The sequence below is a fragment of the Cherax quadricarinatus genome, chromosome 86 (genome assembly GCF_038502225.1).
Source record: "Cherax quadricarinatus isolate ZL_2023a chromosome 86, ASM3850222v1, whole genome shotgun sequence".
Classification (NCBI taxonomy): Eukaryota; Metazoa; Arthropoda; class Malacostraca; order Decapoda; family Parastacidae; genus Cherax; species Cherax quadricarinatus.
The window spans coordinates 17,096,615-17,240,793 of NC_091377.1; the positions used below are offsets into that span (position 1 = coordinate 17,096,615).

The window sequence follows — 144,179 nt, forward strand, 5'->3', positions numbered from 1 at the left end:
AGGTTTGCTAGGCGCCCATATGCTGCAGCAGTTATTTGGTTGATGTGCGCTTCAGGAGATGTGCCTGGTGTTATACTCACCCCAAGATCTTTTTCCTTGAGTGAGGTTTGTAGTCTCTGACCCCCTAGACTGTACTCCGTCTGCGGCCTTCTTTGCCCTTCCCCAATCTTCATGACTTTGCACTTGGTGGGATTGAACTCCAGGAGCCAATTGCTGGACCAGGTCTGCAGCCTGTCCAGATCCCTTTGTAGTTCTGCCTGGTCTTCGATCGAGTGAATTCTTCTCATCAACTTCACGTCATCTGCAAACAGGGACACCTCAGAGTCTATTCCTTCCGTCATGTCGCTCACAAATACCAGAAACAGCACTGGTCCTAGGACTGACCCCTGCGGGACCCCGCTGGTCACAGGTGCCCACTCTGACACCTCGCCACGTACCATGACTCGCTGCTGTCTTCCTGACAAGTATTCCCTGATCCATTGTAGTGCCTTCCCTGTTATCCCTGCTTGGTCCTCCAGTTTTTGCACCAATCTCTTGTGTGGAACTGTGTCAAACACCTTCTTGCAGTCCAAGAAAATGCAATCCACCCACCCCTCTCTCTCTTGTCTTACTGCTGTCACCATGTCATAGAACTCCAGTAGGTTTGTGACACAGGATTTCCCGTCCCTGAAACCATGTTGGCTGCTGTTGATGAGATCATTCCTTTCTAGGTGTTCCACCACTCTTCTCCTGATAATCTTCTCCATGATTTTGCATACTATACATGTCAGTGACACTACTGACAGACTACTGTGAGAGTTTTGATAGTTAATGTGAAAAACACTGGTGTGAATACTGTTGAAGGTTACTATGAGAGAGACTACTGTAATTGTGTTAAAAATTTCTGTGACAGTCTACGGTGAATGGAGTGTTGGTAATTATGAGATATAGTACTGATAGTGTTGTTGAAGGTTACTGTGTATAATGTTTTTCATAGTTACTATGAAACACTCCTGTGTTGATGAAGGTTACTGTGAGACTACTATGAGTATTGTTGAAGGTTACTGAGAGACTGCAGTGAGTGCTGAAGGTTACTGAGAGACTGCAGTGAGTGCTGAAGGTTACTGTGACAATCTACTGTGAGTGTAGTATTGAAGGTTAATGTGAGACACTACTGTAAGTGTAGTGCTGTTGATTACTGAGACACACTACAGTGAGTAGTATTGAAGGTTAGTTACTGTGAGTGTAGTGTTCCTGAACTTTACTGGGTATTGTTGAAGGTTACTGTGAGACTACTGTGAGAGTAGAGTTCTTGAACTTTACTGTGAGACTACTGTGAGTGTATTGTTGAATGATACTGTGGGAAAGACTACTGTGAGTAGTGTTGTTGAAGGTTACTGTGGAAGACATTGCTCTGAGAGTAGTGTTGTTGAAGGTTACTTTGAGAGACAGACTACTGTGAGATTAGTGTTGTGTATGGTTACTGTGAGTGCTGTTAATAGTTACTGTGATTGTAGTGTTGTTAAAGGTCTCTGTGAAACTACTGTGGGTACTGTTGAAGGATACTGTGAGTGCTGAAGACTAACGTGAGGAGTTGAAGGTTACTTTGAAACTACTGTGAGTAGTGTTCAAGGTTACTGTGAGATACTACTGTGAGTAGTGTTCAAGGTTACTGTGAGTAGTATTCAAGATTGCTGTGAGTAGTATTCAATATTACTGTGAGACACTACTATGAGTAGTGTTCAAGGTTACTGGGAGACACTACTGTGAGTGCTGTTCAAGGTTACTGGGAGACACTACTGTGAGTACTGTTCAAGGTTACTGTGAGCTGAACATTAGTGACTGATGTTGAAGGTTACTTTGAGATAATGTTGTGAGTGTAGTGTTGAAGCTTACTGTTAGACACTATTGTGAGTGTAGCGTTGGTGAAAGTTATTGTGAGAGAGACTACTGTGAGTAGTGGTGGAACTGTAAGACTATTCTGTGAGTAGTCATGTTGAAGGTTTCTGTGAGACACACTACTGTGAGCATAGTGTTAGTTGCTTTGAGACACTACTTTGAGGGTAGTGGTGTTGAAGGTTACTGTGATAGACTACTGTGAGTATTGATGAAGTATACTGTGTAGAGTTCTTGAAGGTTACTGTAGGACACTATGAGAATAGTGTTGGATACTGTGAGACACCACTGTTCAATGCTACTGTGTATATAGTATCGGTTACTGTAAGACACTACTGTGAGTGTAGTGTTGAAGGTAACCGAGAGAGACTTCTGTGAGAGTAGTGCTGAAGGTCACTATGAGACACTACTGTGAGTATAGTGCTGAAGGTCACTATGAGACACTACTGTGAGAATAGTGAGGGTTACGGTGAGACACTAATGTTAGTGTTGTCCAAGGTTAGACAACACAGCTTTGAGTGTAGTGTTCTTGAAGGTTACTCTTGAGAAACACAGTACTGTTAAATGTTACTGTGAGACGCTAATGTGAAAAAGGTTTTGTTGAATGTTACTGTGAGACAGTATAGTTGAATGTTACTGTTAGACAGTACTGTGAGAGTTGTGGTGAGGGTTACTGAGACTTTTTGAGTGTACTGTTGAGGATTACTATGAGTAGTGCTTAAGGTTACTGTGAGATTACTGTGAGTAATTTCGTCAAAGGTTACTGTGAGGCAGACTACTGAGATACTGTTACACAGTACTCTGAGAAGTGTTTTTGAAGGTTACTCTTTAGAGCACACTACTGTGAGAGTACTGTTGGTTACTGTGACAGACTACTGTGAGAGAAGTTTAGAAAGTTAATGTGAATGACACTACTGTGAGAGTAGTGTTGAATGTAGTATACATTGGGAGATTACTGATAGAGTAGCATTGTTGAAAGAGACCGTGAGACTACTGTGAGTAGCATTGCTGAAGGTTACTGAAACAGTACTGTGAGTATTGTTAAAGGTTTCTGTGAGACACTGAGTTTATTTTTGAAGGTTATTATAATGCTACTGTGAGTGTAGTGTTGTTGAAGGATACTGTGAGTGTAGAGTTATAGAACTTTACTGTGAAAGACAGGTTACTGTAAGTGTATTGAAGGTTACTGTGAGACATTACTGTGACAGTGTAATTGACGGTTACTGTGAGGACTACTATGAGTAGTGTTGTTGAAGGATACTGTTTATGACATTGCTGTGAGAGTAGTGTTGTAGGTTACTGAGAGAAACTACTGTGAGTAGTGGTGAAGGTTAATGTGAAACACTAATGTGAGTAGTTATGAAAGTTACTGTGAAACTACTGTGAGTAGTGATGAAGGTTACCGTGAGACTGTCATTAGTGTTATTGAAGATTACTGTGAGACACTGCTGTTAGTGATGATTACTGTGAGACTACTATGAGTAGTGTTGAATTTTACTGTGAGTTGAACATTATTGTGAGTAATGTTGAAGGTTAGTTTGAGATACTGTGAGTAGTGTTGATGGTTACTGAGTGTGTATTGTTCAAGGTTACTCTGAGATTTTACTGAGTAGCGTTTGTTACTGTGGGACACTACTGTGAGGATAGTGCTGAAAATTACTGCGAGACACTACTGTGAGAATAGTGCTGAAAATTACTGCGAGACACTACTGTGAGAATAGTGCTGAAAATTACTGCGAGACACTACTGTGAAATTAGTGTTTTTAAAGTTACTGTGAGTGTAGTGATGGTTATTGTCAGACACTACTGTGAGTAGTGTTGAAGGTTAATTTGAGACAGTGCTGTGAGAGTAGTGTTGTTGAAGCTTACTGTGAGACTATGAGTAATGTTGGTTACTGTGACAATATTGTGACTAGTGAAGGTTACTGTGAGGCACTACTGTCAAAATAGTGTTGATGAAAGTTACAGTGATACACTGCTTTGTAGCGTTGTTGTTTACTGTGAGTAGTGTTAATGGTTACTGTGACACTACTGTGAGATACTATTGTGAGTGTACTTTTGAAGGATATTTTGACAGACACTACTGTGAGACACAATAATGTGAGAGTATAGTTGGTGGCAGCTGTGAGGCACACTACTCTAAACATAGTGTAAGTTACTTTGAGACAATACTGTGAAAGCAGTGCTGTTGAAGATTACTGTGAGAAACACTACTGTGAGTGTAGTGTTGTTGGTTACTGTGAGAGTACCTTAGCCATATTGTGTTGGACTGCCCACTCTATCAACGACCACGCAGAATTTACCTCCAACGTCGTTACTGCTCTCCTGCCCTTACTTTACCTTCCCTTCTTGCTGATGGACCCTCCTCTACTGCCCTTACTTTACCTTCCCTTCTTGCTGATGGACCCTCCTCTACTGCCCTTACTTTACCTTCCCTTCTTGCTGATGGACCATCCTCTACTGCCCTTACTTTACCTTCCCTTCTTGCTGATGGACCATCCTCTACTGCCCTTACTTTACCTTCCCTTCTTGCTGATGGACCATCCTCTACTGCCCTTACTTTACCATCCCTTCTTGCTGATGGACCATCCTCTACTGCCCTTACTTTGCCTTCCCTTCTTGCTGATGGACCATCCTCTACTGCCCTTACTTTGCCTTCCCTTCTTGCTGATGGACCATCCTCTACTGCCCTTACTTTACCATCCCTTCTTGCTGATGGACCATCCTCTACTGCCCTTACTTTGCCTTCCCTTCTTGCTGATGGACCATCCTCTACTGCCCTTACTTTACCTTCCCTTCTTGCTGATGGACCATCCTCTACTGCCCTTACTTTACCTTCCCTTCTTGCTGATGGACCATCCTCTACTGCCCTTACTTTACCTTCCCTTCTTGCTGATGGACCATCCTCTACTGCCCTTACTTTACCTTCCCTTCTTGCTGATGGAACGATACACAAATAACCCACACATAGAAGAGAGGAGCTTACGACGACGTTTCGCCCCGACTTGGACCATTTACAAAGTCACACTAACGAAAAGGAGAGAAGGCGGGGTATATATAGGCAGGAGGTGGTAGTGGTAGTAGTAGTAGTAGTAGTAGTAGTAATAGTGGAGGTAGAAGGTAGTAGTAGTGGGGAGGTAGTAAGGAGGATGAGCCAGTCAAATACTAAGAAAGAGGTGCACTACTAGAGAGCTAGGTGCCCAAAGAGGGTAAGAGCAAGAACACACTTGACTGTTGCTGAACAAGTTCTGCCACCTTCCTTCTCCCATTTTCTGAAACCCAACCCACTGGGCACTCCCTTTCCTGATCATACCCGTCTCCTACTTCAACAGCTCATTTTTTCCACAAAGTCTCAGGTTGAAGATGCCTTCTTTACTTTCCGTCAGCCTCAACGTGCTCTCCTTGCGTCTCTCCCATAAGATTTCTGTAACCTTCTCTCTACCATTGCCTTTGACACTGCTCGCCTGAATACACAAATTCATTCTTCTAAACTACAGAATAAGCTTCAATGTCTCATCTCAGCTAGCCCTTGGTCTAAATTCTCCCTCACTGACTGTGTTACTAACTTGTCTTCTGTCTCACTCTCTCAATATGAGCTTGAACTTCCTGGTTTTGGTCTTTCGTTTGCCACTTCACCTGCCCCTCGCGCTGGTATTGCCCTGATTACCTCTTTTGATTCTTTTCGTCAGTCTCGCTTTCGTAATCTTCTTGACTTGTCCACTTTGTTTGGCGCTCTCCTTCCTGCTCTTGATAGTCTGTTTTCTAAGAACCACCACCTTCTGCGCCGTTTCCAACTTTCTTCTCTTAAATCTAATACTAACATTTTCATACTACCTTAAGGTAATTCGGTAGTTATCCTTGATCGCGAGGATTACCTCCGTAAAGCTGATGTCTTGCTCTCTGGCTCACGTACCTACACTCCTGTCGTTTCCAACCCTCTTGATCGCATCAAGAGAACTTTCAACAAGAAACTAAGGACTCTCTCCGACCTCTGTCCTTCTGACTTTGACCTTGTTCAACGTTTTCGTGTCATCTGTCCCTCTCTGCCCTATTTCTACGGCCATCCCAAAACTCATGAACCTGATATTCCTCTACGTCCTGTCATATCCTCTAGAGGTTCCGTCTCTTATTCTCTTGCTTCTTGGCTAGCTAAGACCCTCACTCCCTTTCTAGGTGCTTTTTCTCCTGCCCACCTCCGTCACTCTCAAGACTTCATTGAACAGATTCGCTCTTTCCCGACCTGTAAGATGCTTAGTCTTGATGTTTAGTCCCTCTTCACCAATGTTCCTCTTGATGATGTCCTTGATTTTCTTAGAAGGCCAATGAAGGGTTTCTTCATCTCCCTATACCTACTGATGTCTTTCTTGATCTTATCTGCCTGTGTGTGGACTCTAATTCCTTTTCCTCCCAAGGGAAATATTATTCTCAAACCTTCGGTGTGGCTATGGGCTCTCCTCTTTCTCCTGTCCTTGCTAATCTTTACATGGAATACTTCGAGACTGTTCTTCTTCCTACTATCGATGTGCGACCTTCACTCTGGCTCAGCTATGTTGATGACATCTTTGCTCTGTGGCCTCATGACTCTTGTCTTTTCCAACCATTTCTTGATGCTCTTAATAATCTTGCCCCTTCCATTAAGTTTAAAGCTGAATGGGAATCTAATTCCTTGCTTCCTTTCCTTGACGTCCATGTCCACCGCTCAGATACAGGTTTTGCCTTTTCCGTTTATCGCAAACCTATGCACAGTGGCATGTACATTCACTACTTTTCTTACCATGCTTCTTCTATCAAGAAAAGTGTTATCTCCCTCTTTCTGGGATCTCTCCGCGTATGTGATCCTCAGTTCCTTCAATTAGAAATTTCCACTCTTCATAATTCATTTTCCCGTCTTGGCTACCCTTTCCATTTCATAGACGTTGCGTTCTCACGTGCTAAACGTAATTTCTTCTCTCCCAAAAAACTATCTACTCCTGGGAACTCTTCTGTCCTATGTCTTTACCTTCCCTTCTTGCTGATGGACCCTCCTCTACTGCCCTTACTTTACCTTCCCTTCTTGCTGATGGACCCTCCTCTACTGCCCTTACTTTACCTTCCCTTCTTGCTGATGGACCCTCCTCTACTGCCCTTACTTTACCTTCCCTTCTTGCTGATGGACCATCCTCTACTGCCCTTACTTTACCTTCCCTTCTTGCTGATGGACCATCCTCTACTGCCCTTACTTTACCTTCCCTTCTTGCTGATGGACCATCCTTTACTGCCCTTACTTTACCTTCCCTTCTTGCTGATGGACCCTCCTCTACTGCCCTTACTTTACCTTCCCTTCTTGCTGATGGACCCTCCTCTACTGCCCTTACTTTACCTTCCCTTCTTGCTGATGGACCATCCTCTACTGCCCTTACTTTACCTTCCCTTCTTGCTGATGGACCATCCTCTACTGCCCTTACTTTACCTTCCCTTCTTGCTGATGGACCATCCTCTACTGCCCTTACTTTACCTTCCCTTCTTGCTGATGGACCATCCTCTACTGCCCTTACTTTACCTTCCCTTCTTGCTGATGGACCATCCTCTACTGCCCTTACTCTACCTTCCCTTCTTGCTGATGGACCATCCCTAACACAGACTCTCTCATTAGCTTTTTGACAGCAAATAATTTACTGTACAAACTCTGATGATGATGCTTCTAGTGCTCCTCACAGTTCTTTCTGCCTCAATCTCTTGCTACCTTCTACCCCTGCACTATCCCCTGCCCCGCTGTACTCCTTCTTGCTACCTTCTACCCCTGCACTATCCCCTGCCCTGCTGTACTCCCTCTTGCTACCTTCTACCCCTGCACTATCCCCTGCCCCGCTGTACTCCCTCTTGCTACCTTCTACCCCTGCACTATCCCCTGCCCCGCTGTACTCCCTCTTGCTAACTTCTACCCCTGCACTATCCCCTGCCCTGCTGTACTCCCTCTTGCTAACTTCTACCCCTGCACTATCCCCTGCCCCGCTGTACTCCCTCTTGCTACCTTCTACCCCTGCACTATCCCCTGCCCCGCTGTACTCCTCCTTGCTACATTCTACCCCTGCACTATCCCCTGCCCCGCTGTACTACCTCTTGCTACCTTCTACCCCTGCCCCGCTGTACTCCTTCTTGCTACCTTCTACCCCTGCACTATCCCCTGCCCCGCTGTACTCCCTCTTGCTAACTTCTACCCCTGCACTATCCCCTGCCCTGCTGTATTCCCTCTTGCTAACTTCTACCCCTGCACTATCCCCTGCCCCGCTGTACTCCCTCTTGCTACCTTCTACCCCTGCACTATCCCCTGCCCCGCTGTACTCCTTCTTGCTACCTTCTACCCCTGCACTATCCCCTGCCCCACTGTACTACCTCTTGCTACCTTCTACCCCTGCACTATCCCCTGCCCCGCTGTACTCCTTCTTGCTACCTTCTACCCCTGCACTATCCCCTGCCCCACTGTACTCCTTCTTGCTACCTTCTACCCCTGCACTATCCCCTGCCCCGCTGTACTCCCTCTTGCTACCTTCTACCCCTGCCCCGCTGTACTCCTTCTTGCTACCTTCTACCCCTGCACTATCCCCTGCCCCGCTGTACTCCCTCTTGCTACCTTCTAGCCCTGCACTATCCCCTGCCCCGCTGTACTACCTCTTGCTACCTTCTACCCCTGCACTATCCCCTGCCCCGCTGTACTCCCTCTTGCTACCTTCTACCCCTGCACTATCCCCTGCCCCGCTGTACTCCCTCTTGCTAACTTCTACCCCTGCCCCGCTGTACTCCCTCTTGCTAACTTCTACCCCTGCACTATCCCCTGCCCCGCTGTACTCCTTCTTGCTACCTTCTACCCCTGCACTATCCCCTGCCCCGCTGTACTCCCTCTTGCTACCTTCTACCCCTGCACTATCCCCTGCCCCGCTGTACTCCCTCTTGCTACCTTCTACCCCTGCACTATCCCCTGCCCCGCTGTACTCCCTCTTGCTAACTTCTACCCCTGCACTATCCCCTGCCCCACTGTACTCCCTCTTGCTAACTTCTACCCCTGCACTATCCCCTGCCCCACTGTACTCCCTCTTGCTACCTTCTACCCCTGCACTATCCCCTGCCCCACTGTACTCCCTCTTGCTACCTTCTACCCGTGCACTATCCCCTGCCCCGTTGTACTCCCTCTTGCTACCCAGTACCCTGTACCCTTCCCTGTCCTGCTGTGCTCCATGACTCTTGTAGATTTAGCGCTTCTTTATAATAATAATAATAATAATAATAATAATAATAATAATAATGTGAGAGTACTGTGAGTAGAACTGATGAAGGTTACTGTGACAGTACTGTGAGAGTAGTGTTCTTGTACGTTTCTGTGAGTAGTGTTGGTTACTGTGAGACACTACTGTGGGAAAATTATTGTTGAATGTTACTGTGAAACATTACTGCGAGTGCTGATGGTTACTGTGAGGTACTACTCTGAGAGTAGTGTTGAATTATACTGAGACACACGACTGTGAGAGTAGTGTTGCTGAAGGTTAGAATGAGACATTACTGTGTGTAGTGTTGAAGGTTACTGAGAGACACTACTGTGAGTAGCGTTGAAGGTCACTGTGAGACTCTACTATGAGTAGTGTTGTTGAAGGTCAGTTTGACGCACAGTGAGAATAATGGTGTTGAGGGTTAAGGTGAGACACTACTGTAGTAGTGTTGAAGGCTACTGTGAGACTCTACTATGAGTAGTGTTGCTGAAGGTGAGTTTGACACACGGTGAGAATAATGGTGTTGAGTGTTACTGTGAGACACTACTGTGAGTAATTCTGTTGAAGGTTACAGTTAGATACACACAACTGTGAGTGTAGTGTTGAAAGTTGCTGTGATACATACTACTGTGAGTAGTGTTATTGAAAGTTAATGTGAGACTACTGTGAGTACTTTAATGTTATTGTGAGATGAACTACTATGAATAGCGTTGTTGAACGTTATTATGCAATATTACTGTGAGAGTAATGTTGAAGGTTTCTGTGAGACACTACTGTGAGTAGTGTTGCTGAAGGTTAATGTGAGACACTACTGTGAGTGTAGTGTTGTTTAAGGTTGCTGTGAGAATACTGTGAGAAATCTTGAAGATTACCGTGAGAGAATACTTTAAGTGTAGTGTTGTCTAAGGTTACGGTGAAAGACATTACTTTGAGTAGTGTTGCTGAAGGTTACTGTGAGACACTACTGTAATTATATTGTTGAAGGTTACTGTGAGACACTACTGTGATTATAGTGTTGAAGGTTACTGGAAGACATTACTGTGAGAAGTTGTTGAATGTTACTAGCAGACACAGTACTGTTGTATGTTACTGTGAGACTGTTGCAACCCCTGAATGGTTGCAATGATTATTATGTATATATATATAATGTATATTACCTTTTCATTTAATTTTATATTGCTTATATTTGCGATAATAGCTAAATCGTAAATGTATTGCTTTATATTCTTATTTGACTTATGTTGTTAGGATGTACATAACATGTGCTCAGTTCAAGTCTTGATTGTCGAACTACTGTAATTATCGCTTGTTGCTCGTTATACTGCCGGCTTCTGAACTGTGCTGTCCACGGGGCTATCACGTGATCGAGGGGGGGGGGTGTCCTCACCTCTCATGAAGTATTCAGTCTGCTCTAGACTCGCTTGGTGGTTGGACAGATTGTCTGTCTCATTATTCTTGTTAGTTCTGTAGAACTCTGTTCACAGAACATTGTATAGACTTAGTGATTTTCGACGTTGTACTGAGGTTGTGTGTCGCTTAGACACTCTGAACATCTCAGGTCCTTAGCTATAGCTTCTGACCTAATTTTGTACTGGTTTCTGTGTATTGTCACAGTCAGGGTTTTTCCTATACTGAACTTAGATTCAGTAATATGGGAGTTTTGTAACTTTTGTGGAGGATCTGCTGATGGTCCCTACTTAGTGTCGTTATATTATCTCCTTGATCCTGATTGTGTCGCAGTCGCTTGTTATATGGCTATTGGGCTTAGCATTCTTTTCATTGTTCAAGCAGACTGTTCTGGTTGCCAGTCGGTCAAGAAGTTAGTTTATGTGAGGACTTTGTCAGCCACTTGTTTAAGTCTAGTCGAGTCGTGAGACATAGTGAACTACTTAGAGCACTTACATACATACACAAACTTACTTGTACATATTTGTAATATCTTATTAAATGTTAATGTACCAGACGGTACTTAAGAATTATAAATGTGATATGTGCTTTCAGCACAATAATATTGAACTCGAGAGATTGATTTTATTTTGATTGTTGTGATTAATTTAATTTGATAATATACCTCTAGACTTAATAAATTTATTAAATTTTAATTTCTCTAGTTAGTAGCCTACCAGTTGTAATCCTGAAGCACTATTGAATAATACTGAATTCTAATGGATAATTGGACAAGGATACCGACTACTTGTTACGAAAACCCAGTAACAGGCTGGATGCTAGAAAGGCAGTCCTTTCTAGTATTCACTGGAGATCTCTAAGCTTTTAGAATCGCGTTTTTTGTAACAGAGACACTGTCATGTTGAATGCTACTGTGAGGCACTGAGTAATGTTGAAGGTTACTGTGAGACACTGAGTAGTGTTGAAAGCTACTGAGAGACACTGAGTAGCGTTGAAGGTTACTGTGAGACACTGAGTAGTGTTGAAGGTTACTGTGAGACACTGAGTAGCGTTGAAGGTTACTGTGAGACACTGAGTAGTGTTGAAGGTTACTGTGAGACAATGAGTAGTGTTGAAGGTTACTGTGAGACACTGAGTAGTGTTGATGGTTACTGTGAGACACTAAGTAGTGTTGTTAAAAGTTACTGTGAAAATACTGTTGAAGACACATTACTAGGAGACTAGTGTTGTAGGTTACTATGAGGCACACTACTGTGAGTGTAGTGCCGATGGATACTGTGAGATAAACTACTGTGAGAAGTGTTGTTGAATGTTGTCACACAATGTGAAAATGGTATTCTCGAAGTTTACTGTGACTAGTGTTGATTACTGTGGGAATACTGAGTGTAATGTTTAAAGGTTACTGTGAGAATACTGAGAGTAATGTTTAAGGTTACTGTGAGAGTAGTGTTCCTGAACTTTACTGTGAAAGGCAGATTACGGTTAGTAGTGTTGTTGAAGGTTGTGAGACACTAATGTGAATGTTAGACTAGTTTCAGTGTTGTGTTGTTGAAGGTTACTTAGACACTACTGTGAGTAGTGTTGAAGGTTACTGTGAGACACTACTGTGAGTAGTGTTGAAGGTTACTGAGAGACACTACTGTGAGTAGTGTTGAAGGTTACTGTGAGACACTACTGTGAGTAGTGTTGAAGGTTACTGAGAGACACTACTGTGAGTAGTGTTGAAGGTTACTGTGAGACACTACTGTGAGTAGTGTTGAAGATTACTGTGAGACACTACTGTGAGTAGTGTTGAAGGTTACTGTGAGACACTACTGTGAGTAGTGTTGAAGGTTACTGTGAGACACTACTGTGAGTAGTGTTGAAGGTTACTGTGAGTAGTGTTGAAGGTTACTGAGAGACACTACTGTGAGTAGTGTTGAAGGTTACTGTGAGACACTACTGTGAGTAGTGTTGAAGGTTACTGAGAGACACTACTGTGAGTAGTGTTGAAGGTTACTGTGAGACACTACTGTGAGTAGTGTTGAAGATTACTGTGAGACACTACTGTGAGTAGTGTTGAAGGTTACTGTGAGACACTACTGTGAGTAGTGTTGAAGGTTACTGTGAGGCACTACTGTGAGTAGTGTTGAAGGTTACTGTGAGACACTACTGTGAGTAGTTTTGAAGGTTACTGAGAGACACAACTGTGAATAGTGCTGAAGGTTGCTGTGAGGCACCACTGTGATCAGTGTTGAAGGTTACTTTGAGACACTACTGTGAGTAATGTTGAATGATACTGTGAGGGTAGTGTTAAAGGCTACATAATTGTGTGAGTATAGTTGGTGGCTGCTGTGAGACACTATTGAAATCATAGTTCAAGTTACTTTGGGACACTACTGTGAGAACAGTGTTGTTGGTTACTGTGAGATGCACTAATGTGAATGTAGTCTTGGTAACTGTGAGAGTAATGGTATGAAGGTTACTGTGAAACACTAGTGTGCGAGTAATATTGTTGGCTTCTGTGAGACTACTGTGAGTAGTGCTGAGGATTACTGCAAGACACTACTGTGAGTACAGTAGTGTACTGGTGTATGAATGTTAACAATGATGATAACAGTAGTGTACTGGTGTATGAATGTTAACAATGATGTTAACAGTAGTGTACTGGTGTGTGAATTTTTACAGTGATTATGATGGTAATGGTGTACTGGAGTGTGAGATGACTGACTCAGAATCTCAAGTGTAAGACGGCTGACTCAGAATCTCAAGTGTGAGATGACTGACTCAGAATCTCAAGTGTAAGACGGCTGACTCAGAACCTCAGGTGTGAGATGACTGACTCAGAATCTCAAGTGTAAAACGGCTGACTCAGAATCTCAGGTGTGAGATGACTGACTCAGAATCTCAAGTGTAAGACGGCTGTCTCAGAACCTCAGGTGTGAGATGACTGACTCAGAATCTCGGGTGTGAAATGACTGACTCAGAATCTCAGGTGTGAGATGACTGACTCAGAATCTCAGGTGTGAGATGACTGACTCAGAATCTCAGGTGTGAGATGACTGACTCAGAATCTCAGGTGTGAGATGACTGACTCAGAATCTCAAGTGTAAGACGGCTGACTCAGAATCTCAGGTGTGAGATGACTGACTCAGAATCTCAGGTGTGAGATGACTGACTCAGAATCTCAAGTGTAAAACGGCTGACTCAGAATCTCAGGTGTGAGATGACTGACTCAGAATCTCAAGTGTGAGATGACTGACTCAGAATCTCAAGTGTAAGACGGCTGACTCAGAATCTCAAGTGTGAGATGACTGACTCAGAATCTCAAGTGTAAGAGGGCTGACTCAGAATCTCAGGTGTGAGATGACTGACTCAGAATCTCAGGTGTGAGATGACTGACTCAGAATCTCAAGTGTAAGACGGCTGACTCAGAACCTCAGGTGTGAGATGACTGACTCAGAATCTCAGGTGTGAGATGACTGACTCAGAATCTCAGGTGTGAGATGGCTGACTCAGAATCTCAAGTGTGAGATGACTGACTCAGAATCTCAAGTGTGAGATGACTGACTCAGAATCTCAGGTGTGAGATGACTGACTCAGAATCTCAGGTGTGAGATGACTGACTCAGAATCTCAGGTGTGAGATGACTGACTCAGAATCTCAGGTGTGAGATGACTGACTCAGAATCTCAGGTGTGAGATGACTGACTCAGAATCTCAGGTGTGAGATGACTGGCTCAGAATCTCAGGTGTGAGATGACTGACTCAGAATCTCAAGTGTGAGATGACTGACTCAGAATCTCAGGTGTGAGATGACTGACTCAGAATCTCAGGTGTGAGATGACTGACTCAGAATCTCAGGTGTGAGATGACTGACTCAGAATCTCAGGTGTGAGATGACTGACTCAGAATCTCAGGTGTGAGATGACTGACTCAGAATCTCAGGTGTGAGATGACTAACTCAGAATCTCAAGTGTAAAACGGCTGACTCAGAATCTCAGGTGAGAGATGACTGACTCAGAATCTCAAGTGTAAGACGGCTGACTCAGAATCTCAGGTGTGAGATGACTGACTCAGAATCTCAGGTGTGAGATGACTGACTCAGAATCTCAGGTGTGAGATGACTGACTCAGAATCTCAGGTGTGAGATGACTGACTCAGAATCTCAGGTGTGAGATGACTGACTCAGAATCTCAGGTGTGAGATGACTGACTCAGAATCTCAGGTGTGAGATGACTAACTCAGAATCTCAAGTGTAAAACGGCTGACTCAGAATCTCAGGTGAGAGATGACTGACTCAGAATCTCAAGTGTAAGACGGCTGACTCAGAATCTCAGGTGTGAGATGACTGACTCAGAATCTCAGGTGTGAGATGACTGACTCAGAATCTCAGGTGTGAGATGACTGACTCAGAATCTCAGGTGTGAGATGACTGACTCAGAATCTCAAGTGTAAGACGGCTGACATTTCTAAGTTTATTCAGGTATACACAAATACAGTTACATAGATTATCATACATAACATGTGTGTAGAGAATCTAGGATAACCCAAAAAAGTCAGAGTGACTTATTTCCATTGCCTTCACTCAGAGCATCATTTCTTCTCAAAATGATGTTACATGAGAATGGGAGTGTTCTTCTTTATTTATTCTACCATATCAATGTAGAGACAACCTGTACACAATGTAACTTGTACACAAACCAGACGTGTACACTTCGTTTACAAAACTTACCTTCGCCTGGTTTGTTTACATAACTCTGCGCCTGTCCTCTCTCATGCACTCATTCTTTCTCTCTCTCATTTATTCGTTTTATCTCATTTACTTACTCCTGACCCTACATTAAGACTACAAATATTTTAAGGTAAGTAATGAGTGAACTGTATATACATTTTATCGCTCTGGGATGCTTAAATGTAATAGAATATTATGTGTAGGTGGGTTGGCCTGGTATGGTAGCCCGGCTGACTACCATACATACCACACTTGATTTCTTACAATAAATACTACTCATCTCACCCTATATTTTAAGGTAAGTAATGAGTGAACTGTATATACATTTTATCGCTCTGGGATGCTTAAATATCATAGAATTGTATGTGTGGGTGGGGTGGCCTGGTATGGTAGCCTGGCTGACTACCATACATACCACACTTGATTTCTTACAATAAATACTACTTGTCTCACCCTAGATTAAGATTATAAATATTTTAAGGTAAGTAATGAGTGCACTATGTGTGTATTGTACTTTTTTATTGTTTTTTGATGCCTGGTTCTATTGCTAACTTAATATATGTTGGTGTAAACTTGTTATCTAGTGTTTGTATGCATTTGTAAGTGGAAAAAAAGGGTGTTCCACTTTACGGCGGTAGCCTGGAACCTAACCAGCCGTATAATTGAGGCCCTCCTGTAGTAGTATGTCACTGATGTCTGCTAGGCCTGTATACCTTGTACATGTAGAAATAAAGATATTATTATTATTATTATTATTATTATTATTATAAGACAATCTAGAAAGACATGAAGGCATGTGAAATAGCAGCTATTTATTATCAACTACAGCACTATGTAATTTATTTTATCCATTGTCAAAAATTTCCTCAGTCATGTTAGTAAAGTTCTTTTAACCATGAGTATTTGACTTCAGTATTTTGCTGTCTTAATCCTGTGTTGGATTTAAATGGTATATTGCCAACAATACTGAAGAAAACACACATTGCAGAACCAATTTCTATTGGGACAACATTTTACTTTGTTAAAGATTTATCCTATCAACTAGTTAAAACTTAAACAAAGTGAAAGATTGTACCAGTAAGTGCTTGCTCTGAAACATGTCTTTTCTTTAAGTCTCTGTTATACATACAAACTACTGACTTGTTAACATCCTTTACTACAACAAATGAAAATAATAATAACTAGTCTTAAATACTGAAAAAATTATTATATTTAACGTAAGTACTGCATAGTGAAAAAGTAGGAGCCAGTGCTAAACTAACCCTTTCAGGGTCCGTCCCGTAGATCTACGGTTTTACGTTCAGGGTCCAAACCGTAGATCTACGCCATGAGCTCAGCTCACTCTGATAAACTGTGAGTGGTACATTTGGGCCTAGATATGAGAGAATACATCTATGTGGTATGTGTGCACCCCATAAAACAGATCCTGCAGCACACTGTGTATAATGAGAGAAAAAAACTTAAATCATGATTTTTCGATTAAAACAGCAACTTTGCAGTGTTTTTTCGTATGTTTTTTATAGTTGTATTTGCGATTTCTTGGTCTCATTTGATAGAATGGAAGACATATTACAGAAACAGAGATGATTTTGATTGGTTTTAGCACTGGAAATGGCTTGAAACTGAGCTCAAAGTAGCGGTAATGTTAAATTTTTGCCGATATTCAAGAGTAAACAAACGACCTCACACGTCTAATACACGCCAGCTGGTGGGTCTAATATACATTCACAAATATGGTGATGATATTTATACAATTATTACAGTATTGCATAACAGTATTATTATTATTATAATCAAAAAGAAGCGCTAAGCCACAAGGACTATACAGCGCTGCAGGGCAGGAAGGAAGCGAGGGCATCAGGTGGCAAAAGGGAGATGGATGAGCAACAGGTTACGGATAACAGCGGGGCAGTGGATGGTGAAAGGGTAAAGGGCAGCAAGAGACTGAACCAGAAAGGGCTGAGGGGAGTGCGAAAAGTATCATCAGAGTTTGTGGAGTAAATCAGTCGTTGTCAAGAAGTCAATGAGAGAGTCAGGATTAAAGGAGGGTCCATCAGCAAGAAGGGAAGGTAAAGAGAGAGTAGGAGAACGAAGACGACGTTGGAGGTAAATTCTGCGTGCTCGTTGATAGAGAGGGCAGTCTAACAGAATGTGGCTAATCGATACTGGAACTTGACACTGCTCACAGAGAGGAACAGGGTGCCTCTCCATGAGATACCCATGAGTAAGACGAGTGTGGCCAATGCGAAGGCGGGAGAGAGTGGTCTCCCAACCTCGGCACTGATGACAAGAAGACGGCCAGTAACCTATGCTCGGTTTAATAGAATGAAGTTTGTTACCGAGCAGAGTTGACCAACGTTGTTGCCAACGGGTGCGAAGGTGGGTAGCTATTGCAGCAAAATAGTCCAGAAATGGAACACCTCGATAGGAAATTGGTAGGTCATATACTGCTGACCGCGCAGCAGTGTCTGCCTGTTCATTGCCCTGTACGTCGACATGACCAGGGACCCAACAAAAAACAATATCTTTATGTTTGGTAGAGATACGGCGTAGCCAAAGTTGGATACGGAGAACTAGGGGATGAGATGTATCAAATTTTCGTATAGCCTGTAGAGCACTAAGGGAGTCTGAGACTACTACAAATGATGACACAGGCATAGATGCGATACGAATAAGTGCTGCAAGAATGGCATACAGTTCAGCAGTAAAAATGCTAGCTGAAGATAGTAAATGCCCTCGTACGACGCTGTCCGGAAACACTGCTGCGAATCCGACGCCGTCTGAAGACTTAGAGCCATCTGTGTACACAGCGGTGGCATGAGAATGAGAGTGGAAGTGATCAAGAAAAAGAGAGCGGGAAGCCACCGTAGGCAGTTGAGCTTTCGAGCAAGGGAGTGAGAAAGAACAGACCCGAACAGCTGGAACTTCCCAGGGGGGTAGGGAAAAGTGAGATGCTACATGAACATATAAAGGTGGTAACTGAAGGGAAGACAAGAGTGAAAGTAGGCGAAGAGAAAAGGGACGGAGCAAACAGGGGCGGCGAACGAATAAAGAATGTCTACTAATATCGGTGACCATTCTATAAATGGAAGGATTGTGTAGATCGTGAGAGCGTACATAGTAACGAAGGCAATGGGCATCACGGCGATCAGACAAGGATGGAACATTTGCTTCTGTATAGAGGCTCTCAACAGGGGAAGAGCGAAAAGCACCAAGGCACAAACGTAAGCCTTGGTAATGGATAGAGTTAAGGCTAGAGAGAGTAGCAGGAGAGGCCGCGGAATAAATCTGGTCACCATAATCGAGTTTCGATAAAACGAGGGCTGAATGTAGGCGAAGCAGAGTTCGACGATCAGCTCCCCAGGAAAGATGAGCAAGGGTTTTAAGAAGGTTTAGCCGGCTGTGACAAGTTGCCTTCAGAGAGGTAATGTGAGGTTTCCAGGTTAACCGACGGTCAAAGAGAAGGCCTAGAAACCTGACTGTATCACGTTCGGGGATTCGGGAGCCATAGAGATACAAAGGATGATCGGAGATAACAGAGCGTCTAGTGAAAGTAATTTGGTGAGTTTTGGTACTTGAAAATTTAAACCCATGTGTGGTGGCCCAAGTGGAAACACGGTCGACCGCATGCTGGAGAGAAACTGCAATAAGGTGACAGTCAGCGCCTGCACAAGCAATAGCGAAGTCATCAACATAGAGTGATGACCAAATATTGGGTGGAAGAACAGAGGCCAAATCATTTATAGCAAGGAGAAAAAGTGTTGTGCTTAGAACACATCCCTGAGGGACACCTTCAGCTTGGACGAAGTCCGGGGAAAGAACATTATTGACTCGAACACGGAAATGTCTGTCAGTTAAAAAGTTCTTAAGGAAGGATGGTAGATTGCCTCGGAGGCCTAAGGAATGGGCCTGGGCCAAAATATTATACCTCCAAGTTGTGTCATATGCCTTCTCAAGGTCAAAAAATATGGCAATAACTGAGTGATTATTCGCAAAGGCATTACGAACATACGTATCCAAGCGTAGTAAGGGGTCTATGGTAGAACGACCCTTACGAAAGCCATATTGACTAGCGGAGAGACTGTTGTGAGTCTCTAAATACCACATTAAACGTCGATTTACGAGGCGTTCCATCACTTTGCAAACTGCACTTGTAAGAGCGATGGGGCGATAGTGGGAGGCATCATGTCCTGTAGTACCCGGTTTGCGGAAAGGGAGAACAATGGCAGATTTCCACAGCTGGGGAAGAACTCCTTGTGCCCAAATAAGATTGAAGAGGTGTAAGAGGACTACAAGGGCTGACCGATGTAAATGTTGTAACATACGAATATGAATGTCATCAGGCCCAGCTGCCGATGATCGGCAAGCTGAGAGCGTTGCCTCCAGTTCTTGAAGTGTAAGAGGCACATTATACTGTTCTTCTCCGAGAGAAGAAAAGTCCAAGGGTACTAACTCTCTGGCAGACTTTGAGGAAAGAAACGAGGGGCATAGATGGAGCCCTCGGGAAATACGGACCAGATGTGTGCCAAGTTCAATGGCAACGTCGAGAGGGTTTGCTATATCAACACCAGTGACCCGTAGAACAGGAGCCGGGTCAGGAGAGTATTTACCACTCAATTTCCTCACTTTTTTCCAGACTGCACTCATAGAAGAAGCAGAGGTGATGGTGGAAACATAGTCTCGCCAACAAGTGCGTTTAGCTTCACGGATGACACGGCGAGCGATCGCACGCTTCTGCTTAAAATCAACAAGTCTCTCAGCGGTTCTATTGTACCGGTACCTGCCCCATGCAGCACGTTTCAAACGTACTGCACGAGCACAAGCAGGAGACCACCAAGGCACGCACTTCTGAGAATGCCTGCCTGAGGTTTGGGGTATAGAATGAGAAGCCGCGGTATAAACTGATGTCGAGAAGATGTGTAGGAGCTCATCAATGGAGGATGAAGAAGGAACCTCACTAAAAGCAGTGAGGTGTGAGTAAAGATCCCAATTTGCCCGATCAAATTGCCAGCGAGGGCTACGGGAAGGTGGTGAATAGGAAGGAGAAGTAAGAATGATCGGAAAATGATCGCTGTCATGTAAGTCTGGTAGAACAGACCAGGTGAAGTCTAGTGCAGTGGAGGAAGAGCAGACTGATAGATCGATGCAAGAGAGAGTATGAGTACGAGGATCAAAATGGGTGGGAGTACCCGTATTTAAAACATGGAGGGGGTGAGAGGCAAGAAAAGCCTCCAACTGAATGCCACGTGAGTCACAATGAGACCCCCCCCAGAGGAAATGGTGGGCATTAAAATCACCAAGTAACAGAAGTGGTGGTGGTAAGGATGAAACAAGAAAGGCAAAGTCTGGGATAGAAAATGCTCGAGAAGGAGAGAGATATAAAGAACATATTGTAAACCACTTATTCAAGTGGATACGGGCTGCAGTGTAATGCAGCGAGGTATGGACAAATAGTTGACAGTACGGAATATCATTGCGTAGAAGAAGGGCACTTTCATTAAAGGTCCCATCTGAGAAAGGATCCGAAGAATACAATAAATTATAGCCTGAGATAGGTTGGAAAACAGCCGAGTGTAATTTTGGTTCTTGTAAGCAAGCACCAACAGGGGAAAACCTGGAAAGCAACATCTGAAGCTCACCCCGATTACCCCTGAGGCCGCGGATATTCCACTGTAAATAGGCCATGATTGGCGATGAAGAAAATATCAGGAATCTGTAGGTAAAGGCACCTACGGACTAGAGGGGTTAGAAAAGTCAACGTGTGGTGGCATTGGAAGATGTTCAAGTAGCGAAGGAACGGAGCGTTGCGAAGAATGGGGTTGTGAAGATGGAGGAGAGGGAAGAGAAGGAACAGGAAGTGAATCAGTGTCCATTGAAGGTTTAGTCTCTGCAATATATTCTGAAATGGCTTCAAGTGTTTCTGAATTCAAAGATGTATGGGAAACCATATTGGAGATAGGAGGAGGAGGGTGAGTAAAAATTGGGACAGTAATGGACTGTACCAAAGTAGAGGGGGAGGGAAAAGTGTAAGGGACTGGAGATGAAGTGTGGGGGGGGACAGAAGAGGTAGAAACCTGGGAGGTGACAGAAGAGGGAGAAACTTGGGAGGGGACGGGGGTGGAAGGCATAGTACGAGGAGGAGGGTGAATCTCCACACTTGTAATAGAGCCAGAGAGAGGGGAAGAACTAGGTACAGAGACTGGAAAGGTAACGTGTGGAGGTGGAAGAAGGGAAGGAAGGGGCAAAGAAGATTTGAGCAATGTGGATTTTTTGGACTTCTGAGTAGAGGGGCGATTGGTATTAGGTGTCGTACGAGGTCTTGTCGATACTGGGGCTTGTGAGGAAGGACGCGAAGATGTGAGAACAGACTGAGTTGTAGTCGGGACGTCAGAGCCAAGGACAGCAAAAGGATTAGATGCCGTAATGGCTATGGGAGGGGTAACAACAGAGGAGGCTGCAGAAGATGGGACCCCAGAAGTGGGGGGATGTTTGGAAACACGAGAATAAGAAACACGGGGTAGTCTCCCTTGGAGGCGGAGATGAGTAACTGCCATAGCATAAGGGAGACCTTCTGCCTCTTTGAGGCAACGGATTTCACGTTCATTTAAGTAGACCTGGCAACGGCGGGAGTACGAAGGGTGAGCTTCATTACAATTAAGGCAAGATGGAGGTTGACTGCAAGATGTATTAGAATGGTTGTCGGCACCACAGACTGGGCATTCGGCCATAGATCTGCAATATTTCGCTGGGTGACCAAAACGCCAGCAATTTCTACATTGTTGCGGTGTAGGTATCACCTTTCGAACTTGTAACCGATGTCCCGCGACATATACAGAGGACGGGAGTTCTCGGCTGTCAAAAGTTAAACGAGCCACATTGCAAGGGTAACGTCTCCGCCCCCGGGCAGGAAGGACATAAGTGTCTACTTTGAGGATTGGGAGATCCTGGAGTTCCAGCTGTTCAAAAATGTCATTGCCACATGACTGGAAATTCTGTTGGACTATGGTATGGGGCAGAATGACAGTACCACTACAAGAATTGAGAGAAAGATGTTTTTCAATAGTGATAGGAGTAGTATCGATATTCGAAAGGAGAGAAAGATCATGAGCTTGGGTAGCATTCTGGACAGTGACGATGCGCGTACCGCTCCTGAGAGCGTGAAATGAAATATCTCTGCCAACATGACGCAGGAGCGCTTTGGCAATACTATGGTCAGAAAGGTAGGCAGAAGAAGAAGTTGGTCTTAAAGTAAAGAATTTAGTCCATTGTGTGGTCCGAAACTGAGCGTGGAGAGGGAGTGCTTGACGTGTCGGTCGTTTCCGAGTAGAATGGGAAGGTAACGACGGAGCATCATCAGGAGATTGACGTTGGCGTTTAGGAGTAGGACCGGAGTTGGTCCGGCATGAAATGGGTGGGCGATTCGAAAATTGCCGTACCGTAGAGGGAGAAGCCGGAAGCATAGTCAAAGGAGAGTGGAGTTCAGACAAATCGAAGGAGTCAGTCGAAGCCCCGGTACCTGAAGCGGGTGAGGAAACAGCACCAGCAAGAGGTACAGGGGCATCAGGAGTGTCCGAAGAGTGGTCTAAACACAAGGCAGGGTCAGAATGGGGTGCGGTATCAAGAAGGGGCCCGGGGGTAGTGGTTTCATGGACTAGGGCTGCCATGGTTAGGTTACTCCTTTGCTTTTTGTTTTTAAGAAAAAAAAAGAAAGAAGAAAAGAAAATAAAAACAAAAAAAAGAATAAAAAAAGGGGGGAGCGGGGAGGAATAGTTCCCAGGAGGAATGAAAGGGCCGGAAATCTCCCTCCGCGCCCAAGAGGACTCGACACCGCTAGTAGTGCAGATGCAGCATGGAACCCGTGCCATACCCTACCCTTCATGCCAGTAAACCAGCAATCCGGGATAGCAACCTCACATCTGCCGAGCTACCTCGGTGGACAAAAGAGAGGGCGGCCGGATATCCGCCACAAAGCATACCTCCTTCAGCCACCACCCCCGGAATCCGAAAGGTGGCTTCCAGAGATACACCCGTCGCCCAAAAGACACCCAAAGCTACTCCAGGATACCGGAGAGGGATCGGGACATCCCTAGGCAATCCAGATTCCACGGCAAACTACGCCACCGCCAAGAAACCTCAACGGAATGGGATCGACCCCGGTGTCCTTTCCCCTACCTAGGAACTAGCGCGCCTGTGGGAGAAATCACGAAGGCTAAAAAGAGGAAGGGCAAAAGGGAGGGGTGAGGAGGAGGAGGAGGAATGGAAAAAGGGGAGGATGGGGAGGATGGGATAGGGGAGGGGAGAATGGGGGGTAATTAGGTTCGGTCTGAGGAAGAAGACCGACAGGGCTAATTCCTCAGACCAAGAGCCTCTTCACCACGCCAAGGAGCCCCCCTTGAAGAGGTGCATAACAGTATCTTCTATTTTTTGGTGTGAATAAAAATTCATTATGTGAATAAAAAATCAAAATGGAATTTATTTGTAAAGCCTCAAAACATAACTATTGAACAGAGGAAACGTTAGTTTAGTGCCAGGAATGCCTACATTGTTTATTCTGGACCCTATTTTGAAATTGGAATATTTTGAACTTTGTGTTAAATTGGCCAAATTAACAATTTCCGATCACTTTATTTTGTAGTTGAAACAGTTGACTTGGCGATTTCTTGTGCTCAATCGATAGAATAGAAGTAATACTAGTGAAATAGCTAAGAATTTGGTTGATTGGAATAATGTAATTGGCCTAAAATGGGAGTCAAAGTCGGCAAAATCGCCGATTCGTAAATGTCGCTGACACATCAAAATTCACGAGAGCATAATTTCGTCAATTTTCCACCAAATTTCGTACTTTTTGTTTTATTACCTTCACAAAAAGATTCTCTACGATTTCATAAGAAAAAATTAATTTTTTTTTTTTAAATTCTTGGACACTGGTGCGTGACTCCAGATTTGGGCCTTGGACCCTGAAAGGGCTAATAAGAAGTCTTGGTACTGAGCAATGTAATATAATGTACCAATCATATAATTTATTTAGCATAAACATAATAAATATATAACAATATGAAAAGTTAAATCCCACATGGACAGAAATTAAAATGCCGACTGGAAAGGATCTGTATATTTTTATTTCAATCAAATCTGCTGAACTAAACACATCCTTTCTAGTCTATTTTATTTTCTGTCCATGTAGGATTTGCTTTTTCCTTTATCAGGGTTTATAACACTTAAAACAAATAAAAATAATATGTTCTTCCCCAAGTTGGAATGCAGGAGTTTTCTAAATGGTTAACACAGTATTTTTGTGAAAATTATTATAAATCTTATGAGTAAAAAGAGGAAGAAACACTAAACATGTCTAAGAAATGGATTGGGCTGTAAAGTATTAATAACAGAATCAGTGGGATGTGCAAAATGTGTTGACGCCACAATTACTTCACAAGGAGGATTCACAGCTGTTACAACTTGCTGAATTTCAAATACTTCTCCTGGAGTCACCCCTCAAACAACAACGACCAGCATAGTAGGTGTGGCAGTGGCTTGCTTACACTCACAAAAAGGCTGAAAAGCAATACATATACGTATTATTAAGCTAAAGTGAAAGCATTTTTATTTCTCACACACAGATATTGGCAGTTTGGAGGGATATGTTGTGTATCTTTATACGTATATGCTTCTAAACTGTTGTATTCTGAGCACCTCTGCAAAAACAGTGATAATGTGTGAGTGTGGTGAAAGTGTGTTGAATGATAATGAAAGTATTTTCTTTTTGGGGATTTTCTTTCTTTTTTGGGTCACCCTGCCTCGGTGGGAGACGGCTGACTTGTTGAAAAAAAAAAAAAAAGAGAACTATGTACATAAAAGCTTTCTGTCAGTCTGAATCAGGGTGAGTATTTAAATTCCCTTAAGTGAGAGTGAGAGCTAGAGTGCACACACATGCGATGGAATAAAGATATGCTGACACTGTGCAATGGTGCATACATGTACAATGCTGTGTGATGTATATACTATACAATATTTGATAAAGCATAAATGTGCTGACACTGTGTGTGATGGACATGGAAGTTGAAAGGCATTCTAAAATAATCAAGCAGTTCAGAAAATAATGAAGTTACATGTAAACCTGATATTTGCACCACATCAGGAGATGTGGTGCAAATATCAGGTAATGTAAAACAAAAGACCTAGAAATAAGCAAGGATGGAGTTAGGGTAAACCTTCCATTCAACAGACTTCACAAATATGGAACAATCTGCTGGATCAACAAATTTGGAGCCAATGCACAAAGTCCTGTGGTTGCAGACCTGTTAATTATTGTTACAATCATGGCAAAAAAAAATTTTTTATCCACAACAATTATCATTACTGGCCACCTGCTCCCCTCAGTTATAGTCAAATATATAGAAGGTTTACTGTATTAAGAATGGCTCAGTTACAAACACAGTATCCCCAACATATGGATAAGTTGTGTTCCAGTCATTTCAACTTCTTACCAGCCATTCCAACTTAACATATCGGTAAATGGTCCCCCCATTACAAAACACACTGAGGGTAAATTTCTAAGTCTTCACCTTGACTATAATCTTAAATTTCATTCCCACATCCAGCTTATATCCAAGAAAATTTCCAAATTAGTAGGCATCCTTTCCAAGATATAGCACTGTGTCCCCCATATGACATTCCTTATCATTTACCACTCTCTAATATATCCCTACTTCACCTATGGTATTTGTGCCTGGGATCAACCACAGCCAACCACCTTAAACCTTTAATAACCCAACAAAAAGCTGCTGTGCAGATGATCAACTCCCGTGCCAGACAGCACACCCCACCACTTTTCAAAATCTTGAACCTACTAAATATATGAGACATACACTCATACTATTTGTGCCTACTATATATACAGAACATTAACCTCCAATATAAACCCTCCGCTTAAATTTCTCCTTGACAGCTACAACAGAATGCACAGTCACAACATAAGGCATAAGGCACTCTTCAACATCCCTCATATCAATCTCACACTATGCAAAAAATGCAATGAACATAAAGAGCCTAAAGATCTCGAATTCACTACCTGAACCAGTAAAAGATCCCCTGACTGCATACAAATATAGGGCTATGCTTAAAAATTGTCTCATCTCTCAATATTAACCAAACCAACCAAAACAACATCTAATCGATTTGAAGCAACTCTCCCAAATATTATACGACCTCTAGGCTATTAAACATTTGCTAATCAACAAAATAGTACTGTTTGAATCATTATTTGTAATACAGTGGAACCCCAAGTTTCGGCCACCCTGAGTATTGGCCGCTTCGAGTTTTGATAGCTTTTTTCGGCCAAATTTTGTCCTGAGTTTCAGCTGTTGCCCAGAGTTTCGGCCAGCATACCAGACTTGTCCGCCTGCCCACGCTTGCGTGCCTCCCCGCAAAGGTGTCGTGAGCCAGTCTAGTGTTGTTTATCCTTGAGTGAACATTACCCTGCGTGCTCCTCCTGCCAGCCAGGCAGCCATCCATCCAGCCAGCCATCCAGGCAACCAGGCAGCCATCTAGCCAGGCAGCCATCCAGCCAGCAAGCCAGCCAGCCAGCCAGCCAGCCAGCCAGCCAGCCAGCCAGCCAGCCAGCCAGCCAGCCAGCCAGCCAGCCAGCCAGCCAGCCAGGCAGGCAGGCAGGCAGGCAGGCAGGCAGGCAGGCAGGCAGGCAGGCAGGCAGCCAGGCAGCCAGGCAGCCAGGCAGCCAGCCAGGCAGGCAGGCAGGCAGGCAGGCAGGCAGGCAGGCAGGCAGGCAGGCAGGCAGGCAGGCAGGCAGGCAGGCAGGCAGGCAGGCAGGCAGGCAGGCAGGCAGGCAGGCAGGCAGGCAGGCAGGCAGGCAGGCAGGCAGGCAGGCAGGCAGGCAGGCAGCCAGGCAGCCAGCCAGCCAGCCAGCCAGCCAGCCAGGCAACCAGCCAGCCAGTCAGCCAGGCAACCAGCCAGCTGAAAAATTTGTGCATGAATTTAAGGGGTACGTAGAGACTGAAAAATTCAAAGCCCAATAAGTGTTCATTTGTGACAAAACAGCTGTTTTGGAAGAAAATGCCTAAGAGGACCTACATTACTCAGGAGGAAAAGGCTCTGGCAGGACACAAGCCTATGAAAGACAGGCTAACTTTTTTGTTCTGTGCTGGCATCTTCCAGATGCCAGCAAGTCTCTTCAATAAAGGTAAGTAAATGCTATTTTAAATGTTTATTTAAATTTTATTTTATCTATTGAATACTAGTATATCTATTTATCTGTGTTGTGTGTACAGTAGGGCCCCGTTTTACGGTGTTTCACCTTACGGCGTTCCGCCAATATGGCAATTTCAAATTATGACCAAAACTTTCTATATAGCTAGCAGTCTTTCAAATGCGGCGCACGCCACCTGGTTTGTTTACATTCTCCGTGAGCACATATCTCTTATGCAATAATAATCACTCTTGGGCACATTAAATGTCTTATTTTACGTAATTTAGACATTTTCATTAATTAATCTTCAAAATTATATATGAAACACTTTACATAGTATATAAACATTTTATGTTTATATACTATGGAGGTGTGGTAGCCGGGCAGAGGGAAAACATTACATCACTCCCCTTCATACATAACGCTTTTGTTTACAATTCTCGGCATGCATTATTCATTACTTCTCCCTTTGTTTATGATGGCATCTAAAGGTAGTGATAGAAACGCTTAAATTCAGTGAACATGGTATGTCGATGGTAATAACATGGCTCTGAGCAACATTAACCCGTAAACGGTCCAAACATATATACGTATACGTTTTTTCAACATTTGAAAATATGTAAAAAAAAGTAGATCTTCTTTTTGTTTTTTTACATTTGAAAATGTGTAAAAAAAAACTTTTATCTACGTTTTATTTTGTTATATTTGAAAATATGTAAAAAAAAATGTATGAAAGAGGGGAAGGTACCTAGGGATTGGCGGAGAGCATGTATAGTCCCTTTATATAAAGGGAAAGGGGACAAAAGAGAATGTAAAAATTATAGAGGAATAAGTTTGCTGAGTATACCAGGAAAAGTGTACGGTAGGGTTCTAATTGAAAGAATTAGAGGTAAGACAGAATGTAGGATTGCGGATGAGCAAGGAGGTTTCAGAGTGGGTAGGGGATGTGTAGATCAAGTGTTTACATTGAAGCATATATGTGAACAGTATTTAGATAAAGGTAGGGAAGTTTTTATTGCATTTATGGATTTAGAAAAGGCATATGATAGAGTGGATAGAGGAGCAATGTGGCAGATGTTGCAAGTATATGGAATAGGTGGTAACTTGCTGTAAAGAGTTTTTATGAGGATAGTGAGGCTCAGGTTAGGGTGTGTAGAAGAGAGGAAGACTACTTCCCAGTAAAAGTAGGTCTTAGACAGGGATGTGCAATGTCACCATGGTTGTTTAATATATTTATAGATGGGGTTGTAAAGGAAGTAAATGCTAGGGTGTTCGGGAGAGGGGTGGGATTAAATTTTGGGGAATCAAATTCAAAATGGGAATTGACAGTTACTTTTTGCTGATGATACTGTGCTTATGGGAGATTCTAAAGAAAAATTGCAAAGGTTAGTGGATGAGTTTGGGAATGTGTGTAAAGGTAGAAAGTGAACATAGAAAAGAGTAAGGTGATGAGGGTATCAAATGATTTAGATAAAGAAAAATTGGATATCAAATTGGGGAGGAGGAGTATGGAAGAAGTGAATGTTTTCAGATACTTGGGAGTTGACATGTCAGCGGATGGATTTATGAAGGATGAGGTTAATCATAGAATTGATGAGGGAAAAAAGGTGAGTGGTGCATTGAGGTATATGTGGAGTCAAAAAACATTATCTATGGAGGCAAAGAAGGGAATGTATGAAAGTGTAGTAGTACCAACACTCTTATATGGGTGTGAAGCTTGGGTGGTAAATGCAGCAGCGAGGAGACGGTTGGAGGCAGTGGAGATGTCCTGTTTAAGGGCAATGTGTGGTGTAAATATTATGCAGAAAATTCGGAGTGTGGAAATTAGGAAAAGGTGTGGAGTTAATAAGAGCATTAGTCAGAGGGCAGAAGAGGGGTTGTTGAGGTGGTTTGGTCATTTAGGGAGAATGGATCAAAGTAGAATGACATGGAAAGCATATAAATCTATAGGGGAAGGAAGGCGGGGTAGGGGTCGTCCTCGAAAGGGTTGGAGAGAGGGGGTAAAGGAGGTTTTGTGGGCAAGGGCTTGGACTTCCAGCAAGCGTGCGTGAGCGTGTTAGATAGGAGTGAATGGAGACGAATGGTACTTGGGACCTGACGATCTGTTGGAGTGTGAGCAGGGTAATATTTAGTGAAGGAATTCAGGGAAACCGGTTATTTTCATATAGTCGGACTTGAGTCCTGGAAATGGGAAGTACAATGCCTGCACTTTAAAGGAGGGGTTTGGGATATTGGCAGTTTGGAGGGATATGTTGTGTATCTTTATGTGTATGCTTCTAAACTGTTGTATTCTGAGCACCTCTGCAAAAACAGTGATAATGTGTGAGTGTGGTGAAAGTGTTGAATGATGATGAAAGTATTTTCTTTTTGGGGATTTTCTTTCTTTTTTGGGTCACCCTGCCTCGGTGGGAGACGACCGACTTGTTGAAAAAAAAAAATGTAAAAAAAACGTAGATCTACTTTTGTAGCACTACACATGTGAACGTAGATCTGCTTGGACCGTTTATGGGTTAAATATCGTGTAGCTATGTAGGTAGGTATAGGTATGTAGCCCAGGCAGACTACATACCTACATTATTATTATAACTGATAATTATACTTATGTGTACCTGTACCTAAGTAAACTTGCACACTGTGCTGGCATGCAGGTACACATTAAAATCACTAAGAGTGTCTTACTAGTCTTGAAGATGACATATTAACAATGATAATAATAATAACAATAATCACTGTGAGGCGCATTAAATATCATATAAAACGTTAATATTGACATTTTGCTTAATCCATCTAAATACACCCCACAGTAGAATAAATTAACATAAATATGAGATGTGGTAGCCAGGCAACTTGTAGTCCAACATCAGAGAAAATGTGTACACAATAATATTACGTACTGGGGGTAGCTAAAAAATTATACCTTTCGTATGCCTTCACTCTGAGTATCATTTCTTTTAAAAATGGTGTTACATGAGAATGGGAGTGTTTCTCTTTATTTATTCTACTGTATCAACGTGGAGACAACTTGTACACAATGTAAAGTGACAAAAACCAGACGCATTCGTCTGGTTTGTTTACATTACATGTGGGTGGGGTGGGGTGGGGAGGGCTGCCCTTCCTGGCTACCCATACTTCCCAACCCGACGTTCTTCAAATAAAACTCACCTCTCACCCTACATTAACCCCTTGACTATCGCAACCCCAAATCCTGAGGTGTCTCCTGGTGAGTAGGCTGAGCTCATCTCATAATTCTACAGCATGGTCAGAGGCTTCAAACCCGTAATATTACAGCACAGATAGCGATCTGGTTAAAACTTATTCTTAACCTGTAAATGGTCCAAATGTATATACAGGCAAGATAAGATTTTGTTCAGATTTTTAACCCCGGAGGGTTAGCCACCCAGGATAACCCAAGAAAGTCAGTGCGTCATCGAGGACTGTCTAACTCATTTCCATTGGGGGTCCTTAATCTTGTCCCGCAGGATGCGACCCACAGCAGTCGACTAACACCTAGGTACCTATTTGCTGCTAAGTGAACAGGACAACAGGTGTAAGGAAACATGTCGATATGTTTCCACCCGCCGGGAATCGAACCCGGGCCCTCTATGTGTGAAGCGGGAGCTTTAGCCACCAGGCCACCCTCAACATTTGCATTTTCAACTTTAGCGGGCTTCACAGATTCGCGAATTCCCAACCGCCAAATCATACTTATGCTGAGGATTTTGAAGTTGATGAACAACATTGATAGAGGCATAATTCCCTAAAAAACTCTGTGTAAATATGAAGAAACAGTCTCAGGTTGGATAAATACATAAGAACATAAGAAAGGAGGAACATTGCAACAGACCTGTTGGCCCATACTAAGCAGGTCCCTTACAATCCTTCCCAATAACAAAATATTTGCCCAACCCAATTTTCAATGCTACCCAAGAAATGAGTTTTGATGATTCTATTTACTCATTAAGCAAGTCTCACTCAAATCCAACCCCTCTCACTCATGTATTTTTTTTTTTTTCAACAAGTCGGCCATCTCCCACCGAGGCAGGGTGACCCAAAAAAGAAAGAAAATCCCCAAAAAGAAAATACTTTCATCATCATTCAACACTTTCACCACACTCACACATTATCACTGCTTTTGCAGAGGTGCTCAGAATACAACAGCTTAGAAGCATATACGTATAAAGATACACAACATATCCCTCCAAACTGCCAATATCCCAAACCCCTCCTTTAAAGTGCAGGCATTGTACTTCCCATTTCCAGGACTCAAGTCCGACTATATGAAAATAACCGGTTTCCCTGAATTCCTTCACTAAATATTACCCTGCTCACACTCCAACAGATCGTCAGGTCCCAAGTATCATTCGCCTCCATTCACTCCTATCTAATACGCTCATGCACGCTTGCTGGAAGTCCAAGCCCCTAGCCCACAAAACCTCCTTTACCCCCTCTTTCCAACCCTTTCGATGACGACCCTTACCCCTCCTTCCTTCCCCTATAGATTTATATGCTTTCCATGTCATTCTACTTTGATCCATTCTTTCTAAATGACCAAACCACCTCAACAACCCCTCTTCTGCCCTCTGACTAATGCTTTTATTAACTCCACACCTTCTCCTAATTTCCACACTCCGAATTTTCTGCATAATATTTACACCACACATTGCCCTTAGACAGGACATCTCCACTGCCTCAAACCGTCTCCTCGCTGCTGCATTTACCACCCAAGCTTCACATCCATATAAGAGTGTTGGTACTACTATACTTTCATACATTCCCTTCTTTGCCTCCATAGATAACGTTTTTTGACTCCACATATACCTCAACGCACCACTCGCCTTTTTTCCCTCATCAATTCTATGATTAACCTCATCCTTCATAAATCCATCCGCCGACACGTCAACTCCCAAGCATCTGAAAACATTCACTTCTTCCATACTCCTCCTCCCCAATTTGATATCCAATTTTTCTTTATCTAAATCATTTGATACCCTCATCACCTTACTCTTTTCTATGTTCAATTTCAACTTTCTACCTTCACACACATTCTCAAACTCATCCACTAACCTTTGCAATTTTTCTTTAGAATCTCCCATAAGCACAGTATCATCAGCAAAAAGTAACTGTGTCATGATACTGTGCTTATGGGAGATTCTAAAGAAAAATTGCAAAGGTTAGTGGATGAGTTTGAGAATGTGTGTAAAGGTATAAAGTTGTATTTATCTAACCTAAATTTGAAACTACCCAATGTTTTAACTTCAATAACCCTACTAGGCAGACTGTTCCACTCATCAACTACCCTATTTCCAAACCAGTACTTTCCTATATCCTTTCGAAATCTAAACTTATCTAATTTGAATCCATTATTGCAGGTTCTTTCTTGAAGTTATATCCTCAAAACCTTATTTATATCCCCTTTGTTAATACTCATCTACCACTTATACACTTCGATCATATCTCCCCTCATTCTTCGTCTTACAAGTGAATGTAGTTTAACCTGTTAAGGGTCCGTGCCGTAGATCTACGGCTTTACGTTGAGGGTCCAAACCATAGATCTACGTCATGAGCTCAGCTCACTCTGATAAGCTGTGAGTGGTAAATTTTGGCCTAGATATGAGAGAATACATCTATGTGGTATGTGTGCACCACATAAAACAAATCCTGCAGCACACAGTGCATAATGAGAGAAAAAAACTGAGACCGTAATTTTCGATTAAAACAGCAACTTTGCAGTGTTTGTGTTTTTTATAGTTGTATTTGCGACTTTTTGGTCTCATTTGATAGAATGGAAGATATATTGCAGAAATAGAGATGATTTTGATTAGTTTTAGTACTGGAAATGGTTTGACTGAGCTCAAAGTAGCAGAAATGTTAAATTTTTGTCGATGTTCAAGAGTAAACAAATGACCTCACACATCTAATACATGCCTGCTGGTGGGTCTAATACACATTCACAAATGTGGTGTAATATATTATTTATACAATTATTACAATATTGCATAACAGTAAATCATCTATTTTTTGGTTGGAATAAAAATTCATTATGTGAATAAAAAATCAATAAAGCCTGAAAACATAACTAATGAACAGAGGAAATGTTAGTTTAGTGCCAGGAATGCCCGCATTGTTTATTCTGGACCCTATTTTGAAATTGGATTATTTTGAACTTTGCATTAAATTGGCCAAATTACCAATTTCCGATCACTTTATTTTGTATTTGAAACAGTTGACTTAGCGAATTCTTGTACTCAATCGATAGAATAGAAGTAAAACTAGTGAAATAGCTAAGAATTTGGTTGACTGGAATAATATAATTGGCCTAGGAGTTAAAATCGGTAAAATTGCCAATGCGTATTCATGCATTGGCGATTTTACATAAAAATTCGTGAGAGCATAATTTCGTCAATTTTCCATCAAATTTCATACTTTTTGTTTTATTGCCTTCAGAAAAAGATTCTCTACAATTTCATAAGAAAAAATAACATAATTATTTTTTGAAAATTCTTGGACACTGGTGCACACTTTGAAATTTGGCCTGGAACCTGAAATGGTTAAAAGTCTTCAAACGTTCTTCATATGAGTGAGAGGGGTTGGATTTGAGTGGGACTTGCATGTGAGTAAATAGAATTATCAAAGTTTATTGCTTGAGTAGCATTTATTCTGTTAGTGGGTTGGATTTGTGAAGGATCTGCCAAGTACAGTGGACCCCCGAGTTTCGTTGGCATCGACTTTTGTGAAATCTATCTTTTGGCAAAATTTAGCCTCGCGGTTCGTGATTGGACTCGTGATTCGGCGACCGTCCAGTACGCGTCCGCCCATCACCGAGCACACAAAGCCAGTCTCCCTCACCATTCACACTCAGTGTGCCATTGTTTACCAGCACATGACCATCACCCCGCGGCTTCATACAATACATTTCATAATAATCCATTGTTTCTTGTGCTTGCAACTGCTAAATAAGTCACCATGGACCCAAGGAAAGCTAGTGCAAGCCCTTTGGTAAAGAACACGAGGAACACGATCGAATTGAAGAAGGAAATTATTGAAAAATATGAGAGTGGAGTGCATGTTACAGAACTTGCCAAGATGTATGGCAAACCCCATCCAACCATCACTTCGATCGTGGCGAAGGGAAAGGAAATAAAGTGTGCTGTTGTTGCAAAAGGGGTAGATATGCTGACAAAAAAAAGAGATTGCAAATCCTCGAAAAAGTGGAAAGGTTATTGTTGGTGTGGATTACCCAAAAACAGTTAGCAGGAGATAGTATTATGCAGTTGATAATATGTGAAAAGGCAAGGCAGTTGCATGACAATCTCGTAAAGAAAATACCTGCAACGAGTGGTGATGCTTGTGATTTTAAGACCAGCAAAGGTTGGTTTGAGAGACTTAAGAAGCATAGTGGCATTCACAGTGTGATAAGGCATGGTGAGACTGCTAGTTCTGACAAAAAAGCAGTTGAGAAGTTTGTACAGGAGTTTAAGGAGTGCGTAGACACTGGAGAATTCAAACCCCAACAAGTGTTTGTGACGAAACAGGCCTCTTTTGGAAGAAAATGCCAAAGAGGACCTACATCACTCAGGAGGAAACAGCACTCCCAGGACACAAGCCGCCTATGAAGGATAGGCTTACTCTCATGTTTTGTAGTAATGCTAGTGGGGATTGCAAAGTGAAGCCTTTAGTGGTGTATCACTCTGAAAATCCCAGTGTTTTCAAGAAAAACAGTGTCGCCAAGAGTAATTTGTGCGTGATGTGGAAGGCTAACAATAAGGCATGGGTCACAAGGGGAATTTTCCTAGACTGGTTTAATGAAGTGTTTGGCCCCAGTGTGAAGAAATACCTCCTGGAAAATAAATTGCCACTCAAGTGCCTCCTGGTAATGGACAATGCTCATTCTCATCCTCCAGACTTGGAAGAGCAAATAGTAGAGGAGTTTAGTTTCATCACGGTGAAGTTCTTGCCCCCTAATACAACTCCTCTCCTCCAGCCCATGGACCAGCAGGTCATTTCAAACTTCAAAAAACTCTACACCAAAGCAGTGTTTCAAGTGCGTTGAAGTGACCTCAGACACTGAATTGACCCTAAGAGAGTTCTGGAAAGATCACTTCAGTATCCTCACTTGCATAAACCTTATAGGTAAGGCTTGGGAAGGAGTGACTTGCAGAACTTTGAATTCTGCTTGGAGAAAATTGTGGCCAGAATGTGTACAACAGAGGGATTTTGAAGGGTTTGGGGCTGACCCTAAGGAGCCTATGCCAGTTGTGGAATCTATTGTGACACTGGGGAAGTCCCTGGGGATGGAGGTGAGTGGCAAGGATGTGGAAGAGTTGGTGGAGGACCACAGGGAAGAGCTAACCACTGAAGAGTTGCAAGAGCTTCATCTGCAACAGCAAGAGATCACAGCTCAGGAAACTGCTGCAGAGGAGGAGGAAGAGAGATGGAGGAAGGTGCCTTCTTCAAAGATTAAGGACATTTGTGCAAAGTGGACTGAAGTGCAAACGCTTACTCACACCACACATAGCCCTCAGACATGACATCTCCACTGCCTCCAGCCTCCTCCTCACTGCAACATTCATCACCCATGCTTCACACCCATATAAGAGCATTGGTAAAACTATACTCTCATACATTTCCCTCTTTGCTTCCAAGGACAAAGTTCTTTGTCTCTACAGACTCCTAAGTGCACCACTCACCCTTTTTCCCCCTCATCAATTCTATGATTCGCCTCATCTTTCATAGACCCATCCGCTGACACGTCCACTCCCAAATATCGGAATACATTCACCTCCTTATAATCAGTGAATAAAAATAATAATGTCTGCTGATGACAACACTGAAATGAAAATAACTGTGGCAAGAGTAAAGCAATCATTGTTCCATCATTCACACTTTGTACAGTATATTTTATTTTTTTCCCTACACCTATTTTTACTTCCTACAACCTATTATTTACTTGTGGCCCATTTCAAAAGTCTTCCTCCTCTGAAGGTTTGGCCCCAAGTGTTATTATAATGCACTCTGAAGAATGAGTCTGAAGGGTCATTTGAATTTTGATGTTTGAGTACCATTCTGGCAAGACAGCTGTCCAATGAGTGATGCTGAATGTGTTTTGTTTTTAATCTCTACCATAGAGAGAAATTGTATAACTTGGTAAAAAAATATCTATTATCAATTAAAATTCAGTTTTTAAACAAACATGCCATCTTTCACTGAGGCAGTGACCAAAAAAAAAAAAAAAGTGCTAAGGTATCAAAATGGAAATGACTAACTGCTACATCCCCACCTCTCCTTCAGAGGTCAGGCACTGTACTTCCCATGTTTTTTTCTTCTTCTTTGGTGTTGTTCCTTTACCTGGCCAGTCTGATTCCATAACCTTCACTATCAATCCATGTACAGAACAGTAACAGATAAGGGCAATGCTAATTTACTTAATCATCACCTGTATCCCTTTATAAATGTTATCTGCTTCCTCTAACAGCCATAAAAAAAACATGCAAATCATCTCCAGTCATTCCAATCTAAAATGTTCACACAAGCCTGCTGGATGCCTATGCCCTAGCACTCACAACCTCTTTTACCCCCTCTCTCCAACCCCTTCCTTTCACCCCAGATTTATAAATCCCTTTTGGTCAGCCTATTCGTCTCTATCCTCTCTAAATGCCCAAACCACCTCAACAATCTCTCCTCAGCCCTTTTGGTAACTCCACATCATCTCTTAATTTCCACACTCCAAATTCTATGGATTCACACCACAAATTATTCTAAAACAAGACATATCCACTGCCTCTGCCTTTCTTCATGCTGCAATATTTAAAACCCATGCCACGCACCAATATAAGTGTTGGTATCATTATACTCTTGCTACATTCCCATTTTTTTGGCTGTATAAACTTTTTTTCTTTTCCCAGATGTCTCAACACTCCACCCACCTTTTCCCCCCTCATATATTCTATGGTTCACTTAATATTTCATAGACCCATCTGCTGACAAGTCCACTCACAAATGTCTGAATAAATTCACTTCCCTCATACTCTCTCCCTGCAGTCTGATATCCAATCTTTTATTGCCTATACTCTTTGTTACTCTCATCACTTTAGTCTTTTCTATATGCACCTTTAATTTCCTCTTTTTTTACATACTCTGTCAAATCTAAAATATAAAATCAAATATGGGCTAAATGTAACTAATAGAATTAAGATAAGATTTGGTTCGGATTTTTAACCCCGGAGGGTTAGCCACCCAGGATAACCCAAGAAAGTCAGTGCGTCATCGAGGACTGTCTAACTTATTTCCATTGGGGTCCTTAATCTTGTCCCCCAGGATGCGACCCACACCAGTCGACTAACACCCAGGTACCTATTTGCTGCTAGGTGAACAGGACAATAGGTGTAAGGAAACGTGTTGGAATTTCCACCCGCCGGGAATCGAACCCGGGCCCTCCGTGTGTGAAGCGGGAGCTTTAGCCACCAGACCACCGGGCCACCCTATTATAATTCTAAGTGAGAAATGTTAATTTTCAGCTATATAATGAAAAATATCAATAAAAATAAAACATTCTTGTATAATAAAGAAAGTTGAAAGTGAATACAGATAAGAATAAGGTGATGAGGGTATCAAACGAGTTAGGTAAAGAAAAACTGGTTATCACATTGGAGGGAGGGAGTATGAAAGAAGTGAATGTGTTCAGATATTTGGGAGTAGATTTGTAGCAGATGAGTTTATGAAGTGATGGAGGAAAAAAGGTGAGTGATGCATTGAGGTATCTGTGAAGACAAAAAATGTTATCCATGGATGCAAAGAAGGGAATGTACGAGATTAAAGTGGTACAGCCCTCCCTCACAAATCCGGCATCATTTGGACCTGTAGTGTGTCAGATTACTGAGTTTGCCAGATTACAGTGGTTAGGTTAGAATACACTTAATAAAATTAACCAACTTGACTTACACAAAGTTCATTGAACATCGGCAAAAATCGAACATTTCCTCTACTTTGAGCTCAATTTCAAGGTATTTTTCATCATGAATTTAATCAAAATCATGTCTATTTCTGTAATATATCTTCCATTCTATCAAATGAGTCCAAAAAAATGAGAATACAACCATAAAAACCATACGAAAATATAATGCAAAGAGGCGGCTAATGGCTGAGAAGTGAACTCCCTTATTTATCGTCCATCTTTTTTATTTTTGTTGTATGTTAAGAAGCATCTTTCCATCATACACTGCCCAAGTTTCAATGAGATAGCCCAACAAACAACCGAGAAAAAAAAGTATTTACTAAAAATCATATATGGTAAGCCCAAGCCAGGTACTGGAAATATGTATGATAATCTATGTAACTGTATTTGTGTATACCTGAATAAACTTATTTACTTTAGTCTGTCAAACGAGTACAAGAAACCGCCCATTCACTTATTCCAACTACCGAATAAAATGGTCAGAAATTGACAATTTGGCCAATTTCATATAAATTTCAACAGATGCCAATTTCAAAATAGGGTCCAGAATAAACAATGCAGACATTCCTGGCATTAAAATAACATTTTCTCTGTTCATTACTCACGGCTACAGGCTCCTCTTATATTACTCTTGCTTACCATTTGGAATTTTTATTTACAAATAAATGGAAGATTTATTGTTATGCAGACTACTGCATTATTGTAATAATTGTATAAATAATGTCAACCCATTCTTGACTGCATATTGGAATTTGGACTGGAAGGCGGACACGTATTAGTGATGTCATTTGTTTACTCTTGAGCTTCGCTAAAGAATAGAACATTTTCGCTACTGTGAGCGCAATTTCAAGGTACTTTTTGTCATGAAAGCAATCAAAGTCATATCTATTTCTGTAATATATCTTTCATTCTATCAAATGAGACCGAAAAAATGAGAATATCACCATAAAAAACATACAAAAATATACTGCTAAGCGGCCGCTAATGGCTAAGAAGTGAACTCCGCTATTTATGGTCTGATTTCTTTAATATTTGGTGTACGTTAAGAAGTATCTTTCCATCATACATTGCTCAAGTTTCAATAAGATAACCCAACAAACAACTGAGAAAATATAATAATAATAATAATAATTCTTTATTTACTACACGTACATGTACAAGGTACACAGGCCTAGCTGACATCAGTGACATACTACTATATAGAAAGCCGCTTGTTATGCTGAGTATTTCAAGAAAATTAGGTCAGTGTCCCAGGATAACACCCACACTAGTCAACTAACACCCAGGTACCCATTTACTGATGGGTGAACATAGACAACAGGTGTAAAGAAACACGCCCAGTGTTTCTACCCTGGCTGGGAATCGAATACGTATTTACCAAAAATCATATATGGCTAACCCAAGCCAGGTACTAGAAATAAGCCACGCTGACTTTTTTGGGTTATCCTAGGTTCTCTACACATATGCTGCTATGTGTGATAATCTATAAAGAGAAAATAACTTTTTTGTTTAAGGTTTGTGGTGCAGCACGAGTGTATATCACAGTTAGCCCTGTGCTATACTGTTGTCTCTAATATAAGCCCTAAGACAGGGATAGGAGAATGGTATTTGTATACCATATCCTCTTCATACCTCAGTCGAACTGCTCGGTGTTATGCCAAATATTATTCATTCTGGAGTATTTAACATGTTTTATGTTATTTGTATTGTTTCTTACGTCATATTAGATCAATTGTGATAGGCAAATAAGCTATAGTGTTGATATTAGCATAATAATAAAGCATATTCTCCTGCTTCATGAGACTGAGTTCATGACAACCGACAGTGGCTTCAAAGCCACCTTATCATTAATGGATAATGTACTGTGTAGGTACTTTACATAGTAAGAAGCAGAAAATTCGGAGTGTGGAAATTAGGAGGTGTGGAGTTAATAAAAGCATTAGTCAGAGGGCAGAAGAGGGGTTGTTGAGGTGGTTTGGTCATTTAGAGAGAATGGATCAAAGTAGAATGACATGGAAAGCATATAAATCTATAGGGGAAGGAAGGAGGGGTAGGGGTCGTCCTCGAAAGGGTTGGAAAGAGGGGGTAAAGGAGGTTTTGTGGGCTAAGGGCTTGGACTTCCAGCAAGCGTGCATGAGCGTGTTAGATAGGAGTGAATGGAGGCGAATGATACTTGGGACTTGACGATCTGTTGGAGTGTGAGCAGGGTAATATTTAATGAAGGGATTCAGGGAAACCGGTTATGTTCATATAGTCGGACTTGAGTCCTGGAAATGGGAAGTACAATGCCTGCACTTTAAAGGAGGGGTTTGGGATATTGGCAGTTTGGAGGGTTATGTTGTGTATCTTTATACGTATATGCTTCTAAGCTGTTGTATTCTGAGCACCTCTGCAAAAGCAGTAATAATGTGTGAGTGTGGTGAAAGTGTTGAATGATGATGAAAGTATTTTCTTTTTGGGGATTTTCTTTCTTTTTTGGGTCACCCTGCCTCGGTGGGAGACGGCCGACTTGTTGAAAAAAAAAAAAAAAAATCTTTTATTCATTGGAACCATGCCTAGGGCTAAAAGTAAGCAGGTTAAAACAATAAATGGAGAAAAAGAAATGGGAATGACTTATGCAGCAAGTAGCACCACCAAACAGTACCAGCAGGTTGGTGTGGCGACCCTGGAAATTTGAAATTATGCTAGCCAAAATTAGTGCCGAATAACTGAAGGAACCGAATAACTGATTGCCGGATTTGTAAGGGAGGATTGTACTAACAATTCAATTCAATTCAAGTTTATTCCCTATAAGGATTACAATGCTGAGTTTACAGAATTTGGTTATTGTGTGGTTTACATGTAGTAAAATACTAATTACAGAGGGGGCCACTAGAACACCTAGCATGGCTAGGCATTTCGGGCAGACTTAGATTAATTCTTAACTTTAAAATATTACAAATTATGAGGTAAGTTGGTATTATGGCTAAGTGACTAAATACTAGTTTGTGAGTTTAGCAATGTGAATGATTTTGTTTTGGCACAATACATAGTTTCGGTATTGGAGTATCACAGGTATCACTCTTGTATGGGTGTGAAACATGAGTTGTGAATGCTGCAGCGAAGAGGAGGCTGGAGGCGGTGGAGATATCGTGTTTAAGGGAAATGTGTGGCATAAATATTATGTAGAGAATTCATAGTGTGGAAATTAGGAGATGTGGAGTTACAAAAGTATTATTCAGAGGGCTGAAGAGGGGTTATTGAGGTGGTTTGGTCATTTAGAGAGGATGGAGCAAAATAGAATGACTTGAAGGATGTATAAATCTGTAGTGGAGGGGAGGAGGGGCTATGGGTCATCCTAGGATATGATGAAGGGAAGGGGTAAAAGATGTTTTGTGTGCAAGGGGCCTGGAGATGCAGCACGCATGCATAAATGTGTTCAGATAGGCGTGAATGGAGAAGAATGGTTTTTGGGACCTGACAAGCTGTTGGAGCATGAATAGGGTAATATTTTGTGAAGGGATTTAGGGAAACCGGTTAGCCGGACTTGTATTCTGGAGGTGGGAAGTACAATGCATGCACTTTGACCGTTTCGCTGTCGAGACCCCGCTTACAAACTTGATCTTAGTGTCAAAGAACTTAAAAAAAAAAAAAAAAAAAAAAAAAAGGCTTTTTTTCATGAAATGAATTCTGTAACTTGTGAGTTCATTACCTTTGTAACTTGTGAGTTCATTACCTTTGTAACTTGTGAGTTCATTACCTTTGTAACTTGTGAGTTCATTACCTTGTACCTAGTTCAGCCATCAAAACTTTGGAGCCCGGTCCCTGGACCCATTGTGTACCTCTGTAATCTGTAAATACCTTTGTAACTTGTCATGATTGTGACTAGACCTACCTGGAGTTCATTACCTTTGTAAATTGTGAGTTCATTACCTTTGTAAATTGTGAATTCATTACCTTTGTAAATTGTGAATTCATTACCTCTGTAACTTGCTCAGCTATCAAAACTTTGAGGCCCAGTCCCTGGACCCATTATGTACCTCTGTAATCTTTTGACTACCGCCCACAGGATGGGTATGGGGTGCATAATAAACATATTAAACTAACTTCATGAAATGATATTCCCGATGGCAATGACACCAAAAGTACGAAATTTGATGGAAAACCTACGGAATTCTGCTCTCGCAAAGTTAGTGATCTCGGTAATGTTTACACATCAGCAATTTCACCCACTTTGAGCCCTATTTTCGGCCAATTCCACTCTTCCAGTTGACCAAACTCATAGCTATTTCACTAGAACTCCATTTGTTCTATTGATTAAGTACAAGAAACTGTCCATTTACCAATTTCAACTACCCAATAAAGTGATCAGATATTGGTAATTTGGCCAATTTCATACACAATTTGAGAAAAGGCCAATTTCAAAATAGGCTCCAGAATGAACAATACAAACATTCCTAGCACTAAAATGTTTTCTTTGTTCATCAGTCACGTCTCCAGGCCCCAATTATATTACGCTTGCTTTCCATTTTGAATTTTTATTCACACAAAAATAGAAGATTTACTGTTATGCAGACTACTGTATTATGTAAAAATGGCATAAATAATATCAGCCCATTTGTGAAAGCAAATTAGACTCACCAGTTGATGTGTGACATGATTTGTTTGCTCTTGAACATTGGTAAAAAATGAACATTTCTGCTACTTAGAGCTCAATTTCAAGGTACTTTTAGTCTGCAAGCCATTCGAAATCATCTCTGTTTCTGTAATATATCTTCCATTCTATCAAATGAGACCAAGAAAACGAGTATACCATATGAAAATACACTGCAAATTCAATGTTTTTGTTCTCACACTGACCACTCAGACCCATTCTCTTGTATGTAGGCCTACCAGCTTTATCCCGCAAGATATGAAGCCACTATAATTTTGGCGTAATATTATGGGACTGACACTGGCTGGCAAGCCGTAATATTATGGGACTGCCACTGGTTTACAAGCCGTAATATTACGGGACTGACAGTGAAAGGGTTAAAGAAGGGGTATGGGATACTGGATGTTTGGAGTGACATCTAAACTGTCATATCTGGGCACCTCTGCGAAGACATTGTTTATGTGTTAATGATGGTGAAAGTGTTCCTTTTTTTTTTGGGTCACCCTGCCTCGGTGGGAGACAGCCAATGCGTTGAAAAAAAAAAATTATAATGTGTACACCATGCAATAACAAATACAAGTGACAGTAAATGCTGACCAAGCTGGAGAAGGACATCAGAGAGCAACTTCTTATCTTCAACAATGGCATGAGAAAGACGATTGGTAAGAGCATATTCATCCTTGTGTGTGAACACATCAGGACCACCCAGTGAGGCCACATACACCATCAGTGTAAGTATATCATCTAGTGATACACCATGTGTTCCTCGGGTTTTGAGAAGCTGGAAGATCAGGAAAAAATATCAAATCAGTATAAATTACAATAACTCAATATTATTTCTGTAAATCCAACTAAAATAAATGAAGTAATAATAAAAAGATAGCCAAAACAATAAATTGGAAAGGTTAAAGTTAAGAAATGGGGTTAGAAGCCTATTAACTACACGAGTATCATTAAGGCTGTGGGTAACATGTTCACCACCAGTTAAGAATACTTCAATTCCTTAAAAAAGGGTTAATATTAACCCTTTCAGGGTCCGTCCCATAGATCTACAGCTTTACGGTGAGTGTCCAAACCGTAGATCTACGCCATGAGCTCAGCTCACTCTGATTAAACTGTGAGTGGTACATTTGGGCCTAGATATGAGAGAATACATCTATATGGAATGTGTGCACCACATAAAACAGATCCTGCAGCACGCTGTGTATAATGAGAGAAAAAAACTGAAATCATGATTTTTCGATTAAAACAGCAACTTTGCAGTGTTTTTTGTATGTTTTTTATAGTTGTATTTGCGATTTCTTGGTCTCATTTGATAGAATGGAAGACATATTACAGAAATAGAGATCATTTTGATTGGTTTTAGCACTGGAAATGGCTTGAAACTGAGCTCAAACTAGCGGAAATGTTAAATTTTTGCCGATATTCAAGAGTAAACAAACGACCTCACACGTCTAATACACGTCAGCTGGTGGGTCTAATATACATTCACAAATATGGTGATGATATTTATACAATTATTACAGTATTGCATAACAGTAAATCTTCTATTTTTTGGTGTGAATAAAAATTCATTATGTGAATAAAAAATCAAAATGGAATTTATTTGTAAAGCCTCAAAACATAACTAATGAACAGAGGAAATGTTAGTTTAGTGCCAGGAATGCCTACATTGTTTATTCTGGACCCTATTTTGAAATTGGAATATTTTGAACTTTGTGTTAAATTGGCCAAATTAACAATTTCCGATCACTTTATTTTGTAGTTGAAACAGTTGACTTGGCGATTTCTTGTGCTCAATCGATAGAATAGAAGTAATACTAGTGAAATAGCTAATAATTTGGTTGATTGGAATAATGTAATTGGCCTAAAATGGGAGTCAAAGTCAGCAAAATCGCCGATTCGTAAATATCGCTGACACGTCAAAATTCGCGAGAGCATAATTTCGTCAATTTTCCACCAAATTTCGTACTTTTTGTTTTATTACCTTCACAAAAATATTCTCTACGATTTCATAAGAAAAAATAACAAATTTTTTTTTTGAAAATTCTTGGACACTGGTGCGTGACTCCAGATTTGGGCCTTGGACCCTGAAAGGGTTAAAGTAATCTTTTAGTGTAATGCATACACACCAAGAGTCATACATCTCTTGTTGTATATGCTACAAAATGAAAAGCCAAATCAGTCATGGACTTTTATTTTTAACCCTTAAACTGTCCAAATGTAGATCTACGTTTGCACGTGTAGCGCTCCAAACGTAGATCAACGTTTTATTTTTCATTCCTTCAAATTTGGCACAATAGGCTTGAGTCGCCTAGACATGAAAGAGAGGGTCTGTGCACTCAGTGTGTGCACTATTAAAAAAATCTGGGAGCACTTAGTACCTTGTGGGAGCACCAGTTCAAATGAGCGCCAGCTAGAGCAAATAGTGCGGCAAACACCAGGGATTCACTGATGCCATGTCGCATTAACACTCCCATTTTAAGAGGAAAGTAAAAACAGGTTAGATAAATACATGAGTGAGTGTGGGTGGGTGTGAGTTGGACTTGACCAGCTTGTGCTACTAGGTCTGATGTCATGCTCCTTCCTTCACTGGATGTGACCTGACTAGGTGGGTCATGGGTCTAAGCCAGGGGGGGAAGGGTGACATGTACCTGCCTTGCATGGGCCAGTAGGCCTGTTGCAGTGTTCCTTCTTTCTTATGTTCTTATGTATTCGGCAGGCTGGCCGGTTGGCTGTCTTGCTTTGGCTATCTCTGGCTGTTTCTCTGTCTATATCTCTATCTGTCTATATATGTGCCTATCTATATCTCTGCCTATCTATATCTCTGTCTATGTCTCTGTCTATCTATATCTCTGTCTCACATATACACATAAGTACAGTTACATAGTGTAAATTACCTAGGATAACCCAAAATTTCCAGGCAAAGATAGACAGATACATGTTTGTGTGTATCAGTGAAAACAAATAAAGCCAGGGTTCCCCGAGCACCCATTTATCAAATGCCACCGAGCTGATAACAGATGCCATAACACAATTCTTCAAGGAGTGCGATATACATATACTACAGGCAGACAGAAAGACAGATAAGCAGAGATAGGCAGACAGACAGATAGATAAATAGACAGAGAGACAAGACATGTTTGTGTGTAACAGTGATAACAAATACAGTGAGGGTTAGCTGGAGCAGTGGGCATTTATCAAATGTCACTGGGCTGTCAACAGTATAGGGATGCCTTTCATAACACCATGCTTCAAGGTATATACCAGGGTATCTAAAACATTGATGGGACCTATAAATACTTTGTATATATTTCTAGACAACAGTAAATAACCCAGGCAGGTGAAAATGTTCATCTGTCAATGTGATTGTGACTATTTGAGCACTATTTCAGTACCCAATATATTGTCAGAATAAAGATTGGCTATGAAATTACAAGAATTATTATCAATTGTAATTATCAGAACATAAAAAATATATAAATTAAAATAAAAATGAGAAAAAAAGGTACATTGGCAACACTTCTGCAATCAGCAGGAGTTGATGTTGCCAACAGGTGAGCATCCAGTGCCAACTTCACTGTCTTATATCTCAGTAATTATTATTATTATAATCAAGGGAAGCGCTAAACCCAGAGGATTATACAGTATATCTCAGTAAGTATTGACCCTAAATTTTTTTTTATCCTATAACATGTAGAAAAATGTGCTCTTCATTTTAAAAGAAAAACATGATTTTTTTATTTTTTGAAATATTCGGAGCACTATGCGAGTGAACGTAGATCTACATTTGGACAGTTTAACCCTTTCAGGGTCGACAGGCCCCTCTCCCAGACTTGTTCTCAGGGTCGAACAATTTTCAAAATAAAAAAAAAAAAATTATGAAAAGACAGCTTTTTTTCTAAACATTATAGGCTAAACAAAATATTTTTACCATCAATACTTACCATGATATTGGCAGTTTGGAGGGATATGTTGTGTATCTTTATATGTATATGCTTCTAAACTGTTGTATTCTGAGCACCTCTGCAAAAACAGTGATAATGTGTGAGTGTGGTGAAAGTGTTGAATGATGATGAAAGCATTTTCTTTTTGGGGATTTTCTTTCTTTTTTGGGTCACCCTGCCTCGGTGGGAGACTGCCGACTTGTTGAAAAAAAAAAAAAAACTTACCAAGATATGGAGGCATGAAGTTGACAGAAAAATGACTGGCATACTGCAACATCGCCGACTGCTGGTCACCCGGTTTTAGTTTATTTAGTATTTTCGGTATTATTTTCTATTATTTTTTATTTTTTTTATTTCAAGTAACTTTTATGGCCTGTAAGACCAATATGAGCACTATTTTGTAAGTTTTTCTCTTTATTTACTACACAATAAATGCACAAACACTGTTGTCACTATATTGTTTATAAAAGTTGTTTACACACACACAAACGATATAAAATGTTGTTTATTACTATTTTTCTATATTTTATATACACATTTACAGTCACAGGGAATGTTTCTAGAGGTTCTGCAGCCTGTGGAATTCTTTCAAACATGGTATCATGCACGGTGGTGTTTTACACTCCTCACACATAAAACGAGTGTCTCTGCGTTGTTGTGGGAGCTTTTTGTATGTGTACAGATGTAACGCCTCTTCTGAGCCTTTTTCTTGAAAGCAGTAGCAGGCAGTTGTATTAGGAAGTGATCACCATGCTTCAGACGAGAAGGTAGTTGTTGATAATTTAGTGGGCGGTTTTCTGTTGCAGATGTTGCTCTTTGGCACTTGAATACTATTTGTCTGATGACAGACAAACAAAATTTGCCATATGGTGGTTTGTTTCTGGTCCTCATCTATTACATATTATAAGCATTGAGCATGGAAATGTCCAGAAGATGGAAAAAGAGTTTTATGTACCACTTATAACTCTTGCGAACACAATCAGCAAACCCAATCTGCATGTCACATTTGTCCACTGAGCACATATTGAAGGTGAAATCAATCACAGCTGCAGGTTTTAGAACCGGTTCATTGCTCTCTCCATGCTGCCTGCCAGTGTCTGTCATTTCGTTAGGGTGAACTGATGACAACAGTGTGACATCTCATTTGTCATGTCACCGAAATGCCATGATGTCATTGGCAGCAAACGCCTGCACCTCACCTCTAATGAGTGCCAGCGTCAAACCTGGGCATATGTTTACGATTTGCACGCACTATGCCACACACATCTGTCATGTTCACTCACAAAAAATCACTGAGTGAGGGGCTTGTGTACCAGTTATCAGTACACATTTTTTTTTTTTCAACAAGTCGGCCTTCTCCCACTGAGGCAGGGTGACCCAAAAAAGAAAGAAAATACCCAAAAAGAAAATACTTTCATCATCATTCAACACTTTCACCACACTCACACATTATCACTGTTTTTGCAGAGGTGCTCAGAATACAACAGTTTAGAAGCATACACATATAAAGATACACAACATATCCCTCCAAACTGCCAGTATACATGTACATGTATAATATATGCTCCTTACCAAGATATGGTTCTATCATTGTTCTAACCACATTACCAGAGATGCCCAATAACTTCCTGGTACAGTCCTCCCTCACAAATCCGGCATCATTGGGACCTGTAGTGTGCCGGATTACTGAGTTTGCCGGATTACAGAGTGGTTAGGTTAGAATACACTTAATAAAATTAGCCAACTTGACTTACACAAAGTTCATTGAACATTGGTAAAAATTGAACATTTCCTCTACTTTGAGCTCAATTTCAAGGTACTTTTCGTCATGAAAGCAATCAAAATCATGTCTATTTCTGTAATATATCTTCCATTCTATCAAATTATCCAAAAAAACGAGAATACAACCATAAAAACCATATGAAAACATACTGCAAAGAGGCGGCTAATGGTTGAGAAGTGAACTCCCTTATTTAGCGTCTGTCTTTTTTATTTTTGTTGCATGTTAGCATCTTTCCATCATACACTGCCCAAGTTTCAATGAGATAGCCCAACAAACAACTGAGAAAAACAAATATTTACCAAAAATCATATATGGCAAGCCCAAGCCAGGTACTGGAAATGTCACTTTGTCTAGCTTTTTTGGGTTATCCCAGGTTCTCTATACGTACACTGGTATGTATGATAATCTATGTAACTGTATTTGTGTATACCTGAATAAACTTATTTACTTCTAGTCTGTCAACTGAGTACAAGAAACCGCCCATTGTAATGATTGTGACTAGACCTACCTGGAGTTCATTACCTTTGTAAATTGTGAGTTCATTACCTTTGTAAATTTTGAATTCATTACCTCTGTAACTTGCTCAGCTATCAAAACTTTGAGGCCCAGTCCCTGGACCCATTATGTACCTCTGTAATCTTTTGACTACCGCCCACAGGATGGGTATGGGGTGCATAATAAACATATTAAACTAACTAAACCCAATAAAGTGGTCAGAAATTGGCAATTTGGCCGATTTCACACAAATTTCAACAGATGCCAATTTCAAAATAGGGTCCAGAATAAACAATGCAGACATTCCTGGCACTAAAATAACATTTTCTCTGTTCATTACTCACGGCTACAGGCTCCTCTTATATTACTCTTGCTTACCATTTGGAATTTTTATTCGCAAAAAAATAGAAGATTTAGTGTTATGCAGACTGCTGCATTATTGTAATAATTGTATAAATAATGTCAAGCCATTATTGACTCCGTACTGGAATTTAGACTGGCAGGCGGACAGGTATTGGACGGTGACGTCATTTGTTTACTCTTAGAGCTTCTCTAAAGAATAGAACATTTTCGCTACTGTGAGTGCAATTTCAAGGTACTGTTCATCATGAAAGCAATCAAAATCACATCTATTTCTGTAATATATCTTTCATTCTATCAAATGAGACCGAAAAAATGAGAATATAACCATAACAACCATACAAAAATACACCGCTTAGTGGCCGCTAATGGCTGAGAAGTGAACTCCGCTATTTATGGTCTGATCTCTTTCATTTTTGGTGTACGTGAAGAAGTATCTTTCCATCATACATTGCCCAAGTTTGAATAAGATAACCCAGCAAACAACTGAGAAAATAATAATAATAATAATAATAATAATAATAATAATAATAATATCTTTATTTACTACACGTACATGTACAAGGTATACAGGCCTAGCTGACATCAGACATACTACTGTACAGAAAGGCACTTGTTATGCTGAGTATTTCAAGAAAATTAGGTCAGTGTCCCAGGATAACACCCACACTAGTCGACTAACACCCAGGTACCCATTTACTGATGGGTAAACATAGACAACAGGTGTAAGAAACATGCCTAATGTTTCTACCCTGGCTGGGAATCGAATATTTACCAAAAATCATATATGGCTAACCCAAGCCAGGTACTAGAAATAAGCCACATTGACTTTTTTTGGGTTATCCTAGGTTCTCTACACATATGCTGCTGTGTGTGACAATCTATAGAGAGAAAATAACTTTTTTGTTTCAGGTTTATGGTGCAGTATGAGTGTATATCACAGTTAGCCCTGTGCTGCACTCCATTTTCTCTAATATAAGCCACCAAGACAGGGATAGGAGAATGGTATTAGTTTACCATATCCTCTTCATACCTCCGTCGAACTGCTCGGTATTATGCCAAATATTATTTATTCTGGAGTATTTAACATGTTTTATGTTATTTATATTGTTTCTTACGTCATATTAGATCAATTGTGATAGGCAAATAAGCTATAGTGTTGATATTAGCGTAATAATAAAGCATATTCTCCTGCTTCATGAGACTGAGTTCATGACAACCGACAGTGGCTTCAAAGCCACCTTATCTTTAATGGATAATGTACTGTGTAGGTGCTTTACATAATGAGAAGCATTTCTTTTATTCACTGGAACCATGGCTAGGGCTAAAATTAAGCAGGTTAAAACAATAAATGGAGAAAAAGAAATTGGAATGACTTATGCAGCAAGTAGCGCCACCAAACAGTACCAGCAGGTTGGTGTGGCGACCCTGGAAATTTGAAATTATGCTAGCCAAAATTAGTGCCGAATAACTGAAGGAACCGAATAACTGATTGCCGGATTTGTGAGGGAGGACTGTACATATTTTGCAATGTATAACTTCCAGTGTACACAATAATATCTAATACAAGACCACTGTAGCAGTCACAAAGCACAAATAACTTTATACCACAGCGTTTCCTTTTGCTTGGTATATACTGCTTGAATGAGAGTCTTCCTTTGAACAGAATCAGACTCATCAATAACAAGCTTCCTGAAGGGTTAAAAATAATTATCGAATTTCTCTTTCAGATGCTCAAACACATTCCTAATCTCATAAAACCTGTTGCTTCTGTCAGGCCTGGTTTTGTCTGAGAAGTGAAGCATTATATCACTCACATTATATCACTGAAACCTGGGGTTGCAATCAGGCGGTCTGTTGACCAGTATGATTTCACAGTGTGCTTATACACATGTGGCATAAGCATTATTGTGTCAAAGAAAAGATACATCTCAGCCACAGATGTCTCCTTCCACTTGTGTAGACGTGATTTTGGTGAAAGTATTGTGTTTGCAATGGTGTAATCAAAGTATCTGTTGCTTTCTCTGACAGTAATTTCCATCAGGGATTCGTCAAAGAATAACTCGAAACATTCCAGTTCATTAGCATTGTTCCCAAGTGTACAAGATGGCCGTATTCCACTTTGCCTTTCATCAAACTGATGGGGATTTGGAAGAAAATTGGCAGCTTCCTGCCAATCCCAGGTGCAGTCTGCTGGTGGGTACTGGATATTGACAGGTGGTTGTGGCTGTGGAGTTTGTGGTTGTGGAGGCTGGTGTCGTAGGTGGGTGGGGGATGGTGGCCTTTGTTGTAGATCAGCTGAGGCAGCAGCATGGGTGGCAGCGTGGGTGGCAGAATGGCCCACTGCTGGTGCCTCACAGCTGGCACCACCACTACCACCACCATGCATATTTTCCATCCTAACTGCAACACTATCATCTTCATTTTCACTATCTGTTCCTGTTGTACAGCCACGGGATGTACTCGGAGATGTACTCTTTCCCCTTGGAACAGCATATGGCACACTACCAGAGCGCATATACCGTGGTATATACTGACGCTTCACTGGAGAATATTCCACTTCACTATCGCTACTGGAACTGTTTTCAAGAGCTTGTAGTTCATATTCTCTATCACTATCATCACCAATGCTGACATCGGAGTCCGGGATATAGGAAAACAGGAGTTTCCTCTTTCGTTCTGGTACAAATGAACGTGAACAAGACAGCCCACCATCAGAGGTGGAAGGCTGAGGGTCGTCTGGGTTTTCCTCACTAATACCGGTATTATGGTCATTAGTTTCGATTACAACCTCATCAAAACCTTGAAACTCATCTTCACTGGCACTTCCATCTGTATTAGAACTGTCACTGGGAAACAAGTGTCCCAATTTGCCAAGGAGTGAGGAGTTTCTTACCGCAAGGCATGGTGAGCAAGGTGTACTAAAATGGCATTCCCACAATGCGCCACTGGGTCCCAGAATTTTTTTATACCACGCACACTCACCACGCAGACCCATTCTCTCACATCTAGGCCTACCAGCTGTTTCCCGCTTCATTTGAAGGCACTAGAATTTATGCGTACTAGTATGTCAATAACCTTGGCGCGTGAGCTGCACTAGTACGTAGGAAACCCTGAAAGGGCTAGGGTTTAAATAGTCTTAATAAAATTCTTTTATGATAGTAGGTTGGTAGACAGCAACCACTCAGGAAAGTACAGTGGACCCCCGCTTTACGATCGACTCCCAATGCGACCAATTATGTAAGTGTATTTATGAAAGTCCGTTTGTACGTGTATGTTTGGGGTCTAAAATGGACTAATCTAATTCACAATATTCCTTATGGGAACAAATTCGTTCAGTAATGGCACCTGAACATACTTCTGGAATGAAATAATATCGTAAAGAGTGGGTCCACTGTACTACCATCCTGCCAAGTGAGTGTAAAACGAATGGTAGAATTGCTGGTGTCTTTTGTCTGTCTCATAAATATGCAAGATTACAGGTACGTCTTGCTACTTACACTTAGTTCACACTACACATACATGTACACGTTTACTTATACACACTCATCTGAGTTTTCTTTGATTTTATCTTAATACAGTGGAACCTCAAATATCGATCTTTATTTGGTCCAGAAGGCTGTTCGAGTGCCTTTACCGAATGAATTTATTCCCATGAGGAATAATGTAAATTAGGTTAGACCATTTCAGACCCTCAAAAATACACTTATAAAAGCACTTACAAAAATACACCTACATAATTGGTTGTGTTGGGAGCAGTTCGATTTTTGAGGTTCCACTGTAGTTCTTGTTCTTATTACTTTTTCTTTTATATCCATGGGGAAGTGGAATAAGAATCTTTCCTCCGTAAGCCATGCGTGTTGTAAAAGTCAACTAAAATGCCGGGAACAATGGGCTAGTAACCCGTTTTCCTGTAATGATTACTAAAAAAAATAAGAAGAAAATTGTCAAAGTGGGATGTCTGAATGTGCATGGATGTTGTGCGAATGATAAGAAAGAGATGATTGTGGATGTTATGAATGAGAAGAAGCTGGATGTCCTGGCTTTAAGTGAAACAAAGCTGAAGGGTGTGGGAGAGTTTCAGTGGAGAGAAATAAATGCGATTAGGTCAGGGGTTTCAAATAGAGTTAGAGCTAAAGGAGTAGCAATAATGTTGAAGGATAAGCTATGGCAGGAAAAGAGAGTAAAATGTATTAATTCAAGGATTGTTATGTTGATATGTCCCTTATTACTTTGATAGTAAGGTTCTCACTACATACCGTTAGCCACTAGTGGCTAACGCGACGGGCTGGAGTTTTGAGACTATGACCGCGGGTTCAATCCCGGCCGGGGGTATGGTTTGTTTGCAATCGTGTCATTACGATTTCTTGAGTCATGTTCTCACTACATGTTCTAGTGTGGGGTAGCTTTTTACTTAACCCTTAAACGGTCCAAACAAATCGACGTTCAAATTCATAGTGCTACAAAAGTAGATCTACTTTTTTTAACATTTTCAAATGTAACAAAAAAATGTAGATAAAAGTTTTTTTTTTACACGTTTTCAAAGGTAAAACAAATAAGAAGATCTACATTTTTTTACATACTTTCAGATGTTGAAAAAATGTATATATACGTTTGGACCATTTAAGGGTTAATGGCCTTATCTGTCTAGGGGTAATACTTACATCATGGCTGATCATCCTCAGTGTCTCTGATATCCTTTCACCAGCCCTCTTCACAGGTTATGTAAACTACTACTATAAAAATATAACTGTATTTTAAATAGATATATACAGAATATATAATACAGCATTCACATATTCAAAACATAAGTCTACACACTCCTTAGCTGTTCTCCCACATGGTGCATCTCAGCAATTTTGCCCTTCTCTCTTTATGACTAATCTTTGGGCTAACCAGTGTTTTGACACACTTTAGTCACCCTGAGTATGGTGGCCACAACTTAAGTTATAAAAACTCACCCCTGGAGCACAAATAATGCCCCCAAAAAGATAGAAAGAAGGACCCAGAGGACCTGTCACCTTCAAGTCAACAGAGAGGGAGAGGGAGGAGCCTAGCTAAACTCCTCCCACCAAAACAAATGACTGTTGCCAAGCACAATTCTCTTGTTACCACAATTCTACTATACCTTATTTTTACTTTTACAAAAAGAATTACAACTTTATAAACTACTTATTTAAATTGTGTGTTTGTGTGTCTATAGTATAACCTATTATATTGAGAAAAATAGGCTTGACCCAGCTGCCTCTCAGTCATAAGATTGATCTGCCCTTATGACATTTAGAGCTAAGTCCCCATCAATTCAATACAATTAGGTATTCCAGAGTAACTGTTACTTATAAATACATGTTGGGTCCTATAGCCATAACACCCCCACCTCCAGACGAAGTCTCACAAAAGCTAGCCATGTCCCTCAGGATGCGGCTATTAAAAAGCATATTGCTTAAGTCTGAAGGCGGTAAGCAAGACTACTAGAAATGCTACATATTTCCCAGCACCATAACTACTCTTCACTTTACTGTTATTTACAACAGATTGCAGAATTTTTTAGAAAAGCATTTTAACCATACCCATATACTCAAGGGTGTAACTATTTACAATTTTAGTGGCTTTTAAAAAAATACACATTACAATGCAAGAATTGCACACAATGTCCACTGTGAAAGCCTGCACCAACAGGCCTGTGCCTCTGCTGCGGTAATCCAGCAAGCAACTGGTACTCCAGGGTGGCATCTTCCTGATCAGGAGACGAGAGTAGAGCCAAACCCAGAGCAGTCAGGTGTACACCAGGCAGGAAACTTCACAAAACATGTCAAGGTGTCTCTCACTTGGTGGCCGAACCAAACAGTGAGACTTCCAGTCAACACTCACGATCCTTAACATGGTCAGGCACTCAAGCCTATCTTCCGAGGTCCTACTCCACACAGATCCTCCAAACTTATGAAGAGGAGGCTGACACAGAACATGGAGGGGTCCAAGGGACCACAAAGGTAAATCGTCGGGCCATTTTGTATACAGAGCACACCAAGACAACATATCACATACCTTCCTGAACGTCTCATGTTATCGAAGGTTATCAACCACTGCCTCAACTCACATTTACATATACACTGACCCTCGTCACACTTTTGGCTCTGACTCGACTCCTTCACAGTCAGATGGCTGGTAGAGAGTACTCAGGCTCGCCGAGAGTTCACCACTGCAAAAACAACAAAGTCAGCACATGACAAACACTATGTACAAAGTATGCACCATGCATCTACATGAAACATCTAGAGTGAGCATTAGCAACCACATTCTCTGAGCCTTTTATATATTTAACTTCCAAATTAAAAGGCTGTAGGAACAAAGCCCATTTTAAGAGTCTGATTTTAGTCACCATACACAGGAATAGGATGAAGATATCCTGAGACATATACAAATGCTGAATAGCTAGCCCCAAAATGAAAATTTTCTTTCCTGTGGTAAAATGTTGACATTTAAACTTAGAAGGTTGTTCATAGATAATAACAGTTCTACAACCTCTCGCAGTACAACAACAAACACCAAAGACATCTCTTTGCACCCAGGTTGGATACATCAAGTTTACACAAATACCATCACGTTCCATCTCACACATGAATTTTAAGCACACAATGAACACAATTTGCATTACACACATGAAAATGGTACTGGAACACAGGCCATGGAATTCACATCTTCCTGCCCCATGTTTTAGTTTATTTAAAATGTTTGCATCTTTTAGTGCATAAGTATCAATCTTTCTAATCCTGTAAACCTTAGTTGTTAAATGTACTTTGCGGTAGTCAGTGTTTATGCCCAGGGTGCCATCTAATTTGAGAACCATGAAGCATGGGAATGCCCACTGACTCACTAAGCACTACAAACTGGTGTTGGAAGAATTTCACTTCTTCCTCCATATCCAATTTTTCATACAGATTTTTCCCACACAAAATTGTTGAATTGGCTCAACTTCCTTAACAATTTCTTCATAGAGTTTCAACTTTTCCCCATTACTGACATCCCAAGCTTTTATAAAGTTCCAAGGTGGCTGAGCCAACTCTCCAACATTTTTCTCATTAAACCCAAGCATGCATTTCCCAAAATCTTTTACACACATGTTATTTCTTAAATACACTTTTGATATTTCATACAGATTATTGTTTTGCAGCCCTTTACATTCCATTAAATTTTCAGAGAGACCAGTGCTTTAATGATTAAAACACTGGTCTCTCTGAATTTTTGACATAACTTCAAACCCTTTAACCGGTTACTGTGTACACTATACTCATTTTCTTCCTGCTCAGGTGTGTGGGTTTTATATCTAACCCCTGGGAACTTCCCCCACAACATGTTTAGCTCAGAGCAACTTGCCATACAGATTTTCACATGAATTGGCTCCAGTATCAGCACTTCCTCTACAGCCTCCAGAGCATTATGGTCCCACATCATCATCCTGGTCTGGTTGATGGGCACGTTCACTGGTACCATCCACCTCATACGAGCCAAACAGCATCTGAAACCGAGAAAAAGCTCCGAGGGGAAAGCAACACCATCCTCCCCAAGCCAATAGCTCAGAGATTCCAGAGTGCTTCCCCACTCAGCAAATACAAAGGAAGGGATCCTCTCATCCCAGTTGTTAGTATTGTTTATACCATAGGCTTGCATTATTGTCTTGAGGGTTTGATATAATTTCTCTATTTCCCCTTGAGATGGAGGGTGATAGGCAGTTGAAAACTGAGGCTCTACCTCTAACCCCTTTAACACATTCCTAAATAATTTTGAGGTAAAGTTAGACCCTTGATCTGTTTGTACCTCCCGAGGAAAGCCAACATGGGAAAAGAACTTCATCAAAGCCCTTAAGAACACTCGAGCTGTTATCCTGCATAGAGGGATTGCTTCTGGATACCTGGTAGTGGAGCAAATTATTGTTAGTAAATAATTTTTCCCATTCTGGTCCTTGGGAGTGGGCCAACGACATCTACTAACAGCTTGCTGAAGGGTTCACCTGGTGCTGAAATAGGCTGAAGGGGAACAGGTTTAATGCTTTGATTTGGTTCCCCTATAATTTGGCAGACATGACAGGTCTTTATATAATCTCCCACCGTCTCCCACAGCTGAGGCCAGAAGAAGTGCCTGGAAACCCTGGATACTGTTTTAGCAATACCTAGGTGTCCACCTAGAGGTGTGTCATGCACTAAGCTAAGAACATGGTTTCTATAAGGCTCAGGCACCACGACCTGGTGACAAAAACTTGGCTCTCCTACTGGTACTGCAACCGAAGGTGCCTTCTTCATTAGTATACCTTTCCTGAAATAGAAGCATTTACTTAAACGTAAAGATTCCTCCTCAGTCACAGCTGGGTGTGTCATCACACCCCTGTGCAGCAATTAACTGCATCATAGTAGGCCCAATCTCCCTCAAACTACTTCCCTGATCTCTGCACTGATTAGGCTCGACTCGGGTTGTGGTATCCTTTTCTTTAGTTGACTGCAGTTCAACATCAGAAATAGAGTTTCCAAACCTAAGTCCTCACCATCCTCATGAGAAATATAAGGATTACCCTTGGTATCCTGGTCACAAGACATACTTCTTGTCATGGCACCAACAGGGAAAAGGTCTGGCAGGGTCTCCCTAGCCTTCTTCTCCCAAACTTTGGGGTCTGGTTCCCCCCATACTAGTGGTTCTTCACTGTCTAACAGACCCATAACGTTGTTTCCCAATAAGAGGTTAACCCCTTCGAAGGGAATTTCATCTGAAATACCTACAGGGAGATAGCCAACTTGGTATGCAGATTCTACCCATAATTTGTGTACAGGTGTTCTTATGGGTGAACCTGTAATACCCTTCAATAATATATCTACTCCAGTATAGGTATCCTTAGACACTGGCAGCACTCCAGCACGTAGCAAGGAGTAGGTGCTACATCCATCTCTCAAGGACAGTATGTTCTCAACCCTACCCACATCCTTATGCAAAGCAACTGTGGACTTACTAGAATATACCTGCATCCTGGGGTCTAGACCCAAAGGTACCTCCTCACCTTGCTTTGAAGACCAAATACAGGCACCTGGATGTGTGTCTGCAGTTAGGGTCCTCTGGGGTGGTTCCTCCCTTTCCTGATCTCGCCGCCTTGACCAGCAAAACTTTTGTGTGTGTCCAGTTTTGTTACAGTAGTAACAGGCATAACTCTTAAAGGTATTTTTACCATTTGGTGTAGGACTGGTACTGTTTACTTGAGGACCTGAAACATTATCTGATTGTCTAGGTAAACTTTGAGCTCCAGCTGACTTACCTTTTCCTTCTATTTTAGAGGGTGCCTTAGCCTTCATTTGTCCCTGAAAATTCTTGTCCCACTTACCTTTATGACCATAGGACTTGGAATAAGGTTTAGAACGAGTGGGGAAATTTTCAGAAGGAGCATGACTATTTTTACTTACCAATTCCCTGTGAGCCAAGAATCGGTCACCTAGATCCAGTGCTTCTGAAAGATTATCTGGGTTTTTGTCCTCCAAATATTCTCTGAGGTCAACAGGGATTGTATTGTACAATTCCTCATGAACCATCAGATCTACTAATTTGTTATAGTCTTTATTAACTCCTTTAGAACAAATCCATTTCTTAAACAGGAACAGTTTCTCATTCCCAAACTCGGTTAAGGTCTGCCCATCCTGAAATTTTTGATTTCTGAACTTTTGTCTATATTTCTCAGGTATCATTTGGTAGGCAAGCAATACTTCCTCTTTAATTTTATCATAATCAGAAAAATCTTGCCCCTCCAGAGTCTCTACTCTCTGGAGTCCTTTACCTACGAGTTGTGTGCGAACTAGGGTAGCCCACTTCTGTTTGGGCCATCCTTGCTCCAAAGCAGTCTTCTCAAAAAAAGAAAAATATCTATCTGGGTCAATCTCTGTAAACTTAGGGACAAAATTTGCAGCTTTAGTTATGTTAAAGTACTGCTCAGGCTCTTGTTCTGAACCTCCTAACCTTTGACGTTCTTCCTCCTTAGCTTTCATTAATTTCATCTGAGCCTCTAGTACTGCTAATTTAAGTCTCATTCTCTCCATTTCCGTATCACCTGGAGTAGGTGATCCCTCATGTTCACTGTTAACAGGCATGTTTACTGATTTATTATTAACTTCCTCCCTGAAGCCTAAAACGTTTAAAGACTCATGTTCTGACATAGTTTTTATCTTGAAACGCTTGCTTCCCTCTTACAGTATCAGTGGACAAAGTTTTCCCACAGGCACATAAAATAACACAAATTGAATGTAAACTATGCACATAACACTTACCATAACCACAACAAATATGTTACTCAACCTTTCTCCCACCTTAGGAGAAAAACAACCTGTAAACTAATATATGAAAACAACACTTCCACTGACACCACTTTGGTAAATCATCTACCAGAAACATGCAACTGTTATTACCCCATACCAGCACATATAGTTCAAAGAATGTTTTGAGTTATTTTAGCAGTCAAATAACTCTCCCAGTCAAGCTCCCATGTTACATTGATATGTCCCTTATTACTTTGATAGTAAGGTTCTCACTACATGTTCTAGTGTGGGGTAGCTTTTTACTTAATGTCCTTATGTCTAGAGGTAATACTTATATCATAGCTGATCATCCTCAGTGTCTCTGATATCCTTTCACCAGCCCTCTTCACAGGTTATGTAAACTACTATAAAAATATAACTGTATTTTAAATAGATATATACAGAATATATAATACAGCATTCACATATTCAAAACATAAGTCTACACACTCCTTAGCTGTTCTCCCACATGGTGCATCTCAGCAATTTTGCCCTTCTCTCTTTATGACTAATCTTTGGGCTAACCAGTGTTTTGACACACTTTAGTCACCCTGAGTATGGTGGCCACAACTTAAGTTATAAAAACTCACCCCTAGAGCACAAATAATGCCCCAAAAAGATAGAAATAAGGACCCAGAGGACCTGTCACCTTCAAGTCAACAGAGAGAGAGGGAGAGGGAGGAGCCTAGCTAAACTCCTCCCACCAAAACAAATGACTGTTGCCAAGCACAATTCTCTTGTTACCACAATTCTACTATACTTTATTTTTACTTTTACAAAAAGAATTACAACTTTATAAACTACTTATTTAAATTGTGTGTTTGTGTGTCTATAATATAACCTATTATATTGAGAAAAATAGGCTTGACCCAGCTGCCTCTCAGTCATAAGAGTAAGTAAGTAAGTTTATTCAGGTATACACAAATACAGTTACATAGAATTATCATACATAGCAGCATATGTGTAGAGAACCTAGGATAACCCAAAAAAGTCAGACAGAGTGGCTTATTTCCCTTATGACATTTAGAGCTAAGTCCCCATCAATTCAATACAATTAGGTATTCCAGAGTAACTGTTACTTATAAATACATGTTGGGTCCTATAGCCCCATAACAAGGATTATGTGGAGTAAAATAAAGGATGGATGTGAAAAGTGGGTTATAGTAAATGTATATGCACCTGGAGAAAAAAGAAGTGTAGAGGAGAGAGAGAGATATTTTGGGAAATGTTGAGTGAATGCGTGGAGAGTTTTGAACCAAGTGTGAGAGTACTTGTGGTTGGGGATTACAATGCTAAAGTAGGTAAAAATGTTGTGGAGGGAGTAGTAGGTAAATCTGGGGTGCCAGAGGTAAATGAAAATGGGGAGCCTTTAATTAAGCTATGTGTAGAAAGAGGTTTGGTAATAAGTATTACATATTTTAAGAAAAAGAGGATAAATAAATATACAAGGTATGATACAGCATATAATGAAAGTAGTTTGTTAGATTATGTATTGGTGGATAAAAGGTTGATGGGTAGGCTCCAGGATGTATGTGTTTATAGAGGAGCAACTGATATGTCAGATCATTATTTAGTTGTAACTACAGTTAGAGTAAGAGGTAGATGGGACAAGAGGAAAATGGCAACAAGAAGTAAGAGAGAGGTGAAAGTTTATAAGCTAAGGGAGGAGGAAGTTCAGGTGAGATATAAGCAACTATTGGCAGAAAGGTGGGTTAGTGCAAGTATGAGTAGTGAGGGGGTTGAAGAGGGTTGGAATACATAGTTTTAAAAATGCAGTATTATAATGTGGGGCAGAAGTTTGTGGTTATAGGAGGGTGGGTGCAGGAAGAAAGAGGAGTGATTGTGGATGAGTTTGGGAGTGTGTGTAAAGGTTGAAAGTTGAAAGTGAACATAGAAAAGAGTAAAGTGATAAGGTTATCAAATGATTTAAATAAAGAAAAATTGGATATCAAATTGGAGAGGATGGATTTATGAAGGATGAGGTTAATCATAGAATTGATGAAGGAGAAAAGGTGAGTGGTGCATTGAGGTGTATGTGAAGACAAAAAACGTTATCTATGGAGGCAAAGAAGGGAATGTATGAACGTAAAGTGGTACCAACACTTTTATATGGGTGTGAAGCTTGGGTTGTAAATGCTGCAGCAAGGAAACGGTTGGAGGCAGTGGAGATGTCCTGTCTAAGGGCAATGTGTGGTGTAAATATTATGCAGAAAATTCGGGGTGTGAAAATTAGGAGATGGTGTGGAGTTAATAAAAGTATTAGTCAGAGGGCTGAAGAGGGGTTGTTGAGGTGGTTTGGTCATTTAGAGAGAATGGATCAAAGTAGAATGACATGGAGAGCGTATAAATCTGTAGGGGAAGAAAGGCGGGGCAGGGGTCGTCCTCGAAAACGTTAGGGAGGGGGTAAAAGTTTTGTGGGCAAGGGGCTTGGACTTCCAGCAAGCGTGGATGAGCGTGTTAGATAGGAGTGAATGGAGACGAATGGTATTTGGCACCTGACGAGCTGGCAATATAAACACAAATGCAGTATAATGTGATCCTTTATTGACTACGTTTCGCCCACACAGTGGGCTTTTTCAAGTCACAAACAGAACTACCTGGGGTGGAAGGAACGCGAGTATTTATAGTCCGGCTGAGGTCAGGTGAAGAATGCTGCATCTGATGATGTACCGAGTGGGGTTATAGAGTCTAAAAACTTGGGTAGCTTAGAAAGGAGATTGGATAAGTTTGTGAGCAGACCTTCTACAGTGTTCTTATGTGGGATAGCGATGAAGAAGTTTCTTGGCAAGTGGTTCAGCTATGTTATAGAAGCCACTATTCTGGTTGAAGTTGTCGGATATAGAAATAAGTGATGATTCCAGGATTCTTCGGTATTGAGTGTTGTCTTCTGTGGCGATAAGTCTTGAGTTTCTGTAGTTTATCAAGTGGTTGTGTGAATTACGGTGTTGTACGCAGGCATTCCTTGTGTCGTCAGACCTGCTTGCGTATTGGTGTTCTGAAATACGTGTTTGGAGGTCCCTTGATGTTTCACCCACGTATAACTTGTTGCAGTCATTACAAGGGATTATGTATACCCCTGCAGAGGATGGAGGCTTGTCCTGCCTACTACTTGTGATGTCCTTGATGGTCGTGGTTGTGGAGGTAGATACTTGGAATGATGTTTTGGCAAAGATGTTGGAAACATGTTTGGCAATGGAGTTGGTGGGAAGGACTTGAAGTGTGAGCAGGGTAATATTTAGTGAAGGAATTCAGGGAAACCGGTTATTTTTATATAGCTGGACTTGAGTCCTGGAAATGGGAAGTACAATGCTTGCACTTTAAAGGAGGAGTTTGGGATATTGGCAGTTTGAAGGGATATGCTGTGTATCTTTATATGTATATGCAAAAACAGTGATTATGTGTGAGGGAGGTGAAAGTGTCGAATGATGATGAAAGTATTTTCTTTTTGGGGATTTTATTTCTTTTTGGGTCACCCTGCCTTGGTGGGAGACGGCCAGCTTGTAAAAAAAATTCTTAGACTTGAAGCAAAAAGGTAATGCATATGTAAAGGAATATTATTTGGCTATTTTTCTCTCATGTGATGGGTTGACAGGGTGACTTTTTTTCTGTTATTTATTTCTCAAATACATTAATTTTTAGTACATGTGTGGTACATTCATATTTTTCTTTTACAGTACCCATTTTAATTTAGCTTGGCACATGATTCACACACTGTACTGAAAATCAACCATGTGATGTTCAAAATATGATTACTGCTTTTCACATACCTGAATCTCTCTTTATTTTATCCCCTCTATAAAGAGGATTAGAGCAATATTTATAAAGACAGGGACTCTGAAACAGTGTTTTATCCCTAGTATCAACAACTGTAACTAATATTATAAGAGGGAGAAATTCACAACAGTATTCGCTGACATCTATACACTCATCAGGATGGCAGATGGTAGTGTATTACTCCACTACACTCTCCTTCTGCATTTTATAAGCACTTTTACAGATTTGTCTTTATTCTCAGTTATTTTATATTTTTATTTTTTATAAGCTGTATGGGAAAAGGGGTGACTAGCCCATTGCTCCCGACATTTTAGTTGACTTTTACAACATATATGGCTTATGGAGGAAAGCTTCTTATTTCACTTTCTCATGAATATGAAAGGAAAATAAAAAGAACAAGAACTACATATAAAGAAAAATCAAAGAAAACTCAGATGAGTGTGTATACATAAACGTGTGCATTTGCGTGTAGTGTGATCTAATTGTAAGTAAAAGTAACAAGAAATACCTGTTATCTTGTGTGTTTATGAGATAGAAAAAAGACATCACCACTCCTACCATCATGTAAAACAAATACAGGTTTCTGTCCTACACTCATTTGGCAGGACAGTAGTGCCTCCCTGGGTGGTTGCCTAAACTTTAAAGGAGAGGGTTGGGATATTGGGTGTTTGGAATGACATCTAAACTGTTGTATCTGAATGCTTCTGCAAAGACAGTGATTATGTGTAAATGACGGTGAAAGTGTTGAATGATGGTGAAAGTGTTTCTTTCCTTTTTGGGTCACCCTGCCTCAGTGGGAGACGGCCGACATCTTAAAAAAAATTTACTTATATTTTTATCAATACATCAGCTGTTTCTTACTGAGGCAGGGTGACCCAAAAAAGAAAAAAAAACACTTTCATTATCATTCATTCCATCACTGTCTTGCCAGAGGCACATCTACATTACAGTTCAAAAGCTGTAACATATCTCTACCCCTCCTTGGGCACTGTGCTTCCAACCTCCAGGACTCAAGTCCGGCTAACTGGTTTCCCTGAATCCCTTCATAAATAATACATTACTCACACTCCAACAGCATGTCAAATCATAAAAACCATCTGCCTCCACTCGCTCTTATCTAATGCACCCACGCACGCTCCAGGAATATAGGTAGCCTATATTCTGCATTACCTCATCACTTGTGCAGCCTTCAACTTATACAGTAGTCCACAGGGGATACATTCCAAGACCTACCATGGATACCTGAAACCATGGACAGTAGCCAACCATACATGTTATTTTTTATTTATATAGAGACCTACAATAAAGTTTAATTGATAAATTATGCAAAATAAGTCTAGAATTGGCACTTTTTCACTGATGGGAGGCATTTCACAGCTTCTCATAGGCTTTGAACAACTGCTGCCATCACTACGTTGTGCTTTGGAGCCATTATCAAACAAAATTAAGAGCTATTTTTGGGCCACAGTAAACCGTGTATAACTGAACTCGTGGATACAGAATCTGTGGCTAAAGTGTACGAGAAATATTTCAAAAATAGAGACCTAACTGATTAACTTGTCAATATTTTATACCATATTCAGCATAAGTGGAAGGGTTACTATGTGGACACAGCCTGGTTGATCAGGCTCTAATCCACCAGGAGGCCTGGTCACAGACCGGGCCGCGGGGGCGTTGACCCCCGGAACTCTCTCCAGGTAAACTCCAGGTCCAGGTAAACAGCCTCATCATTGGTTATGGGAGATATAAACTATTACAATCAGTGGTGGCTCATCAAAAAATAAACAGGGGAGACTACGTGACTTCTATTTTTAATAATTTTTTATCTCGTTTCAACAAAAAAAATAAAAATTCGCTTATAAATACATTGAAAACAACATACAACAGATTTTTTCTGTAATATATTTGTCAGTTGCAAATTATTTTAGTGCAAGGTTGATGAAGTCATACGTCTGGCAGTGAGCATCTGGGGTTAGTGCAGCTCTGCAGCTCCTATGGATGAGCCACCATTAATTACAATGCTTACCTGTGTAAATGGAAGTGTTTCCTCTGGGTCTCCAATAGACTGTAAGAGACGTTTCTCCAAGCTCAACAGTTGATCAAGATGAACATACCGGGGATCACAGAGAGTCTCCACCACACCCAGTCCTTGCTGCAATTTACAATATTTTGAAAAATCTTTCACTGTAGATACCATGCACACTTCAAACCAATCTGCATCTTAAGTTCAATGATAAGTGGCTGGTCACATTAGCCCATCAAGACACAACCAAGGATTGTACAAGATGATGAAAGAAACATCTTTCAACAAATCGGCTTTATCCCACCAAGGCCGGGCACAACAGCCATCTCCCACCAAGGCAGGGTGCCCCGAAAAGGAAGAAACAAAGAGTTTTTTTTTCCAACAAACTGGCCGTATCCCACCAAGGGAGGCTGACCTAAAAAAGAAATATGAAAGTTTTCCTTTTTAAATTTAGTAATTTATACAGAAAGGGTTACTAGCCCCTTGCTCCTAGCATTTTAGTTGCCTCTTAAGACACACACATGGCTTATGGAGGAAGAATTCTGTTCCACTTTCCCATGGAGATAAGAAGAAATAAGGAAGAACAAGAACTAGTAAGAAAACAGAAGAAAACCCAGAGGGGCATGTATATATATATGCATGTACATGCATGTGTAGTGTGACCTAAGTATAAGTAGAAGTAGCAAGATATGCCTGGTATCCCGCGTGTTTCTTCTTTATTTTTTTTTCAACATACCAGCCATATCCCACTGAGGTGGGGTGGCCCAAAAGGAAAAACAAAAGTTTTTCCTTATAAATTTAGTAATATATACAGGAGAAAGGGTTACTGGCCCCTTGCTCCTGACATTTTAGTCACCTCTTGACACGCAATGCTTACAGAGGAAGAATTCTGTTCTACTTCCCCATGGAGAGTATTATTATTTATTTATATATTTATTTATTGATCTATCTTTAACCACAAGTTATACATGCTGTACACATTGTTCATAGTGCCAGTGCAGAAGAGTAAGAAATTATATACAAAATTATTGTTGGGGAGCTGGAGGTAAATTAATATAGGAATAGCATCTACTTTTTTCTACTGACTATTTCCAGTAATTTCACAACATTGTTTATCAGTAAAACAAGTGTGTAGTTCAGGGGATCCTCCCTATTGCCTTTGTAGACATCAGCCTAATGTGATTTTTTCCATTTATCTGCCAGCCAAAATTCAAATACAGTAGTAGAAGACCTCATAGATGACATCAGACAGTAACAGCAGGGTTAGGATAGCAGAAAGTTTTCTTCCCTTACTCCCCTCTCCCTCTGCCCACAATCACCTTGAAAGGTGAAGAAAGCCCAGACTGCATAGTTAAAGTAGGAGTTGGGAGAATGTTCATAAACTAATGTCAATGTTCTAGTAACCAGGTCCACACATGCACTGTGTACCTGAATCCTCTGGAGCGTATGCAAAATACTATCCAATCAGGAATTAAAAAACTGAATTGTTTAAGCTATTATACTTTCCGAGGGAAATCTTTTCATGTGTAAGCAAGTTTAATTAGGTATACACAAATAGTTACATAGATTATCATACACAGCAGAGAATGTGTAGAGAATTTAGGATAACTCAAAAAAGTCAGAGGTTCTCTACACATATGCTGCTATTTATGATAATCTATGTCTAATTGTATTTGTGTATACCTGAATAAACTTACTTACACATGAACACATTTCCCTCAGAAAGTGTAAATGTTTAAACAATCCAATTTTTTAATTCCTGATTAGATAGTACTTTGCATATGCTTTAAAGGATTCGGTTAAAATTCTGTAAAAATTCCTTAACCCATGGAGGAGGTGAACGTATTCAGATATTTGGGAGTGGACGTGTCAGCGGATGGGTCTATGAAAGATGAGGTGAATCATAGAATTGATGAGGGAAAAAGAGTGAGTGGTGCACTTAGGAGTCTGTGGAGACAAAGAACTTTGTCCTTGGAGGCAAAGAGGGGAATGTATGAGAGTATAGTTTTACCAACGCTCTTATATGGGTGTGAAGCGTGGGTGATGAATGTTGCAGCGAGGAGAAGGCTGGAGGCAGTGGAGATGTCATGTCTGAGGGCAATGTGTGGTGTGAATATAATGCAGAGAATTCGTAGTTTGGAAGTTAGGAGGAGGTGCGGGATTACCAAAACTGTTGTCCAGAGGGCTGAGGAAGGGTTGTTGAGGTGGTTCGGACATGTAGAGAGAATGGAGCGAAACAGAATGACTTCAAGAGTGTATCAGTCTGTAGTGGAAGGAAGGCGGGGTAGGGGTCGGCCTAGGAAGGGTTGGAGGGAGGGGGTAAAGGAGGTTTTGTGTGCGAGGGGCTTGGACTTCCAGCAGGCATGCGTGAGCGTGTTTGATAGGAGTGAATGGAGACAAATGGTTTTTAATACTTGACGTGCTGTTGGAGTGTGAGCAAAGTAACATTTATGAAGGGATTCAGGGAAACCGGCAGGCCGGACTTGAGTCCTGGAGATGGGAAGTACAGTGCCTGCACTCTGAAGGAGGGGTGTTAATGTTGCAGTTTAAAAACTGTAGTGTAAAGCACCCTTCTGGCAAGACAGTGATGGAGTGAATGATGGTGAAAGTTTTTCTTTTTCGGGCCACCCTGCCTTGGTGGGAATCGGCCGGTGTGATAATAAAAAAAATAAAAATTATTTTCATACAATTTTTTTGTTTGAGTATGTTAATTTTGTTTACTACAGTATCTTAAGAGTTTGAATGCAATCTTGCAGTCTACATTTTGTAAGTGAGAACACTAAGTATTGTTCTTTGATTCTATCTTCATTTCACTCAAAAACATCATAAAATACTAGTACAGTACCATCACTGAATCAATTTTATTGAGTATACATTTAATGTCCTTATAGTATATATATATAGTATATATATATTTTTTTCAACAAGTCGGCCGTCTCCCACCGAGGCAGGGTGACCCAAAAAAAGAAAGAAAATCCTCCCCAAAAAATACTTTCATCATCATTCAACACTTTCACCTCATTCACACATAATCACTGTTTATTGCCTTTGTAGTCTTAAGTTAGACTTAAGCTTGGCCAAAATGCTCTGCATAACCACGGGCTTTCTACATGCATTATCAAGTGTCACCCATTTCTGTACAAACAATGTATCATGTGGAAATAAATTTTGAATCTTAATTTTGAATCACACAATCAAAAAGTGCCACACGAGCAAATGTATGAACATAAAACTCAATACAGTGGACCCTCGACTTACGAAAGCCTCATCTTACGATAAAATCAACTTATGAAGCTTTTCAGTGTAAAAATTTTACCCCGACCTACGATGAAAAACTTGGCTTATATCATTCGTCCCATACGTGTCCACGCGTCCATCTGGCCTGAGCGTGCCTCAGCTGGCCTGTCTTCAGTTAGTGTGCCAATGTTTACAAGCCAGTGTGGTCAGGACCATGGTACATTTTATATTATTCCAGTGTTTTTAGTGCTTGTAACCGCTAAATAAGCCACCATGGGCCTAAAGAAATCTTCCAGTGCCAATCCTGTGTAAAAAGGGTGAAAATTAGGTTGTACAACAAACCACAATCAACCATCGCTGCTATCCTGGCCAACAAAAAGGCAATCAAGGAAGCTGTTGTTGTGAAAGGTACAAGTATCTTTACGAAACACAGATCACAAGTGCTCAAGGATATTGAGAGACTGTTATTGGTGAGGATAAACGAAAAACAAACATCAGGAGATAGCATCTCTCATGCGATCATATGTGAAACGGCAAGGCAGTTGAATGACGATAGATGGAGATAGTAAAATAGATGGAGCAGTAACAGAGTCTGTTTGGGTAAAGTTCGTGGAGGGTCAAGAAAAACTAATTCTAGGTGTAATATACCGACCTCCAGGCTTGGATCACGATAGAGGGAGACTTCTTTGGGACGAAATTGTTAGGGCTTCTGGACACAGTAACATAGTCATAGTAGGGGACTTTAACTTTAGTCAAATTGACTGGAATTCTTTGACAGGTAATCTAGAGTCCAGTGACTTTATGGAAACTGTTCAGGACTGTTTTCTGAAACAGAGCGTAACTGAGCCTACCAGGGGTAATAATTTGCTAGACCTAGTCTTGTCAAATAAGGAAACACTCGTGAATAATCTGGAGATCACTGAAGAGCTTGGCGCAAGTGATCACAAATCCATCACTTTTAGCATTAATTGGGAATGCAAGAATAATGATAATACAGTAAAAATCCCTGATTTTCGTTCTGCCGATTATAATGGACTTAGGGAACATCTGTCTAATCTTGATTGGGGTTATCTAGCTAATAATTTTATTGACGATAATCATACTTATGAATATGAAGGGATCTGCTTTTATGATTGTTTTCTTAATAATGTACACAGTGCCCAGAGTATATACATTCCCCAGAGAGAAATTAGGTCTAATAATAACGATCCCAAATGGGTTAACAGGAGGCTAAAACATCTATTAGGGGAGAAAAGGGGAATTTATAGGCGCATCAGAAGAGGAGAGGTTAACCTTACTGACCAATACGTTCAGCTTAAAAGAGAAGTAAAAAAGGCGATTAGAAAGGCTAAACGTGACTATGAAATTAGAGTTGCTAATGAATCAGACTAATCCAAAGGGGTTCTTTCAAGTGTATAGGACGAAGGTGAAGGAAAAAGTAGGACCTCTGAAAACTGGGAATGGACAGCTGACGGATAATGAACTGGAAATGTGTTCCTTATTTAATGACTACTTTTTGTCAGTTTTTACACAGGAAGATGTAAATGAGATTCCAGTAATTAACAATTATTTAGTTCCTGATGAATTTAAGTTAACTAATATTACTGTCACGAGGGACATGGTAATTAAACAGATAGACAAACTGAAACAAAGTAAGTCCCCGGGACCCGATGAGTTGTTTTCAAGGGTACTTAAGGAATGCAAGATGGAGCTTAGTCAGCCATTAACGAGTGTATTCAATGCGTCCATCCTTACCAGTGTTGTGCCAGAGTTATGGAAGATGGCTAATGTGGTTCCTATATTCAAATCGGGGGATAAGTCCACCCCTTCAAATTACCGTCCAATAAGCCTGACATCTATAGTGGGCAAGTTATTAGAATCAATTATAGCTGACATTATCAGAAGTCACCTTGAGGAGCATAACTTGATAAATGAATCTCAGCATGGATTCACGAGAGGTCGTTCCTGCCTGACAAACTTGCTGACGTTCTTCAATAGAACATTTGAGGCAGTTGACAGTGATAAGGAATATGATATTGTTTATTTGGATTTTAGTAAAGCCTTCGACAGAGTACCTCACAAGAGACTCTTAAGAAAAGTGGCAGCTCATGGTATAGGAGGTAAAGTTCTAGCATGGATTGAGGCATGGCTTACCAATAGAAAGCAGAGAGTTACAATTAATGGAGTGAAATCTGAATGGGGATTAGTCACTAGTGGCGTTCCACAAGGATCAGTTTTAGGCCCTCTCCTGTTCATAATTTACATTAATGACCTTGATGAAGGGATTACTAGTGACATGAGTAAGTTTGCTGATGATACAAAGATGGGCCGTATAATTCACTCTGAGGAGGATATCAATGAACTCCAGGACGATTTGAACAAATTAATGTCTTGGTCTGAAAAATGGCAGATGAAGTTTAATGTGGATAAGTGTAAGGTACTTGCCCTTGGTAATGAGAATAACCCTCGAAGCTATAATCTAGGTGAAGTAGAGCTTGATCATACAGAATGAAAAAGACTTGGGAGTCATGGTAAGCAGAAATCTAAAGCCAAGACAGCAGTGCCTTAGTGTGCGCAACAAGGCCAACAGATTACTTGGATTTATCTCAAGAAGTATAAGTAACAGAAGTCCAGAAGTTATTTTGCAGCTCTATACATCACTAGTGAGGCCTCATTTAGATTATGCTGCTCAGTTTTGGTCCCCTTACTACAGGATGGACATAGACTCATTAGAGAACATACAGAGAAGAATGACTAAAATGATTTACTGTGTAAGGAACCTCCCGTATGAAGATAGACTTAAAGCCTTAAATCTCCACTCTCTGGAGAGGCGTAGAATGAGGGGAGATATCATTGAAGTGTATAAGTGGATGACGGGCATAAACAAGGGAGACATTAATAAAGTACTGAGGGTGTCGAACCAGGTAAGAACCAGGAATAATGGATTTAAGTTGGATAAATTTAGATTTAGAAAGGACATAGGTAAGTACTGGTTTTCTAACAGAGTTGTAGATGCGTGGAACAGTCTTCCCAGTGGGGTGATACAGGCTAGGACCTTGGGTAGCTTTAAGAAGAGACTGGACAAATATATGAGTGGGAGGGGCTGGGTTTGATTGGTGTCAAGGGGTACGGGAGTTATTTCTTGAGTAGCTTTAGGTACCTGGAGTTTACCTGGAGAGAGTTTCGGGGGTCAACGCCCCTGCGGCCCGGTCTGTGACCAGGCCTCCTGGTGGATCAGCCCCTGATCAACCAGGTAGATGTCGTTTTGATAAAGACTTGCCTCGTATGGGCCAGTAGGCCTGCAGTGTTCCTACATTCTTATGTTCTTATGTTCTTAATTAAAAAAATGCCTGCAACTAGTGGTGATGTGAGTGAATCTAAGGCCAGCAAAGGTTGGTTTGAGAGATTTAAGAATCGTAGTGGCATACATAGTGTGATAAGGCATGGTGAGGCTGCCAGTTTGGACCAAAAAGCGGCTGAAAAATATGTGCAGGAATTCCAGAAGTACATAGAGGCTGAAGGATTGAAACCCCAACAAGTGTTTAGTTGTGACAAAACAGGCCTGTTTTGGAAGAAAATGCCCAACAGGACTACATTACACATGAGGAAAAAGCACTGCCAGGACACAAGCCAATGAAAGACAGGCTAACTTTAATGTTGTGTAGTAATGCTAGTGGGGATTGCAGAGTGAAGCCTCTACTCGTGTATCCCTCTGAAACTCCTAGAGTGTTCAGGAAAAACAATGTCATCAAGGTTAATTTGTGTGTGATGTGGAGGGAAAACCAGTAAGGCATGGGTCACTAGGGACTTTTTCTATGACTGGTTTTACCATGCATTTGGCCCCACTTTGAAAAATTATCTCCTGGAAAATAAATTGGAACTTAAGTGCCTCCTGGTATTTGACAGTGCTCCTGGTCATCCTTCAGACTTGGCAGAGCAAATTTCGGGGGAGCTGAGCATCATAAAAGTGAAGTTTTTGCCTCCTAATACCACTCCTCTCCTCCAGCCCATGGACCAGCAGATCATTTCAAATTTTAAGAAACTGTATACCAAAGGAATGTTTCAAAAGTGCTTTGAAGTGACCTCAGACACTCAACTGACCCTAAGAGAGTTTTGGAAAGATCACTTTAGTATCCTCAGTTGCATAACCTTATAAGTAAGGCTTGGGAGGGAGTGACTAAGAGAACCTTGAACTCTGCTTCGAGGAAACTGTGGCCAGAATGTGTACAAGAGAGGGATTTTGAAGGGTCTGGGGCTAACCCTCAGGAGCCTATGCCAGTTGTGGAATCTATTGTGGCATTCGGGAAGTCCTTAGGGTTAGAGGTTAGTGGGGAGGATGTGGAAGAGTTGGCGGATGATGACAGTGAAGAACTAACCACTGATGAGCTGCTGCAAGAGCATCTGCAACAGCAAGAGGCCACAACTGAGGAAACTGCTTCAGAGGAGGGGAGAGAGAAATGGAGGAAGTTGCCTTCTTCAAAGATTAAGGAAATCTGTGCAAAGTGGGTTGATGTACAAACCTTTATGGAAGAAAATCACCCTGACACAATTATTGCAAGCCGTGCTGGTGACTTTTACAATGACGATGTTGTGAACCACTTTAGGAAAACCTTAAAAGAACATGAGGTACAGAGCTCTATGGTCAGATTTTCGGTGCGACAGAGGTCCAGTGGCATTAAAAAACAAAGAAGGGAAGTAACCCTGGAAAAGAACTTGTTACCTAAGTCCTTATAGAAGGGGATTCCCCTTCCAAAAATTAATACACTTCCATCTCCCCTTCTCCCATCTCATCACACATCACTACAGCTTCAATAAAGGTAAGTGTCATTTATTCTTCATTTAGTATTTAGTATTATTCATTTAGTAGTACACAATATATATTGTGCATGTATCCTTCTTTTTGTGTAGGAAAATGTACATTTCATGTGTTAAAAATTTGTTTTTCATACTTTTGGGTGTCTGGGATGGATTAATTGGATTTCCATTATTTCTTATGGGGAAAATTAATTCGACTTACGATAATTTTGTCTTGCGACGAGCTCTTTGGAACGGATTAACATCGTTAGTCGGGGGTTCACTGTATATCACAAAGCATGATTTCTGACTTTGTACAATGTATGATATCCTGGCATTATCATGTATTTGTACAATACATGATATCCTGGCATTTACTAGCAACAGTTTCAATCATATACTATACTAGTACAACACTGATCTCATTTACCTGCAATAAACCAGCATTTTCAGTAAAGGCATCAATGTCTGATACAAATTGCTGAACATTTTTCTTTAAGTTTTCTGGTGTTACTCGAGTTTCCTTTTTTTCATGTTCACTAGCCAAGTTTTTATGACTAGCTGCTTCCAACACCTGAAACCAAAACATCTTTAACTATTTTTCCAGGATTGTTTAATATCTTGTTTCCATTATTAAAAACCTTTACTTCTGTATTCATTGAAGACCCAAACAGAGTAAAATACTGTACTACATACTGATTTGAATGGCATTTTAAGGAAGATTTGCAACATCATATTTACAACTGATTGGCAAAAAAACACTGAAAAAAGAAAACCTATTTCTCTTTTACATGAACTACAGAGAGAGAAGGATGTGTTGGGTAAAACCAGGAAGTGCAAATACTCTTCACCCCCACATCCTGAAAGTCAGAGGGCAGGAACATAAGGGTATGGATTTTAGCATAGAAAGTAGACATGTTGAGCTATAGACACAAACAAACCTGCGATGCTATATATACACTCAACCCCCTCACCCACCAAATAATCTCAACTTCAACCCTTTTCATATCTACCAACCCTTCTTAAATCCCCTATCCCCTTCTACAACCCCTTTCACAACTACCAACCCCTCTTAAATTCCTTAACACCTTCCCCCTCTTTCTCAAATCATCAGCAAAACAACTAGCTTCACCATCACAAGTATGACCATCCCAGCTGCCCTGTCACCACCAATCCCAAAACTTCTCAACTCATGAGAACACTGCAGCAATGCTATAGATGTTAGCTCTGCTTAGGATGCTGGCTGCATAATAATTGCCTGCCTTGTTGGGAAGCACTGCATCCATGAGAAGTCTCATACACAAATATGGTGTCCTATGGTAAGAATAGGTGACAAGCAGTCCAAGATCTCCCTGAATTTTTTTCTATGGGTGTCAATGAATAATTTTTAAAAGGTCATTTTTCTTATTCTACTACATTCTATGCTAGATTCTGTAGGTGCAATTTGGAATGACCTCAGTGTCTCTTGGAATGCATCCATTCCTCACAACTCTTTGACAGCATTCATTCCTGGCAACTCATTGGCAGCATTCATTTCTGGCAGCCCTTTGAAAGCATTTTTGGCATCCTTGAATTGCATGGTACAGGATACAGTTCCACAGACAATCAAACACAGCTCTTCATTCATTTCATAATGAGTGGTGGCAGTGTTGCTGTGTGGGCAGGATTATGATAATGTTTGACACCAGTGTATATACTTCCTCAACAGGACATTTGGTCCGATCTAACAGTCTGCACTACCCTTGGCTTCATCAGAGCTGGGATTACTATTATATGTAATGGAAAGTGCCACACCCACAGGGGTCATAGCAGTGCCTGGAAAATAGGAGGTAAGGAAGGGGAGGACAAGTCTAATTCCTTGCATCAGGAGTTCTTTATCAGTATCAGGATACAGTATCTTCCTTGAGCCTGGGGTCATTCACCTTCATCAGTCTTGTTGAAGAAGTTGAGCTACTTTCTGTATACGTACTAGAAATTTAATGAGAAAACATTAACTATAAATTCCCTAAAATTTCAACAGTAATTATTTTTCCTCACATCTAACAATTTTTTGTGGGTTGTTATTGTTAGATATAAATAAGATTTTTTATGTTAAACAAGTTTTTTTTTTTTACTTAAACAGACATCTGCTAAGACAGGGTGACTCAAAGAAGGAAACACATTCAAAAAATTATAAAATTATAATTTTTTTTTTTAACAAACCGGCCGTATCCCACCAAGGCAGGGTGGCCCAAAAAGAAAAACGAAAGAAAATTATAAATTATACTTATTTATTTACATTAATCTATAAATGATAAAATTTTGTTAATTATACGTATTTTAGAAATCTGCCAAATTATTTCATAATCATGTATTATAAATGATGTACTAAACATTATACAGTAGGTCCTCGAATAATGTTGTTTCGTTATAATACTGATGAGAAAAAAAAATTGATTCCCAGCCAGGGCCACTGTGTGGAGTTTGCCATCAAAGAATATTGTTGGGCTAAGAACCTTGAAAATGAAGCTTGACCTCTTCTGGACAATGTTCCAGGTCACCCACCTAACCTGAATGACATCACAGATAATGTTCAAGTAACTTTACTGCCTCCAAATACAACCAGGGTGTTATAGCAACATTCAAAACCTACTATTTACAGTGCACCTTTAAGCAAATGATTAAGCTCATAGATGGTGAAACTAAACCCACTGTAAGGTAATTTTGGTGTGGTTACCATATTGTGAATGTTATTAACAATTTGGTAGTGGCATGGCAAGAAGTGAGAACAACCAAAATGAATCTTGTCTGGCATAAAATCTATCCAGAATGTATCGCAGATTTCCCAGGTTTTGAGCAGCATATTACGAAAAATTCATCAGGAGATTATTGGGCTGGCACACCAGGCTGGATTTAATGAAATAAATGAAGATGTAGTGGAATTACTTGAATCACATGGTGAAGAATTATCTAATGAGGAGCTCATGGAGATGGAACAACAACATGCTGAAGAGGAGCTCATGGAGATGGAACAACAACATGCTGAAGAGGAGCTCATGGAGATGGAACAATAACATGCTGAAGAGGAGCTCATGGAGATGGAACAATAACATGCTGAAGAGGAGCTCATGGAGATAGAACAACAACATGCTGAAGAGGAGCTCATGGAGATAGAACAACAACATGCTGAAGAGGAGCTCATGGAGATGGAACAATAACATGCTGAAGAGGAGCTCATGGAGATGGAACAATAACATGCTGAAGAGGAGCTCATGGAGATGGAACAATAACATGCTGAAGAGGAGCTCATGGAGATAGAACAACAACATGCTGAAGAGGAGCTCATGGAGATGGAACAATAACATGCTGAAGAGGAGCTCATGGAGATGGAACAACAACATGCTGAAGAGGAGCTCATGGAGACGGAACAACAACATGCTGAAGAGGAGCTCATGGAGATGGAACAACAACATGCTGAAGAGGAGGATGATGAAACTGAGGATGCACAACCACAACAAATCTTAACAACTAAAGATCCCCTCAAGGAAGGTTCCTTGATGTTGGCGAGGGGCTCTTGATTTAGGGAATTGGATCTGTGCTCCAGTTCCCCGAATTAAGCCTGAATGCCTTCCACATCCCCCCCCCCAGGCGCTGTATAATCCTCCAGGTTTAGCGCTTCCCCCTTGATTATAATAATAATAATAATAACAACTAAAGATTTGTCTGAGGCTTTATGGTTGTTAAAAAGAGCTATGACCATTTTCACCAAAAAAATTCCACAAAGAGAAGTTCAGATGCAAACAGGATAATAATTAGTGGATACAGCTGTTGCAGGAAATTATACAGAGGAAAAAAACTATGAACAACAACAAATGTTGGAGCAGTTGCAGCACCAGCAACACCACCACCAACACCACCACCAACATCACCACCAACACCACCTATCACTCTGCTCCAACCTGCACCAAAACCAGACCTCTCAGGAATTTCTTGCAATACTCCCACCCCAGACTCATAGAACTTTGTGTTCATTGAGAACTGCAAGAAGCCCCTATCACGTGCTTTTAACATCCTATGGAGAAGAAGCATGGACACGGGGGTCGTCCCACAGTTACTAAAAACAACAGACATAGCCCCACTCCACAAAGGGGGCAGTAAAGCAATAGCAAAGAACTACCGACCAATATCGCTAACATGCCATATCATAAAAATCTTTGAAAGGGTTCTAAGAAGCAAGACTGCCACCCATCTAGATATCAATCAGTTACACAACCCAGGGCAGCATGGGTTTAGAACAGGTCGCTCCTGTCTCTCCCAACTACTGGACCACTATGACAAGGTCCTGGATGCTCTAGAAGACAAACAGAATGCAGATGTAATATACACAGACTTTGCAAAAGCCTTCAACAAGTGTGACCATGTTGTGATAGCACACAAAATGCGTGATAAAGGAATAACAAGAAAAGTTGGTAGATGGATCTATAATTTCCTGACAAACAGAACACAAAGAGTAGTAAACAGAATAAAGTCTGAGGCAACTACGGTGAAAAGCTCTGTACCACAAGGCACAATACTCCCATCTTGTTCCTCATCCTCATTTCAGACACAGACAGGGATATAAGCCACAGTGCCGTGTCTTCCTTTGCAGATGACACCCAAATCTGCATGACAGTGTCCTCCATTGAAGACACTGCAAGACTCCAGGCAGACATCAACCAAATCTTTAAATAGGCTGCAGAAAACAATATGAAGTTCAATGACGAGAAATTTCAACTACTCTGATGTGGTAAATGTGAGGAAATTAAAATTTCATTGGAGTACAAAACAAATTCATACCACACAATAGAGCGAAAAACTAATGTCAAAGACCTGGGAGTGATTGTGTCAGAAGATCTCACCTTCAAGGACCATAACATTGTATCAATCGCATTTGCTAGAAAAATGACAAGATGGATAATGAGAATCTTCAAAACCAGGGATGCCAAGCCCATGATGACACTCTTCAGGTCACTAGTTCTATCTAGGCTGGATATTGCTGCACACTAACAGCACCTTTCAAGGCAGGTGAAATTGCTGACCTAGAAAATGTACAGAGAACCTTCACGGTGTGCATAACTGAGATAAAACACCTCAAATACTGGGAACACTTAAAGTTCCTAAACCTGTACTCCCTAGAATGCAGGCAGGAGAGATACATGATTATATACACTTGGAAAATCCCAGAGGGATCAGTACCAAATTTGCGCACTAAAATCACTCCCTACGAAAGCAATATACTCGGCAGATAATGCACCATCCCCCAATAAAAAGCAGGAGTGCCACTAGCACGTTAAGAGACAACACAATAAGTGTTAGGGGCCCAACACTGTTCAGCTGCCTCCCAGCATACATAAGGGGGATTGCCAATAGACCCCTGGCTGTCTTCAAGCAGGCACTGGACAAGCACCTAAAGTCAGCACCTGACCAGATGGGCTGTGGTTCGTATGTTGGATTGCGTGAGCCCAGCAGTAACAGCCTGGTTGATCAGGGCCAGATCCACCACGAGGCCTGGTCACAGACCAGGCAGCAGGGGCGTTGAACCCTGGAACTCCCTCCAGGTAAACTCCCCCCCCCCTCACCTAATGTGATGATAATGACCAAGTTGCTTCACGATCAGGACCCAGACTCACCTTTACCCGTCACCAGTGATGAGGATTAAGCCTCCCTCCCCATACCACCCACCACCACTATGGATAAAATTGAGTAAATACAGTGGTACCCCAAGTTTTGAATTTTCTTCGTTCCAGAAGGCTGTTCGAGTGCCGTTACCGAACGAATTTGTTCCCACAGATTTTTTATAAGGTTCAGTTATTCAGTATTTATTTGGTTTTGAGTGAGTAAGTGAACTTTGAGAAGAGACTTGAATTTGTAAACAGGTAGTGTTTCTTTTATATTTACAGGTAATGAATTCCAGATTTTAGGGCCTTTTATGTGCATTGAGTTTTTGCATAGCGTGAGATGGACACGAGGAACATCAATGAGTGATCTGTGCCTTGTGTTATGGTCATGTGTTCTGTTGAGGTTGGCAAGGAGATGTTTGAGGGGAAGGTTAATATCAGAGTTAAGTGTTCTATGTATGTAATTGGTGCAGTAATAAGTATGGATGTTTTGTATGGTGAGTAGGTTGAGTGTTTTGAATATTGGTGGAGTGTGTTGCCTGTAGTGAGAATTTGTTATCATTCTAACTGCAGCCTTTTGTTGGGTAATTAGTGGTCTGAGATGGTTAATTGTTGTTGAGCCCCATGCACAAATTCCATAGGTGAGATAGGGGTAAATAAGAGAGTGATAAAGGGCCAGGAGGGCTGACTGTGGAACATAGTACCGTATCTTCGATAGTATGCCTACAGTCTTGGAAATTTTCTTAGAAATTTGTTGTACATGTGTATGAAATTTGAGTCTATTATCGAGGTGGATTCCTAAGAATTTTCCCTCTGTTAGCTTTGTGATAGAGATAAAAAAACAAGGAAAAAATTCCAAAAAATATATGGGCTGTGAGCAGACTCGCTACCCACAACGCCGTCACCATACCTGATATAAATGACTATAATTTCTTGTAGAAACATCATAGAACATTCATTCTGGTACCATCGTGTTGCCAAAGAGTTAAGCTATTTTTTGGTATAAATAACTCGATTTCAATAATTTTTCGATTTTTTTTTAGAGCGCGCGGAAAATTGCCTGACTGCACCCAAAACACACACACACCCGGGTTGGCGAAGGTGGTTGGGAGGTACTTCTTAATTGATAGATTTACCCTTCAAGGAAGAGGTAGGTAGTTTATACTGTTAGTACACTAATATTAGGACTATTAAGGCAAATGTAGATAATAATAATGTAGACCTAAGACTTTAACGTAGGTAGTAATAGGCCGATAATGTAGGCAAACACTAGGTTATGTTAGCCAGGGAGAACTGACAGCCCAAGTTTGAATACTGGTGCAACGGTCTGAGACCACAGTGCCCTTTCTTCTAAGACCAGACACCGTCTGAGCAACAAGTGCCGTGATCAGCAGGCGGTGCCACCATGTGTCTTCACATACTAGACCTGGGGAAATCTGGTGGAGGCACCTCGACGTACCGTAGATGACCTCCTCCGTCAGGACCATACAGTAAGACAAGACCTCCCTTTCTCACGCAGTTCTGGCCAGTCTCTGGGGGGAATTTGAGAGTTGAGCTGTGGGCCTTGTGCAGGCGGCAGTTCATGACCAGTACGTACCAGCGCCTCTTGTCAGCCTATTGATGTTGGTGAGGGGTTCTTGATTTAGGGAATTGGATCTGTGCTCCAGTTCCCCGAATTAAGCCTAGATGCCTTCCACATCCCCCCCAGGCGCTGTATAATCCTCCGGGTTTAGCGCTTCCCCTTGATTATAATAATAATATTGTCAGCCTAGAAGCTAGTGTCACTCTCTGCATAGTAGTCTAGGGGATTCACACCCACTGTGGAAACAGGAATTTCTGAGGTGCAGGTCACTAATACCAACTGAATAGGTGGACATCAACCAAATCTTTCAGTGGGCTGCAGAAAACAATATGAAGTTCAACGATGAAAAATTTCAATTACTCAGATATGGTAAACACGAGGAAATTAAATCTTCATCAGAGTACAAAACAAATTCTGGCCACAAAATAGAGCGAAACACCAACGTCAAAGACCTGGGAGTGATCATGTCGGAGGATCTCACCTTCAAGGACCATAACATTGTATCAATAGCATCTGCTAGAAAAATGGATAATGAGAACCTTCAAAACTAGGGAGGCCAAGCCCATGATGACACTCTTCAGGTCACTTGTTCTATCTAGGCTGGAATATTGCTGCACACTAACAGCACCTTTCAAGGCAGGTGAAATTGCTGACCTAGAAAATGTACAGAGAACCTTCACGGTGCGCATAACGGAGATAAAACACCTCAATTACTGGGAGCGCTTGAGGTTCCTAAAACTGTATTCCCTGGAATGCAGGCGGGAGAGATACATGATTATATACACCTGGAAAATCCTAGAGGGACTAGTACCGAACTTGCACACGAAACTCACTCACTACGAAAGCAAAAGACTTGGCAGACAATGCAACATCCCCCCAATGAAAAGCAGGGGTGTCACTAGCACGTTAAGAGACCATACAATAAGTGTCAGGGGCCCGAGACTGTTCAACTGCCTCCCAGCATACATAAGGGGGATTACCAACAGACCCCTGGCAGTCTTCAAGCTGGCACTGGACAAGCACCTAAAGTCGGTTCCTGACCAGCCGGGCTGTGGCTCGTACGTTGGTTTGCGTGCAGCCAGCAGTAACAGCCTGGTTGATCAGGCTCTGATCCACCAGGAGGCCTGGTCACAGACCAGGCCGCGGGCGTGTTGACCCCCGGAACTCTCTCCAGGTAAACTCCAGGAATATTGCAGGAATTAAGGCTCTCGGTTGCACTTGGTTCTAAGGGCAAGTCCAGAGGGGCTAAGCTTAGGCAGGTTGAAGACCAGAATAGATTCTCCAACACCGAGTAAGTTTTTTTTTTTTAAATAATATTTATTTATTTATTTATTTAGTAATTTAAGCATACAAACAGAGGTACAACAAATACAGGTAAGAGCAGCATGCCAAAGCCACTTATATGCATAGCATTACGGGCTGGCTTAAAATTAACTTAAGATTAACTAAGCAATGATGAAATCAGTGATAAAACATTATTGTAAACAGATAACTATAAAGCACAAATGAGTATTACAAAGACAGGTCATATGGTTGCTTGCATTGCTGTACATTCAGTCGAATGGAGTATTCTGTTAGGTAGTGTATTTAAAAAAATAATAAAGTTAGATTGGGTCCTAGGTTTAACATTTGTGTGATATAATTGTGAGTAACATATAGGATATACAGTTTATAAGGTTCAGTTATTCAGTATTTATTTGGTTTTGAGTGAGTAAGTGATCTTTGAAAAGAGACTTGAATTTATAAACAGTTAGTCGTTTATACATGCATGCAGGCGAGATTTTCTTGCAACATCAGTCATTTATGGAAATCTGTCTTATAAGCCACGTGGGAGGCTGAGGTACCGACCTCAGAGCTCGGTGTCGACACAGCTTGCCAGGGTAGACAACTTGTGAGGCTGAGGTACCCACCTCAGAGCTCGGTGTCGACACAGCTTGCCAGGGTAGACAACGTGTGAGGCTGAGGTCTGAGGTACCCACCTCAGAGCTAGGTGTCGACACAGCTTGCCATGGTAGACAACTTGTGAGGCTGAGGTACCCACCTCAGAGCTCGGTGTCGACACAGCTTGCCAGGGTAGACAACTTGTGAGGCTGAGGTACCTACCTCAGAGCTCGGTGTCGACACAGCTTGCCAGGGTAGACAACACAGCTTGCCAGGGTAGACAACTTGTGAGGCTGAGGTACCCACCTCAGAGCTCGGTGTCGACACAGTTTGCCAGGGTAGACAACTTGTGAGGCTGAGGTACCCACCTCAGAGCTCGGTGTCGACACAGCTTGCCAGGGTAGACAACTTGTGAGGCTGAGGTACCCACCTCAGAGCTAGGTGTCGACACAGCTGCCAGGGTAGACAACTTGTGAGGCTGAGGTACCCACCTCAGAGCTCGGTGTCGACACAGCTTGCCAGGGTAGACAACTTGTGAGGCTGAGGTACCCACCTCAGAGCTCGGTGTCGACACAGCTTGCCAGGGTAGACAACTTGTGAGGCTGAGGTACCCACCTCAGAGCTAGGTGTCGACACAGCTTGCTAGGGTAGACAACTTGTGAGGCTGAGGTACCCACCTCAGAGCTCGGTGTCGACACAGCTTGCCAGGGTAGACAACTTGTGAGGCTGAGGTACCCACCTCAGAGCTCGGTGTCGACACAGCTTGCCAAGGTAGACAACTTGGGAGGCTGAGGTACCGACCTCAGAGCTCGGTGTCGACACAGCTTGCCAGGGTAGACAACTTGTGAGGCTGAGGTACCCACCTCAGAGCTCGGTGTCGACACAGCTTGCCAGGGTAGACAACTTGTGAGGCTGAGGTACCCACCTCAGAGCTCGGTGTCGACACAGCTTGCCAGGGTAGACAACACAGCTTTCCAGGGTAGACAACTTGTGAGGCTGAGGTACCTACCTCAGAGCTTGGTGTCGACACAGCTTGCCAGGGTAGACAACACAGCTTGCCAGGGTAGACAACTTGCGAGGCTGAGGTACCTACCTCAGAGCTCGGTGTCGACACAGCTTGCCAGGGTAGACAACTTGTGAGGCTGAGGTACCTACCTCAGAGCTCGGTGTTGACACAGCTTGCCAGGGTAGACAACACAGCTTGCCAGGGTAGACAACTTGTGAGGCTGAGGTACCCACCTCAGAGCTAGGTGTCGACACAGCTTGCCAGGGTAGACAACACAGCTTGCCAGGGTAGACAACTTGTGACGCTGAGGTACCTACCTCAGAGCTCGGTGTCGACACAGCTTGCCAGGGTAGACAACACAGCTTGCCAGGGTAGACAACTTGTGAGGCTGAGGTACCTACCTCAGAGCTCGGTGTCGACACAGCTTGCCAGGGTAGACAACTTGTGAGGCTGAGGTACCTACCTCAGAGCTCGGTGTCGACACAGCTTGCCAGGGTAGACAACACAGCTTGCCAGGGTAGACAACTTGTGAGGCTGAGGTACCCACCTCAGAGCTAGGTGTCGACACAGCTTGCCAGGGTAGACAACACAGCTTGCCAGGGTAGACAACACAGCTTGCCAGGTGTTACAAAAAACGCGATTCTAAAAGCTTAGAGATCTCCAGTGAATACTAGAAAGGACTGCCCTTCTAGCATCCAGCCTGTTACTGGGTTTTCGTAACAAGTAGTCAGTATCCTTGTCCAATTATCCGTTAAAATTGAGTATTATTCAATAGTGCTTCAGGATTACAACTGGTAGGCTACTAACTAGAGAAATTAAAATTTAATAAATTTATTAAGTCTAGAGGTATATTATCAAATTAAATTAAATTAATCACAGTAATGAAAATAATATCAATCTCTCGAGTTCAATATTATTGTGCTGAAAGCACATATCACATTTATAATTCTTAAGTACCGTCTGGTACATTAACATTTAATAAGATATTACAAATATGTACAAGTAAGTTTGTGTATGCGTGTAAGTGCTCTAAGTAGTTCGCTATGTCTCACGACTCGACTAGACTTAAACAAGTGACTGACAAAGTCCTCTAATAAACTAACTTCTTGACCGACTGGCAACCATAACAGTCTGCTTCAACAATGAAAAGAATGCTAAGCCCAATAGCCATATAACAAGCGACTGTGACACAATCAGGATCAAGGAGATAATATAACGACACTAAGTAGGGACCATCAGCAGATCCTCCACAAAAGTTACAAAACTCCCATACTACTGAATCTAAGTTCAGCATAGGAAAAACCCTGACTGTGACAATACACAGAAACCAGTACAAAATTAGGTCAGAAGCTATAGCTAAGGACCTAAGATGTTCAGAGTGTCTAAGCGACACACAACCTCAGTACAACGTCGAAAATCACGAAGTCTATACAATGTTCTGTGAACAGAGTTCTACAGAACTAGCAAGAATAATGAGACAGACAATCTGTCCAACCACCAAGCGAGTCTAGAGCAGACTGAATACTTCAAGGGAGGTGAAGACACCCCCCCCCTCGATCACGTGATAGCCCCGTGAACAGCACAGCTCAGAAGCCGGCAGTATAACGAGTGACAAGCGATAATTACAGTAGTTTGACAATCAAGACTTGAACTGAGCACATATTATGTACATCCTAACAACATAAGTCAAATAACAATATAACAGTCAAATAATAATATAAAGTCATACATTTACGATTTAGCTATTATCGCAAATATAAGCAATATAACATCATATGAAAAGATAACATACATTATATACATGTATATACATAATAATCATTGTAACCCATTCAGGGGTTGCAACACCCCCCCCCCCAACATGACAGACGGTCGCACTAGGAGTTGCATTAATGTCTTTCACATTATTACTGATTACTCATATCAATACAATTTAATATAAATATTAATCAAAGACTCTCTTGTGCCAAGCACCTCTACAATTTCACAGCGTCCGTCACTAGGATATGCCCCTAGTACTAGGGCAGTACACAGTATCGTATCTCTGCATACTCGTGGTTATATACATCAGTGTAGAGACAGGATAGCGTAGACGAGCAGGGCACTGAGGCTCGATCATAGTAGAGGAGACTGCATTCCACTCTTAAGTAGTGGTTGTGGAATGCGAGGCAGTATGAACATCTGAGTATGAAACAGCTTAAGGTGTGTAGTGAGGGGGGGGGTCTGCGACAGGACAGTGTTGCGTCACGCAGTACGTCACCCGCACCACACTACCCACTCAACACTCAGCTTGTCTCCTCCTCACACAACAATACTGTGAATACATAAATATAATAATTAGACATGACATGAGTATATATAGTTAATATGGGCTGGAGGGATTAAGTTACTTTACTGAATTTGACATAGCAAGTAACAAAAGGTATTTGGGCATTAAAATTACGTTAATTTAATGTAACTGATAATTATTAAGGACGAGACAGGGCGTCAGCAATTACATTACAATGACCACTTATGTGTTTTATACTAATAGAATAAGGTTGGATTCTGAGAGCCCACCTCATGATCCTAGCATTTTTACTTTTCATGGTGTTTATATAAGTGAGTGGATTGTGGTCTGAAAAAACGTTAATTTTAAATGGGGAAGTGCCCAAATACACGTCAAAATGTTCCAAGGACACCACAAGAGCTAGAGCCTCTTTCTCAATAGTGGCATAATTTTTCTGGTGTCATTTAACCCTTTACCAGGCCTTTAAGCTTAGATGAATAGTAACATATAGGATGGAGAATATCAGTGGATGTTGACTGTTGGAGCAGCACAGCACCCACTGCATAACCACTCGCATCTATATGTAAAAAGAAGGGAAGATTAAAATTAGGACTTTTCAACACAGGAGCAGAGGATAGCAAACGTTTCAACCTTTTGAATGAGTCTGAACAATCTCTAGTCCAGATGAACTGAACTTTACTACTAGTAAGCTCAGTGAGAGGAGCTGCAATCTGAGAAAAGTTTGGACAGAACCTGCGATAATATCCTGCCATACCCAGGAATCTCTGTACTCCTTTCCTATCCTGTGGCACTGGAAATTCAGAAATTGCACGAACCTTAGCCTCAATAGGAGCAACCTCACCTTGGCCGATACAAAAGCCTAGATAGGTAATCTTGGCTTGACCAAAACTACATTTAGCTAAGTTAACAGTGAAGTTGTAGTGCGCCAGTCTCTCAAACAATGCTCTGAGATGCGTCAAGTGCTGTTGCCACTCGTCACTGTACACCACTAAGTCGTCAAGGTAGGCTTCTACTCCTTCTAAGTTGTGGGTCAACTCGTTCATTATACGTTGGAATGAAGAAGCCGCTTTACATAGGCCGAAGGGGGTGACGAGGTAGTTAAACAATCCATCTTGAACAGTAAAAGCAGATATTTCTTGAGCACGTTCAGTAAGCAGGACTTGATAATAGCCTCGTATGAGATCTAAACGGCTGACAAACTGGGCTCCTGACACACGATCAATAAGGTCGTCAATGCGAGGTAGAGGATAACCATCAGGCAAGGTGACAGAGTTCACTTTCCTGTAATCAGTGCACATCCTGAAACTACCGTCAGGTTTAGGCACTAAAATACAGGGAGATGCCCATGGACTTTTACTGCGTTCAATAAGTCCGTGAGATAACAGAAAATCAACCTCTTCTCTCAATGCTTTATGCTTTGTTGAACTCATCCTATATGGTGATTGCTTAATGGGTGATGCTCCCTGTACATCAACGTCATGTACACCCAGAGTACAACGTTTAGGAACATCACCGAACAATTCAGGGAAATGCAAAATCATGTTTTTAATATCACCAGCTTTATCACTCCCAAGGTTACTAAGAAAATCGTCTAGTGATTGTAGAGTCACTGAATTTTCTAAACGAACCTCTATACCTCTAGAGATGTCAGGTAGACTGACGTTTTCTTCCTCTGTCCTAGGAAGAATAGAAGTAGTAGGTAGAGGACTAGCGTAGTATGCCTTGAGCTGGTTAACATGGTACACATGATTAGATTTCTTTTTCCCAGGCGTACGTACCAAATAATTTACGTCGCTAAGCTTTTTCACTACTTCCAGGGGACCATCATACCTGGCTTGTAGAGCATGACCTGGTACTAATTTCCAAGCCATCACCTTATCTCGTGCTTTAAAAGAACGAGAGACAGCACGCTTGTCATAATGTTGCTTCATTCTAGCTTGGGCTGAAACTAGGTTTTTCGAAGCTAGCTCTCTAGGCTGTCAAATGTTGCTGCATTAATGAAGGTGAAGTGCTCAATGATGGATTTGATTTTCCTGTCCACACGTCTTTCAACACTGCGAGAGGACCACGCACTTGGTGTCTGAATATTAATTAAAACGGACTAAACCCGAGACTTTCTTGCTCACTTTCTCTCATAGCGAACAGAAGAAAAGGTATACCCTCATCCCAGTCTCTAGAAAAATGTTCACAATAAGCTCTCATCATGGACTTCAGTGTCTGATGAAATCTCTCTAGAGCCCCTTGTGACTGTGGATGATAACTGGTTGAAAGTACAGACTTTATTCCTAGGTGGGATAATGCTTCTCGAAAGATCTTAGAAGTGAAATTAGATCCCTGATCTGATTGTATCTCTCGTGGCAATCCAACCTGGGAGAAAAAATTCATCAGCGCTCTCACAATAGCACGAGCATTAATTTTTCTCATAGGAATAGCTTCGGGATAGCGTGTTGCAGCGTCCATAATAGTAAATAAGTATTGGTTTCCTAGTTTGGTTCTAGGCAAAGGACCAACACAATCAATAATAAGATGTGAGAATGGTTCACCATGCACGGTGATAGGAATGAGAGGCGCAGGTGGAGGTGTGTGCGCTGGCTTGCCTGTCACTTGACACACGTGGCAACGTCGCACATGATCAGCTACTGTTTCCTTCATCTTTGGCCAAGTAAAATGTTTTGCCAGTTTACCGAGTGTCTTCTTGACACCCAAATGTCCTCCTATGGGACTATTGTGAGCAAAATCAATGGCTTGTTCACGAAATGTAACTGGTAACACTACGAAATGCTTGACTGTGGTGGAAACACTATCAGCTGACAACTTACATGTATTTTTCTCCATCAGTACACCGTTACTATAATAGTAACAATTATCGAGATCCTTTGCTTCACTCTCAGTAACTGCTATATCTCTCAGTCTTTCCAGTGACTGATCAACAAACTGATCCTTGATTAAATCATCATGAGTAAGAAATTTAACGTCAGTTGTGTCTTGACTAGGTTGATGACCGGGGGGAGTCAGTGTTAATGATCCTGGGCGCAGAGCGTCACTAAACAACATATTCAACCCCAAATCATTGTCATCCACTAACTCAACAGGAGACAAGGATGGTTGTTGAATCTTTGACATAGCTCTAGTAATTGCGCTGAGAGGAAATAAAATAGGTTTCTCTCTACAAGCTTCAATGGCATAATTATCATCAGTGTTATTATCAATCACAAGTGGTTCTTTACATATACCAGCATGAAGGATATCGTTCCCTATCAACAAGTCCACTGACCTGATGGGAAATACACCACTGGATATACCCACTGAAATATAACCAGTATAATAGCTTGTTTGAATATAAACTTTGTGCAGAGGCACTTTTATAACAGCCCCACCATAGGCTTCTAACAATACATCTATCTTACAATAGGTATCATCAGTTATGGGCAGTACATCTTCTCTTAATAAGGTGAGATAACTGCCAGTGTCTCTGAAAGTAATTATCTCAGTTAGATGTGATTCGTCAAATCCTATTCTGCCTCTTGAAAAGTAAGGACTCATCGCTGAACGAATCTTTTTGTCAGATACACTTTCTGACGCTAGTCATCTATCCTGAGTAACATTATCTAAAACAGTAGGATCAGGGGTATTACTAGGATTTTGGTGCCTTTGTTGCTCGGAAGAGGATACGACTTGAGTGGGGGCGCCAGCCGCACAACTGCTTCTCGTATCTCTTTCTAATTTATAGCAATACAGTGGACCCCCGGTTAACGAACTTTTTTCATTCCAGTAGTATGTTCAGGTGCCAGTACTGACCGAATTTTTTCCCATAAGGAATATTGTGAAGTAGATTAGTCCATTTTAGACCCCCAAACATACACGTACAAACGCACTTACATAATTGGTCGCATTCGGAGGTAATCGTTATGCGGGGGTCCACTGTACTCTCTAGCATGTCTTTTCCTGTTACAATAGGTACATTTAACTTTCTTCTTCTCGATACCAGATTTCTGTCTAGCCACAGAGACAGATTCAGGATTGTGAGTTTTCCTGGTGAAGGTACGAGAAGTTACAGTAGCAGGTACATCAGGCCGGCAATGAGCAGCTGATTTAGGTTGCCAACTTCTAGGACAATTTTTAGTTACCTTGTTTCTTTGTGTTTTAGTATGTACAAGTTTGTGAGAAATCTCGTAATTGTCTACTAATGCTGCAGTTTCCAGAATATCTGAGGTAGTATGATCGATCAGATATTCTTGTATGTCAGCAGGCATACAGTTGTTAAACTCTTCATGTAGTAACAACTGAACAAGACTGTTGTAGTTGTTACATTTAGCAGCTCTACACCACCTCTGAAATGCAACTTTTTTCTCACGAGCAAACTCTACACAAGTTTGATCTTGTCGTCGTTGTAACGTACGAAATGCTCTTTGATAACTTACAGGTAACAAGTTATATGTCTCTAGAATAGTTTGTTTGACAGCATCATAACTAATGTACTTGGTAAATGGCAAAGCTGCAGTACAGGTTTGAGCTCTTCCCGTCAAAGCAGTATGCAACAATGTTGCCCAGTGCTTACGTGGCCAATTCATAGCACGTGCCTGGTTCTCAAACACATCAAAATGTGTGTCTAAGTCTCTTTCAAAAAACTTAGGGACCATGGATGCAGCTTTCTGCACATTAAATGTGTCCTGTGATCTATCAGTCTGTTGTCTTAACAGACGAACATTTTCTCTTTGGAAATCTTCTTCGTTCAATTTCCTCTGTGCCTCTATTTGTGCAGTCTGCAACATAATGAGGCATTCAAACCTCTCAAACTGTTCCTGAGAGATAGGACCAGTAGGTAATGGAGGAGTAGGGAAATTAACATGGTCTGGACGGTCCTTAGGTCGGACACTTCGTCCAGCCGTCTCTAGAGAGTCTAGATCTGGTCTAGGATAAGTAAATACAAGTGTAGCATACACTGTACTAGCGTGAGACTTAGTCATACCAGCTATACTCTGTACTAATGTGTCAGTGAGGGAAGGCGTGAGCGAGAACTGAGCTACACTAGGCTCGGACACTAGGCTCACTTCTGCCCTAGTTGCTCTTTCATCAACTTCAAATAAAGCCATACTTCCTAATTGTGACACTAGGCTTTCTGAATCTGAATCATAATCAGACATCTCTGTATGAGCAGGAAACAATATATCTTTAATTAATGCTCTGACAGTTTCAGCTGTGTAATTCCTGTTATACGTCACACCGAGATACTTGGCTACTTGCCAACACGTCTGAAGTTTTAATGTACTTAACTCAGACAAAGTCAGAGTATCAATTAACTGTTTCACTTTGGCATACATCACAAAAATAATTGTACTACGAGAGAGTGATTATGGGATACTATAATCCTGATAGGAATTTTAGTGTTAGTTGTCTTAGAGTTAGAACTCATAAACAGTATTTCCATCTCCTTGGATCAAGAGACTCAGTCAAGTACATACATCCACCTGGTATGTTGTACAAGACTAAACTCAAAGTCTTCAGATTAGGAAAGTACTCAGTGTTTGATCATAGAAGTACTAGTATGTCAAACTGGACAATTTCTCCAACACCTTGGATCAAGAGCCTCCCGGACAGGCCCCCATTTGTTACAAAAAACGCGATTCTAAAAGCTTAGAGATCTCCAGTGAATACTAGAAAGGACTGCCCTTCTAGCATCCAGCCTGTTACTGGGTTTTCGTAACAAGTAGTCAGTATCCTTGTCCAATTATCCATTAAAATTGAGTATTATTCAATAGTGCTTCAGGATTACAACTGGTAGGCTACTAACTAGAGAAATTAAAATTTAATAAATTTATTAAGTCTAGAGGTATATTATCAAATTAAATTAAATTAATCACAGTAATGAAAATAATATCAATCTCTCGAGTTCAATATTATTGTGCTGAAAGCACATATCACATTTATAATTCTTAAGTACCGTCTGGTACATTAACATTTAATAAGATATTACAAATATGTACAAGTAAGTTTGTGTATGCGTGTAAGTGCTCTAAGTAGTTCGCTATGTCTCACGACTCGACTAGACTTAAACAAGTGACTGACAAAGTCCTCTAATAAACTAACTTCTTGACCGACTGGCAACCAGAACAGTCTGCTTGAACAATGAAAAGAATGCTAAGCCCAATAGCCATATAACAAGCGACTGTGACACAATCAGGATCAAGGAGATAATATAACGACACTAAGTAGGGACCATCAGCAGATCCACAAAAGTTACAAAACTCCCATACTACTGAATCTAAGTTCAGCATAGGAAAAACCCTGACTGTGACAATACACAGAAACCAGTACAAAATTAGGTCAGAAGCTATAGCTAAGGACCTGAGATGTTCAGAGTGTCTAAGCGACACACAACCTCAGTACAACGTCGAAAATGACGAAGTCTATACAATGTTCTGTGAACAGAGTTCTACAGAACTAGCAAGAATAATGAGACAGACAATCTGTCCAACCACCAAGCGAGTCTAGAGCAGACTGAATACTTCAAGGGAGGTGAAGACACCCCCCCCTCGATCACGTGATAGCCCCGTGGACAGCACAGCTCAGAAGCCAGCAGTATAACGAGCGACAAGCGATAATTACAGTAGTTTGACAATCAAGACTTGAACTGAGCACATATTATGTACATCCTAACAACATAAGTCAAATAACAATATAACAGTCAAATAATAATATAAAGTCATACATTTACGATTTAGCTATTATCGCAAATATAAGCAATATAACATTATATGAAAAGATAATATACATTATATATATACATAATAATCATTGTAACCCATTCAGGGGTTGCAACACCAGGGTAGACAACTTGTGAGGCTGAGGTACCCACCTCAGAGCTAGGTGTCAACACAGCTTGCCAGGGTAGACAACACAGCTTGCCAGGGTAGACAACTCACATGGAGGCAGTCCAGACAAATTTTCTCACAAGTGATTCAAGGTAAGTTTGATTAGCAATGCTTTGATCCAATGACCTGGAGCTACATTGCCATCCCTCGGATCAAACCTGGTATTATATTTCCCAGGTGCCATATGACCCCTAAGGGTTTAGCACTTCATCGTAAATATAAAATAATTGTGTTGTCAGTTTTTTCAACTATTAAGGTACTCTTAACAACGTCATTTTAATAAAACATGACATGGTTACGATTAACCATCATTTAAACCAAAAAATGTTCAATATTAGGTTCAATTAGTCATGAACACTGGTTTATATTATGCAGATTTAATGGAAATAAGTCACTTTGATTTTTTGGGTTATCCTGGGTAATATACACATGTTACTATATATAATAATTGTCCTTGCGTGTACCTGTATCTAAATAAATGTATCTAACCTAGTGTAACCTTACTTCGCCAGGGGTAGCTGTAGCACTAATTCGCCTTTCTTTACATACAATTAATCTCTTTATGTTCGCTGTGGTGGGCCAGGAGCTGCAATATTAATCGTTGATTGGCCCTGGTATGATGCACCTCTTAAGACTAAATATATTTTTAATATTTTCCAAAATAACAATTTAACTAAGAAAAAAATTGTGCCGGGGTGTAGACGGCAGGTGATGTCAGTGGTACAGTTGGTGTTAATGGTACAGGTGGTAAGAAGACATTAAACTACAAGAAGCCTTTATTGGTACATCATTCCTTCCACTAGGGTCTTCAAGTACAATAGAGTATAATACAGTACCTAGAAAGCATGAGAACAATGATCAGTGTTTGAGGTCAGGAAATTCAGCCGTAGGAGGCAGATGTATTTCTTTCTGCATATATGTATACTGTATATATATTCACCTAGGAGTTTACTTCAATCCGTGTTTTAGGGATTAAAGTACGTATTTTTGCTAGGTGGTGATAAAGTTATGTCCAACTTTGATGATCCTAGTGTAGTCAAATGGCTTTCAACCCCATTAACCATTATGTTTTAAGTTGAGTGTGGCCAAGGTGAATGTCACTGTTCTGAGTAATGGTATTGGATAGTTTGATGATTGAGGACTCCAGGCATATAAATTTAATTTTGTCATTTTTAACCCTCTTGGAAGATTGCTGCTGTATAGTCCTTGTGGCTTAGCGCTTCTTTTTGATTATAATAATAATTGGAAGATTGCTGTCTACCAATGTTACTTTTACTTTCAGATGAGTGTGGTGTTGGTGTTGGGTTCCGGTGGTAGCTGCTGCCCTGGCTGCCTCTCCTGCAGTGTCATCTGTCCTCAATGCCCCGGGTAATGCTGGCACTTAAACCACTCCCAATGTCACCAACATTTCCCTCAACATCAAGGATCACCAAGTAAGGCATATAAAATTTGAACATTGCTAATGTACAGATGCATTGTTAAGTGTTTATATTGTGGAATGTGGTAATTTTGGTGACCACTATTATGGGACTGTGATAGATATGTTACTGTATTGTGCATAAATTTGTATTGGGTTTTCCTGTTGGTGTATGCAATGATTGTAGTCAGTGTAGTGGTCATAGGGCCAGAGGACCCTCTGGCAGATGGTCTGGCCAACACACTTACTGCTGCAGGAATTAAGGTTAGGCTTAAGTTTATGAAGCTAAATACTAAGCAAATTCTTTATAATCCATTGTATGCTATTTAAACTGATTAAAATATTCATTTAACTTTATTTAGTAACTGCCAGAATACATGTATACCTGGAGTTTACCTGGAGAGAGTTCCATGGGTCAATGCCCCAGCGGCCCGGTCTGTGACCAGGCCTCCTGGTGGATCAGAGCCTGATCAACCAGGCTGTTGCTGCTGGCTGCACGCAAACCAACGTACGAGCCACAGCCCGGCTGGTCAGGAACCGACTTTAGGTGCTTGTCCCATGCGAGCTTGAAGACTGCCAGGGGTCTGTTGGTAATCCCCCTTATGTATGCTGGGAGGCAGTTGAACAGTCTCGGGCCCCTGACACTTATTGTATGGTCTCTTAACGTGCTAGTGACACCCCTGCTTTTCATTGAGGGGATGTTGCATCATCTGCCAAGTCTTTTGCTTTCGTAGTGAGTGATTTTCGTGTGCAAGTTCGGTACTAGTCCCTCTAGGATTTTCCAGGTGTATATAATCATGTATCTCTCCCACCTGCATTCCAGGGAATACAGTTTTAGGAACCTCAAGCGCTCCCAGTAATTGAAGTGTTTTATCTCCGTTATGCGTGCCGTGAAGGTTCTCTGTACATTTTCTAGGTCAGCAATTTCACCTGCCTTGAAAGGTGCTGTTAGTGTGCAGCAATATTCCAGCCTAGATAGAACAAGTGACCTGAAGAGTGTCATCATGGGCTTGGCCTCCCTAGTTTTGAAGGTTCTCATTATCCATCCTGTCATTTTTCTAGCAGATGCGATTGATACAATGTTATGGTCCTTGAAGGTGAGATCCTCCGACATGATCACTCCCAGGTCTTTGACGTTGGTGTTTCACTCTATTTTGTGGCCAGAATTTGTTTTGTACTCTGAAGAAGATTTAATTTCCTCGTGTTTACCATATCTGAGTAATTGAAATTTCTCATCGTTGAACTTCATATTGTTTTCTGCAGCCCACTGAAAGATTTGGTTGATGTCCGCCTGGAGCCTTGCAGTGTCTGCAATGGAAGACACTGTTATGCAGATTCGGGTGTCATCTGCAAAGGAAGACACGGTGCTGTGGCTGACATCCTTGTCTATGTCGGATATGAGGATGAGGAACAAGATGGGAGCGAGTACTGTGCCTTGTGGAACAGAGCTTTTCACCGTAGCTGCCTCGGACTTTACTCTGTTGACGACTACTCTCTGTGTTCTGTTAGTGAGGAAATTATAGATCCATCGACCGACTTTTCCTGTTATTCCTTTAGCACGCATTTTGTGCGCTATTACACAATGGTCACACTTGTCGAAGGCTTTTGCAAAGTCTGTATATATTACATCTGCATTCTTTTTGTCTTCTAGTGCATTTAGGACCTTGCTGTAGTGATCCAATAGTTGAGACAGACAGGAGCGACCTGTTCTAAACCCATGTTGCCCTGGGTTGTGTAACTGATGGGTTTCTAGATGGGTGGTGATCTTGCTTCTTAGGACCCTTTCAAAGATTTTTATGATATGGGATGTTAGTACTATCGGTCTGTAGTTCTTTGCTGTTGCTTTACTGCCCCCTTTGTGGAGTGGGGCTATGTCTGTTGTTTTTAGTAACTGTGGGAGGTAGTGTAGCCTGATAAAGAAAATGATTTCACTATCACTTAGTCACTGTCTTGCCAGAAAGGCACCAACATCACAGTTCAGATGATCCTCCAAACTGCAACAGCCCCATCCCTTCTTCAGAATGCAGGCACTGTACTTCCCACCTCTAGGATTCCAACTAACCGGTTTTTCTTGAATCCCTTCATAAAAACCACTTTCATCCACTCCTATCTACACACAAGCACCTTGCACTCAAAACCTCCTTTCCCCTCCCCTCCCTCAGACATTTCCTAGGACAACCTCCTTCCCTGTACTCCATATTTATTCACCCTCCTTGTCATCCTATTTTTTCATCCTCAGGCTTCTAAATAATACTTTTGGTAACTTTACACCTCTTCCTAATCTCCCAACTCCGTATAATCTGCATAATATTAGCACCACGCATTGCTCTTAAATACGACATCTCTACTGCCATTTAAGCATTGTACTTCTGCATATAAAAAATGGTGAAATATCCTTAGCCTTATTTTTGTGGCAAACTTCTTGAGCCAGGCACCCTTCACATGACACTATTTTCATTTTAAATCTATGTATGTAACATTTGAGAGAGTTGTAAGGAAGGTATGAAAGAGCTATTGAGAAGTAGGTGCTTAACAATCCAGTAGGCACATGTGAGGCTCAAATTGGAGCATGGAGGGAAGTCATCCATGTGATGACTGTTGGGGTACTACATGAGCAAGGTAATAAATAATGTTAACTTTGAAGGGACACAGAAAAATTGACTTTTCTAGCTTTAGGTTTTGAAGTTTAGGAAACAGTGTCTGCCCTTTGAAAGAGGGATGGGAATATTCCCATTTGGTAGATCACATTGCGGCACATTATCTTTGCTCCTCCTCTGGAAATGCAGTGATAATAGACAGATCCAGCTGGCTTACTATTGACAGTTGTGAGGAGGAGACAAGTTTGCAGAATAGGTTTGTATTGAAACATTTTGTTTATTTAAGATCTTGATTGTTGTAGAGGATATAAAGCACACACATACAGTACATACTGTATGTACACATACAGTATGTACTGTACTCCTAGTAAGAGAGGAAGAGTTGAGTGTGATTATTGAAATCTGAAGAATTTAACTCTACTTAAATGACAAACCACCAGCACACATTATTTTACAAGAACATTCTTATCAGCATAGTTACACAAGAATGGTGCAAACATGCTAACCAGCAACCAGGCAGCATTCCAATATAATTGTCCAATGTACATCTTGCATAGTTCCACAGACTCGAGATTCTTCAGATTCAAACAATTTTACTCACTCCACCTCTCCTCTCCTTCAGGGAGAGTATACGTGTGTGTGTGCACACATTGTTTCATCTGTTTAATTTAATGGAAACATTGTCCCAATAAAAGCTTGTTTTGGTCTGCTTGCTTTGGTGGGAACAACCAGTGCATTAAAATAGATAAAAAATTTGCAATATGGACTGTCAGTCATCTATTATCATTACATTTTTTATTTGTTTATACCCTGACAGTTTTATGTGAAATATGTTTATTGTATGTTAATAGGTATTTGGACCAACGAAAGCAGCAGCCCAGGTTGAAGCCAGCAAAGCCTGGGCTGAAGATTTTATGGTGCATCAAGGAGTGCCAACAGCCAGCTATTCAACATTCACTGATCCTCAGCAAGCTAAAGACTTTATAAAGAAGTGAGAACTGTGAACCTTTACATGGAAACAGTCAAATGCATATAGTATACTGCTGCATACTGAAGATACCATGATAGCGGTAAGACATTAATTTCTCAGTAGTAGTAACCAGTTACCAGTAACCAGTGTACCGTTGACTCAACGACCAACCGTCTCTGCCTGAGTCACTATCTGAACTCATATTGCGCTGACCTGGCATTATTCAAAGACCCCCTCACATATGGGTACTGTGGGCGGCCAGTCAGTCAGTGTTAAGAGAGCAGAGAGATAGGTACGGCTGTAAGGGCGCACTCCACATTATCTGTAATTATACGTACTACCAGCCTACGTGAGTATTTCTTTACCTAATCCACGTGTCGAACTCCCACATGATAAATTTGTTTAAAATTTCCAGAGGATCTTGGTCAGGGTATGTGGTGAAAGCCTCAGGATTGGTAGCTGGGAAAGGTGTAGTGGTTGCAGAATCTCCTGCGTCTGCTATGGAAGCTGTAGACTTCTTCCTTCAACAAACCGGCCGTATCCCACCAAAGCAGGTGGCCCAAAAAGAAAAACAAAAGTTTCTCTTTTCAAATTTAGTAATTTATACAGGAGAAGGGGTTGGAAGCTGTAGACACTATCAGTAAATGCTTTGGCACTGCTGGAGACAATAATTGTAGAGGAGCTGCTACAAGGAGAAGAGGTTTCTATAAGTGTCTGAAATGATTTTCTCACACACTTGATTGGAGGTGATTGAATATTGTTTTATGGATGATAGTATAGGTAGTAGGTTGGTAGACAGCAACCACCCAGGGAAGTACTACCGTCCTGCTAGATAACAGGGATATCTTGCTACTCCTACTTACACTTTGGTCACACTTCACAGACACACACATGCATATATATATATACATACATCTAGGTTTTTCTCCTTTTTCTAAATAGCTCTTGTTCTTCTTTATTTCTTCTATTGTCCATGGGAAAGTGGAAAAGAATCCTTCCTCCATAAGCCGTGCGTGTCGTATGAGGCGGCTAAAATGCCGGGAGCAATGGGCTAGTAACCCCTTCTCCTGTAAACATTTACTAAAAAAAGAGAAGAAAAACTACAAAACTGGGATGCTTGAATGTGCGTGGATGTAGTGCGGATGACATGAAACAGACGATTGCTGATGTTATGAATGAAAAGAAGTTGGATGCCCTGGCCCTAAGCGAAACAAAGCTGAAGGGGGTAGGGGAGTTTCGGTGGGGGGAAATAAATGGGATTAAATCTGGAGTATCTGAGAGAGTTAGAGCTAAGGAAGGGGTAGCAGTAATGTTGAGGGATCATTTATGGAAGAAGAAAAGAGAATATGAATGTGTAAATTCAAGGATTATGTGGATTAAAGTAAAGGCTGGATGTGAAAAGTGGGTCATAATAAGCATGTATGCACCTGGAGAAGAGAGGAATGTAGAGGAGAGAGAGATTTTGGGAGATGTTAAGTGAATGTATAGGAACCTTTGAATTAAGTGAGAGAGTAATTGTGGTAGGGGACCTGAATGCTAGAGTAGGAGAAGCTTTTAGAGAGGGTGTGGTAGGTAAGTTTGGGGTGCCAGGTGTAAATGATAATGGGAGCCCTTTGAACTTTGTATAGAAAGGGGTTTAGTTATAGGTAATACATATTTTAAGAAAAAGAGGATAAATAAGTATACAAGATATGATGTAGGGCAAAATGACAGTAGTTTGTTGCATTATGTATTAGTAGGTAAAAGACTGTTGAGTAGGCTTCAGGATGTACATGTTTATAGAGGGGCCACAGATATATCAGATCACTTTTTAGTTGTAGCTACACTGAGAGTAAAAGGTAGATGGGATACAAGGAGAATAGAAGCATCAGGGAAGAGAGAGGTGAATGTTTATAAACTAAAAGAGGAGGCAGTTAGGGTAAGATATAAACAGCTATTGGAGGATAGATGGGCTAATGAGAGCATAGGCAATGGGGTTGAAGAGGTATGAGGTAGGTTTAAAAATGTAGTGTTAATGTTCAGCATAAGTTTGTGGTTACAGGAAAGTGGGTGCGGGAGGGAAGAGCAGCGATTGGTGGAATGATGATGTAAAGAGAGTAGTAAGGGAGAAAAAGTTAGCATATGAGAAGTTTTTACAAAGTAGATGTGATGCAAGGAGGGAAGAGTATATGGAGGAAAAAAGAGAGGTTAAGAGAGCGGTGAAGCAATGTAAAAAGAGAGCAAATGAGAGAGTGGGTGAGATGTTATCAACAAATTTTGTTGAAAATAAGAAAGAGTTTTGGAGTGAGATTAACAAGTTGAGGAAGCCTAGAGAACAAATGGATTTGTCAGTTAAAAATAGGAGAGGAGAGTTATTAAATGGAGAGCTACAAGTATTGGGAAGATGGAGGGAATATTTTGAGGAATTGTTAAATGTTGATGAAGATAGGGAAGCTGTGATTTCATGTATAGGGCAAGGAGGAATAACATCTTGTAGGAGCGAGGAAGAGTCAGTTGTGAATGTGGGGGAAGTTCGTGAGGCAGTAGGTAAAATGAAAGGGGTAAGGCAACTGTGATTGATGGGATAAAGATAGAAATGTTAAAAGCAGGTGGGGATATAGTTTTGGAGTGGTTGGTGCTATTATTTAATAAATGTATGGAAGAGGGTAAGGTACCTAGGGATTGGCAGAGAGCATGCATAGTTCCTTTGTATAAAGGCAAAGGGGACAAAAGAGAGTGCAAAAATTATAGGGGGATAAGTCTGTCGAGTATACCTGGTAAAGTGTATGGTAGAGTTATTATTGAAAGAATTAATTCTCATAAGATACTCAGATGTCATCTTTGATGTATATTTGAACCTTGATACTTCATTTTATTTGTATACAAAAGTCCCCCTGTATCCGTGAGTGATATATTCCAAGATTTTTCATGAATACCCGAAACCGCGGATAGTAGCCAACCCTATATACAGTAGACTGTTATAGTACACAGTAGTTACATTCCTGATAATACCGTGTAAGGTAAATCCGTGTTAGATAAACTGAAGAACTTATGGATGGAGAAAATAAAGTTACATTCCTGGGAGCCCAAAAAAAGCTAAACAACTTTTTTTTTAGACCTCCAGGTCTTACAAAAATAAAAGTGAATATGTAATTGTAGTTCACTGTCATTATGTATTATGTTGTTTTTACTGCTTAAGACTACAAATTCAACAGAAATAATAGTATTTCTTGCCTTAAATTATGGGTGCTGGTGTTTGTGGATGATTGTGAAGAGAGTGGAGAGTTATGTTGTGGTCCTACTGGGCTGAGGTGGATGGTAAAGGTTCTGGTACTGAAGTCAATGGTTGTACTGGAGTATGCATAAATTCTGTAATGGATTTCTGGGCTATTTTACCGTGCAGTACATTATACAGCTAATGGTAAGGTATCAGCTGCTCTAGAGACAATTTCAGAGCACTGCTTCTAGATTTGTCAGGGTCCTCTTCAGTGAAAAAGTGTAACTGTAAGTCAGTCAGTTAAGTAAGTCAGTAAAGTCAGTCAAATAAGTCAGTCAGTCAGTCAGTTATTCATCACAAGCTCATACATTTACCTCATTCTTTTTAATTGTACAAACTGATGCTTCATCTCCATTTTCTTCGTTAACTCTAAGACTAAAATGCTTGTATCTTTTCTTGCCACTTTCAGTAACACTCGTATACCTACTGGGTGCCATGATTGCTTGGCAGATACAAGATATGGCAATTAAAAGATCAAAGCACAATTCACAAACAGGACTAGCTCCTAGGAGACAATTATACTGGACATGTATTCACGAAGGCTGGGATGGGGGTGGCAGGAGTGTCGGGGGTGGCAGGGAATGGCGGTAGGTCTCCTCGCTGGCACAATGGTCTGACCCACAACAAGGCTGCAGCCTGAGCTGGGAAAATTTTTTCTGTGCCCACAAATGGAACCACATTAAGTTAATTTTACGAAATGTTATATAAAACTGTGCTGCAATTTTTCAGTAGTGCAATAACTAAAATGTGGCAAATAAATCCATGTAATATAACGGTCTACTGTATGTCATTTTTTGTTTACATACATACCCATGATGAAGTTTAACTGATAAATTACTCACAATAAGTTGAGAATTAGCACTTTTTCACTGATGGGAAGCACTTAATGGCTTCTCTTAGGCTTTCAAGAAGGACCACCATCACTACTGTTGTGCTTTGTAGCCATTATTAAGCAAAGTTGAGGGTTATTTTCAGGCTACGGTAAACTCTGGAAACCAAATCCGTGGATACGGGGGTCATACTGTACACAGTAGTATTTATTACGTATACTAGCATTTTTTTAATAATTTATGTTAAGTGCTAAACCCATGTGGGTCATTCAGCGTGAGACATGGTGGAGGCTTGATCCTCCATCTGCTGAGCACCAGACAAACGCTCTTCCTATCTGTACTCATCTACGTGTCCTTCTAGCACTGTAATTTTAAAATGATAAACATTTTCATTTCTTGACATCTACTGATATAAACTATAATTATTATTGATTTATAACAAAAATTAAATGAAATATAATTATAAATAATTTGTTAACCTCACATTTTGATGCTGTTATTATTATATACATAATAAAGCTCTTAAACCCAATTGGTAATAGAGGTAATCAGGTTTGATGCAAGGGGAGGGTAGCTCCAGTTCCTTGGATCAAGATATCTTCAGCATTCAGACATCTTAAGGCCTGTATAAGACAAAGAAGTCTAAGACTAGTCAGTCATACAGCCCAGTACCTCTCTAATGTTATTAATAACAAATTATTGAAGTGATAACACTATGTTATTAATAACAAGTTACTTGAGTAATAATGGTGTTATTAATAACAAGTTACTTGAGTAATAACAATGGTGTTATTAATAACAGGTTACTTGAGTAATAACAATGGTGTTATTAATAACAAGTTACTTGAGTAATAACAATGGTGTTATTAATAACAAGTTACTTGAGTAATAACAATGGTGTTATTAATAACAAGTTACTTGAGTAATAACAATGGTGTTATTAATAACAAGTTACTTGAGTAATAACAATGGTGTTATTAATAACAAGTTACTTGAGTAATAACAATGGTGTTATTAATAACAAGTTACTTGAGTAATAACAATGGTGTTATTAATAACAAGTTACTTGAGTAATAACAATGGTGTTATTCAGTAATAAGGTTTAATCTGATCACAACATTTTTAAGCAATATGTCACTACAAAATATAAATTTTTACCAGATAATGAAAATTGTTGTGAGAGAGAGAGAGAGAGAGTGTTGGAGCCAGGTGCTGTACACTCACCTCTTATAAATTATTATTATTACTACCTGTAGGGGTCATACAGCACCTGGGAAAATTGGAGGCATTTAGCTTTGATCCGATCAAATTCCTTGAATCACAGACTTCAAGGAACTTCTTTTGGGGAAGTGCTGTGTGACCCTAGTGGGTTCAGCACTTCTTGATTATAATAATAATAATCTTGAGGGGAGTTCCCTAATAAAGCTCCTCTATATAATTGATATTTGTAAATGTTGTTGAAAAAATACATCCAAAATTGATTAGCTCATAGAAAGATCTTCAAAGTAAGTTGTGTTCAATTTTGAGTGCATTTTCTCAGTCACACTTACAAAAGTCAGACACTATAGAGGAGCTTTATAAGAGTCGATGAGCTTTATAAGAGGGTCAACATACTTTACATAGTTTCACTTGAACTAATTCGGAGATGGTCGGTGTGGTTAAAAGTTAGAAAATTAAGTTGTGTGTTATCAGTCAAATCATCGGATGTGAAACAAAGTTATCATTTAAAACAAACTTGAACCAATATACTTTTTTTTTTACAGAGATAATTTTTTGCCCAAATCTTGTTACTGATTTTGTTTAGTTATAATACTGAATGCGGTTTGCTTTATGTTGCCACTCGCATTATACAGTGTCCCCACATGTATCCGTTGCAGGCTTGCCATGCACTTGTATACAGTAATTGTTGAAGATTAAGACACGTGCAACAGCTGGGTATCTTTATTGATGAAAAGTTTCACCTACACAGTAGACTTCTTCAGTCAAATACAAAGGCAGCAGTAGAAATGAAATAAAGATGATGTAATCAATCCATCAACCTTGGATAAAAAGTATTTGAGGTGGTGAGTCCCCCAGCCTGGAGAAGAACTGAGCTCTATGGCGTTGAACTCTTCTCCAGGCTGAGGGACTGACCACCTCAAATACTTTTTCTCCAAGGTTGATGGATTGATTACATCATCTTTATTTCATTTCTACTGCTGCCTCTGTATTTGACTGAAGAAGTCTACTGTGTAGGTGAAATTTTTCATCAATAGATACCCAGCTGTTGCACGTGTCTTAATCTTCTCCTTGTTGGTATTTTATATAATTTTCAGCAGTAATTGTTGTATAGCCTGGAAGTCGAAGGTTTTATATCATATTTCTCTCTTTTTCACATATCATATAACATTTGTGCCCAGTTTTTGTACTTAAATTTATGTGTTAATTATTTATTATTATTTTATTTTTTTTTTATTATCACACTGGCCGATTCTCACCAAGGCAGGGTGGCCCGAAAAATAAAAACTTTCACCATCATTCACTCCATCACTGTCTTGCCAGAAGGGTGCTTTACACTACAGTTTTTAAACTGCAACATTAACACCCCTCCTTCAGAGTGCAGGCACTGTACTTCCCATCTCCAGGACTCAAGTCCGGCCTGCCGGTTTCCCTGAACCCCTTCATAAATGTTACTTTGCTCACACTCCAACAGCACGTCAAGTATTAAAAACCATTTGTCTCCATTCACTCCTATCAAACACGCTCACGCACGCCTGCTGGAAGTCCAAGCCCCTCGCACACAAAACCTCCTTTACCCCCTCCCTCCAACCTTTCCTAGGCCGACCCCTACCCCGCCTTCCTTCCACTACAGACTGATACACTCTTGAAGTCACTCTGTTTCACTCCATTCTCTCTACATGTCCGAACCACCTCAACAACCCTTCCTCAGCCCTCTGGACAACAGTTTTGGTAATCCTGCACCTCCTCCTAACTTCCAAACTACGAATTCTCTGCATTATATTCACACCACACATTGCCTCCAGCCTTCTCCTCGCTGCAACATTCATCACCCATGCTTCACACCCATATAAGAGCGTTGGTAAAACTATACTCTCATACATTCCCCTCTTTGCCTCCAAGGACAAAGTTCTTTGTCTCCACAGACTCCTAAGTGCACCACTCACCCTTTTCCCCTCATCAATTCTATGATTCACCTCATCTTTCATAGACCCATCCGCTGACACGTCCACTCCCAAATATCTGAACGCATTCACCTCCTCCATACTCTCTCCCTCCAATCTGATATCCAATCTTTCATCACCTAATCTTTTTGTTATCCTCATAACCTTACTCTTTCCTGTATTCACTTTTAATTTTCTTCTTTTGCACACCCTACCAAATTCATCCACCAATCTCTGCAACTTCTCTTCAGAATCTCCCAAGAGCACAGTGTCATCAGCAAAGAGCAACTGTGACAACTCCCACTTTATGTGTGATTCTTTATCTTTTAACTCCACGCCTTTTTCCAAGACCCTTGCATTTACTTCTCTTACAACCCCATCTATAAATATATTAAACAACCACGGTGACATCACACATCCTTGTCTAAGGCCTACTTTTACTGGGAAATAATTTCCCTCTTTTCTACATACTATAACTTGAGCCTCACTATGTTCGCAAAAACTCTTCACTGCTTTCAGTAACCTACCTCCTTCACCATACACCTGCAACATCTGCCACATTGCCCCCCTGTCCACCCTGTCATACGCCTTTTCCAAATCCATAAATGCCACAAAGACCTCTTTAGCCTTATCTAAATACAGTGGACCCCCGCATAGCGATTACCTCCGAATGTGACCAATTATGTAAGTGTATTTATGTAAGTGCGTTTGTACGTGTATGTTTGGGGGTCTGAAATGGACTAATCTACTTCACAATATTTCTTATGGGAACAAATTCCGTCAGTACTGGCACCTGAACATACTTCTGGAGTGAAAAAATATCGTTAACCGGGGGTCCACTGTACTGTTCACTTATATGTTTCACTGTAAACACCTGGTCCACACACCCCCTACCTTTCCTAAAGCCTCCTTGTTCATCTGCTATCCTATTCTCCGTCTTACTCTGTGTTAATCTTGAATAAAATATGTCTCTAGCAGGTTTGTTAAGCTCTATACACCTCTAACATTATATATCACCAGTCTTAAAATGTCCATCACAATTGTATTATTTTAATTATTATTTCACACTCTCACCAAACAAAAAAACAAACAAAAAACACACACAGGAGCCATGACTCAACCCCTGCAACCACACATGAGTGATTATGTACTTATCTCCATATGCAAGCATGTACTCACATGCGGGGACACACACATGGACAAAGTTCAATGGTTTGCAAGTAGGCCATTACTAGAACTGAGAGGATATACAATGAGGAGAGATTGAAGGAACTAAACCTGACAACCTTGAAGGACAGGAGGAGATGACTGCCATACAGGCAGGCCTTGCTTGACAGAGCTTCACTTTACAGCTTTTCGCTAATAGTAATGTGGTTTTCAGTTATACCCATTCTTCATTTATTTAGACTTCCTACAATAACTATATTCACCATTCACTATAAGCTAAGCATGAAAATATTTTAAAGCAAGTAATGCGTGTAATGTACAGTGGACCCTCAACCAACGATATTAATCCGTTCCAGAGAGCTCGTCGTTAGACGAAATTATCATTAGCTGAATTAATTTTCCCCATAAAAAATAATGGAAATCAAATTAATCCGTTCGACTCCCAAAAGTATGAAAAAAATATTTTTAACACATGAAATATACATTTTCCTACACACAGACAGAAGGATAGATGCACAATACATGTATACATATGTATATTGTGTAATGAAGAATAAATGACACTTACCTGGCCTTAAATTCACTCACATCACCACTAGTTGAAGGCATTTTTTTAATTAAATTGCCATGTAACTGCCTTGCCTTTTCACATATGATCACTTGAGAGATGCTATCTCCTGATATCTGTTTTTTGTTTATCCACACCAAGAACAGTCTCTCAGCATCTTTGAGTACTTGTGATCTGTGTTTCGAAAAGATACTTGCACCTTTTGCAACAACAGCTTCCTTGATTTCCTTTCCGTTGACCAAGATAGTAGCGATGGTTGATTGGGGTTTGTTATACAACCTGGCCAGCTCAGAGACACGCACTCAAGTTTCATACTTTGTGATGATCTCCTCCTTCATTTCAATTGTAATTCTCATCCTTGTTACCACAGGGTTGGCACTAGAACCTTTCTTGGGGCCCAAGGTGGCTTATTTTGCAGTTACAAGCACTAAAAACATTGGAATAATACAAAATGTACTGAATGTATGCGTGGATGTGACCGGACTGGCTTGTAAACACTGGCACACTAACTGAAGGCAGGGCAGCTAAGGCACGCTCAGGCCAGACGGGACACGTGGACACGTTCGGGACGAATCATGTTGGTAGAGTTTTTCATCATTGGTCAGGCCAAAATTTTTACGCTCAAATGCTTCGTTAGTCAAATTTATTGTTAGACAATGCCTTCGTTGGTCAGGGGTCCATTGTATATGCGTTTTTTAGGCCCAGCTCTATTGCTCACTTGATACAGCCTCTCCTCATTTAATGATGAAGTTCCATTCCTGTGACCATGTCATTAAACAAATTCATTGCTAAGTGAGTTTGTGTCAACCATCTTTGATATTGTTTTAATATCACCTTTGCACCATTTATAACATTTCTGGTATATTTTTAAATGTTTATACAGTAGTGTACTGTATACTGAAATAAACAGAATAGAGGAAATCAGCTCTAATATACATTATTTAAGTATGAATACTGGTCAGAAAGCCTGTCGTAAGTCCGAGGTGTTGGTAAACAAGTACGTTGCTAAGTGAGGACAGGCTGTATATGGTAGTGTAAACATGTTATAAAGCTTTTATATGCATTTGAAAGTGAAAAAAATGCTATGATTTACTTCACAGCAATTTTCACTTTACAGCAGTAGCCTGGAACCTAACCTGCTACATAAGTGGGGCCTGCCTGTTTACAAAGTCTTAAAAATTGATAGGGAATGAATTAACCCCTTGAGGGTAGAGAGGCCCTCTCCCAAACTCGTTCTCAGTGTCGAAACTTTTTATAAAAAAAATAAATTATTTTTTCTAAGGAAATGATAATCTTTTTCCGATTATAATGACACCAAAAGTATGAAATCTGATGGAAAACTTACAGAATTATGCTCTCATGAATTTGGCGGTCTCGAAGTGGGTGATTTCGCCCACTTTGAGCCTTATTTTTGCCCAATTCCAATGTTGCAGTTGACTAAAATCATAGCTATTTCCCTAGAACTCCATTTGTTCTATCGACTGAGTTCAAGAATCCACCCATTTACAGATTTCAACTACCCAATAAAGTGCTCAGAAATTGACAATTTTGGGCAATTTCACACAAATTTCAAAAGATGCCAATTTCGAAATAGGGTCCAGAATAAACAAGACAGACATTCATGGCACTATTATTATTATTATTATAATCAAAAAGAAGCGCTAAGCCACAAGGGCTATACAGCGCTGCAGGGTAGGGAAGGAAGCAAGGGAATTGGATGGCAGAAGGGAGGGGGGATGATCAGCAGGTTACAGAAAACAGCGGGGCAGGGGATAGTACGGGGGTAGAGGGTAGCAAGAGATACAAGTAGAAAGGGCTGAAAGTATCAGAATTTGTGAAGTAAGTCAGTCGTTGTCAAAAAGTCAATGAGAGAGTCCGGATGAAAGGTGGGTCCATCAGCGAGAAGGGAAGGTAAAGAGAGAGCAGCGGGTCGAAGACGACGACAGAGGTAAATTCTGCGTGCTCGTTGATAAAGTGGGCAGTCCAACAGAATGTGGCTGACTGATAATGGAGCTTGGCAATTCTCACAGAGAGGAGCAAGACGCCTCTCCATGAGATATCCATGAGTAAGACGAGTATGGCCAATGCGAAGACGGGAGAGAGTAGTCTCCCAACCTCGACACTGGTGATAAGAAGACGGCCAGTAACCTATACTCGGTTTAATAGACTGAAGTTTGTTGCCGAGCATAGTAGACCAACGTTGTTGCCAACGGGTGTGAAGGTGGGAAGATATTACAGCAAAATAGTCCGTACATGGAATACCTCTATAAGAAACTGGTAGGTCATGTACTGCTGACCGCGCAGCAGTGTCTGCCTGTTCATTGCCCTGTACGTCAACATGACCAGGGACCCAACAAAAAACAATATCTTTATGCTTAGTAAAGATGCGGCGTAGCCAAAGTTGGATACGGAGGACTAAGGGGTGAGGTGTATCAAATTTTTGTATAGCCTGTAAAGCACTAAGGGAGTCTGAGACAACCACAAATGATGACACAGGCATAGATGCAATACGGATAAGTGCTGTAAGGATGGCATATAATTCAGCAGTAAAAATACTAGCTGAAGATAGTAAATGCCCTTGTATGACGCTGTCCGGAAACACTGCTGCGAATCCTACGCCGTCAGAAGACTTAGAGCCATCTGTGTACACAGCAATGGCATGAGAATGAGAGTGAAAGTGGTCAAGAAAAAGAGAGCGGGAAGCGACCGTAGACAGTTGGGCTTTCGAGCAAGGGAGGGAGAAAGAACAGACTCGAACAGCTGGAACTTCCCAGGGGGGTAGGGAAAAGTGAGATGCTACATGTACATAGAAAGGTGGTAGTTGAAGAGAAGACAAGAGCGAATGAAGGCGAAGAGAGAAGGGACGGAGTAAGCAGGGGCGGCGAACAAATAAAGAATGTCTACTAATATCAGTGACCATTCTATAAATGGTAGGATTGCGGAGATCATGAGAGCGTACATAGTAGCGCAGGCAATGGGCATCACGGCGATCGGATAAGGATGGAACGTTCGCTTCTGCATAGAGGCTTTCGACAGGGGAAGAGCGAAAAGCACCAAGGCATAAACGTAATCCTTGGTGATGAATGGGGTTAAGGTTAGAGAGAGTAGCAGGAGATGCCGCTGAATAGATCTGGTCACCATAATCAAGTTTCGATAAAATAAGGGTGGAATGTAGGTGAAGGAGGGTTCGACGATCAGCTCCCCACGAAAGATGAGCAAGGGTTTTAAGAAGGTTCAGCCGGCTGTGACAAGTTGCCTTCAGAGAGGTAATGTGAGGTTTCCAGGATAACCTACGATCAAAGAGGAGGCCCAGAAACTTGACTGTATCACGTTCAGGGATACGTGAGCCATAGAGGTACAAAGGATGATCAGAGATGACAGAGCGTCTAGTGAAAGTGATTTGGTGGGTTTTAGTGCTGGAAAATTTAAACCCATGTGTGGTGGCCCAATTGGAAACACGGTCGACTGCATGCTGGAGAGAAACTGTAAGGAGGTGACAGTCAGCGCCTGCACAGGCAATAGCGAAGTCATCAACATAGAGTGATGACCAAATATTTGATGGAAGACTAGAGGCCAAATCATTAATAGCAAGGAGAAAAAGTGTTGTGCTCAGAACACATCCCTGGGGGACACCTTCAGCTTGGACAAAGTCCGGGGAGAGCACATTATTAACCCGAACACGGAAATGCCTGTCAGTTAAAAAGTTCTTAAGGAAGGATGGTAGATTGCCTCGAAGGCCTAAGGAGTGGGCTTGGGCTAAAATATTATACCTCCAAGTTGTGTCATATGCCTTCTCAAGGTCAAAAAATATGGCAATAACTGAGTGGTTATTCGCAAAGGCATTACGAACATACGTATCCAAGCGCAGTAAGGGGTCTATGGTAGAACGTCCCTTACGAAAGCCATATTGACGAGTGGAGAGACTGTTGTGTGTCTCTAAATACCACACTAAACGTCTATTTACTAGACGTTCCATTACTTTGCAAACTGCACTGGTAAGAGCAATGGGACGATAGTGGGAGGTTTCATGTCCCGTAGTGCCTGGTTTGCGGAAAGGGAGAACAATGGCGGATTTCCACAGCTGTGGAAGAACTCCTTGTGACCAAATAAGATTGTAAAGGCGTAATAGGACTGCAAGGGCTGACTGATGTAAATGTTGTAGCATACGAATATGAATGTCGTCGGGCCCAGCTGCCGATGATCGACAAGCTGAGAGTGTTGCCTCCAGTTCTTGAAGTGTAAAAGGCACATTATACTGTTCTTCTCTGAGAGAAGAAAAGTCCAAGGGTGCTAACTCTCTGGCAGACTTTGAGGAAAGAAATGAGGGGCATAGATGGAGTCCCTGAGAAATACGGACCAGATGATTGCCAATTTCATTGGCAACATCTAGTGGGTTTGCTATATCAACACCGGCAACTCGCAGAACAGGAGCCGGGTCAGGAGAATATTTACCACTCAGTTTTCGTACATTTTTCCAGACTGCACTCATAGAGGAAGCAGAGGTGATGGTGGAGACATAATCTCGCCAGCAAGTGCGTTTAGCGTCACGGATGACACGGCGAGCGATCGCACGCTTCTGTTTAAAATCAAGGAGTCGCTCTGTGGTTCTATTGTACCGGTACCTGCCCCATGCAGCGCGTTTCAAACGTACTGCACGAGCACAAGCAGGAGACCACCAAGGCACGCATTTCTGAGAATGCCTGCCCGAAGTTTGGGGTATAGAATGAGAAGCTGCGGTGAAAACGGAGGACGAGAAGAGGTGTAAAAGCTCATCGATGGAGGACGAAGAAGGAACCTCTTTAAAAACAGTCAGGTGTGAGTAAAGGTTCCAATTTGCCCGATTAAATTGCCAGCGTGGGGTGCGAAGAGGTGGCGAATATGAAGGGGAAGTAAGAATGATTGGGAAATGATCACTGTCATGTAAGTCCGGGAGAACAGACCAAGTAAAGTCTAATGCGGCGGAGGAAGAGCAAACTGAGAGATCGATGCAAGAGAGAGTATGAGTCCGAGGATCAAAATGGGTGTGAGTACCTGTATTTAAAACATGGAGGGGGTGGGTGGCAAGAAAAGCCTCTAACTGAATTCCACGGGAATCACAGTGAGACCCTCCCCAGAGGAAATGGTGGGCATTAAAATCACCAAGTAACAGAATCGGTGGCGGTAATGACGAAACAAGGAAGGCAAAATCCGGAATAGATAATGCCAGAGAAGGAGAGAGATATAAAGAACAGAGCGTATACCACCTATGTAAGTGGATACGGGCTGCTGTGTAATGCAGCGAAGTATGAATAAATAGCTGATGGTACGGAATATCAGTGCGGAGAAGAAGGGCACTTTCATTAAAGGTCCCATCAGGAAAAGGATCTGAAGAATACAATAAATTATAGCCTGAGATGTGAGAAATAACAGCAGAGTGTAATTTTGGTTCCTGTAAGCAAACACCAACAGGGGCAAACTGGGAGAGTAACATCTGAAGCTCACCCCGATTACCCCTGAGGCCGCGTATATTCCACTGTAAAAAGGCCATGATTGGCAATGATAAAGATACTTGAAATCCGCAGGTAAGGGTTCCTACGGACTAGAAGGGTTAGAAAAGTCCACATGCGGAGGCAGTGGAAAATGTTCAAGCAGCGAAGGAACGGTGCGCTGTGAAGAAAGGAGTTGCGCAGATGGAGCAGAGGAGAGAGAAAGAGCGGAAGGTGGATCAGTGTCCATTGATGGTTTGGTCTCTGCAATATATTCAGAGATTGCTTCAAGTGTTTCGGAATTCAGAGATGTCGTATGGGAGACAATATTGGGAATGGTAGGGGGAGGATGAGTAAAGATTGGAACTGTATTGGACTGTACCAAGGTAGGGGGGGGCGAAAGGGTGGAGGGAACTGGAGAAGCGTGGCAGGGGACAGAAGAGACAGGAACCTGGGAGGTGGCAGAAGAGGAAGAAACTTGGGAGGGAACAGGGGAGGAAGGTACATTACGAGGAGGAGGGTGAACCTCTGCACTTGTAACTGAGCCAGTGAGAGGGGAAGAACTAGGGACAGAGACAGGGAGGGTAAAATGAGGAGGTGGAAGATGGGTAGGAGGTGTTACCGGACCTTTTTTTGACTTTTGAGAAGTAGAGGGACGATTGGGAAGAGGTGTCGTACGAGGTCTCGTCGATACTGAGGCTTGTAAGAGAGAACTCGAAGAAGCGAGATTAGACTGAGGTGTTGAAGTAGGGACGTCTGAGCCGAGGACAGCAAAAGGATTAGATACAGGAGTGATTATGGGAGAGGTAACCACAGAGGTGGGTGTAGAAGATGGGATACCAGAAGTGGGGGGACGTTTTGAAACACGGGAATAAGAAACACGTGGGAGTCTCCCTTGGAGGCGGAGATGAGAAACTGCCATGGCATAAGGGAGACCTTCTGTCTCTTTGAGGTAACGGATTTCCCGCTCGTTTAAATAGACCTGACAACGGCGAGAGTACGAAGGGTGAGCCTCATGACAGTTAAGGCAAGAGGGAGATCGATTGCAAGACGTATTAGAATGGTCATCGGCACCACAGACTGGGCATTCGGCGATAGATCTGCAATATTTCGCTGGATGGCCAAATCGCCAGCAATTTCTACACTGTTGTGGTGTAGGGATCACCTTTCGAACTTGTAACCGATGTCCTGCTATATAAACGGAGGATGGGAGTTCTCGGCTGTCAAAAGTTAAACGAGCCACATTGCTAGGGTATCGTCTCCGCCCACGGGCAGGAAGAACGTAAGTGTCTACCTTGAGGATTGGGAGATCTTGGAGTTCCAGCTGTTCTAGAATGTCGGTGCCACATGTCTGGAAATTTTGTTGAACTATGGTATGGGGCAGAATAACGGTACCACTACAAGAATTGAGGGAATGATGTTTTTCAAGGGTGACAGGAACAGTATCTATATGGGAAAGACGAGAGAGCTCACGAGCCTGGGTAGCATTCTGTACGGTAATGATGCGCGTACCGCTCTTAAGAGCATGAAAAGAAATATCTTTACCAACATGGCGTAGGAGTGCCTTGCCAATACTATGGTCAGAAAGATAGGCAGTAGAGGAAGTTGGTCGTAAAGTGAAGAATTTAGTCCACTGTTCAGTCTGAAACTGAGCATGGAAAGGTAGTGAAGGACGTGTCGATCGTTTCTGAGAAGAACGAGAAGGTGAAGGTGGAGAAGTATCATCAGCAGGTAATTGTCGTTGACGTTTAGGCGTGGGACCAGAGTTGGTCCGACGTGGAACGGGTCGGCGATTTGAAAATTGCCGCACCGTAGAGGGAGAGGCCGGAAGCATAGTCAGAGGAGAGCGAAGGTCTGATAAATCGAAGGAGTCAGTCGAGGCCTCAGTACCTGAAGCGGGTGAGGAAACAGCACCGGCAATAGGTACAGAGGCATGAGGAATGTCTGAAGAGTGGTCCAAAGACGAGGCGGGGTCAGAACGGGGTGCGGTATCAAGAAGGGGCCCGGGGGTACCAGGTTCATGGACTAGGGCTGCCATGGTTAGGTTACTTCTTTCTTTTTGTTTTTAAGAAAAAAAAAGAAAGAAGAAAAGAAAATAAAAATAAAAAAAAGAAAAAAAAAGGGGGGACCGGGGAGGGATAGTTCCTAGGAGGAATGAAAGGGCCAGAAATCTCCCTCCGCGCCCAAGAGGACTCGACACCGCTAGTAGCGCAGATGCAGCATGGAACCCGTGCCATACCCTACCCTTCATGCCAGTAAACCAGCAATCTGGGATAGCAACCTCACATCTGCCGAGCTACCTCGGTGGACAAAAGAGAGGGCGGCCGGATATCCGCCACAAAGCATACCTCCTTCAGCCACCACCCCCGGAATCCGAAAGGTGGCTTCCAGAGATACACCCGTCGCCCAAAAGACACCCAAAGCTACTCCGGGATACCAGAGAGGGATCGGGACATCCCTAGGCAATCCAGATTCCACGGCAAACTACGCCACCGCCAAGAAACCTCAACGGAATGGGATGGACCCCGGTGTCCTTTCCCCTACCCAGGAACTAGCGCGCCTGTGGGAGAAATCACGAAGGCTAAAAAGAGGAAGGGCAAAAGGGAGGGGTGAGGAGGAGGAGGAGGAATGGAAAAAGGGGAGGATGGGATAGGGGAGGGGAGAATGGGGGGTAATTAGGTTCGGTCTGAGGAAGAAGACCGACAGGGCTAATTCCTCAGACCAAGAGCCTCTTCACCACGCCAAGGAGCCCCCCTTGAAGAGGATTCATGGCACTAAAATAACATATTATATGTTCATTAGTCACTTCTCTAGGCCCCTCTTACATTACTTTTGCTTTCCATTTTGAATTTTTATTCTCACAGAAAATAAAGGTTTTCTGTTACGTATATTACTGCATCATTGTAAATACGGTATAAATGATATCAGCGCACTTGTGAAAGAATATTAGACTCGCCAGATGATGTGTATTGGATGTGTGGCTTGATTTGTTTACTCTTGAACATCGGCAAAAATTGATCATTTTCGCTACTTTGAGCTCAGTTTCAAGGTACTCGGCATCGTGAAACCAATCAAAATAATCTCTATTTCTGTAATATATCTTCCATTCTATCGAATGAAACCAAGGAAACGAGAATACAGCCATTTATACCATACGAAAATACACTAGAAAGTCACTGTTTTAAACCAAAAACAAAGTTTTTTTTTCTCATTATGCACAGTGTGCTTCAGGATTTTTTTTATACTGCACACACTGACCACACAGACCCATTCTTTCATATGTAGGCCTGTCAGCTTTCTTCCACCAGATTTGAAGGCGCTATAATTTAGGCCTACAAGTACGTGACTGACCCTGGCTGCAATGACGTACTTGTACATAACCAACCCTCAAAGGGTTAAAAGGACCAGCATCAAGAGGACACAGGTGAAAGCTGAATGGATGTCAGGAAGTATTTCTTTCATCTCAAGGTAGTTGAAAAGTGGAATGATGTGGATGAGGTGGTGATGGAGGTAAACTCAATACACATCTTCAAGATGTGATATGGTCCAAGAGATCAGAAGTCAGTAATGCCAATCAAAGTGGTCTATGAGGAGGGGCCAGGAGTTGTCTTGACCCTCACAAACACAACTAGAGTACACTCTCACACTACCTCTAAGAAGTCAAGACAGGATTTTTTAATATAACAGTTTCGTTCTTCATTCTTAAATGTAGAGGCTAAAACTAATATTCTATCTTGGTTCATTAAAGGACCCCAATGGAAATAAGTCACTCTGTCTGACACTTTTGGGTTATCCTAGGTTCTCTACACATATGCTGCTATGTATGATAATTCTATGTAACTGTATTTGTGTATACCTGAATAAACTTACTTACTACTTATTCAGTGCCTAGCCTTAACTAAGATGTACTACAAGGTGACCCGTAGCCTGGTAGGAAACGCTCTCACTTCACACACTGAGTGTCTGCGACTCAATCAGTAGCAAGGGTGTGTTTCCTTACACCTGTTGTCCCCTTCACCTAGCAAGCTATTAAGTACCTAGGTGTTAGTTGCCTAGTGTGGATTTCATCCTGGGGGACAAGAATGAGGACCCCAATGGAAATAATACAAGACAGTCCCTCGATGATGCACTGCCTTTCTAGGGTTATCCTGAGTGGCTAACAGTCCGGGGTTAAAAATCCGAACAAACGCTTATCTTACTACAACCTTCCCCAGGATGCCACCCATAACAGTCCATGAACATCCACATACCTAGTTACTGCAAAGTGAACAGATGTAAAGACACATGCACACAATTTCCATCTGCCCCAGGATCAAGCCTGGGCCCTTTGATTGTGAGCAGGAAGTGCTACTACTGAGCTATTCACAAGGGCAAAATGGTGAAAGTCACACTAATCCCTCAGTTGTTGTCAGAAAAGAGGCACAAATTTCCTTGGCAACCCAACAAGTAGAAGCAAAATAAGTAAGTCATGTAAGACACAATTGCACTTTTTACTTAACCAGATTGGATACATCAGAAGTGTGCTCATATCCTATTCTATATAATCTTTACACAGTGGGAAAAAGAGCTGTGTTGTTTTTCTGTCATCACATACAAGGTGTTGAAATGTGTCAGCCTGAGTTGGGAGGCTTCAGTAGTGTCAACTTCAGCTGGCAGACTTCAGTAGTGTCAACTTGAGCTGGCAGACTTCAGTAGTGTCAACTTGAGCTGGCAGACTTCAGTAGTGTCAACTTGAGCTGGCAGACTTCAGTAGTGTCAACTTGAGCTGGCAGACTTCAGTAGTGTCAACCTGAGCTGGCAGACTTCAGTAGTGTCAACCTGAGCTGGCAGACTTCAGTAGTGTCAACCTGAGCTGTGCTTTACCTGGAGTTTTAGGGTGGTCTAGTAACTTGCTGGGTAGCTGGGAGGAAAGATGAAGTATACTGCCATAGACTAGCTTTTTCTTTATTGGAGTAATAGGGTTCATAGCAGGCAGTCAGGTGTACTGAAGCCAGTCAGAGAGGGGGTGATGTTGGCAGTAGGTCGGTTGGCCATCATCTAATAGACAGGCATGGTCAGGTAGGACCACCCTGATGCCTGATCTCTGGAGGCAACTTTAAGAACTAGGCCTACAACAACTTGCTCTAGTGGGGAATAAAAGAACTAGGCACATAGGCTTACTGTCTACATTTTGTTCAGCCATGCACCTCAGGTCGTCTTGACATAACAAAGGTGGGCAGGACAGAAAAAAATAAATTCACCTGCTGGACGCCTCAAAAACTCTCCTACATGCAGTGTGGAAGAGAAAATGGCGTGCTCATCAGTATCGTGGTGGATGGGGCCATGGGATGTCAGGACAGCACTGGAGCATAAATCTTCTTATATACAGGTTGTTCACAGGGCTGCACTGGACATCAGGCTTGTCTACACATCAAGGGACATTGAACCACCCACACATTTGTAAACAATGACTGGCAGTAGCATTTCCTAGGGTGTGACGTGACACAGCCCTGGCCTATGATACAGACCATATAAGATATGCTGCATGCAACAAACTTGCAGTTACATAACTTACAAGGAAATTATTATAACAATACTACCCTTAGAACACATAATTTACATATACACACACACACACACACACACACACACACACACATATATATATATATATATACTAAATACACACACACATATATATATATATATATATATACTAAATATATATATACTAAAAAAGAGAAGAAGAAAAACTTTATAAAACTGGGTTGCTTAAATGTGCGTGGATGTAGTGCGGATGACAAGAAACAGATGATTGCTGATGTTATGAATGAAAAGAAGTTGGATGTCCTGGCCCTAAGCGAAACAAAGCTGAAGGGGGTAGGAGAGTTTCAGTGGGGGGAAATAAATGGGATTAAATCTGGAGTATCTGAGAGAGTTAGAGCAAAGGAAGGGGTAGCAGTAATGTTAAATGATCAGTTATGGAAGGAGAAAAGAGAATATGAATGTGTAAATTCAAGAATTATGTGGATTAAAGTAAAGGTTGGATGCGAGAAGTGGGTCATAATAAGCGTGTATGCACCTGGAGAAGAGAGGAATGCAGAGGAGAGAGAGAGATTTTGGGAGATGTTAAGTGAATGTATAGGAGCCTTTGAACCAAGTGAGAGAGTAATTGTGGTAGGGGACTTGAATGCTAAAGTAGGAGAAACTTTTAGAGAGGGTGTGGTAGGTAAGTTTGGGGTGCCAGGTGTAAATGATAATGGGAGCCCTTTGATTGAACTTTGTATAGAAAGGGGTTTAGTTATAGGTAATACATATTTTAAGAAAAAGAGGATAAATAAGTATACACGATATGATGTAGGGCGAAATGACAGTAGTTTGTTGGATTATGTATTGGTAGATAAAAGACTGTTGAGTAGACTTCAGGATGTACATGTTTATAGAGGGGCCACAGATATATCAGATCACTTTCTAGTTGTAGCTACACTGAGAGTAAAAGGTAGATGGGATACAAGGAGAATAGAAGCATCAGGGAAGAGAGAGGTGAAGGTTTATAAACTAAAAGAGGAGGCAGTTAGGGTAAGATATAAACAGCTATTGGAGGATAGATGGGCTAATGAGAGCATAGGCAATGGGGTCGAAGAGGTATGGGGTAGGTTTAAAAATGTAGTGTTAGAGTGTTCAGCAGAAGTTTGTGGTTACAGGAAAGTGGGTGCAGGAGGGAAGAGGAGCGATTGGTGGAATGATGATGTAAAGAGAGTAGTAAGGGAGAAAAAGTTAGCATATGAGAAGTTTTTACAAAGTAGAAGTGATGCAAGGAGGGAAGAGTATATGGACAAAAAGAGAGAAGTTAAGAGATTGGTGAAGCAATGTAAAAAGAGAGCAAATGAGAGAGTGGGTGAGATGTTATCAACAAATTTTGTTGAAAATAAGAAAAAGTTTTGGAGTGAGATTAACAAGTTAAGAAAGCCTAGAGAACAAATGGATTTGTCAGTTAAAAATAGGAGAGGAGAGTTATTAAATGGAGAGTTAGAGGTATTGGGAAGATGGAAGGAATATTTTGAGGAATTGTTAAATGTTGATGAAGATAGGGAAGCTGTGATTTCGTGTATAGGGCAAGGAGGAATAACATCTTGTAGGAGTGAGGAAGAGCCAGTTGTGAGTGTGGGGGAAGTTCGTGAGGCAGTAGGTAAAATGAAAGGGGGTAAGGCAGCCGGGATTGATGGGATAAAGATAGAAATGTTAAAAGCAGGTGGGGATATAGTTTTGGAGTGGTTGGTGCAATTATTTAATAAATGTATGGAAGAGGGTAAGGTACCTAGGGATTGGCAGAGAGCATGCATAGTTCCTTTGTATAAAGGCAAAGGGGATAAAAGAGAGTGCAAAAATTATAGGGGGATAAGTCTGTTGAGTGTACCTGGTAAAGTGTATGGTAGAGTTATAATTGAAAGAATTAAGAGTAAGACGGAGAATAGGATAGCAGATGAACAAGGAGGCTTTAGGAAAGGTAGGGGGTGTGTGGACCAGGTGTTTACAGTGAAACATATAAGTGAACAGTATTTAGATAAGGCTAAAGAGGTCTTTGTGGCATTTATGGATTTGGAAAAGGCGTATGACAGGGTGGATAGGGGGGCAATGTGGCAGATGTTGCAAGTGTATGGTGTAGGAGGTAGGTTACTGAAAGCAGTGAAGAGTTTTTACGAGGATAGTGAGGCTCAAGTTAGAGTATGTAGGAAAGAGGGAAATTTTGTCCCAGTAAAAGTAGGCCTTAGACAAGGATGTGTGATGTCACCGTGGTTGTTTAATATATTTATAGATGGGGTTGTAAGAGAAGTAAATGCGAGGGTCTTGGCAAGAGGCGTGGAGTTAAAAGATAAAGAATCACACACAAAGTGGGAGTTGTCACAGCTGCTCTTTGCTGATGACACTGTGCTCTTGGGAGATTCTGAAGAGAAGTTGCAGAGATTGGTGGATGAATTTGGTAGGGTGTGCAAAAGAAGAAAATTAAAGGTGAATACAGGAAAGAGTAAGGTTATGAGGATAACAAAAAGATTAGGTGATGAAAGATTGAATATCAGATTGGAGGGAGAGAGTATGGAGGAGGTGAACGTATTCAGATATTTGGGAGTGGACGTGTCAGCGGATGGGTCTATGAAAGATGAGGTGAATCATAGAATTGATGAGGGAAAAAGAGTGAGTGGTGCACTTAGGAGTCTGTGGAGACAAAGAACTTTGTCCTTGGAGGCAAAGAGGGGAATGTATGAGAGTATAGTTTTACCAACGCTCTTATATGGGTGTGAAGCGTGGGTGATGAATGTTGCAGTGAGGAGAAGGCTGGAGGCAGTGGAGATGTCATGTCTGAGGGCAATGTGTGGTGTGAATATAATGCAGAGAATTCGTAGTTTGGAAGTTAGGAGGAGGTGCGGGATTACCAAAACTGTTGTCCAGAGGGCTGAGGAAGGGTTGTTGAGGTGGTTCGGACATGTAGAGAGAATGGAGCGAAACAGAATGACTTCAAGAGTGTATCAGTCTGTAGTGGAAGGAAGGCGGGGTAGGGGTCGGCCTAGGAAGGGTTGGAGGGAGGGGGTAAAGGAGGTTTTGTGTGCGAGGGGCTTGGACTTCCAGCAGGCATGCGTGAGCGTGTTTGATAGGAGTGAATGGAGACAAATGGTTTTTAATACTTGACGTGCTGTTGGAGTGTGAGCAAAGTAACATTTATGAAGGGATTCAGGGAAACCGGCAGGCCGGACTTGAGTCCTGGAGATGGGAAGTACAGTGCCTGCACTCTGAAGGAGGGGTGTTAATGTTGCAGTTTAAAAACTGTAGTGTAAAGCACCCTTCTGGCAAGACAGTGATGGAGTGAATGATGGTGAAAGTTTTTCTTTTTCGGGCCACCCTGCCTTGGTGGGAATCGGCCGGTGTGATAATAAAAAAAATAATAAATAATAAATATATATATATATATATATATATATATATATATATATATATGTCGTGCCGAATAGGCAGAACTTGCGATCTTGGCTTAAATAGCAACACTCATCTTGCCATATAGGACAAGTGAAAATTTGTGTATGCAATAATTTCGCCAAAATCATTCTGAACCTAACGAAAAAAGTATATTTCACTGTGTTTGTTTAGTATTAAATTATTGTAAACAAATCTACCCTGACTCTGCTATATGGAATAACTATATAGTGTATGAGCACTGATGCCCATTTCAGCAAGAAGACAGTGTAGTCAGCATAGGAGTCAGACAAGTCAATGGTTGTCAGTGTCACAGAAATGTACTGCTGTTCTGGGTCTCAGTCCATAGGTATGTGGCTAGACAGGACTGGTTGTAATAGCAGAGGAAGACTATCAAACAAGTTGTCACTAGTGTGTCTGGTTGTGGTATTGCAGTGTACATTCCTCCAGCTCAGCCTCAGCTTGCACACTGTTAATATAATTCATGTGGTCACGGTGAGCTTCCGTAGTCGTTCCTGTGGAAATCTTCCTCACTTCAAACTTGTTGCCGTGGAGCTGTCTGAGGACATGGTATGGACCAACAAATTTGAGGACTAGCTTATGCATACCAGGGGTTTGCGTAGAATTTTGCAACATTACCTTGCAACTTGGTACAACCTTACTCTCCTTAGCAATAGCATTACGATTAGACATAAACTTACCTGCTGCTTTCTTGAGATTTTCTTGTACTCTCTGAAAGAGAAGTTGTGAAGTCCACATCTTGTTGACACTGACAGTGTCAGTGTCATATACAGGCTGAGGCGGAGCAAACAGAATTTTACATGACAAACACTTGTACTCACCTAGTTGAGGTTGCAGGGGTCGAGTCCCAGCTCCTGGCCCCGCTTGTCATAGCCATGCAATGCGAAGTGGGGTGTCTCACCAATTGAGCTGTTGTGTGAAGATTTTAGAGTAGTCTGCACATCTGGAATGACCTCATCCCATGTAGTACAACCCGGATTGATGGTCACTCTGAGAACCTCTAGGATTTTGCGATTTGTACATTAAGCAATGCTGTTACACTCAGGATGGCGTGGAGCTACTGGCACTTGGTGAATGTTAAATCTGGAGTAAAAATCCTGCATTGTGGCATTTATGAACTCAGACCCATTGTCTGACAAGAGGACACATGGGCAAATATGGAGAACATGTTCTTGGAAAGCATTAGCAAGAGTCTTGGTGATTTTATCTGGGACAGGTAATAACTCACAGTACCATGTGAAGTTATCCACCATCACAAGCAGATGTTTATTACCCCTCTCCGAGGTTGAAAAGTTTGTCAACAGGTCAACAGAAGTTCTTTCCCGGGGCTCCTTTGTAATGGCATACTTGAGAATGGGATTAGAACTAGTGACAGTACCTTTGTGCTGGAGGCAGACAACACACTTGTGCACATAATTTGCAATATCTGCTGCCATCTTAGACCAGAAGTATTTCATTCTTGCCTGTCTGATACTGCAGTCTTTACCTGGATGTGCTGCACCCGGGATGTTGTGCATCAACTTCAGAGTTGCTGGTACAGTAGTCCATCCCCCCAAATTCGCGGGGGTTACGTTCCAAGACCACCTGTGATTTTGGAAAAACCACGAATTCTGGATGCAGTTAAAAAATGCCTATTTTTATAGTTTAAACTCTAAATATGCCCCCAAAACACTTTAATTTCAAACTCAGCTTCATACGTCATCCTTAAAAAAAAAAAGAATGCAAAGATAAACCCATATACAGTACTGTACTATGTCTCCCATAGTGCTAGAATGTAAAATACTTATGTTACCCCATATGCACTGTAATTCATGCAGGCCCATTTTCTTTGGTATATTGTAATTCATGCAACCCCGTGTTTTTTGGTATACGTATGGTAAATATATGGTAATAATGTAATTTAGTAAAAGTAAAATGTATGGAAAATTTTGCTGAATCTACATTAATATTTATGTTACAAAATTATTAGATTATATTTTTCTCAATATTTAGCATTAAAATGCATAAAAAATTATAAATTGTCACAAAAAAAAAAAAATTTCCATGAATTTGCAGGAATTTCTGCAATCAATCATCAGTTAGGTTCTAAGGAAAAATCCGTGAATTACTGAAGCCGTGAATTCGGAACTGTGACTGTGAATTCGTGGGGGTTCACTGTACTTGGGATTCTGGGATCACCAACTGGTGTACCATTCTGCTAGGATCCACCAGCTTTGCCACACGGCACAGCACTCCTTGGTTGACAACTAAGTCTCTCAGCAGTACAGGTGACTTAACCTGCAGGTCAACAGCCTCCTTGGTCAGGAAACGAAGGACTGGTGACCACACAGGGTCTTGTTGTAAGGCTCTCTCTAGATCCTTAATGGAGAACGAGTTGTCTGCACTAACAAAAGTGATATGCCTCAACAAGGCATCGGCAATGACATTCTGCCTACCAGAACGTAGCAGATATCTAGGTTATAGTCGTTGAAAGTGAGAGACCAATGAGCATGTTTTCCTGAGAGATTCTTATTTGCAAAGAAAGACAATAAAGGCAAGTGGCCTGTGTAAATCTTGATAGGATACTGGTAAATAATGTCTCTGAAATAGCTCAAAGCCCATACAATGGCTAAGGCCTCTAGCTCTTTCACTGAGTAATTAATTTCAGCTTTGGTAAGAACATCACTAGAGTAAGCTACTGGCCATTGCTTACCACTGAATTCTTGTGACAAGACTGCACCAATGCCAACTTTGCTGGAATCTGTCGTCAAGGTAAACTCCTTGGTGAAATCGAGAAATCTAAGAGCTGGAGCTGAGGTTAACTTGTTCTTAAGTGTAACAAGGGCTCTTTCCTGGTCGCAAGTCCACTCAAAGTTCACATCTTTCTTGAGAAGCCAAGTCAAAGGCGTAGCTATGGTAGAAAATCCAGCTATGAAAGTGAGGTAGAATCTGGCTAGGCCTATGAAGGAGCAAACGGCATCTGTGGTCGCAAGTCCAGGGAATTTGTGAACAGCCGAGAGTTTGGACTCGTCTGTTTTTGTGCCGTTCTGAATCACTACGTGGCCCAGAAACATCATTTCTTTCTTAAGGAACTGACATTTAAGAGGGCTTTACTTTGAGATTAGCCTTGGTTAATTTTTCCAGTAACAGTTCAAGTTTTATGAGATGCATAGGTGTACATCCTGAAGCATCACAATGAGCTCATCTAGGTAGACCATTAGGGTATCACCTAGGAGAGTACAGAAAATCATCCCTTAATACAAAAGGCATCCTTTTGAACTGATAATGACCAGTAAGTGTAAAGAATGCAGTCAATTTTTTACTCTGGTCATCAAGAGGAATCTATCATAAAGCTTGGAGAAGGTCTAGAGTCGAAAAAACTTTATCACCAATGTTCTGCAACAAGTCATTCAGAATTTGCAATGAAAAATTATCTGAAATTGTACATGCATTTAGTTTCTTGTAGTCAATTACAAGGTGTTATGTTCCATCTTTCTTGGGAACAAGGATGAGCGGAGCATTCCACGGAGACATGGACTCCTCGATAACTCTCTTGAAGAGCATCCTAGTAATGAGTTCTTTAGCAAAGACTCTTTGCACATGCAGCAATCTGTAGGCAGGCACATAAATAGGTTTAGTGCCTTCATCAAGAGGAACATGGTGAGAAATAAGTGGGGTCAAGCTCATGGGCTCACCGTTTAGTGCTACTGCAGACTGAGCACTACTGAGAAATTTGAAAAGTTTTGTAACTTCTTCGGGATAGTCTGTCATTGCTAGGAAGATTCAGCAGCAGACTCGATTGGAAGGACAGCACCTGCAAACTGGTACGTTGCCTTCCACTCTCACTCAGAGAGGGAATCTGACAAGGTCGACCAGTGAGGTGTTCTTCCTCAAGGTAAAGTTTCTATTGTGAATATTAACAAGAACTCACAGCTTACCACACTGTACAATGTGCAAGGATGGTTCAAGAGAGAGAGACCCTTGATTCTGCATGTACCGCTGTCGACTAGCATGTGGTCTCATTCAAGAGCTCTGTTCACGTACACCATTACTGGAGTAAGCAAGCTAGCTGTCATGCTTTGTACAAGCTGTAACTTTGTTCACTGAAGCCATGGCACGAGTCAGACAGTCGCCTGCCATCAGGGATACTGCGGCCTGACTACTATCATCCTCTTGATCAGAGTAGGAGTTAGAGCAGAGGTTAGACTGAGTATCCCCAGACTGTTTTCTACTCACAACTATACTCTGATGGTCAGGTGAAGTGACACAGGCTCTTGTACAACGTTGGTCAGGATAACAGCCCAACCTCTAGTTGAAGTGGCTGCTATGGAAACCCTCTGTCTTTAATGTTTCCAGACACTGGACGTGCTCAGAGACCAAGTAACGCATGGTTGATCCTATGCACATGCCCCAGAAGGGCACATCCACCCCATCAAAATTCACTTTCCAATTAGCTGGATCTAAGCGAATCTTGAGGTCTGCCATGGTCTTGAGACCAACAAGCATATCATCAAGGAAAAGAATGATATTGCCCACCAGGAATTTTGCCAATAATTTCCAACTCTGAATCTCAAACTCAAGTGTCATTCTTCGCTGTACCATCAGGGAACTGCCTGAGACAACATTCAGGATTTGAATGTCTGATCAACATGGCTGCATGCAGACCAATGTCATGGAAGGTAGAATGAACAATATTTACAATGGAACCTGTATCAAGGAAGAGCTTGACAGGTTTTTCATGTACAGCGGACTCAACTAGGGGTCCACTATGCTTGTTGTACTGAACGTAGAGACATGTCAGGTCCTCCACATCGTCACGGTGACTACCTCTTTTGTTGATTCTGTGGAAGCAACTCTTCCCCTAAGCTATGGGAAGGGCTCCTACTAGCGCACCCTTTATGGTTAGTGTACTTACCATGCCTAACTAGTGACCCGTGGGTGTCATTGGCAGCCTTCCCTGATCTATTACCTGGCATGACAGACACCATGTGATGCAACATGTAACACTCATCAGAGGTGTGACCAGGTGGTGTGACTATCTCTACACTGACTGCATGGACGATTGTGGGTATTTGGTGGAGACCTAGGTCTAGTACACTCTAACTGCTAGTGTCCATGCCTACCACAACTGAAACATGTTACCACACACTTGGCTGGTGGAGCAGGCAGTAGTGAATGAGGCTGACTCTTACCTTTCCATGTGTTATTTGTACTCATCCTGTTTGTCTTAGACTGTGGTTGAATACCCCTAGGTGGTGATTGCTTAATGGCTGCAGCGAATGTGACTGCACACTGCATGAGCAGGTGCTGTGGGAACCAGCACCCCAGTGTCAACAATACAGCAAACTTACCTTTCTCACCGGGTGGCTTGAGTTCCTTTATGGCCTCGAATGCACCCAGAACTTCTTTCATTGGGCTGAGCCCAAAAGCATCGATATCATGCTGAAGGCATGGTGGGGCATCTCTCCGCATGATGCCTACAGCAATCATGGGGATGATGTCCTGAGCACGAATCAAACCATCGTTGTTCGCCCATTTGGTGGACTTTATCACCACTTCAAAATCTTCAGACGCTTGTTCAAATGGACAAATGCAGTTAAGCGAACTCTCATGTGGGGACTGTTTCTCATTAACCCTTTGAGGGTTTTCGTCGTACTAGTACGTCTTACGAGTAGGGGTTTTTGACGTACTAGTACTCATAAATTCTAGCGGCCTCAAATCTAGTGGGAGAAAGCTGGTAGGCCTTCATATGAAAGAATGGGTCTATGTGGTCAGTGTGCACAGTCTAAAAAAAATCCTGCAGCACACAGTGCATAATGAGAAAAAAAAAACTTTGACCATTTTTTTTTAATAAATCAGCGACTTTGCAGTGTATTTTCGTATGGTATTTATTGTTGTATTCTAGTTTTCTTGGTCTCATTTTATAGAATGGAAGACATATTACAGAAATGGAGATGATTTTGACTGGTTTTACAAAGAAAGGTGCCTTGAAATTGAGCTCAAAGTAGCAGAAATGTTCGATTTTTACCAAACTTCAAAAGTAAACAAATCGTGCCAAGCGTGCAATACACGTCAACTGGTGAGTCTAATATTCTTTCACAAGTGCACCAATAATATTTATACCATTTTTTACACTAATGCAGTAGTCTGCATAACAGTAAATCTTATATTTTTTGTGAAAATAAAAATTCAAAGTGGAAAGCAAAAGAATATAAGAGGGGCCTTGAGACATGACTAATGACTAAAGGAAATGTCATTTTAGTGCCAGGAATGTCTTTCTTGTTTATTCTGGACCCTATTCGGAAATTGGCATCTTTTGAAATTTGTGTGAAATTGGCAAAATTGCTAAATTCTGACCACTGTACTGGATAGTTGGATTTCATAAATGAGTGGTTTCTTGCACCCATTCGATAGAAAAAATGGAGTTCTAGCGAAATATTCATGTTTTTTGTCGACTAGTACAGTGAAATTGGCCGAAAATGGGGCTCAAAATGGGCAAAATCGCCGATGCGTAAACATCGCCGAGACCGCTAACTTTGCGAGAGCATAATTCCGTAAGTTTTCTATCAAATTTCAAACTTTTGGTGTCTTTATGATCGGGAAAAGATTCTCTATCTTTTCATAAGAGAAAATAATTTTTTTTTTTTTTTAAATTTGGCCGACCCTGAGAACGAGTTTCGGAGAGGGCCTGTCGACCCTCAAAGGGTTAAATGCACTAGTAAGGATATTGAAATAGTGATGCTGCTTACTATGCCAGAAGTGACGGCGGTACTCCTCCTTGAGTTCTGCCCATGACTCTAGGTTCCTCACTCTGTTAAGATGGACAAAGGCACTGATATCACTGTTAGCTAGGTCTACTGCGGCAGTGGCAGTACAAATATACTGTGCATCTGTGGGGTTATTGCATCTTACCTTAACCACGTTTTCAATGGACTTTAATGACATTTCCAACATCCCCAAGCTACCACAGAAAATGAGAGATAGATAGGAACAGCCAGTAGAATCATTTGTGAACACTATATAAGCTATGGATTGGCCAACTGAGGTAAGCGTTTCACTAGAAGTATGATCGGGCACACTTTCTGTAGAGTTACTACTCTCATCAGCCTGAGCTGAAGAAACATTATAACCACTGCACATGTTTGCCATGACGCAAGTCATACAAAGCGTAAGAAGTCACAAAAGAAGAAGTAAATAGTAAAGCTGAAAATGGTATGCAAGTTGCTGTAAACTTAGCACGGGGTCAGAGAGGACACAGTACAAATATGTGATAAACTATTTTTTTTTTTTTTTTTATTATCACACTGGCCGATTCCCACCAAGGCAGGGTGGCCCGAAAAAGAAAAACTTTCACCATCATTCACTCCATCACTGTCTTGCCAGAAGGGTGCTTTACACTACAGTTTAAACTGCAACATTAACACCCCTCCTTCAGAGTGCAGGCACTGTACTTCCCATCTCCAGGACTCAAGTCCGGCCTGCCGGTTTCCCTGAATCCCTTCATAAATGTTACTTTGCTCACACTCCAACAGCACGTCAAGTATTAAAAACCATTTGTCTCCATTCACTCCTATCAAACACGCTCACGCATGCCTGCTGGAAGTCCAAGCCCCTCGCACACAAAACCTCCTTTACCCCCTCCCTCCAACCCTTCCTAGGCCGACCCCCTACCCCGCCTTCCTTCCACTACAGACTGATACACTCTTGAAGTTATTCTGTTTCGCTCCATTCTCTCTACATGTCCGAACCACCTCAACAACCCTTCCTCAGCCCTCTGGACAACAGTTTTGGTAATCCCGCACCTCCTCCTAACTTCCAAACTACGAATTCTCTGCATTATATTCACACCACACATTGCCCTCAGACATGACATCTCCACTGCCTCCAGCCTTCTCCTCGCTGCAACATTCATCACCCATGCTTCACACCCATATAAGAGCGTTGGTAAAACTATACTCTCATACATTCCCCTCTTTGCCTCCAAGGACAAAGTTCTCTGTCTCCACAGACTCCTAAGTGCACCACTCACTCTTTTTCCCTCATCAATTCTATGATTCACCTCATCTTTCATAGACCCATCCGCTGACACGTCCACTCCCAAATATCTGAATACGTTCACCTCCTCCATACTCTCTCCCTCCAAACTGATATTCAATCTTTCATCACCTAATTAAAAGTGATACACTCTGGGAATCGATGTTAAAGTAATCTTATGTGAGTGAATGCACAACAGGAAATTTCACAAATTAGTACACAGAAACTATGCAACAATGCTGTAGTTAGCAATTGCAAAATGTTGCAAAGATGTTGGCAATTGCAATTAAAATGCAAAACTAATTCACTTGCAGAAGGGCAGAGCAACACACACAAAAATTATTATCAAGATAATAGATAGCACAAAAATCACAAATGCAGCGTATAACTGCACAAACTATCATAAAAGAAATTATGGAAAACATATTAGTGCAAAACAAAAAATCTAAGTAATATGAGTGAAAACAATAAATTGTACACAGTAAAAATTAATAAACTTCAATTAAATTGGCACCAACTCCTAAAAATTGCAGTTACAGGAACTAGTGCTGTGGTCTAGGACAAATGCAAGAATAATGGCAAACTGCAAAATACACAGTAGAGCAGGAATTGGTAAAGAACAATAAATTCTTGGAACAGGTAAAAAAAATTAATAAAACTGGAGGAAAATAAATGTGTAGGTATAAACTGTGACAACAACTGCATGCTGAGAACTGACACTAGTAATACTGTTATAACACTTGAGGAACAATTAATAATTGAAAAGTATGTAAAGTTGTCTACAGTTTGCTACTAACACTCAGATGCAAACAGACACGGGAGACCAGACACTGGAGACCAGACACTGGAGACCAGACACTGGGGACCAGACACTGGAGACCAGACACTGGAGACCAGACACTGGGGACCAGACACTGGGGACCAGACACTGGAGACCAGACACTGGGGACCAGACACTGGAGACCAGACACTGGGGACCAGACACTGGGGACCAGACACTGGAGACCAGACACTGGGGACCAGACACTGGGGACCAGACACTGGGGACCAGACACTGGAGACCAGACACTGGAGACCAGACACTGGGGACCAGACACTGGAGACCAGACACTGGGGACCAGACACTGGAGACCAGACACTGGGGACCAGACACTGGAGACACTGGGGACCAGACACTGGAGACCAGACACAGACACACTGGGGACCAGACACTGGAGACCAGACACTGGCGACCAGACACTGGAGACCAGACCAGACACTGGAGACCAGACACTGGGAACCAGACACTGGAGACCAGACACTGGGGACCAGACACTGGAGACCAGACACTGGGGCCAGACACTGGAGACCAGACACTGGAGACCAGACACTGGAGAGCAGACACTGGAGACCAGACACTGGGGACCAGACACTGGAGACCAGACACTGGGAACCAGACACTGGGGACCAGACACTGGGGACCAGACACTGGAGACCAGACACTGGGGACCAGACACTGGAGACCAGACACTGGGGACCAGACACTGGAGACCAGACACTGGAGACCAGACACTGGAGACCAGACACTGGAGACCAGACACTGGAGACCAGACACTGGGGACCAGACACTGGAGACCAGACACTGGGGACCAGACACTGGGGACCAGACACTGGGGACCAGACACTGGGGACCAGACACTGGAGACCAGACACTGGAGACCAGACACTGGGAACCAGACACTGGAGACACTGGAGACCAGACACTGGAGACCAGACACTGGGGACCATACACTGAGACCAGACACTGGAGACCAGACACTGGGGACCAGACACTGGAGACCAGACACTGGGGACCAGACACTGGAGACCAGACACTGGGGACCAGACACTGGAGACCAGACACTGGAGACCAGACACTGGAGACCAGACACTGGGAACCAGACACTGGAGACCAGACACTGGGGACCAGACACTGGAGACCAGACACTGGGGACCAGACACTGGAGACCAGACACTGGAGACCAGACACTGGGGACCAGACACTGGAGACCAGACACTGGAGACCAGACACTGGGGACCAGACACTGGAGACCAGACACTGGAGACCAGACACTGGGGACCAGACACTGGAGACCAGACACTGGAGACCAGACACTGGAGACCAGACACTGGAGACCAGACACTGGGGACCAGACACTGGGGACCAGACACTGGGGACCAGACACTGGAGACCAGACACTGGAGACCAGACACTGGAGACCAGACACTGGGGACCAGACACTGGAGACCAGACACTGGAGACCAGACACTGGGGACCAGACACTGGAGACCAGACACTGGGGACCAGACACTGGAGACCAGACACTGGAGACCAGACACTGGAGACCAGACACTGGAGACCAGACACTGGGGAACAGACACTGGGGACCAGACACTGGGGACCAGACACTGGAGACCAGACACTGGGGACCAGACACTGGAGACCAGACACTGGAGACCAGACACTGGGGACCAGACACTAGAGGCCAGACACTAGAGGCCAGACACTAGAGGCCAGATACTAGAGGCCAGACACTAGAGGCCAGATACTAGAGGCCAGACACTAGAGGCCAGATACTAGAGGCCAGACACTAGAGGCCAGATACTAGAGGCCAGACACTAGAGGCCAGATACTAGAGGCCAGACACTAGACCCTGGACCAGACACTGGAGACCAGACACTGGGGACCAGACACTGGAGACCAGACACTGGAGACCAGACACTGGAGACCAGACACTGGGGACCAGACACTGGAGACCAGACACTGGGGACCAGACACTGGAGACCAGACACTGGAGACCAGACACTGGAGACCAGACACTGGGGACCAGACACTGGAGACCAGACACTGGGGACCAGACACTGGGGACCAGACACTGGAGACCAGGCACCAGACACTGGAGACCAGACACTGGGGACCAGACACTGGGGACCAGACACTGGAGACCAGACACTGGAGACCAGACACTGGGGACCAGACACTGGAGACCAGACACTGGAGACCAGACACTGGGGACCAGACACTGGAGACCAGACACTGGAGACCAGACACTGGAGACCAGACACTGGGGACCAGACACTGGGGACCAGACACTGGGGACCAGACACTGGAGACCAGACACTGGAGACCAGACACTGGGGACCAGACACTGGAGACCAGACACTGGGGACCAGACACTGGGGACCAGACACTGGAGACCAGACACTGGAGACCAGACACTGGGGACCAGACACTGGAGACCAGACACTGGGGACCAGACACTGGAGACCAGACACTGGGGACCAGACACTGGGGACCAGACACTGGAGACCAGACCCTGGGACCAGACACTGGGACCAGACACTGGGGACCAGACACAGACAGGCTGGAGACCAGACACTGGGGACCAGACACTGGAGACCAGACACTGGGGACCAGACACTGGAGACCAGACACTGGTGACCAGACACTGGAGACCAGACACAGACACTGGAGACCAGACACTGGAGACCAGACACTGGGGACCAGACCAGACACTGCAGACCAGACACTGGAGACCAGACACTGGAGACCAGACCAGACCAGACACTGGGGACCAGACACTGGGGACCAGACACTGGGGACCAGACACTGGGGACCAGACACTGGGGACCAGACACTGGAGACCAGACACTGGGGACCAGACACTGGGGACCAGACACTGGAGACCAGACACTGGGGACCAGACACTGGGGACGAGACACTGGAGACCAGACACTGGGGACCAGACACTGGAGACCAGACACTGGAGACCAGACACTGGGGACCAGACACTGGAGACCAGACACTGGAGACCAGACACTGGAGACCAGACACTGGAGACCAGACACTGGGGACCAGACACTGGAGACCAGACACTGGGGACCAGACACTGGGGACCAGACACTGGAGACCACTGACCACACTGGAGACCAGACACTGGGGAGACACTGGAGACCAGACACTGGAGACCAGACACTGGAGACCAGACACTGGGGACCAGACACTGGGGACCAGACACTGGAGACCAGACACTGGAGACCAGACCAGACAGACTGGAGACCAGACACTGGACCAGACCAGACACTGGGGACCAGACACTGGGGAGACACTGGGGACCAGACACTGGAGACCAGACACTGGAGACCAGACACTGGAGACCAGACACTGGAGACCACTGGGGACCAGACACTGGAGACCAGACACTGGAGACCAGACACTGGGGACCAGACACTGGAGACCAGACACTGGGGACCAGACACTGGAGACCAGACACTGGAGACCAGACACTGGAGACCAGACACTGGAGACCAGACACTGGAGACCAGACACTGGGGACCAGACACTGGGGACCAGACACTGGAGACCAGACACTGGGGACCAGACACTGGAGACCAGACACTGGAGACCAGACACTGGAGACCAGACACTGGAGACCAGACACTGGGGACCAGACACTGGAGACCAGACACTGGGGACCAGACACTGGAGACCAGACACTGGAGACCAGACACTGGGGACCAGACACTGGGGACCAGACACTGGAGACCAGACACTGGAGACCAGACACTGGGGACCAGACACTGGAGACCAGACACTGGGGACCAGACACTGGAGACCAGACACTGGAGACCAGACACTGGGGACCAGACACTGGGGACCAGACCAGACACTGGAGGACCAGACACTGGGGACCAGACACTGGGGACCAGACACTGGGGACCAGACACTGGAGACCAGACACTGGAGACCAGACACTGGGGACCAGACACTGGGGACCAGACACTGGGGACCAGACACTGGAGACCAGACACTGGGGACCAGACACTGGAGACCAGACACTGGAGACCAGACACTGGAGACCAGACACTGGGGACCAGACACTGGAGACCAGACACTGGGGACCAGACACTGGGGACCAGACACTGGGGACCAGACACTGGAGACCAGACACTGGAGACCAGACACTGGAGACCAGACACTGGAGACCAGACACTGGGGACCAGACACTGGAGACCAGACACTGGAGACCAGACACTGGGGACCAGACACTGGGGACCAGACACTGGAGACCAGACACTGGAGACCAGACACTGGAGACCAGACACTGGGGACCAGACACTGGGGACCAGACACTGGAGACCAGACACTGGAGACCAGACACTGGGGACCAGACACTGGAGACCAGACACTGGAGACCAGACACTGGGGACCAGACACTGGAGACCAGACACTGGGGACCAGACACTGGAGACCAGACACTGGAGACCAGACACTGGAGACCAGACACTGGAGACCAGACACTGGAGACCAGACACTGGGGACCAGACACTGGAGACCAGACACTGGGGACCAGACACTGGAGACCAGACACTGGAGACCAGACACTGGAGACCAGACACTGGAGACCAGACACTGGGGACCAGACACTGGGGACCAGACACTGGAGACCAGACACTGGAGACCAGACACAGGGAGACTTGATGCACTGGTAATGGTTCTTGTGGGTGCTATGGCGTCTTCTAGAGCACAATGGTGACGAGAACAACGTGGGAAACACAGAGAATGATGCAGGACTTCTGTGGAAAGAAAATGTGTACTGGAACACCGATTAAACTTTGTGCCGTATTGTTGTTGTTTATAGAGCCACTGACACCATACGTCGTACTGAGCCCGGCCGTCCAGTGCTTGGACGACGAACCTCCACAATAATAATAATAATAATACAACAATAATAATTATTATTACCTGTAGTTTACCTGGAGAGGGTTTCGGGGGTCAGTGCCCCCGAGGCCCAGTCTAAAACCAGGCCTCATGGTGGATCAGGGCCTGATCAACCAGGCTGTTACTGCTGGCCGCACGCAAGCTGACGTACGAACTATAGCCCGGTTGGTCAGGTACTGACTTTAGGTGCCTGTCCAGTGCCTCCTTGAAGACAGCCAGAGGTCTGTTGGTAATCCCCCCTTATGTATGCTGGGAAGCAATTGAACAATCTTGGGCCCCGGACGCTTGTTGTTGTCTCTCAGTATACTCGTGGTGTCCCTGCTATTCATCGGGGGAATGTTACATCTCCTGCCAAGTCTTTTGCTTTCATAGGAAGTGATTTTTGTGTGCAAGTTTGGTACCAATCCCTTCAGGACCTTCCAAGATCACTTGCTCTCAACATTACCATCATAAAGTATTGTGCTGCAACACCATCACTTGCTCTCAACATTACCATCATAAAGTATTGTGCTGCAACACCATCACTTGCTCTCAACATTACCATCATAAAGTATTGTGCTGCAACACCATCACTTGCTCTCAACATTACCATCATAAAGTATTGTGCTGCAAGACCATCACTTGCTCTCAACATTACCATCATAAAGTATTGTGCTGCAACACCATCACTTGCTCTCAACATTACCATCATAAAGTATTGTGCTGCAACACCATCACTTGCTCTCAACATTACCATCATAAAGTATTGTGTTGCAACACCATCACTTGCTCTCAACATTACCATCATAAAGTATTGTGCTGCAACACCATCACTTGCTCTCAACATTACCATCATAAAGTATTGTGCTGCAACACCATCACTTGCTCTCAACATTACCATCATAAAGTATTGTGCTGCAACACCATCACTTGCTCTCAGCATTACCTTTATAAAGTATTGTACTGCTTCACCATCACTTGCTCTCAACATTACCATCATAAATTATTGTGCTGCAAAGTGTATACCATCATATATCTCTCTCGCCTGCGTTCGAGGGAATACAGATCAAGGACCTTCAACCGTTCCCAGTAGTTTAGGTGCCCTATCGCACTTAATGTGTGCCGTGAAAGTTCTTTGTGCACTCTCCAGGTCTGCAATGTCACCAGCCTTGAAGGGGGCCGTTAGTGTACAGCAGTATTCCAACCTAGAGAGCACAAGAGATTTGAAGAGAATCATCATGGGTTTGGCATCCCTAGTTTTGAAGGTTCTCATTATCCATCCTATCATTTTCCTAGCAGATGAGGTAGATACATTGTTGTGGTCTTTGAAGGCGAGGTCCTCTGGCATGATCACTCCCAGGTCTTTTTCCGCTCTATTGTATGGTTAGAATTTGTCATATACCCTGACACATTTTTAATTTCTTCAAGTTTTCCATATCTGAGCAGTTGAAATTTCTCCTCATTGAACTTCATATTGTTTTGAGTGACCCATTCGAAGATTTGGTTGATGTCCGCTTGGAGTCTCGCAGTGTCTTAGATGGAGGTCACTGTCATGGTGATCCGGGTGTCATCCACAAAGGAATACACGGAGCTATGACTTACATCTCTGTCTATGTCAGAAATGAGGATGAGGAATAGAATGGGAGCGAGCACTGTGCCTTGTGGAACAGAGCTTTTTACCATGGCTGCCTGGGACTTTACTCTGTTTACTATTACTCTTTGTGTTCTATTTGTCAGGAAGTTGTAGATCCATCTACCAATTTTTCCTGTTATTCCTTAATAATAATAATAATAATATTATTTTTTTTATTATCACACTGGCCGATTCCCACCAAGGCAGGGTGGCCCGAAAAAGAAAAACTTTCACCATCATTCACTCCATCACTGTCTTGCCAGAAGGGTGCTTTACACTACAGTTTTTAAACTGCAACATTAACACCCCTCCTTCAGAGTGCAGGCACTGTACTTCCCATCTCCAGGACTCAAGTCCGGCCTGCCGGTTTCCCTGAATCCCTTCATAAATGTTACTTTGCTCACACTGCAACAGCACGTCAAGTATTAAAAACCATTTGTCTCCATTCACTCCTATCAAACACGCTCACGCATGCCTGCTGGAAGTCCAAGCCCCTCGCACACAAAACCTCCTTTACCCCCTCCCTCCAACCTTTCCTAGGCCGACCCCTACCCCGCCTTCCTTCCACTACAGACTGATACACTCTTGAAGTCATTCTGTTTCGCTCCATTCTCTCTACATGTCCGAACCACCTCAACAACCCTTCCTCAGCCCTCTGGACAACAGTTTTGGTAATCCCGCACCTCCTCCTAACTTCCAAACTACGAATTCTCTGCATTATATTCACACCACACATTGCCCTCAGACATGACATCTCCACTGCCTCCAGCCTTCTCCTCGCTGCAACATTCATCACCCACGCTTCACACCCATATAAGAGCGTTGGTAAAACTATACTCTCATACATTCCCCTCTTTGCCTCCAAGGACAAAGTTCTTTGTCTCCACAGACTCCTAAGTGCACCACTCACTCTTTTTCCCTCATCAATTCTATGATTCACTTCATCTTTCATAGACCCATCCGCTGACACGACCACTCCCAAATATCTGAATACGTTCACCTCCTCCATACTCTCTCCCTCCAATCTGATATCCAATCTTTCATCACCTAATCTTTTTGTTATCCTCATAACCTTACTCTTTCCTGTATTCACCTTTAATTTTCATCTTTTGCACACCCTACCAAATTCATCCATCAATCTCTGCAACTTCTCTTCAGAATCTCCCAAGAGCACAGTGTCATCAGCAAAGAGCAGCTGTGACAACTCCCACTTTGTGTGTGATTCTTTATCTTTTAACTCCACGCCTCTTGCCAAGACCCTCGCATTTACTTCTCTTACAACCCCATCTATAAATATATTAAACAACCACGGTGACATCACACATCCTTGTCTAAGGCCTACTTTTACTGGGAAAAAATTTCCCTCTTTCCTACATACTCTAACTTGAGCCTCACTATCCTCGTAAAAACTCTTCACTGCTTTCAGTAACCTACCTCCTACACCATACACTTGCAACATCTGCCACATTGCCCCCCTATCCACCCTGTCATACGCTTTTTCCAAATCCATAAATGCCACAAAGACCTCTTTAGCCTTATCTAAATACTGTTCACTTATATGTTTCACTGTAAACACCTGGTCCACACACCCCCTACCTTTCCTAAAGCCTCCTTGTTCATCTGCTATCCTATTCTCCGTCTTACTCTTAATTCTTTCAATTATAACTCTACCATACACTTTACCAGGTATACTCAACAGACTTATCCCCCTATAATTTTTGCACTCTCTTTTATCCCCTTTGCCTTTATACAAAGGAACTATGCATGCTCTATGCCAATCCCTAGGTACCTTACCCTCTTCCATACATTTATTAAATAATTGCACCAACCACTCCAAAACTATATCCCCACCTGCTTTTAACATTTCTATCTTTATCCCATCAATCCCGGCTGCCTTACCCCCTTTCATTTTACCTACTGCCTCACGAACTTCCCCCACACTCACAACTGGCTCTTCCTCACTCCTACAAGATGTTATTCCTCCTTGCCCTATACACGAAATCACAGCTTCCCTATCTTCATCAATATTTAACAATTCCTCAAAATATTCCCTCCATCTTCCCAATACCTCTAACTCTCCATTTAATAACCCCCCTCTCCTATTTTTAACTGACAAATCCATTTGTTCTCTAGGCTTTCTTAACTTGTTAATCTCACTCCAAAACTTTTTCTTATTTTCAACAAAATTTGTTGATAACATCTCACCCACTCTCTCATTTGCTCTCTTTTTACATTGCTTCACCACTCTCTTAACCTCTCTCTTTTTCTCCATATACTCTTCCCTCCTTGCATCACTTCTACTTTGTAAAAACTTCTCATATGCTAACTTTTTCTCCCTTACTACTCTCTTTACATCATCATTCCACCAATCGCTCCTCTTCCCTCCTGCACCCACTTTCCTGTAACCACAAACTTCTGCTGAACACTCTAACACTACATTTTTAAACCTACCCCATACCTCTTCGACCCCATTGCCTATGCTCTCATTAGCCCATCTATCCTCCAATAGCTGTTTATATCTTACCCTAACTGCCTCCTCTTTTAGTTTATAAACCTTCACCTCTCTCTTCCCTGATGCTTCTATTCTCCTTGTATCCCATCTACCTTTTACTCTCAGTGTAGCTACAACTAGAAAGTGATCTGATATATCTGTGGCCCCTCTATAAACATGTACATCCTGAAGTCTACTCAACAGTCTTTTATCTACCAATACATAATCCAACAAACTACTGTCATTTCGCCCTACATCATATCTTGTATACTTATTTATCCTCTTTTTCTTAAAATATGTATTACCTATAACTAAACCCCTTTCTATACAAAGTTCAATCAAAGGGCTCCCATTATCATTTACACCTGGCACCCCAAATTTACCTACCACACCCTCTCTAAAAGTTTCTGCTACTTTAGCATTCAGGTCCCCTACCACAATTACTCTCTCGCTTGGTTCAAAGGCTCCTATACATTCACTTAACATCTCCCAAAATCTCTCTCTCTCCTCTGCATTCCTCTCTTCTCCAGGTGCATACACGCTTATTATGACCCACTTCTCGCATCCAACCTTTACTTTAATCCACATAATTCTTGAATTTACACATTCATATTCTCTTTTCTCCTTCCATAACTGATCATTTAACATTACTGCTACCCCTTCCTTTGCTCTAACTCTCTCAGATACTCCAGATTTAATCCCTTTTATTTCCCCCCACAAACTCTCCTACCCCCTTCAGCTTTGTTTCGCTTAGGGCCAGGACATCCAACTTCTTTTCATTCATAACATCAGCAATCATCTGTTTCTTGTCATCCGCACTACATCCACGCACATTTAAGCATCCCAGTTTATAAAGTTTTTCTTCTTCTCTTTTTTAGTAAATGTCTACAGGAGAAGGGGTTACTAGCCCATTGCTCCCAGTACATGTACAAGGTATACAGATCATAGCTGACATCAGTGACATATTTACTACTATATAGAAAGTCGCTTATTATGCTGAGCATTTCCCGCAAATTAGGTCAGTGTCCCAGGATGCGACCCACACCAGTCCACTAACACCCAGGTACCCATTTTAGTTACGGGTGAACATAGACAATCGGTGTAAGGAAAGTGGAAGGATGTTTGACTAATAACTGGGTATTATATGTCCCTAATGCATCCTGAAGCCAGCAAGAATGTGCAGGTACAGGCCAAGATCTCCTGACGGTCTGAAGGGACAAACCCCTCCCCGCAAGGACAATAGTTGAATCAAATCAAATCAAATCAAAAGTTTATTCTCTGTAAAGATTACAATGTGGGGTTTACATATTATTAAATATTGGTTACAATGTGTGGCTTAGGGGTGTATTGGACAATTATTTTTTTTGTTTTTGTTTTCCGTCAGATTTCTTTCATTGCTGGTGAACAAGACGAAGTATTTACTCTGTTGACTGTAAATATTTGTCAGTAAGATACTTTAAGCAACAACTGAAAAAAGAACAATTTTTTGAAAATGCCCTATGGCAGGATGGTAGGCCTATATGGGATGACGTAAGGTTGTTTGGACACTTGGTACCCAGAGAACAATGCTAATACATGTACGAATATTTAACGGTACAATTTCCTCTAAATATCTTATCTTTATTTCACAAAAAAAAATTAAAGTTTGTTAGTTCTTTGAATGTTGCAAAAAAAAATCTGCCCTTTACGCCCACATAAATCTCAAGATATTTGGAATATTTCTAAAAGTCCACCATTAAAAATAAGAACAATCATTATTTTACAATTTCTGTGAATATTATTCCACTTAATTAGGTAATAAAGGCGTAGTGAAGTAAAATAAGTCAATAAGTTACTTCCGAGATATTGGCCTGGAACGCCGGCCGGCCTGCCGTCTCGATTTTTTTTTCTTTTTTTTTTTTGCGAAAATTGCTTTTGGTTCGGTGTTTTCCTTAATAAGTTGGTGTCCTAGCGCAGTTATCCTCTTCAAAACACCATTTTCTCTTACTCAAAGGCCAAAGAATACGACATGGAGACGAGGGGTAATGATTTTATATTGAATATTACTGGTGGACTCTCGCCATATTATGGCTTATTTGATTCAGTCTAGAGATAGATAAATAAGCCATAGGGTTAATATTAGTGTAATAATGAAGTGATTTCTCCTGGCTCTCTGGAGCGGGAATACTGCCGATGTTCCCAGATGGTTCCTGATTGGCTAGAAGTCTACGGATAAGCTCCGCCTACATTTTTATAATGCCAAATAGTCAATTATTATATTAGAAAGAATAATGCAAGAAATAGCCAGAAAAAAAAGGAAAAATTTCCAAAAAATATATGGGTTGTGAGCAGACGTGCTACGCACATCGCCGTCACCATACCTGATATAAATGATTATAATTTCTTGTAGATACAACGTCGTAGAACATTGATTCTTGTACCATTGTGTTGCCAAAGAGTTAAGCTATTTTTCTATATGAATAACTCAATTTCCATAATTTTTCGATTTTTTTTAGCGCTCGCAAATACTTGGTTATTAGACTCCTTATAAGAACATAAGAACGAAGGAACACTGCAGCAGGCCTACTGGCCCATGCGAGGCAGGTCCAAGTCTCCTACCGGCTTAAGCCAATGCACCCAACCTAGTCAGGTCAGGTCACATTGACTTAAGGGAGGAACACGGCAACCGACCTGGTAGCACAAGCTATCAGGTCCAACTCACACCCACCCACATCCACTCATGTATTTATCCAACCTATTTTTAAAGCTACACAACGTTCTGGCCTCTATAACTGTACTTGGGAGTTTGTTCCACTCATCCACAACTCTATTAACAAACCAGTACTTTCCTATATCCTTCCTGAATCTGAATTTTTCAAACTTAAAACCATTGCTGCGAGTCCTGTCTAAGCTAGATATTTTCAGCACACTATTTACATCCCCTTTATTTATTCCTGTCTTCCATTTATACACCTCAATCATATCCCCCCTAATTCTACGTCTTTCTAGAGAGTGAAGATTCAGTGCCCTTAGTCTATCCTCATAGGGAAGGTTTCTGATACATGGGATCAACTTTGTCATCCTCCTTTGTACATTTTCCAGAGCATTTATATCCATTCTGTAATACGGTGACCAAAACTGTGCAGCATAATCTAAATGAGGCCTAACCAAGGATGTATAGAGTTGAAGAACAGCCTGAGGACTCCTATTATTTATGCTTCTTGATATGAAGCCAAGGATTCTATTAGCTTTATTGCGAACACTTATGCACTGTTGTCTTGGTTTCACATTACTGCTAACCAGAACTCCTAAATCTTTTTCGCAATCCGTAATATTAAGATCTACATTTAGTTTGTATGTGGCATGGTTATTGTCCTGTCCAACATTTAGAACTTTGCATTTGTCTATATTAAACTGCATCTGCCACTTCTCCAACCACTGCATCAGTCTATTCAAATCTTCCTGGAGTGCTCTAATGTCCTCGTCAGAATGAATTTGACGGCCTATTTTAGTGTCATCGGCAAACTTGCTGATGTCGCTCTTTATGCCCTCATCTATGTCGTTTATGTAGATTGTGAACAGCAGGGGGCCCAACACTGACCCCTGTGGAAGACGCTTCCCCACTCTGATTTCTCCCCATTTATGCAAACTCTCTGCTGCCTATTTGTCAACCATGCCTCTATCCAGGAAAAAATTTCTCCTCCTATTCCATGTGCCTTAATTTTCCTCAATAGTCTCTGATGTGGGACCCTGTCAAAAGCCTTACTGAAGTCCATATACACAATATCATATTCATTACCATGATCTACCTCCTCAAATACCTTAGTGAAAAAAGTTAATAAATTCGTAAGGCAGGAACGCCCCTTTGTAAAACCATGCTGAGATTCGTTGATTAATTTATGCTTTTCAAGGTGGCTACAAACTGCCTCGGCAATTATTGATTCCATAAATTTTCCCACTATGGAGGTTAGGCTTATTGGTCTATAGTTCGAAGCTAAGGACCTGTCACCTGTTTTGAAAATAGGTATCACATTTGCCATTTTCAACTTATCTGGCACCATGCCAGTTTGTAGTGATATGTTGAAAAGATTAGCCAAAGGTTTGCTAAGCTCCTCTTTACATTCCTTTAGAACCCTTGCATACAGTTCATCAGAGCCTGGGGATTTGTTAGGTTTTAATTTATCTATTTGCCTAAGGACCATGTCACTTGTGACCCTAATCGTGCACAGTTTATTATCGTCCTGTTCTACATAATTTATCATTTCTGGAATATCGCTGGCATCCTCCTGTGTAAAAACTGAAAGGAAGTATGTGTTAAAAATTCTACACATTTCCTTATCACTGTCAGTGAGCTGACCCAAGGAACTTTTGAGTGGGCCTATCTTGTCCCTGATCTTACTTCTGTATACCTGAAAGAATCTTTTTGGGTTAGTCTTCCGAGTTAACATGCAGTATCATGGTGTCAAAGTATATGCAGGCGATTTTTCCATAAACATTTTTAATCTCTATGCCCCAGCGAACCAGCTTCGACCTGATGCTTTACCAGATCGCATCAATAGTGAACCTACCATCATTCTTGGAGATTTTAATGCCAGACATAAGAATATTGGTGGGTCTATAACAAACACCAATGGAACTAAACTAGTGAAATTGCTAAATGAGCATGATAATGTTCGAATTGTGGGTACTACTGAGCCTACTCATATATATGGTGGCATACTAGATCTGTGTCTTGGATTTAATACATCATATATGATGCATGACTGTCATAGTTGATGATCTTCTATCTGATCACTTCCCAAGACTAACAACTGTCAATCTTGATCACATCTCCAGCAATCAAGGAGCTAAATACAGAAGGAGGAAACTTATTCTCAAACCAGAACACAGAGACAACTTTATTAACCACTTGGATCAATGGTATA

At 41.8% G+C, this 144,179-nt stretch overlaps 2 protein-coding genes across 17 annotated transcripts; one reads left to right on the top strand and one right to left on the bottom strand.

The window, feature by feature from the left end:
* Positions 1-24,241: 24,241 nt before the first annotated feature.
* LOC128691749 (sec1 family domain-containing protein 2) lies at positions 24,242-74,358 on the bottom strand. 8 transcript variants are annotated; one of them, XR_011394447.1, is made up of 4 exons: positions 56,979-60,812; positions 55,702-55,803; positions 43,617-43,800; positions 24,242-24,788 (listed from the first exon to the last, which is right to left on the bottom strand). XR_011394447.1 is itself a non-coding variant. In XM_053780665.2 (4 exons), exons 1-4 carry the CDS (start codon positions 74,341-74,343, stop codon positions 24,778-24,780), a joined length of 489 nt encoding a protein of 162 aa, XP_053636640.1. In that variant the 5' UTR covers positions 74,344-74,358; the 3' UTR covers positions 24,242-24,777. The 8 variants fall into 8 exon arrangements, 2 of the variants coding, with proteins under 2 accessions (XP_053636640.1, XP_069959788.1); XM_053780665.2 differs by lacking the exons at positions 55,702-55,803; positions 56,979-60,812 and adding exons at positions 65,727-65,852; positions 74,185-74,358 and having other exon boundaries at positions 43,617-43,809; XR_011394446.1 differs by lacking the exon at positions 55,702-55,803.
* LOC128691750 (phosphoribosylamine--glycine ligase-like) lies at positions 46,136-99,715 on the top strand. 9 transcript variants are annotated; one of them, XR_008407477.2, is made up of 5 exons: positions 46,136-46,278; positions 80,434-80,540; positions 92,960-93,113; positions 94,304-94,454; positions 97,887-98,406. XR_008407477.2 is itself a non-coding variant. In XM_053780666.2 (3 exons), exons 1-3 carry the CDS (start codon positions 94,616-94,618, stop codon positions 98,647-98,649), a joined length of 456 nt encoding a protein of 151 aa, XP_053636641.1. In that variant the 5' UTR covers positions 94,508-94,615; the 3' UTR covers positions 98,650-99,715. The 9 variants fall into 9 exon arrangements, 1 of the variants encoding a protein (XP_053636641.1); XR_011394450.1 differs by lacking the exon at positions 46,136-46,278 and adding an exon at positions 64,844-65,414; XR_008407478.2 differs by lacking the exon at positions 46,136-46,278 and adding an exon at positions 74,628-74,642 and having other exon boundaries at positions 97,887-98,382.
* Positions 99,716-144,179: the final 44,464 nt, after the last annotated feature.

Bases quoted from the DNA above. Each gene is read 5' to 3' on its own strand.
- LOC128691749 (XM_070103687.1), bottom strand. From the start codon at position 57,455: ATGAAGTTCTTTTCCCATGTTGGCTTTCCTCGGGAGGTACAAACAGAT. The intron at 43,801-56,978 runs GCAAGTTGCTCT...CTGATCTTCCAG, and splicing joins TTCATGTGAAAATCTGTATG to CTTCTCAAAACCCGAGGAAC.
- LOC128691750 (XM_053780666.2), top strand. From the start codon at position 94,616: ATGATTGTAGTCAGTGTAGTGGTCATAGGGCCAGAGGACCCTCTGGCA. The intron at 94,703-97,886 runs GTTAGGCTTAAG...GTATGTTAATAG, and splicing joins TTACTGCTGCAGGAATTAAG to GTATTTGGACCAACGAAAGC. The intron at 98,027-98,420 runs GTGAGAACTGTG...TAAAATTTCCAG, and splicing joins GCTAAAGACTTTATAAAGAA to AGGATCTTGGTCAGGGTATG.